Source organism: Pecten maximus, chromosome 18 (genome assembly GCF_902652985.1).
Source record: "Pecten maximus chromosome 18, xPecMax1.1, whole genome shotgun sequence".
Classification (NCBI taxonomy): Eukaryota; Metazoa; Mollusca; class Bivalvia; order Pectinida; family Pectinidae; genus Pecten; species Pecten maximus.
The window spans coordinates 4,732,601-4,876,779 of NC_047032.1; the positions used below are offsets into that span (position 1 = coordinate 4,732,601).

Consider the following 144,179-nt stretch of genomic DNA (forward strand, 5'->3'; position numbering starts at 1 on the left):
CAACTTTTACCACACTGATCAATACAAATGAAACAATTCAGCAATGTTTGGTAATCACATAACATTTCAAAACAATGTATTTAAATGGTTTATATAAGGTAATTATGTATCATTTTAAATACAATGTACACTTATATTCAACTACCACAAGGGTCAGTGATACCAGTAGCTCAGCAATGGAGCATCAGAAAAATTGTCTATTGGACCACAGGTGAAAATCTAAGGAATATGAGAAAATGGAACACCCTTTGCTGCCTGGGTTGTGTTGTGTTAGCATGGATAACATGTGGCAGGCCTCTTGCATGATGTTCAGTATTGTAGTCACCAGCTACTACACAAAGACCATCAAAATGACCCAAATATTTATGGGACAATAAACCCAGAAAACAAATAAACAAACAAAAAGCATGTTAACAATAAAAGGCCTCAACCAACCTGTACACAATAACAAGACTATGGTGTCGGGCCAAAGGAAACAGCTAAAATACTCCATAGCTGATAACTTAGTGGCTGTAAAACTACTCAGAATGAGGATTTGGTTTAAAGGCCTATAAGAATGTAATCAGTACAACAGTACAAGGGTATCAAATTACCTTGTATCCACTTTACACTGTATGTCAACCAAATCCACTTGTACATGAAAGGTTGAAAAAGAACCTCATTTTCAAACAAAGTTAAAAACAAAATATCTTCAAGGCATCCATTACTAGGGAAACATTACCCAATAACAACTCAACAATGTGACACATATGAAATATGTCAAAAATCTAAAAAAAAAAGAAAGATATATACACTGTATATATATATTGTGACATGTCATCATAGGACTAGAAAATGTCTAAAACATGAATGCCCTCTCTAACATGTGAACTTTGCAAGCTTGACCAAAACCCATGGAAGAATGAAGTTGCAAAGTGCATTGAATCAGTTGATTTTCTATATACAATGTATATATATAGAACAAGTGGCCTTGATCTTGGAACACTGAAACATGACAATGTCAAAAGTGTACTCATACTCGACCTTTGAATAACGTTTGATGAGAATCTATGAAAGTATGTGTCGTTAATAGGCCTTCAAATTGGAAAAGTTGACCATTTTCTATATTTAGCAACACATGTGTTAGATTCAATAGAATAGTATCCTCTTTATAGTTTTCCCCAACATTGCTTAATGAATTCAATTCCTTGGACTCTGAAATCCTGAACACACCATCTTTGAGTATATTTAAAAAACTTATTTCTCTCTCCCCACTTAGATCAGATTTGTATTCAACTACTACAGGAAAGAAAATATCACACTTTGTCAGCTTCTGAACGATGCAAGCAATTTCAATTTAGAAAGATATAATTATATAAAAATCAAATGATGAATTCACCATTATGGAGATGTAACAGGAGAGGAAACTTCATATCACTATTTCTTGATGTTATCTCTATGAACAACAAAGGCAGAATTTACAAATGTAAGGGATAAAATAAATAATCTTACTCTGAAAGTGCTGACTCATGAAGATTACAAGCTACCTGATGATTTTATTCAGAGTACATCTTGGTCTAATATTTACATTCAGTTTGCTTGAAAGCAAAAAATGTATTCATTTTTCATAACAATATTAGCCTCATCAGTGTGTAGTAATGTTGGGGACCACGGGTAGTACTCTCCGCAGTCAGATTTCTTCTCATTTCTTTTAAATAAACACGGTCCATGTAATATATTCAAAACATAATAATCACTCTGAAACTCTCACAGAATAACTGTTATGACACATTTTAAAGTAATAGTAATTCATAAGTGTATGTAAATAGCCTAAATTTGTAAGTTTCAGGCACATATCTGTCATGAAATGACTTCATGGCCTAGAATGTATTTTTAAGAACAAATTCACATAAAAAAATAATCATATCAATTCAGCACCACTAGGGTTATTGTAGCATTCTGCAATCTTTTAAATAATATAATTAATTTTTCTTTGTTTTCATTGTAAATACTCAAATGTGATTGGTCGAAAAATTCTTTTCATTCTTCTATGAAAGAAATTCCGAGAATGGCGCGAAAAAATGTGACGTCACAATACGACAATTGACGTTGCGTATTGATTTGAGAAAAAGAATCCCATTTAAAACCAGTAAAATTGTACATAAAACATGTTTTAAATTAGAAAATCATTTTCAAAAATTAATTATAAGCGTTGATGTCAATTTTTTTTTAGTTTCATCGGGGTATGAAACAAATTTTGTTTGCAAACTTCTGTAAGAATCCGCTATGCGGATTCATACAGTTTGCAAACAAAATTTGTTTCATACCCCGATGAAACTAAAAAAAAATGACATCAATGCTTAATTGAAATAAAGCTTAGATTAGTTCATAGATCAGTTGATTTATGTATGCTTAGATTTAATTAATACTACAGTAATGTATTAATTTCTACACAAACATATTCACTTATAAGTTTCAATCTGTTAATGTATACTATAATTTATTCACTAAAGCTTTGGTGAGTTGTTGGGGCATCCTGTCTGAATCTAACACACCTCTGACCTGGGTGGAAGGCTAGAAGAAGAGGAGGAGGAGGACGAGGATGAGGAGGAGGAGGAGGAGGAGGAGGAGATAACTGATATTTATGCCAGAAACCCTTTTGTTGATGGATTCAAGACTTGATGCCATTACATGTAATATAATAATATAAATTAGACTTATACTATCTTATAAGACTTTGAAAAGATTCAAACTTTCACACCTTAACTTCACATCACTTCGCCAAATCTTGTTATTAACCATTCGTTTCAACTTTGAATCGACCAATCAGATTTTTTTTTCACAATTCAGTGCCACAATAACTTCAAATGACCAATCAGAATGTCCTAATTCTTCCAATCAGGAGCTCCCTTCCTTCTCCTTCTCCTCCTCATTATGTAGGTCGATAAACTGAAAGGCCTCAATGATTGGCTTCATGACCTTTGACAGCGGGAAAATCTTCAAGTGTTGCTTCCACTTCAAGACTTGTTCCGGGCCTAAAATTTTCTGGCAATTCCATATCATCATCTGGTAAAAAAGATAAAAATGTAAAGTTTTAGGCAATTCTAGGATTAGTTTTTTCTAGCAGGTTTAAATACATAACAAATATAAGAATATTGGCCATCATGCCACCATCTATACAGGTTAAATCACGTGAACCAATTTTGTGTACATTAACACTCAGTTACTCTTAAACCGGGGCCCAGACTATAAAAGGAAAGAGGCGGAGCCTAAATTTGAAAATGTCTAGTTTTTAGCAGCAGATAAGAGCTCAGACAATTTTTTCAGTAATTTCTAAAGTACCAGAAAAAATCAGAAACAAAAATTCGTCAAATTGTTGTGGATAAAGCGAAAGATTCAATGAACAATTATGCCTGCTTCAATTTTTTGATAAATTAATATATAAGTAGAATCTGCAGTACAAAAATCTGAAGTGAGATTAATTCTGGAGAATTTGAAATTGCCCCCATTCCGAATAAGGGAAATCTGACCTTAGGTGAACTTCCATCACCTAGAATATAAACACAGATCAACATAAGCACGTGCTACAGCACATGGTCAATGTATACACATTGATACAAAGGTCTCACTTACCTCATTATATATATATACTGCATTTTATCCAGGAATATATTATTCCAAAACAGTATTCAAATTACAAGTGAATAAAAGTACCTAATGCACAACACCAAATCTTGTAAATATAGTTTATTCTATTGGAGTTCAATATGTATGTGATGGTATGTAACACTGCTATTATATCCACTTATGGCCCATGTACGGTTTATCATCGGGATTTGGGTACAGTTCCCTGACTTGTGATCAGACACACTCAGGCATTATTTCTCTCTTTGTCCACACAGTTCCATCGGTTCTCATTTCTGGCCATGAGTCTTATTTCTTGGCAAGGTACCTTTGATCTAACCATGCCCCTCGCCTAGACAACATGGTCAAATATTTTTTATACAGGCTGTCTTTGCGTAACCCCGAATTTCTTGAATGTTTTTTTGCACTAGGGCCTAGCCAAGATTGTCTGGATTCAATAACACAAGGTGTACAAAAGCAACATACACATTCAGGAAGTCCTAAACCACTTGGTTCAATCAAAGGACTTGCATCATTAGCACTCCCTGCCAGGTCCTGTGAACTGGGAGTGCCAGTTTCACTGCCCGTGAAGCTGTGGGGGTAGCATAATCTGAGGTGGTCAGAATATGTACATCACTGTTTATACTGTCTGATTCCTGGTCAATGACCCACTGGTTCTCAATCACTGCACCATCAAAATTCCAGTTGTTATGTGCAAATAGGGCTTCAATTGTTTGTATTTGTTATTCAGTTACTCTTATCAGTAAATTACGCTTTGCCATTCCTGATTCTTTATGTAATACAATGTATATCCAACTGAGCCAACTGATCCTCTTCACTGTATGTGGTCACATGGAGAGGCAGATTTTGGAGGGAAATGTCCCCAAGTCAGGTTAGGAGGTACCATAAATTACTTGTATAGGGAACAGGAGGATGCTATTACTTTTTGCATTACTTCAAAAGACAATATTTTGCAATGACTGGAGTGACACAAGTTAATGATCAATTAAACAAATACTTCATTAAATTGTTAGAATATATCTTGTATTTTTAATACCATAATCACTATGTCTAACCTTTCAAGTTGCATAACATTCCTTCCTTCCCTATACCATATAATTATAAGATGACCATTCCAGAAGAGTCTATCCTTGTAAAGTAATGGTCAAGAAGGGTGAAATGGGATGGTATTATGGTATTGCTGAAACATCTGTGCAGGATGTATTTTGTCAATAGTTAATTTAAAATGTAAATATAATTGAGATAATAAGAATGTATAGAAATATAGAATTAGTATAATGGCGTAATTGACAATACATCAATATCAATATATCCAAACTCCTACCCCCCCCCCCCAAAAAAAAGAAAATGAAATAACCCTGATTCATCACATGTAGCAGTATTTGGTCACTCACTCAAGATTCTGCAAATTTTTAACAGCAAAAGTTATACAGAAATACGAGGGTAACAACTAAGCAAATTTATCATTATGGAAGAAAAAACTTTTTTTACAAATGCATTGATGAATTTGATGTACTTGCATAAATCTGACCACCAGCAGTCTGGGGGATCAGGCATGGCTGTGTTTACAAACACTGCAGCTGGTCAGCTGATGCTATCACCAGCAGATAGCTCCTCCCTTACAATTAGTCATGGACTGGGCGGTAGGGACTACCGCAGACCGGGCTTTAAGTTCATAGTTTCATAATAAACATTTTAATTAGTATTGATTCAGAAGAACAAGCTTAGAGTGCTGTTCTTTGAAGAATGTATTTGATATACAGTTTAGGATCTGCCTGTCAGTGCCATGCACTGCAGTCAACATATTTCTTCAACTAAGATTCAAATCCAAGTAAGCTGAAAAGCACTCAAAAGTACATGTACATACTTACAAGGATTTATCTATAATATTTCCTTTTTCCTGCCCCTCCAACCCATTGAGAGCAAAATCCATTTTCATATGTAATTAGTTCCCCTTCATCCTAAAGAGAAACTAATTTATGATATTGCAAAATTTGTTTCTTTTCCCCAAAGGATGCTTCTGACCAAATTTGTTCAAAATCCATTCAATTGTTTATGAGTAGGAGCAATTTTTATGAAACATTGACAGATGGTAGATGGATGATAGATGCCATGCCATGGCTTAAGCTCATGGTCCTTTGGGCCAGATGATCTCACCTATATAGTAACAAAAAAAGGTAAAAGCAAAGTGAGCAAGGGCTTACATATTAGATATACTTCCACCCTCATCAATAAAACATCCACCAGATTTTGATTTTTTAAGTGTTCAAGTGAGGTGAGATTTAACCCTGAGCAGATGGCCATCAAAATCTAACCAGGTGTAGAATTTCATGCCGTGATATTATGGTGTGACTATGTACTAAATCTGTCAATTAGTTCAAGGCAACTACACAAGGTTTTTTTTAATTTTTAAATAGTAAAGTGTGACCTTTTATAAACCTTGACAGGTGACCACCAAAATGTAATCAGGTGTAAAATTTCATGCTGTGATGCTATAGTGAATATCAAATAAATCTGTCGAGGGTTTCATTATTCAAAAGTTGTCAAAAGTGTCATTTGACCTTTAACCTCAATCGATGACCACCAAGGTCTGTACCTGAAACAGCTTTGGGTGTTTCTGATGCTTGACTAGTGAATCATCAGCTAGGTCCATTTGTCTCCGGACGTTTCATCCTCTAAACCGGAATGACATGGATGGTGGGACAGTTGAAGGTGATCAATCTTCTACCCCTCAAGTTCACACTTCCATTTACTGTCTACTCTTTATAGCCACAACCAGCTTGATGCCCTCTCAGCTGACATGGCCATGCCCTCTCAGCTGACATGGCCCTCTCAGCTGACATGGCCATGCCCTCTCAGCTGACATGGCCCTCTCAGCTGACATGGCCTCGACTGCTTTATTCCTTGTCCTTCCACTCACTCTCAGTGCAGCCATCCTCCTCCAACGTGATGTTGCTGGGAAGCATTGTGCTCCTACTTCAACTGGGAAGTTCCACGTATGCCGTTCTGCTTGCATCAATTGGTCACCAGATCATCATACTTTACATATTTTTGCTCATGGGCCTCTTGACATGGAACTATCAGCTCTAGATCTATCACCGCCAGTTTCTTCTTGCTATCAGATATTAGTAGGATGTTGTTGGGCAGATTGGTAGGAATATTAGCTTCCTCTCTAGGTTTACACACATCTCCTGGTCTCTAACCATACTCAGTATGCCATTCCCCAGATGTCTTTATGGCAAAGTCTTGATTCTGCTACCAACACTATGTCACTTGAATTCCACTTGTGTTTTGATTACATGCAAGTTCCCACCTCTCTTACTTCCAGATAACTGGAGTCCTTAAGAGTCATTATGAGGTGAACCTTCCCCCTTTGTGTTGTTCTACCACTGAAGAAGTATCTGCAGCCTGGTTGGTTTGCTGTAAATCCAAATGCTGAGAACCTTTGTGGAACCTCCACCCACTGCCTTATCAAATAAGATACCGTTGATGTTATGGCAATGTTGAAAGCATGAGTAGCACAATCAGTCTGGGTAGGAGTCTGTGTTAAATTTTCCAGGCAAGCCTGTCTTGTCAGTTTATCAGTATGTGTGTTGTCTCCTGTTCTAGGCGTCTGCTGCTGTTGACATCCTCCAGAGTAGTCAAACCATTTGCCTAGGCAATTGATAGGGGGGGGGGGGGGGGGGGGGGCCGCGGTGGCCGAGTGGTTAAGGTGTCCCGACACTTTAACACTAGCCCTCCACCTCTGGGTTGCGAGTTCGAAACCTACGTGGGGCAGTTGCCAGGTACTGACCGTAGGCCGGTGGTTTTTCTCCGGGTACTCCGGCTTTCCTCCACCTCCAAAACCTGGCACGTCCTTAAATGACCCTGGCTGTTAATAGGACGTTAAACAAAAACAAACAAACAAGCAAGCAATTGATGGGGTTGCAAATGATTAACGGTATCTCTTCACCCTAGACCTTCAGAATGACTGTTTGGCTATCTGTCTCTTCTTCACAATCAGACATCTTGATTTGGCCAGCTTGAACTTCATTCAGGCTTATGTGGATGTTTCCTCCATAGCTCTCAGCACTGATCTTGCCTGCATGTGTGGTAGTGATGATCAAATCATCCATGAAGCCTCTGCTTGGTGTCTGCCTGATGCCTGCTTTATCTTTGGTCCTCTCCCCTCTGTCCCTAGTTCACTCCATGACAACAGCTAGATGGTACATTCTGTAACTATACCTTTCTACAGCAGCTATTAGGTTATCTCCCAAACTAAATCTGAGATGGATCCTTCTTAGATAAACTTTAGTATGATTGCCTAATCAAGTGTAGAATTTCATGCTGTGGTACTAGAGTGAATATCAACTAAATCTGTCGCGGATTCAAGAAATATATTCCTGGTGTTGTACACCAGCTTATATCAAAGCTTATCTGGTATTAGTTTATGTCAAAAGTGGTCGAGTGTGACCTTTGACCTTGACCAATGACTATTAAAATTCAATCATGTGTAAACTTTGATTGCGTGATGGTATGGTGTGAATATGAACTAAATCTGTCCAGGAGTTCATGAGACATTGACACATGCACGCACACACGACACAAAGTAATAACTACATATTCTGCTTTACTATGTTAGGGGAATAAAAACAAAAACAGACACACCAAGCTTAACATATTATGACTTATTAAGTGCATGGTTAAAATAGGTCTACATGTATAAAAGCATTTTATAATCACTTCTTGAGGGCGTTTTAAAGCAGTATATTTACCATTGTATGGCACTGCCACTATATAACCCTACCAATTCAGTTGCGAGTTCACCAGCTTATGAACTGCCAACTGAAATTTGAATTTGAAAATTAAAAAAAAAATTGCATGACAAATAAAAAATCGCAGATGGTAAATATAAGCATTGAACGGCTTTCAGTTAGCATTCATAGTCAATATGAATGCCAACTGAAAGCCGTTCAATGCTTAAATGAAGCATGAAATGACATTCAGACTGGGTTCTCACCAATGCATGTATGGAAGGTCACTCGTGTTGGCATGACATGAAGTAAATCTTGATAGGTCAAGGTCACCTTGATGGAGACACAAGATGTCAATTTCCCCAGAGATACCTGCACAAAGTCTACTGCATCAGTCGTTGTTATTTGTAGTTTGTCTTCCTGCAGCAAACCCTAGGATAGAGCAGAACACTAAGAAACGAAAATCAATAGTAATACAGTCCTTGGAAACTTTTGCCTCACTGTTACATTATGGTGACTGGACATTACAAACAAGTTAATGGAAACTACAAAGTGGTGACTCGATACTACAAAGTGGGGACTTGATATTACAAACAAGTTAATGGAAACTACAAATTGGTGACTGGATATTACAAAGTGGGGACTTGATACTACAAAGTGGGGACTGGATATTACAAAGTGGGGACTGGATACTACAAAGTGGTGACTGGATACTATAAAGTTGTGACTGGACATTACAAACAAGTTAATGGAAACTACAAAGTGGGGACTTAATACTACAAAGTGGTGACTTGATACTACAAAGTGGGGACTGGATACTACAAAGTGGTGACTGGATATTACAAAGTGGTGACTGGATACTATAAAGTTGTGACTGGACATTACAAACAAGTTAATGGAAACTACAAAGTGGTGACTTGATACTACAAAGTGGGGACTTGATACTACAAAGTGGTGACTTGATACTACAAAGTGGTGACTGGATATTACAAAGTGGTGACTTGATACTACAAAGGTGTGACTGGATATTACAAAGTGGTGACTGGATACTACAAAGTGGTGACTGGATACTACAAAGTGGTGACTGGATACTACAAAGTGGGGACTGGATACTACAAAGTGGTGACTGGATATTACAAAGTGGTGACTGGATACTACAAAGTGGTGACTGGATATTACAAAGTGGTGACTGGATACTACAAAGTGGTGACTTGATACTACAAAGTGGTGACTGGATATACTACAAAGTGGTGACTGGATATTACAAAGTGGTGACTGGATATACTACAAAGTGGTGACTGGATATACTACAAATTGGTGACTGGATATAACAAAGTGGTGACTGGATACTACAAAGTGGTGACTGGATATTACAAAGTGGTGACTGGATATTACAAAGTGGGGACTGGATACTATGAAGTGGTGACTGGATATTACAAAGTGGTGACTGGATATTATAAAGTGGGGACTGGATACTACAAAGTGGTGACTTGATACTACAAAGTGGTGACTGGATACTACAAAGTGGGGACTGGATACTACAAAGTGGTGACTTGATACTACAAAGTGGTGACTGGATACGTATACTATGAAGTGCTGACTAGATATTACAAATTGGTGACTTGATACTACAAAGTGGTGACTGGATATTACAAAGTGGTGACTGGATATTACAAAGTGGTGACTGGATATTACAAAGTGGTGACTGGATACTACACAGTGGAGCTTATTTGAGGGCATGTGTAGGTGGTTACTTGAACTGAGTAATATGTAAGGTTTCACTATAAGCTCCCACCAAAAATTTGTTTTAGATTTAAAGTGAACAAATCCTGAATAGCATCCTAAAGAAATTCTATGACACTCCACCATTATATATCTTTTACATGATCTGTTTAAGGATGCTGCTATTATTTGTTCCCTTTGTTGGTGATAATTAAATAAATTTCTATGCTGTGGGTGCATTTTTGTTCATTTCTGTGAAAAACGTAGCATCTTAAAGGCAAGATAGTCTTTGATAGTCTATAGCTTATCTTCAATTTTGAGAACTTCAACTTAATGCTGTCCTGTTAACACAGAAAGTAATGTAGATGTATAATTAATGAACATTTACCTGTACTTGAACAACTTCCTCTCGTCTGGTGATGTACGCATACAGGTAATCGCTGACCTTTGAAGCAAATTCAGACAAGTCGTCTTTGAGGTACTTCACAGCTAGATTAGCCACTGGCATAAAATTTGGCAGACTGTGATGTTTCAATTCAAAAGTATCACTGTCATGTTTCAATAATTCCACAAAAAATGAGTCGTAGAACTTGGATTTATAGTTATTATCAAAACACAGGATAATAGCGTTCTTGTCTTGTGAGTGCAGCGATATGCCTGGAACAACATGTAAAATATCTAAATCAGTTATTTTACTTACCCTGTTAATGGTTCTCATAAGTACATGTATACCTGAAAAGTAGTAATATTTCACTTAATTATTCAAGATGTATGCTATTCTTTTTTAAGCAAGGATTAAATCCACTTATGTATGTTGTATCAAAAATGATGTCATCCTTCCATCATTTGTGTTACTATGTTACATTTCCATTAAACACTTGTGCACAATGTGTTGTTGATCTGAAGATTTGAATCTCCTGTATATGTAGTAATAGTACTGTGTTGAATATTTGTAAGTTGTATATACTTTCAGCAAATGTCAGGTTCTTTGTTTAGATCAAACACATAGCTTTGAGATATTGATACATGAGGAAACAGCATCTTTAACTTGCAATATGCATGTGCAAGATATTTTTCTTTCAAGAATTATTTCCAGCATGAACAAAGACAGGTAAATATATTTGAAATATACGTCAAAAAGACTGAGATCAGCTCAAGGTCAAATGTTTATATCACTGCTAAGGAAAACTTATCATCTGTCCCCAAACTTTACTACTGCACATTAACACTAGAGGAGGAGGCTTAGTTGAGAATGGTATCTAACAGCACTAAATCGTTGTTAAATGACTAACAAGTTAGTCTTTAACAGATGATAGTTAGTTAAATGACTCACCAGTAGCAGGATAACAATTGTTGTTTGATGTAGGCAGATAATGCTAGCTTAATAACACACTAGATTAGTTTGTAGTAGAGTTAACATTGATATCTTAAGTAGCCATAGGATAGCTAGATAGTCTATAGTTAAACAAGACCTATCTGCACCCTCTAAATATAGTAACATGCTGTCAGGGATTGGTCTGTAGTAATACAAGAGGCCCATGGGGCCTGTATCGCTCACCTGGTTGGATTAGACCAAATGTCAAAATAATATTCATGTTCAATTTGTTTTATTTGTAAATCTCTAACAATGCTATACATGTATATGGTTATAGTGTGGGAATCCGAACTTTAACATATCTGCCAAGGGTCAAATGTTGACAAACTGGAGATCTCCAGTTTGAAGACTTTGCTCAAACTGGAGATTGCGCGCGGCGACATTTTTACTAAACATATTGAATTCATCAACAAAAAAAACACATATTAATTGAATAATAGTATTCAATTTGATAACAAGTAAATTAAAGTTATTATAACTTGTTCTGAATAGTGAATGAAACTACTAAACAGTAAACAAAAGTAGGATCAAAATCTCCAGAGTCAGTGACTCTCAGTTGTAAAATCCTTAGAGTCAATTAAAAATCCTGAGATGAATTGTTTTCAAATGTATACTGATATTGATATAGGTCAATTTTGGATTAAATTAAATGTAGCATATTCAAAAACATTCGTGCAATTGAATTTACTTTCAAATAATTCCATATATTAAATCAATATATATATTTTTTTAATAATCTGAATATAGAAATTGAAGGCTCTTCTTTTTAAATCAAATCCATGTATAAGTTTCATTGGAAAAAAATAGAAAAATTAAGTATCTTTCTTTTTTAATGACATTATTTCCCACAAAAACAATTGTCTAAAATCAGGAGAGTGAGAAAAAAATCCTGAAAAAAATTGTCCATTTCCGGATTCCGGGTCCAGTTTTAGGATATTCATCACAACAAAAACGGCCGCCGTCAACAGCATGTGCCGATTTTTTTGAGAGTCTGACTGCAGTTCTTTGCCAACATTCTTAAATCAATAAAAATATACTGATTTGTTGGCAAATATGGCTAGTTTAGGGTTTGTATAACTTCTTTGGAAAAATCTACGTTGATAATAGCTTATTTTACTACAGGTATGTTGATTATTGGAAACTTCACCCGAGACCCAATATTTGGTGACAGTCGGCCGGGTTTGTCACAGTTGACCGACTCTTTTAATTAACCCCTAGGGGTCAATTAGTGTCACTGACCATAGCTAATATGCCCTTTGTTGATTCTGTATATTGGACAACGTTTTAAGACTTATATACACACTAATTTTAGTCAGAATTTGAGCGTCAAATTGACGCACGTCATGTCCGAGGGCGAGGTACTTGGCCAAGCGGGAGAAAACTGGAGAATTTGATAAAATTCGGGACCCGCGCGGGTCATTAATTTCAAACTGGAGAATTTGATTTTTGAATTGAATATTCGGGAGTCTCCCGCCCAATGCGGGAAACTTGGCAGGTATGCTTTAAAGATTAATGAAGTCAAGACTCTCTAAGGTCTGAAAGACTTCAAGAATTGTTTTTAGAACATGCATGCATTCATAACTTTATGACTATTAGCGATTTAAAGGAATTACCTCTATTTCCCCTATTGGGCCCCACCCTTTTGGCCCCTCGGGGGTCAGAGTCACCAATTATGCAAAATCGGTTCGCCTTTCCCCAAGGATGTTTCTGACCAAATTGGGTTCAAATCCATTCATAACTTTATGACTAGTAGCGATTTAAAGGAATTACCTCTATTTCCCCTATTGGGCCCCGCCCCTTTGTGGTCAGAGTCAGCATTTATACAAAATCTATTCCCCTTCCCCCAAGGATGTTTCTGACCAAATTGGGTTCAAATCCATTCATAACTTTATGACTATTAGCGATTTAAAGGAATTACCTCTATTTCCCCTATTGGGCCCCACCCTTTTGGCCCCTCGGGGGTCAGAGTCACCAATTATGCAAAATCGGTTCGCCTTTCCCCAAGGATGTTTCTGACCAAATTGGGTTCAAATCCATTCATAACTTTATGACTAGTAGCGATTTAAAGGAATTACCTCTATTTCCCCTATTGGGCCCCGCCCCTTTGTGGTCAGAGTCAGCATTTATACAAAATCTATTCCCCTTCCCCCAAGGATGTTTCTGACCAAATTGGGTTCAAATCCATTCATAACTTTATGACTATTAGCGATTTAAAGGAATTACCTCTATTTCCCCTATTGGGCCCCGCCCCTTTGGCCCCTTTGGGGTCAGAGTCACCATTTATGCAAAATCTGTTCCCCTTCTGCCAAGGATGTTTCTGACCAAATTGAGTTCAAATCCATTCATAACTTTATGACTATTAGCGATTTAAAGGAATTAACTCTATTTCCTTTATTGGGCCGCGCCCCTTAGGCCCCTCAGGGGTCAGAGACACCATTTATGCAAAATCTGTTCCCCTTCCCCCAAGGATGTTCCTGACCAAATTTGGTTCAAATCCATTCTTAACTTCATGACAAGTAGCGATTTAAAGGAATTACCTCTATTTCCCCTATTGGGCCCCGCCCTTTTGGCCCCTTTGGGGTCAGAGTCACCATTTATGCAAAATCTGTTCCCCTTCCCCCAAGGATGTCTCTGACCAAATTGGGTTAAAATCCATTCATAACTTTATGACTAGTAGCGATTTAAAGGAATTACCTCTATTTCCCCTATTGGGCCCCGCCCCTTTGGCCTCTTTGGGGTAAGAGTCACCATTTATGCAAAATCTGTTCCCCTTCCCCCAAGAATGTCTCAGACCAAATTTGGTTCAAATCCATTCTTAACTTCATGACAAGTAGCGATTTAAAGGAATTACCTCTATTTCCCCTATTGGGCCCCGCCCTTTTGGCCCCTTTGGGGTCAGATTCACCATTTATGCAAAATCTGTTCCCCTTCCCCCAAGGATGTCTCTGACCAAATTGGGTTAAAATCCATTCATAACTTTATGACTAGTAGCGATTTAAAGGAATTACCTCTATTTCCCCTATTGGGCCCCGCCCCTTTGGCCTCTTTGGGGTAAGAGTCACCATTTATGCAAAATCTGTTCCCCTTCCCCCAAGAATGTCTCAGACCAAATTGGGTTAAAATCCATTCATAACTTTATGACAAGTAGCGATTTAAAGGAATTACCTCTATTTCCCTTATTGGGCCCCGCCCTTTTGGCCCCTTTGGGGTCAGAGCCACCATTTATGCAAAATCTGTTCCCCTTCCCCCAAGGATGTCTCTGACCAAATTGGGTTAAAATCCATTCATAACTTTATGACTAGTAGCGATTTAAAGGAATTACCTCTATTTCCCCTATTGGGCCCCGCCCCTTTGGCCTCTTTTGGGGCAAGAGTCACCATTTATGCAAATTCTGACCCCCTTCCACCAAGGATGTTTCTGACCAAATTTGGTAAAAATCCAATAAGAACTTTTTGACTAGTAGCGATTTGAAGCAAATGTTGACGGACGGACGACGGACGGACGGACGGACGACGGACGCCGCGCCATGACATAAGCTCACCGGACCTTCGGTCCAGGTGAGCTAAAAATGACTCACCAGTTAGTCTGTAGTGATGACTCGCCAGTTAGTCTGTAGTAATGACTCACCAGTTAGTCTGTAGTAATGACTCACCAGTTAGTCTGTAGTGATGACTCACCAGTTAGTCTGTAGTAATGACTCACCAGTTAGTCTGTAGTAATGACTCACCAGTCAGTCTGTAGTAATGACTCACCAGTTAGTCTGTAGTGATGACTCACCAGTCAGTCTGTAGTAATGATTCACCAGTTAGTCTGTAGTAATGACTCACCAGTTAGTCTATAGCAATGATTCACCAGTAAGTCTGTAGTAATGACTCAAAAGTAAGTCTGTAGTGATGACTCACCAGTTAGTCTGTAGTGATGACTCAACAGTTAGTCTGTAGTGATGATTCACCAGTCAGTCTGTAGTGATGACTCGCCAGTTAGTCTGTAGTAATGACTTGCCAGTTAGTCTGTAGTAATGACTCACCAGTTAGTCTGTAGTAATGACTCACCAGTCAGTCTGTAGTAATGACTCACCAGTCAGTCTGTAGTGATGACTCACCAGTTAGTCTGTAGTAATGACTCACCAGTTAGTCTGTAGTAATGACTCACCAGTTAGTCTGTAGTAATGACTCACCAGTCAGTCTGTAGTAATGATTCACCAGTTAGTCTGTAGTAATGACTCACTAGTTCGTCTGTAGTAATGATTCACCAGTCAGTCTGTAGTAATGACTCACCAGTTAGTCTGTAGTAATGATTCATCAGTCTGTAGTAATGATTCACCAGTTAGTCTGTAGTGATGACTCACCAGTCAGTCTGTAGTAATGACTCACCAGTCAGTCTGTAGTAATGACTCACCAGTCAGTCTGTAGTAATGACTCACCAGTTAGTCTGTAGTAATGACTCACCAGTCAGTCTGTAGTAATGACTCCCCAGTTAGTCTGTAGTAATGACTCGCCAGTTAGTCTGTAGTAATGATTCACCAGTTAGTCTGTAGTAATGATTCACCAGTTAGTCTGTAGTAATGACTCACCAGTCAGTCTGTAGTAATGACTCACCAGTCAGTCTGTAGTAATGACTCACCAGTCAGTCTGTAGTAATGACTCACCAGTCAGTCTGTAGTAATGACTCACCAGTCAGTCTGTAGTAATGACTCACCAGTCAGTCTGTAGTAATGACTCACCAGTTAGTCTGTAGTAATGATTCACCAGTTAGTCTGTAGTAATGACTCACCAGTTAGTCTGTAGTAATGATTCACCAGTTAGTCAGTAGTAATGACTCACCAGTTAGTCTGTAGTAATGACTCGCCAGTTAGTCTGTAGTGATGACTCGCCAGTTAGTCTGTAGTAATGACTCACCAGTTAGTCTGTAGTAATGACTCATCAGTCTGTAGTAATGACTCACCAGTTAGTCTGTAGTAATGATTCATCAGTCTGTAGTAATGACTCACCAGTTAGTCTGTAGTGATGACTCACCAGTCAGTCTGTAGTAATGACTCACAAGTTAGTCTGTAGTAATGACTCACCAGTTAGTCTGTAGTAATGATTCACCAGTTAGTCTGTAGTAATGACTCACCAGTCAGTCTGTAGTAATGACTCACCAGTCAGTCTGTAGTAATGACTCACCAGTTAGTCTGTAGTAATGACTCACCAGTCAGTCTGTAGTAATGACTCACCAGTCAGTCTGTAGTAATGACTCACCAGTCAGTCTGTAGTAATGACTCACCAGTTAGTCTGTAGTGATGACTCACCAGTCAGTCTGTAGTAATGATTCACCAGTTAGTCTGTAGTAATGACTCACCAGTTAGTCTATAGCAATGATTCACCAGTAAGTCTGTAGTAATGACTCAAAAGTAAGTCTGTAGTGATGACTCACCAGTTAGTCTGTAGTGATGACTCAACAGTTAGTCTGTAGTGATGATTCACCAGTCAGTCTGTAGTGATGACTCGCCAGTTAGTCTGTAGTAATGACTTGCCAGTTAGTCTGTAGTAATGACTCACCAGTTAGTCTGTAGTAATGACTCACCAGTCAGTCTGTAGTAATGACTCACCAGTCAGTCTGTAGTGATGACTCACCAGTTAGTCTGTAGTAATGACTCACCAGTTAGTCTGTAGTAATGACTCACCAGTTAGTCTGTAGTAATGACTCACCAGTCAGTCTGTAGTAATGATTCACCAGTTAGTCTGTAGTAATGACTCACTAGTTCGTCTGTAGTAATGATTCACCAGTCAGTCTGTAGTAATGACTCACCAGTTAGTCTGTAGTAATGATTCATCAGTCTGTAGTAATGATTCACCAGTTAGTCTGTAGTGATGACTCACCAGTCAGTCTGTAGTAATGACTCACCAGTCAGTCTGTAGTAATGACTCACCAGTCAGTCTGTAGTAATGACTCACCAGTCAGTCTGTAGTAATGACTCACCAGTCAGTCTGTAGTAATGACTCACCAGTCAGTCTGTAGTAATGACTCACCAGTTAGTCTGTAGTAATGATTCACCAGTTAGTCTGTAGTAATGACTCACCAGTTAGTCTGTAGTAATGATTCACCAGTTAGTCAGTAGTAATGACTCACCAGTTAGTCTGTAGTAATGACTCGCCAGTTAGTCTGTAGTGATGACTCGCCAGTTAGTCTGTAGTAATGACTCACCAGTTAGTCTGTAGTAATGACTCATCAGTCTGTAGTAATGACTCACCAGTTAGTCTGTAGTAATGATTCATCAGTCTGTAGTAATGACTCACCAGTTAGTCTGTAGTGATGACTCACCAGTCAGTCTGTAGTAATGACTCACAAGTTAGTCTGTAGTAATGACTCACCAGTTAGTCTGTAGTAATGATTCACCAGTTAGTCTGTAGTAATGACTCACCAGTCAGTCTGTAGTAATGACTCACCAGTCAGTCTGTAGTAATGACTCACCAGTTAGTCTGTAGTAATGACTCACCAGTCAGTCTGTAGTAATGACTCACCAGTCAGTCTGTAGTAATGACTTACCAGTCAGTCTGTAGTAATGACTCACCAGTCAGTCTGTAGTAATGACTCACCAGTCAGTCTGTAGTAATGACTCACCAGTTAGTCTGTAGTAATGATTCACCAGTTAGTCTGTAGTAATGACTCACCAGTTAGTCTGTAGTAATGATTCACCAGTTAGTCAGTAGTAATGACTCACCAGTTAGTCTGTAGTAATGACTCACCAGTTAGTCTGTAGTGATGACTCGCCAGTTAGTCTGTAGTAATGACTCACCAGTTAGTCTGTAGTAATGACTCACCAGTTAGTCTGTAGTAATGACTCATCAGTCTGTAGTAATGACTCACCAGTTAGTCTGTAGTAATGACTCACCAGTCAGTCTGTAGTAATGACTCACCAGTTAGTCTGTAGTGATGACTCACCAGTCAGTCTGTAGTAATGATTCACCAGTTAGTCTGTAGTAATGACTCACCAGTTAGTCTATAGCAATGATTCACCAGTAAGTCTGTAGTAATGACTCAAAAGTAAGTCTGTAGTGATGACTCACCAGTTAGTCTGTAGTGATGACTCAACAGTTAGTCTGTAGTGATGATTCACCAGTCAGTCTGTAGTGATGACTCGCCAGTTAGTCTGTAGTAATGACTTGCCAGTTAGTCTGTAGTGATGACTCACCAGTTAGTCTGTAGTAATGACTCACCAGTCAGTCTGTAGTAATGACTCACCAGTCAGTCTGTAGTGATGACTCACCAGTTAGTCTGTAGTAATGACTCACCAGTTAGTCTGTAGTAATGATTCACCAGTTAGTCTGTAGTAATGACTCACTAGTTCGTCTGTAGTAATGATTCACCAGTCAGTCTGTAGTGATGACTCACCAGTCAGTCTGTAGTAATGACTCACCAGTCAGTCTGTAGTAATGACTCACCAGTCAGTCTGTAGTAATGACTCACCAGTTAGTCTGTAGTGATGACTCACCAGTCAGTCTGTAGTAATGACTCACCAGTCAGTCTGTAGTAATGACTCACCAGTTAGTCTGTAGTAATGACTCACCAGTCAGTCTGTAGTAATGACTCACCAGTCAGTCTGTAGTAATGACTCACCAGTCAGTCTGTAGTAATGACTCACCAGTCAGTCTGTAGTAATGACTCACCAGTCAGTCTGTAGTAATGACTCACCAGTCAGTCTGTAGTAATGACTCACCAGTTAGTCTGTAGTAATGATTCACCAGTTAGTCTGTAGTAATGACTCACCAGTTAGTCTGTAGTAATGATTCACCAGTTAGTCAGTAGTAATGACTCACCAGTTAGTCTGTAGTAATGACTCACCAGTTAGTCTGTAGTGATGACTCCCCAGTTAGTCTGTAGTAATGACTCACCAGTTAGTCTGTAGTAATGACTCACCAGTTAGTCTGTAGTAATGACTCATCAGTCTGTAGTAATGACTCACCAGTTAGTCTGTAGTAATGATTCATCAGTCTGTAGTAATGACTCACCAGTTAGTCTGTAGTGATGACTCACCAGTCAGTCTGTAGTAATGACTCACCAGTCTGTAGTAATGACTCACCAGTTAGTCAGTAGTAATGACTCACCAGTTAGTCTGTAGTAATGACTCACCAGTTAGTCTGTAGTAATGACTCACCAGTTAGTCTGTAGTAATGACTCACCAGTTAGTCTGTAGTAATGATTCACCAGTTAGTCTGTAGTAATGATTCATCAGTCTGTAGTAATGACTCACCAGTTAGTCAGTAGTGATGACTCGCCAGTCAGTCTGTAGTAATGATTCACCAGTTAGTCTGTAGTAATGACTCATCAGTCTGTAGTAATGACTCACCAGTTAGTCTGTAGTGATGACTCACCAGTCAGTCTGTAGTAATGACTCACCAGTCAGTCTGTAGTAATGACTCACCAGTTAGTCTGTAGTAATGACTCACCAGTCAGTCTGTAGTAATGACTCACCAGTTAGTCTGTAGTAATGATTCACCAGTTAGTCTGTAGTAATGACTCATCAGTCTGTAGTAATGACTCACCAGTTAGTCTGTAGTGATGACTCACCAGTCAGTCTGTAGTAATGACTCACCAGTTAGTCTGTAGTAATGACTCACCAGGCAGTCTGTAGTAATGACTCACCAGTCAGTCTGTAGTAATGACTCACCAGTTAGTCTGTAGTAATGACTCACCAGTTAGTCTGTAATAATGATTCACCAGTTAGTCTGTAGTAATGACTCACTAGTTCGTCTGTAGTGATGACTCACCAGTCAGTCTGTAGTAATGACTCACCAGTCAGTCTGTAGTAATGACTCACCAGTTAGTCTGTAGTAATGACTCGCCAGTAAGTCTGTAGTAATGACTCGCCAGTTAGTCTGTAGTAATGACTCACCAGTTAGTCTGTAGTAATGACTCACCAGTTAGTCTGTAGTGATGACTCACCAGTCAGTCTGTAGTAATGACTCACCAGTCAGTCTGTAGTAATGACTCACCAGTCAGTCTGTAGTAATGACTCACCAGTTAGTCTGTAGTAATGACTCGCCAGTCAGTCTATAGTAATGACTCACCAGTTAGTCTGTAGTAATGACTCACCAGTTAGTCTGTAGTAATGACTCGCCAGTAAGTCTGTAGTAATGACTCGCCAGTTAGTCTGTAGTAATGACTCACCAGTTAGTCTGTAGTAATGACTCACCAGTTAGTCTGTAGTGATGACTCACCAGTCAGTCTGTAGTAATGACTCACCAGTCAGTCTGTAGTAATGACTCACCAGTCAGTCTGTAGTAATGACTCACCAGTTAGTCTGTAGTGATGACTCACCAGTTAGTCTGTAGTAATGACTCACTAGTTAGTCTATAGTAATGATTCACCAGTCAGTCTGTAGTAATAACTCACCAGTTAGTCTGTAGTAATGACTCACCAGTTAGTCTGTAGTAATGACTCACCAGTTAGTCTGTAGTAATGACTCACCAGTTAGTCTGTAGTAATGACTCACCAGTCAGTCTGTAGTAATGACTCGCCAGTTAGTCTGTAGTGATGACTCACCAGTTAGTCTGTAGTAATGACTCACCAGTCAGTCTGTAGTAATGACTCACCAGTTAGTCTGTAGTAATGATTCACCAGTCAGTCTGTAGTAATGACTCACCAGTTAGTCTGTAGTAATGACTCACCAGTCAGTCTGTAGTAATGATTCACCAGTTAGTCTGTAGTAATGACTCACCAGTCAGTCTGTAGTAATGATTCACCAGTCAGTCTGTAGTAATGACTCACCAGTTAGTCTGTAGTGATGACTCACCAGTTAGTCTGTAGTGATGACTCGCCAGTCAGTCTGTAGTAATGACTCACCAGTTAGTCTGTAGTAATGATTCACCAGTTAGTCTGTAGTAATGACTCACCAGTCAGTCTGTAGTAATGACTCACCAGTTAGTCTGTAACAGTCTAACATCTGTTGAAGCCTGTGCTGATTGGCCAATCCTTCCTCATACTTTTTTGAGTTTCTCCTTTTCTGACACAGATATTTTTTTAATTCTGCTTCTTTGATCTGTGAATCCAAAATTCAACCAAATATCATAAACATGTAATTCACAACCAAAAACATTAACACTCATAATATAATCTGTCACTATTTCAGCCAATGGATAGTAAGGTTTTCAAACATAGTCATTGAATGAAGAACAATTTGCAGATATGAAATTAAATGTGAAAATTGCTCAGATGACCAACAGTATTCACCCCCATTTCATTTCCAAAAATACTATGTATCAGAACAATGGCACTATCACATTACCTTAGTCCTGCTATTGGCGTAAAAATAATAATGATGTATAACTAGAAATTGTTGGTTAACAATCTGACGGGCTTTTCACTACTTAGCGTAAATGATATAAGGGCTTGGTATTTCCAAACATAAATCAAAGTACTGAAAGTACTGAAGACACAAACGAAAACAAATTATTTTAACTGCTTTTGTTTAGTGGGGACATGGTCAACTTTGTATGGAACATCACCAATACCTGATTAGGACTAGGACAAAATATTGGCAAGAAAAGAAATTCATATCTACTTTTGATTGGAAGTGCGTCTTGGCAGCTAATTGTCAGAATAGGTACTCAGGTAATCTTATTTGACATCTTCAATGGGTTAATGTATACGTAGTTGTAGATGTAATATGAAGGTCCTAGATTACCTGTAAAATTAATGAGGCCTTTCTTTTCAAACTTTTGAGGATCCCATGCCTATAAGCGCTTCACAAATTATCATTATCATTAGCCATTGAAAAGATATTTATACATTTGATGTAGCGCCCCATCTAGCTACCAGCTTTTAGATCAGAGCTCAGGTTAAAAACACTTGTGTGATTGTTTTAGGATTTTATCGTGTGTGTGAGCCCTGGTTTGAATGATGTTATGTCAAGGTTTTGAATGATATCTTGTGGCAGATTGTTCTATCCCTTCAGTACCTTCTGTAAAATAGCGATAACAAACTTCAATTGTCAAAATACAATATGGCTGCCTGTCGACCATGTTGTTTTCCGATGAGTCTCAAAATGCAATATCCATAACTAGGCACCGAGGGGAACCTACATATAAAATTTGAGAAAGATCCCTTCAGCACTTTCTGAGAAATAGCGATAACAAACTTCAATTGTCTAAATCCAAGATGGCTGCCTGTCGGCCATATTGTTTTCCGATTGGTCTCAAAATGCAATATACATAACTAATGTAAGCACCAAGAGGAACCTACATATGAAATTTGAGAAAGATCAATTCAGTGCTTTCTGAGAAACAGCAATAACAAACTTCAATTGTCAAAACCTAAGATGGCTGCCTGTCGGCCATATTGTTTTCCGATAAGTCTCAAAATGCAATATGCATAACTAGAAACCGAGAGAAACCTATATATGAAATTTTAGAAGATCCCTTCAGTACTTTGAGAAATAGCGATAACAAGAATTGTTTACGGATGGAGGGACGGACGGACCACAGACGCAGGGCGATTTGAATAGCCCACCATCTGATGATGGTGGGTTAAAAACACCTGGGTCTGATAAACAGACTCTGGAGGCGTAGAATGCGGATGTAGACAGGGCAGGGTATACCATCACAACGGCCACATTAAACTAAGCACTATATTCAAAACTTAGAATTACATGCTCATATCAGCTCAGACTTGAGACAGTTTCTTAATCGCTCATTAGAGTGAACATGATTTTCATATAGCACTCTACGTTATATGTTTACACTCCATACTGTGTAGCTACAAATAATCTATACAACAAAAACACATTCATTCACATGTACAGTTCAAATCAATTTGAAGTGGAATTTTGTTTTTCACCTATGTACATTGCATCAAATATTCTCCGCAATAGTATATGTACCATATACATAACTGTAACTGCACGATACATATACATATATGTATGGTATATATATCATGTTAATTAATGTTAGTGAGATGTGAATGTAGCTATATGTATTGATATCATCGATTTCAAAATCAGAGTTTTTTTTTTAATCTGCAGCATCTCTCAGATGAAAATGTAGTTCGAATGCCCAAACTGGATGAACTGTACATGTAGTAGCATTCTTCAAAGTCCATTATGAATGCTTTTCATACAAATGTATTTCTTTCAATTGTTCATGTGTTTAAATTATTAGAACACTGAAGTAATTTTTATTTTCATAAAAATGGAAGTACTGCTTATCTTTAAAACTAAATTGGATATTGATAAGATAAATTTGCCAAAATGTTAAAAATCAAACCTTATTAAGTAGAATCTAAACAGTTGTAAATGGCTAAGCCCACTATTCTTAACAACAAAATTACTCATTTTGATTCTCTGTCAAATATAATCAGGTTACTTGAAGACTTTGTCAGAAAAGTTAACACATATATATACATTATTAATAGTTGCTTTAATTAAATTAATCTGAATTTGAACATTAAACCGACTTAACAATTTAAATGAAAAAAATGTGTTTTCACCATTGACCATAATTGATAAGAAGAAAATAATTATTTAACTCAACCTATGATATAGTATGTAACAGCCATCAAGACAATACTATTATCTTTAGTCATGCCAAGTTATTTCACAATAGGATATATGCACAACACAAACAAGTTTTACACATTTTTGTTGTTTAGAAGAATAATGAACTTAGTAATTTTTGCTGTTCTTCTCAAATAATATGTACTAGTGTTGTAAAGAAAAAAAGATTAAATAATAATAATAAATCTAAGTTATAATAAATTATTTGCATTGATTTATCAATAATTTACTGTGCATTAGTTTAAAGGTTAATTTAATTCAGAAGCTGAAATGATTTAAGACAGAAAAAACCGCAGATGTAGGAATATAACATTTCCACTGCCTTTAAATATCTCTGGTTAAATTTAGCAATCAGTACATTTCCATGAAAAATGGTGTTTTCTAAAGAGTTACTGCCCTTTAACCGTCCCTGAAGCGTTCAAAACTTCACCAAACATAATAAAGGTCTATGTAGATGTACATCGTAGACCCCTTTCTTTTTTATAATATGCTTCGACTGTTATGTAATATTTCAAATGATAATGATAGATCATTTTCTATTTTTTTAAACCATCACGAATATTAGAAAAAAAGAATCAGTCGCTATAATTAGAGATGATATTTTCAGTGACGTCTACATCTGCATGCAGACAGCCACGTTAATGCGGTACGCGTTCTGTAAACGAAAAACTTCATGTGCATTACGTAGGATATAATCAATAGATCCGAAGTCAATATTAATATTCACAAGTCCATTTGCCTTTTCGAAACCCTATTCAGTGAGAATTTATTTAACTTTTTATTTGCAAACATGCGTATGGTACTCGACTGCCGTTGTTGTGATATTGTCATGAGGAATAGACAACTTTTTTCTTTCGTAAAAAAACATCTATATAATCTAACCATCTGCAGACTACATCAATCACATGCAAGTTAATATTTCAGTGAGAAAATGACAGTCAAAGTTGGGTTTGATCACCTACTCTTGCTTTTATTATTGTTTACATTACTGAAAGATGGCGGACAAAATCGGATGCTGGATGAGTGATTTTCAATGTACAAAATAACAACGATATTCCGACGAAACTTTATCAATTTTATAACCCATTCAGTAACATGCCACCAAAGAAAAAAAACACATAGATGTCGATGATGAAAATTCAGCGTGATGTTAGTAGATTTTTCTTCCGGGTCACAGGTAAGCAGCAATATGGCGCCAGCGAAAAGTCGATTGTATCATTCCGCGTGAAATCTAATGCGTTCAACGCGGAAAAATATTCTTACGTATCATCGACAGAACATACTTAAATTAAATACTTTGAAAACTATCTATTTGTGAGGTTCTGTTGTTTTGTCATATATCTAACGAAACTGCAGTGTTGCATTTGACTCCGTAAGTCACGGGACTATTATTTTTTTGCGATAGAATATGATTGTGAAGTGGCAGTGGAAGTTGTGTCAGAGCGAACGAAAATGCCAAAAAAAAAACACATTGTCCTGTCAGCTTCTAAAATACAACAAAACAAAAGGTGATTTTTTTTATAGCTGAACTTTACAATATGTCATTTTTTATCGTGAATATTTACAAATATTTACTGCATAGCATTACGGAGTTACTGTAAAGCAACGGTTAGATTGGCCAAGGCAGTATCCGCCAGAGGGCATCGTAGATTTTGTCAGCTACACCTCAAAAGCGCTGACATAGACTCAAACTAACGTTTGTGTCAAAAACTATTTTAGAACACTTGATAGGTCATCCACATTCTGGTATTGAATTAATGTAGCATCTGAGATATAACGTTTCAACAAAGAAGTTGGACGAGGGGAGATAACTTGTACAGCTGTATCAAGTTCCTAGGCCTCTTGCAATGATTGCGCAATCAAAAAAAATTCAAAATGGCGTACCACTTGAACCGGATGTGCTAAATAAAAACCGAAGGTACCAAAATCATCAGAATGACATACTGCATCGATCTAGGTAATAATATTCAAAAAATGAAAAAGTTCAAAATTTTGTGACCTTTGACCCCATAGCTAACTTTTTTATTTGACCTCTGATCATGACCTGAAAACTTTTGGTGAGTAAAAGCTAGCGCCAGGCATTATCTACAAATAACATAATTACCTGACTTCAGTAAAATGAATGCTTTTTGAGTTTTGGCAATTTTAAACTTTTCAATACATGACGTACATGACATGACATACTGCATCATACTTTGAAAGATTTTTTGAAAAAGATTGAAAAATGAAGATTTTCTAAAAATAGACATATTTGACACCATAGCGAACTTTTTTTATTTGACCTCCAACCTGAAAACTTTTAGCAGCAAAAAGTTAGCTCCAGGAATTATTTACAAATAACATAATTACATGACCTGTGTAGAAGAATATTTTTTTTAGTTATGGCCATTTTAAACTTTTCAATACATGACATCATGGTGGCCATATTGGATTTCGGACTGACACATGATAACAAGACTTGGTCAGTACTATCTCCTTGTCATTTTGTCAAAGTTTGTGCTGAGTCGCACTGGTGAAATTTGAGAAGAAGTTTAAAATGTAAAACGATTTTTAATATAGAATATTTAGGGAAATTTTCAAAATGGCGTACTTCATTAACCGGAAGTGCTATTAAGACACCGAAGGTATCAATATCATCGGAATGACATACTCTATTGATCTGTAGAAGAAGTTTTCAAAAATAGTAAAAAATGAAAAATTTCTAAAAATAGCATAACTTTGACCTCCAGCAAGCTTTTTTGTTTGACCTCTAACCTCAAAGCCGTTATTATGTAAAAGTTGGCCCCAGATTAATCCTACATGAATATACCTTTGAATATTTTTAACCTCATACCGTTTTTGAGTTGTGGCCATTTAAGCAAAATAAGCTTTGACGTCATGGTGACCATTTTGGATTTTTCGACCTACTTAATTTTTATTTCCTGCACCCCTTCAAATCATTCTATAATAAAGGCTGAAAAAGAAATCTGAATAACTTTAACCAGTTTGGCGTTACAGTTTCTACAAAATGAAATGCAGAGGAAGAATAATAATAATAAGAAGAAGAAGAAACAGAACAAAAACAATAGGTACCGGTCTTTTCACCACAAAGTGAAAAGCCCTAATTATGAAATGTTAATGCATCAACTGCAAGCTGAAGCCAGGGATATGCTTTATATTGTATGTTCACATGCAGAATTTGTAAACTAGTTATATTATGGGAGTAGACTATTCTTGTTTCATTCATATCCTTAAATAATTACAAGAGACCCATGGGCCTTAACGGTCACCTGGGTTTCGATATATTTTAGCATATTTGACCCCTGGAATCTTGAATGAAGGTTAAGGTCATTTATTTGAACAATCATTATAGCCCTTTACCCATGAATGCTACAAACTGAATATCAGGCCTCTGTGCCTCTTGGTTATCAAGAAGAAGTTGTTTAAAGATTTTAGCATATTTGACCCCTGTGACCTTGAATGAAGGTCAAAGTCATCCATTTGAACAAACTTGGTAGCCCTTCATCTCAGCATGCTAAAGACCTAATATCAGGTCTCAGGGCTTGTTGGTAATTGAGAAGAAGTTGAAAATGTAAATTGTTTACAACACACAACGCGTGACAGACGCCGGCCGCCCCCAGGCAAAAGGCAATCGCAACAGGTCAACTGAGACTTCATCTCAGGTGACCTGAAAATGAAAACAACCTTTATTTGATGTTGCTTACAAGGATAACAGTTAACAAAAGTTCTGTAGAGCTTTTTTATTAAAATTGTTACACTGCTGCGGGGCAAATGTTATTTCGGATGTTGGAGAAAAACCCAGCGTGAACAAGGAGCCGCAAAGCCTGGCATTATCCCCCGCGCCCTGCAGTTGGTATGAAAACCCAAATACATGTATAAATTAAGCTCAAAGTAAGAGTTATTAAGGAAACAGTAATTTGGTATTTTTGATTAAGTCTCCATGGTGACAGAAAAAATACCGAAAATGGAAGGTCCGCAATAGCAAAAGGCACAACTAGTCTGATATATTCAGAAAGTTTCAAGGAGCTGCTTTGAACAGTTTTGGAGTTGTAGCCAAGAAACAAAAGGAAACAGTAATTTGGTATTTTTAATTCAGTTTCCATGGTGACAGAAAAAATACCGAAAATGGAAGGTCCCCAATAGCAAAAGGCACAACTAGGGCACTAGTCTGATATATACAGAATGTTTCAAGGAGCTGCATTGAACGGTTATGGAGTTATAGCACGGGGGGGAAAAGGAAACAGTAATTTGGTATTTTTTATTAAGTTTCCATGGTGACAGAAAAAATACCGAAAATGGAAGGTCCGCAATAGCAAAAGGCACAACTAGGGCACTAGTCTGATATATACAGACAGTTTCAAGGAGCTACGTTGAACGGTTATAGAGTTATAGCCCGGAAACAGTAATTTGGTATTTTTGATTAAGTTTCCATGGTGACAGAAAAAATAACGAAAATGGAAGGTCCGCAATAGCAAAAGGCACAACTAGGGCACTAGCCTGATATATACAGAAAGTTTCAAGGAGCTGCGTTGAACGGTTATGGAGTTATAGTCCGGAAACAGTAATGTGGTATTTTTGATTAAGTTTCCATGGTGACAGAAAAAATACTGAAAATGGAAGGTCCCAAATAGCAAAAGGCATAACTAGGGCACTAGTCTGATATATACAGAATGCTTCAAGGAGCTGCGTTGAACAGTTATGGAGTTACAGCCCGGAAACAGTAATTTGGTATTTTTGATTAAGTTTCCATGGTGACAGAAAAAATACCAAAAATGGAAGGTCCCCAATAGCAAAAGGCACAACTAGGGCACTAGTCTGATATATACAGAAAGTTTCATGGAGCTGCTTCGAACGGTTTTTGAGTTATAGCCCGGAAACAAAAGGAAACAGTAATTTGGTATTTTTGACTAAGTTTCCATGGTGACAGAAAAAATAACGAAAATGGAAGGTCCCCAATAGCAAAAGGCACAACTAGGGCACTAGTCTGATATATACAGAAATGCTTCAAGGAGCTGCGTTGAACAGTTATGGAGTTATAGCCCGGAAACAGTAATTTGGTATTTTTGATTACGTTTCCATGGTGACAGAAAAAATATCGAAAATGGAAGGTCCCCAATAGCAAAAGGCACAACTAGGGCACTAGTCTGATATATACAGAATGCTTCAAGGAGCTGCGTTGAACAGTTATGGAGTTATAGCCCGGAAACAGTAATTTGGAATTTTTGATTAAGTTTCCATGGTGACAGAAAAAATACCAAAAATGGAAGGTCCCCAATAGCAAAAGGCACAACTAGGGCACTAGTCTGATATATACAGTAAGTTTTATGGAGCTGCTTCGAACGGTTTTTGAGTTATAGCCCGGAAACAAAAGGAAACAGTAATTTGGTATTTTTGACTAAGTTTCCATGGTGACAGAAAAAACACCGAAAATGGAAGGTCCTGCAATAGCAAAAGGCACAACTAGGGCACTAGTCTGATATATACAGAAAGTTTCAAGGAGCTGCGTTGAACGGTTATGGAGTTATAGCCCGGAAAAGAATCTCGGACGGACGGACGGAGCCCAATTTAATATCCCCCGCAAACGCGTTTCGCGGGGGATAATAATCAATGTACCATTGGTGGAGAAATAACTTAACTAACCAACCAGCATTTTCTCCTGTCGCTACCACGCTAAGACACTCTTAATGATAAATATTTGCTCTGTAATTTGACTTAAAAATACAATATTGCATATATCATTTGATCATATGATATCTTAACCTGTACATCCAACTCCTTTTCTTGCTGTAGCAATTGATCCTTCTGTTGTTTGATTTGTAAGATTTTTCTGACAGTCTTCACTGCCTCATCTTTAAAAGTGATTCTCTCCTTTGTTTCATCCTTCTCTTGCAGTTGCTCTAGGTTTTCCAGTGCATCTGAAATATTGAATTATATAAAACACCACTCAAAAATTCAAAAGCTCACAGTAGGCATTAGTAATTATAGTAACTGTGCAAATATGTCTTCAGATACTCAAACTATATTACAGAAGTCAAGAAGAACTTCCAGATCAAGGTCAGGAGTTTAGTCTGGGACAGGATCGACCTCAAAGCTTTGACAGGCTCTATCTATCTAATCACTGGTCATCTGTAAAAGTGGAGAGTAATAATACATGAATCTCCCTTTTGTCCAGTGTTAGGATGCTTGCCCTGAGAGCAAAAGGTTGCTTGTTTGAGCCCCGGTGTGGGCAGGGTATTTTTCATTACTCCTTCCTATACATATCATACAGTCTCGGCATGGTAAACAATTAAACAAGAGAACTGTAATCAGTACAAAGCTCTCTTCACGGTCACAGTAGAATCAGTTTGTTTGGATTTAAACGACCCATAGGCTGCTGTGATTATTTAGGGTCATGGTGTCATGTGTCAATTTTATGTTCATAGAGATTTTTAATTTGGATACCAAATGTTGGCAGCAGTTTTTCGTTTTGTGTAAATATGTAGGTAAGAACTGCTCGCTGATCCCTATACCATACAACCGTAAACCAGTTTTGCTTAAATAAGTGACCTGTAAATGCGCAAAGCATTTCACGGTCTGCTCCCCAATCAGTATGAGAAAGTAATCATTAATGTTTAATGCGTTAGAACACTTAATCTTTAGATACTTTATTCTGGAATGAAAGAGAAATTTGAATGAAATACGAGGCCTAGAAATTTTGTCAGAACTGGGATTGATGCCATCAAGTATAAGATTTGGGTCATTGTGTGCTTTTTGCTTTAAGCAAAAGAGTTTTAGGTTTAGAGAATTTAAAGCCATTTTCGTCAGCCTAATTTTGAAGAAACACTCATAAGGTTCATCGTCTGTTGAAGGCAGTAGAGCTCAATGAGAACACCTCCTGATCTCTTTGACTTGACCTCCCCCACTATTCCCTATATTTCCTTCCTCAACAGGATGGGTTATAATAAGCGCTCATAAAGCTCTGGCCAGCAAAGTTTCACATCAGCCTCCAGACCATGGCAAGGTAGTAATCGTCCCGGTGGCACTAGAATTAGGGGGCAAGTTCTTGTAATCTATATTGCAATATTACAATCTTCAAAGATAAAATAAATATAGCCTAAATTAGGTTTTCATTGTAGAATGCAAGAATGCATTGAAATTATAATTATCATAAAACATATTTGACTTTCAGAAATAATAGTTAACCCCAACAGTCGTTTCGGTACCTGGTCGTTTCGGTACCTAAAAAAAAAGTTGTTTCGGTACTTTTCGGAAGTCGTTTCGGTACTTTAAGAGTTGTTTCGGTATTTCATTGTGATATTAAATAATGATAATTAACTGGTTGTTGGTTGTTTATTTATTAACGTTTAGCATTACCGTCTGATTTGTTTATACAATCACGCACATCGCACTTCAAACGTGATCACTGTTGTTTTCTAACTGAGTAGATCAGAGTAGCTCGAAATAATTACCAAATTGTCATAAAAATTAGAGTATCACTCTCAAAATTATCAATTATGTCATCATGGCATCGCCTGACATGTGCACCGAATGTGACACCATTGTTCGGCCTAGGCAAGAGGCCATACAGTGCGACTCTTGCAGCAGATGGCAGCACCGGACGATATATACGTCCCGATATACTTAGTTATATATACGTACGCGTCCCGATATACTTAGCAATTTGTTTTATTGGTTTTACATGTTATATATAGTCCCGATATACTAAGTAATTTATTTCATTGGTTTTACATGTTATATATATACGTCCCGATATACTTAGTAATTGGTTTTATTGGTTTTACATGTTATATATATATACGTCCCGATATACTTAGTAATTGGTTTATTGGTTTTACATGTTATATACAAGTCCTGATATACTTAGTAATTGGTTTTATTGGTTTTACATGTTATATATATACGTCCCGATATACTTAGTAATTTATTTTATTGGTTTTACATGTTATATATAAGTCCCGATATACTTAGTAATTTATTTTATTGGTTTTACATGTTATATATAAGTCCCGATATACTCCAGATGAATGAGTGTAACGTATAGAAGATGAATGAGTGTAACATATAGAAGATGAATGAGTGTAACGTATAGAAGATGTATGAGTGTAACGTATAGCAGATGAATGAGTGTAACGTATAGAAGATGAATGAGTGTTTACTGTTAACTGTTCTGTATTTATTGTTACCTGTTTTTTAATAGGAGTATGAAAATAAAAACATAAAATTGAATATTTTATCTTTTTGTCATTTATAAAAGAACATTATATTCAAAATGAACTGTTGACTATCCAGTCAGCACTTGCAAGTAACACTGTTCTAAATTTATATTATTTGCAAACAATAATTTGCTCTCATAATTTTCATTGGCTACGATCAAAACATGTTCAAACAACCGAAATTGGCAGGAATAGATATATGCGGTTCAATTTTGAGGAAGATATCAAATAGCCATGGCGCATGTCTTCCAACCTCTGACATTTGTAGGGACTCTAATCGTAGATTGTGACAGATTTAAGATGATGAAAAAAGGAACCATGAACAATGAAGCAATTCTGTTTAGCTCGAACAGAATAAATAGAGTCATTCATATTACATACGTAGTCTATCTCAGGGACGTTTATTCTGTTTGACTGTTAAGAGTTTTCTCCCTTTGTTCATTCAGAATACTTGGTAAAAATAGCATAACAATCGTCAAAACATGGTCTTAAGACGTTCATTATTGGTCAAAAATAAGACTTATATTCAAGTACCGAAACTACTTTTGTAAGTACTAAAACGACTTTCGCAAAGTACCGAAACGACTTCCGCAAGTACCGAAACAACCGAGTACCGAAACAACTGGGTACCGATACGACTTGAATTCACCCAAACAGCAGCCCTCAAACTAAATGTATATAACCTTAAATGAAATCATATAGGAGTTTACTGATGCTTTTCATCACTTGTACCAAAAACTTAACATTTAGAAACCGACCCTGTCACTGATGCCAGGGTGACAACATTAATCTCCCTTTCTCCCCAAGTGTAGAGCTGAAAAAGAAATTTCTGATTCTGACGTACATGGTGCCCCAATTCCACCAGCTTATCAATTACCAAGCACAGACCCATTGCTGAAACATGAACATAAAAGCTAAATAATTATATATGTACACGTATATTATCTACCTTCTAATTAAACACCATCTAGCTAGAGGAACAACTGCATGCTATATATATTCATAACATGCCTACAGTACTAGGACAGGTAGGATGAATCGACTTATTTATAGATATCCAAATAAATGTATTGATAGATGTTATATTAGCTTCTGTATACATAAACATGTATGCACTACATTCAATTTTTCAGTAGTCATCTCAGGTAAGTCTATAGCTACATGTCCCGTAATATAAGTCTGCCCATATAGACATATGATTGAAATTAATTAAAATGTATGTAAGAAAGAAGTTTGTCTTTTACTTTTCTTTCTATATATAATGATCATGAGACCTCAGTGTTTTAATTTTGATATACATTTTTTTTTTTTTTTATTCATGTTTAACTAAATTAATAGTCCTACCACAAACAAATGTGAATGTGGGTATAGCCTTATGCCATCTTTTAATCAAACTTTAATACTTAACAATGTTTTTTAAACTATAATTAAGGGAGAGAGATTATTTGAGTAAATTACACAAAACACTATCCATTCACAGGTACAATAATGTGCGATATAGAATAAAAATAATGTGACCGATTTGGGTCATTCATGCTGACATCACACTGCAGGTGATCAGAACCATATATATAGATGAGGCCATGCGCATGCCCACTTGGGGTCTTAATTGGCTTACGTTAAGTAGGGTTATATATACTGAAAAAATACAGGTGAGCTGATAACTTCTGATATAGTCATAGCAGTGAAAAATGAAAGGCACCATAGGAAAGAATTCAATCTTCATTTTGGTACACGACATTTAAAGTTTGGTTGAAAAATAAGGAAGAAATTGAAGCTGTCTATGCCTATTGTACAGTAATACATAGACAAACCACCAAAGTCAGACCACCAATGGGAGGGACTAAACTGGACATATCGACATATCACATGTATGAATGGGCTTATACTTTTTGACATATTTTAAATTTGACATCACTCTACAGAGTATGATATGATTCTTCATTAAATATTATATCAATTACAACATATAAGACGATGATAAATCGTTTTATAACAACCATTTACTTAACAATAAAAGTTTGTAATAGTAACAATCCATGCAGTGGGCTTAAAATAAGTATCCCCAAAACGATTTATTCTGAAAAATCACCCTGTCCACAAGTACACAGTGCATCGATCGCGATGACCTAGTCATCCTCAATCCCGTCCCTTCTTTCCTTTTTATATAAGTGAAGTTTTCTCAATACAATACAACTTACACATTGCTTTGAAGCAAATAGTTTAACAGTTCGCCGATGTTGTCATATCAGAAAACCTTGCTGAATGTTTTGATTTGTCCCTTTTGATTTCCGCGCGACATTTTCGGAAGTGCAGATAGTTATCTAATAAATACTAGTCACCGGCGTGGCGCATTCCGGATTTCCTGTCGTTTATTCTTGTATAACTAAGCTATCTCATTTAAGGTAAACATCATCAGAAATGAGAATGGAAAGTTTGTTTACAAGGAACATTTAAGATACCTCTGCCTACTGTTGTACTAAAGTTTATAAAATACTTACAAAATTAATAAGATGTTTATTTGCACACCAAGTATATATACTAGAATCTATCTAAGATAGAAAATGTCATGTTCATACATTCTATTCCGTAAAAGTATTATTTTGGACATTCCATGATTATATAACATAAACAAAAAAAATTTAAATGATAAATGTGATTAACATGATGGGATAAAATTCACAAGTTTGGCGAGGTATTTATTACAATTCCCTGACTTGGTATTTTTGAAAGTACAGTCGAATCTGTATTAACCACTCTAGGGAAGTTGATAAATGGTCTCTTATAGAAATCTTCTCTTAATAGAAATGGTCTCCGAGATCTTAATAGATCGCTAGGGACCACCATACACACACACATATATATATATGCCAATGAATAATAATAAGTGGTCCATTTAAGAAAAAAAATATAAGAGCAGGCTTTTTCCTTCTTTTTATTATCATTATTATTATTATAAAATGGCAATGATAATGAATATTGTGTATGATAATAATAATAAACTCTCCATTTGAACCAAAATAAGATATTGTAAAGCTTGTTTTTACTTTAGTTTTTTAACATAATATGTATTTTTAATGTCACATTTTTTAAATTTTCATTTCAAACATTCGACTATTTTATTTATAGTCAGTCTGGATTAATATCCATATGATATCAATATCGCCGAATAGTGAACGGTCGTCCGTCGCATGCCGCAAGCCTTTAAGAACCTGGGTTAGAGAAACACAAGATGCATAATTGACTGTACTGAAATATTCATGCATAAATATACACAAATCGTGGCTTCATTGAAACTAGCAGTAGAGAGAGTTTTGATCTCTCCTATCAAAAATCTAGTTCTGTTTTTTTTTAAGAACCAACAATACATTTACCTTCAAGAGATATATCCATGTTTTCACTATCGCTGATAATGCCAGCATCATTGCAAGAGACGAAAAGAAAGTTGGTTCAGCACTTATTTAGTGTATCAGAGTAAATTAACATGGATAGATGATACAATGTATTTACAGGAATCTTGCTATCAATATGTTTATTCGTCATAATTTCATTTTTTTACGTATTCTGATGAAATTGACTTTCGACCGTTTGCACAACACGCTCGGTATAAAAACTTTCTTTCTTATACATGAATCGTTTTTTTTTTCTTATTATCATTTCTGAGACCTCAATCTAAGAAGAACACTAGCCCGAGTACTATCATACACGTCAGTGGCGTAGGAAGTCGTCAAAAAGTGGGGGGGCAAAATTTTTTTTAACCTTAAATTTTACGCACTAAACAAATCGTATCCCATCTCCGCAAAATTAGGCAATAATTATCATTTCAACATCCCATGATAATTTTGATAATTTATGTAGTACAAAATAAGTTATTTACGCAAATCAGGATATACTATTTATGGGAAAACATGAATCACCAGGCCCGGCCAGGATTTTCGAAAGGGCGGGGGGGTCCAGTAATTTAGTAAGAATGCGAGCGCCGTAGGCGCGAGCCTTTTTTTTTTTTTTTTTTTACGAGTGGTCTGAGGGGCCGCCCAGCGGGTCAAGCCCTCCGCGGAAAATGAATATAGCACATTTCCAATAATTCGGGATCAGGCGTGGATCCAGGAGTTTTCGAAAGGGGGATCCAGTAATTAAGTGATAATGCGAGCGCCGTAGGCGCGAGACGATTTTTTTCCCCTTTTTGCGAGAGGTCTGGGGGCCGCCCAGCGGTCCCAGGGTGGCGAAGCACCCCTGTGGATCTGCAATCGAAAGGGGGGGCAGTAATTTAGTGTTAAAGCGAGCGCCGTAGGCGCGAGCCGATTTTTTTTTGTATTTCCTCGTACCTGTCGGTAATTATTATCACTCTATTCACGTTAAAACCGCGCATTAGTTTATCATCAACTTATTGAATCTATGTGATGAAGTTAAGCAAAATTTCGTATTAAGATATAAATATTGACTTACCAGGCTATTGCAGACGACCGACACACAGGTCTGAGGATTGATATAGTAGTATAAAAGTCGGAATGTTCCGGATGTACAAGATAAAGTTTTTATCGTTGCCTTCAAGAAAACATTATCGGTTCGAAAATATACAGATATTTATCGAAATGAATATATAAATTCGTGTTTTTTCCCCTTTTTTTTAGATTTTGGATGTCAAAAAGTGGGGGGGCAAAAAGATATGTTTGCCCCCCCACTGAAAAAAGTGGGGGGGCAATTGCCCCCCCTGCCCCCCCGCTTCCTACGCCACTGCACGTTCTATGCTCTAGTAACCGTTCCTGGGCATGGACATAAATATTGATTCGATACGAGTTTCATTACCGGTGTCATAACTTAAAAACCTGTTCTATTACATTTTGCCCCCGGATGTGAGATTAGTCAAATCTTTTCTTTAAGAACCCGGTCAAAAACGCTTTTAGAACCAAACAGTTCACCAAGATGAAATTAACATATGACCTTGCCGTAAGACATTGGGACCAAGATTGCATTTCATTTTTTTTTCCAACTTTAATCTTGAACAACAAATCAACAACCAATTAATTAATACGTATACTACACATATTATTCTATACTTACCGTTAGAACAGTGTGGCCTGGGCGGACATCATTTTGCTGTTGTCATCATTCCATTTTTTGATGCGTTGGATTTTGCTAAATGGAAGTGAAATAGGCCCTACATTGTATGCTATACAAATAAGGTTACCGCATACATGATTATGATCAATATGATTGTTGCTTGAATGTAGCATATATATTTCTTTACTCATTTGTAATATACGTTTGATTTCTGAACAAGAGGCCTAAAGGGCCTGGATCGCTCACCTGGTTTTTAACTTGTTACAGGTGTTAACACAATCCGATTAAAATACAGATCCTCATCTTATACTATTTTGTCAACACAGGGACAAATAATTATGAATTCACAAAGGCCTAGCTCTGTGACACTGCAAGTTAGATGCATAATATATTACCCTTTTAAGACTTGTCTGTGTACAAAATTTAATCCATCAAACTTGGTAAACATTTACTGAATTTTTTTTAGTTTAGTTTAAACATATTTTATTGCCATAAATTGACAAAGGGATTAGTCAGCAAGTTTTACCAACTTATAAATGACTTCTCCTATAAATCGTAAGAGGCGACTAAATTTGGGATCTTATCTTTTCTCTTCTTTCTGAACAACTTTCTTCTTCCTAATGTCTCCCTTGACAATGCCTCACTTTTGGCCTTTAGTTGAGCGTTCGCCCCTGTGAGGAAGGCTTTGGGTTCTGTCCCCTAGCCGAGACATACCAGAGTCTTTAAAAATGGTAGTTGCTACTCCTGCTTAGCGCTCAGCATATTTGGAGTGGGACGACTGGTTCGCCCGTTGTCAGTATAATGTGACCAGGTGGGGTGTGCTGCTGGGTGTCTTCGGCAGTATGCTTCAGTGAGGTAGCACTATAAATCGGCAAAAGTTCCGGCCTATCACAAGGAGACTTAACACGAACATACCGCAGCCTCCCAAAACACACATACGCACTCACCACACGCATACATGTCGCACGCACGGGAGGCCGTCCTTAAATGACCTTAGCTGTTAATAGGACGTTAAACAAAATAAACCAAACCAAACCAAACCAAACCAAACTTCTCCCATAATGATAACACAATAATAGATAATAACATATTCCCATGATGGCATATACAAATATTCAAAAATGTGATAAAGAAACGAAAATATAATAATTGACATATGAGAAATAGTATTTTTATAGGAGAGAGAGGGGGGAGGGGGGCAAGGAGGGGATAGGGGGTAGGTACATGAAAAGTTAAATGACTGCTGGGTGGTGGTTCTCCGATTTTTCTGACACAGACGGCACAAGTTATTCTAATCGCTATTCAAATCTTTCGGCTTGTACTAAATGTTCATCACATCCCGAGTGTCTTTCTCCTGGGTCCCTCTGTTTCCTTCTATTATATCCGTATCACATGTGTAATCTGATCGAGAAGGATCAGAAACACGACCTATAAATGTTTGGAATGAATTCAAGTATACTTAATCGATAAGAAAAAAACAACAAACAAACAAACAAAACAAAACAAACAAACATTTACATGTATATATCATATGGATAAATGGAGCATTTTGGATTAAGTTGTTTTTGTAATTATTAGGAAAATGGCATGAAAAGAAGCGGAGATGGGGAGTTAGGAAGTGATAGTTAGTCAAATCTTCCCGACCTTCTCAAGACGTTTTGCACAACTTTGGCGATTTTTATATTGTCAGCTGAGGAAATATTCGAGTCACCATTGCAAAGTACATCTACATTAACAGGACCGTACCAGGTTAAATCAGCAATAAGAGTTCCTCTTAAGTTATTGTACAGGGGACAGTTAAGGAAAAAATGACGGGAATCTTCACAGGGATGTCCACATTGACAAGCAGGTGAATCAACGAGATTGGTTCTAAAAAGATCATAGCTTAGTGCACTTGCTCGATTTCTTATTCTGTTGTGTAGAATATTTAGTTTTCGAGGACCATAGCTGATAAAATGCTTGTCATATCTACTGTTTACTGTCATAGATTTTTTTTAGATTATATTTGAAGGAACTTAAAGTAGGTGAGTTTCTGATAGTGTTAAATACATTCCACAGTTTTGAAGTAGATTGAGGAAAGAAAGAGTTTTTTGATAATTGTAGACGAAAGTGTTTTTCCCTAAATAAATCTGCATTTCGTAAATTATAAGGAGCAATGTTGCCAATATACATTGGCAGTAGGTCGATAAGAAAACAAGGTGCCAGATTATTGACTATAGAATAGAATAAGGAGAGTTTCCGAGTATCTCTTCTCTTCGAAAAGGGTACCCAACATGTTTCCAGATATAAGGGACTCTGTTTTTGTGAATATAGGCAGCCCTGTGACTATTCGTGCAGCCTCTAGATTTATCTTTTCTAATAACAATGAATTTGATGCACCACAGTTGTAATTTTTGAGTGAATAAGATTCAAACAATACTTTATTTCTGTAGGGCAGTAATTCTGTGATTGTACACGTAGTTACCTATGGAATGGTTCGCACATTCAAAAATTTTGTGGATGTATGAATACATACATAGTTTCACGAGATTGTTACAAAGGGCAATTTTGGTACCTGTAATATGTTTTGATACAAACTTCTGTTATCAAATGTGGTTGATATTTACACAGGCAATATGTCTTCACGTGAATTTCACGTGAAAAGCGGTAAAAAAGTGAATTTCACGTGAAATTTTTGTCCATTTGATTTTTATATGCTGTTTTTTTCACGTGAAATTCACATGAAATTCACATGAAATTCACGTGAAGAAACATTGGCTGTGTACCTCAGGTATCCTGTTACAAGATCGAATAACATTACAACGGGCAATAACTCTGTAAATAATTCTCCAAATGTTTCCATTTTCTGAAATTTGTGTGAGCTCTTAATGGCCTTCATCAAACTTGGTCGATATTTACTCTAGTTATCGCGTTCACAAGGTTTAGTAATAACTCTGCAAATGACCACACGTTTGGCAGCAAAGGCAGAATTCCACTTTTTTTGTGTGTGTGACTTTGCTTGTTTGATTCCTGCAATATTGGAAAGTGTGACCACTGGATACAGTTTGTACCCGTGAGTGCATGTTTAGCAGCTACAGGATACCCATCAAATATATGACAGGGAAGCAATTTAAAGCTTCACAAACTGAACTTTAGGCCAACAGCTTAATCCATACCAAAAGGCATAACCAAAGGGCAAGCGGTTCTATGATTGTAACTTTATAAAGGCTGTTTAACTGAAAACAATAAAAGAAGAGCAACACCATTTTTATGAAATCTGCAGGCAATTCGGTCGTCGTCGGAGGAGGAGGTGGTGGTCATCCATTTAAACAAACTTGTTCGTCCTTCACCCCCGCATGCTAAAGACCCAATATCAACTCCTTGGCACTTTTGGTTAAAGAGAAGAAGTCATTTAAACATTTCAGCCTATTCAACCCTGTGACCTCGAATGTTGCTGAAGGTCATCCATTTGAACAAACTTAGTAGACTTTCACCCTGGCATGCTTAAGACTCAATATCAACACCCTGGCACTTTTGGTTATTGAGGAGAAGTCATTTAAACATCTCAGCCTATTTGACCCCTGTGACCTTTAATGTAAGTCGAGGTCATTCATTTGAACACACTTAGTAGCCCTTCACCCCAGCATGCTACTGGCCTAATATCAAGTCCCTGGCCCTCTTGGTTATTGAGAAGTTGTTTGAAGATTTTAGCCTATTTGACCCCTGTGACCTTGCAAGTAGGTAAAGGTCATCCATTTGAACAAACTTGGTAGAGCTTTATCCAAGGAAGCTACATGCAAAATATCAGTACCCTGACCCTTCTGGTTATCAAGAAGAAGTCGTTTGAATTAAAAGTTTACGGATGGCGCAAGGCGGACGGCTGACGACGATGGATGATGACTATATATGTCATCCTGACTCTTCGGGACAGATGACCTAAAAACTAATTGGTCAGAAGCTAATTAGATAAATGGAAACTTTGAGACCAGTTTCATAAAATTTCATACTAGGTATGAAAACATTTGAGATACTTTTATCACATAACTCAGAAAGTATGTCATTTTGGGAAGTTTTGTTGTCTAGAATTGGAGGGCAAAATCAAAGGAAGACAGCCATTTTGTTGTGCCAAGTATGACGTCACAATCGATCTCTGCCTGGCACTGGTATAAAACACTAGTGACATAGGCAGATATATTACAGGGACAAATTCACTGAAAACTACAATGATTATGTGATAAAACATGACAACTAATAGAAAAAACAAAACCCTTCAATTTTTTTATATTTTTATTTCATACCTAGAAAATTAATCACTGGTAATGATTAAAATTGTGGTCAGTTTCATAATCTCTATGGTAAATTTTTTTTACTAAGAATACATACTTTAAAAAAAAAAACTTAAATATAAGTAACCACAACAAAACTACAACCTTTACAGTATCTTATCTGGTGTTGTTTATCAAAGTGGATGACATTCAATGTCAGAGTTTTGTAATGGTATGCCCATAATGAGTTGAACATTACTTATTCTGTGAATCAGACAATGTATTTTTTTCACATGTAAGCAAGTCTTCCTCTCCATGAGCAAATAAACACGTGTCCCTACTTCGAGGGACAGCCGTCCGGATGATGTAAGTGGAACCAGCACAAAAGAGTTTTTATTTTTTTCGTTTGTCCTAGTTGTGAGGCTTTACTGAAAGGTTGTGATAAAGTCAGGTCTCGCAGCTGTACCTTTCCACCTGACACTGTAAACAAACAACAAGTGATTATAAATGATAGTAATAGTATGTCTCACCTGTCCCAGTCTTAAGCATATTCTGTAATTCATTAAAATCCATGTACCTATAGGCCTACTTTGAGCTGTTTACTATAGTCAGGCTGTTCCGGCTAATGTGGTTACATATGCGTATACACAACATCCAATCACTTCTGTGCTCCCAAATGGTGACAATGAAGTGCAGTTGTTATAGTCTGACCAAAGGTTCAGCCAAAGTGGACTAAACATGTGTAATATAACATTTTGTTTCTCTATAAATATGCGTATTACATGTAATTCTACTATAGTTAAATCATACCCACTATTTAATAGTTGAAGCAGGAGAAGATTCAATTGGGCAATTACTTTATCAAAACAGCTAGAAATCAACTGAAATTAAACTTCATATGTAATATGTTACTAAAAAGAATAACAAATCTGCTATATCACAAACCCTGAACACATCTCAGATTAAACTTAACATTCAGTTTTATAGGTAGAGGAATAATGAGTGATTTCTCACCATTGAATACCATATTGTGGTTTCTGAGCAGTGTTTGTAGACCTCCACATTCTGACTTCAGCTCCCTTAGAACTTCCCTGTCAAACATCTGAGCGACTTCTGACAGCGGTACAGATCCTGTGCATAAATGAACATAGAGGATCTTACACAAGTCTCCATTTCAACAGATTTATGATATAAGTCTCATTTTCATATCATTGAGCCTCTGACAAGAATAAGTAAAATTCTGTTTATAAGGTAATTAAGATATGCTTGACAAAATTTGTTGGCACATTTTTTTTCAGACAGTTACAGAATATTAAATGATAATATTTTCACAACCTGGTTCTTGGTTAGTCCATACAAGTTAACTCCACTTAGAAATGTTTAATAAAGTAGTAACTATATCACCAAATTATAAAACATTTTACACAATTAAAAATGGTTTACATCAACATGAAGCTATTACCTATTTTACCCTTCAACATGAGTATAGGTCACCTTACTTGCACAGGTTAGTGGGAATTTTTCTTTAGACTAGTGGTAGGACCCGCATGGTGTTCTTCATTACTTAATACTATTACAATTGTATGACTTACCTCCCTTGTGCCATGATCTGCCATCAGCTGTTTGTCGAACTTCTGCATTCTCAGATTCCATAACCCTGGTGAAAACCTTGTTAACAATCAATTCCTTTATTTCTTTCTTCACATGCTGACAATTGCGTGTCCGTTCCTTACTTTCCCGAGGTTTAAATGTTGATGTCCATTGTTGATCATCAAGTCTCTGTTTCTTACTATCACTAGGGCAATCATTATTCTGGTTGGAGTTTGAAAGTTTATTATTTGTGGCAGATTTATTGTCATTAGCAGTAAAATCTTGATTTCCTCCCTTTAACCCTCTTTTATCACATCTTCTTTTGATGTACATAGTTCGTTTGGCGTCAATGGGATGCTCTTCACCTTGGCTGTAGGTTCTGGTCTTCCCGATGAAACAAACCTGAGGCAGAATGAAACAATGACAGAATTATAAATAATCTCTAACTGGTGAGCTGTACTTCTCAACAATGTAGATAAAACTATTATTTATACATAATTATATTTAGTCAAATAAAAAACAGGAGGCCCATGGGCCTTAACGGTCACCTGAGATTTGAAATATTTCAGTCAATCTATAATTGACCCTTTTTTGCCCCACCCATCAGTCCAAGGAGTCAGTCAGGGCCAACATGTGCATATCATTAAGCTGTCATCCCATGCTGATAATTTTAAGAAATTTAGAATGAATTCTCATAGAAATCAAACAAATGATTGTCAAAAATGTGATTTCCCTATATAAACTATAGCAAAGTTTACCCAATCCAACCGGGCAAAGAAGAATATTTAAGTTTTAGTTTTGTCCTCAGGACAAAAACAACACACACCTACAGTCCCACCCCCTCCTCAGGACAAAAACAACACACTCCTACAGTCCCAACCCCTCCTCAGGATAAAAACAACACTCTCCTACAGTCCCACCCCCTCCTCTGGACAAAAACAACACACTCCTACAGTCCCAACCCCTCCTCAGGACAAAAACACACACCTACAGTCCATCCCCTCCTCAGGACAAAAACAACACACTCCTACAGTCCCACCCCCTCCTCAGGACAAAAACAACACACTCCTACAGTCGTGCCCCCTCCTCAGGATAAAAACAACACACTCCTACAGTCCTGCCCCCTCCTCTGGACAAAAACAACACACTCCTACAGTCCCACCCCCTCCTCAGGATAAAAACAACACACTCCTACAGTCCCACCCCCTCCTCAGGACAAAAACAACACACTCCTACAGTCCAACCCCCTCCTCAGGATAAAAACAACACACTCCTACAGTCCCGCCCCCTCCTCAGGACAAAAACAACACACTCCTACAGTCCCAACCCCTCCTCAGGACAAACACAGCACACTCCTACAGTCCAACCCCCTCCTCAGGACAAAAACAACACACACCTACAGTCCCACCCCTTCTCAGGACAAAAACAACACACTCCTACAGTCCCACCCCCTCCTCAGGACAAAAACAACACACACCTACAGTCCCACCCCCTCCTCAGGACAAACACAACACAATCCTACAGTCCCACCCCCTCCTCAGGGCAAACACAACACACTCCTACAGTCCAACCCCCTCCTCAGGATAAAAACAACACACTCCTACAGTCCCACCCCCTCCTCAGGACAAAAACAACACACTCCTACAGTCCCACCCTCTCCTCAGGACAAACACAACACACTCCTATACAGTCCCACCTCCTCCTCTGGACAAAAACAACACACTCCTACAGTCCCACCCCCTCCTCAGGACAAAAACAACACACTCCTACAGTCCCAACCCCTCCTCAGGACAAACACAGCACACTCCTACAGTCCAACCCCCTCCTCAGGACAAAAACAACACACTCCTACAGTCCCACCCCCTCCTCAGGACAAAAACAACACACTCCGACAGTCCCACCCCCTCCTCAGGACAAACACAACACACTCCTATACAGTCCCACCCCCTCCTCAGGACAAAAACAACACACTCCTACAGTCCAACCCCCTCCTCAGGATAAAAACAACACACTCCTACAGTCCAACCCCCTCCTCAGGATAAAAACAACACACTCCTACAGTCCCGCCCCCTCCTCAGGACAAAAACAACACACTCCTACAGTCCCACCCCCTCCTCAGGACAAACACAACACACTCCTACAGTCCCACCCCCTCCTCTGGACAAAAACAACACACTCCTACAGTCCCACCCCCTCCTCTGGACAAAAACAACACACTCCTACAGTCCCAACCCCTCCTCAGGGCAAACACAACCCACTCCTACAGTCCCACCCCCTCCTCAGGACAAACACAACACACTCCTACAGTCCCACCCCCTCCTCAGGACAAACACAACACTCCTACAGTCCTGCCCCCTCCTCAGGACAAACACAACACACTCCTACAGTCCCACCCCCTCCTCAGGACAAACACAACACACTCCTACAGTCCCACCCCCTCCTCAGGACAAACACAACACACTCCTACAGTCCCACCCCCTCCTCAGGACAAAAACAACACACTCCTACAGTCCCACCCCCTCCTCAGGATAAACACAACACACTCCTACAGTCCCACCCCCTCCTCAGGACAAACACAACACACTCCTACAGTCCCACCCCCTCCTCAGGACAAACACAACACACTCCTACAGTCCCACCCCCTCCTCAGGACAAAAACAACACACTCCTACAGTCCCACCCCCTCCTCAGGACAAACACAACACACTCCTACAGTCCATCCCCTCCTCAGGACAAAAACAACACACTCCTACAGTCCTGCCCCCTCCTCAGGACAAAAACAACACACACCTACAGTCCTGCCCCCTCCTCAGGACAAAAACAACACACACCTACAGTCCTGCCCCCTCCTAAGGACAAAAACAACACACTCCTACAGTCCCACCCCCTCCTCAGGACAAACACAACACACTCCTACAGTCCCACCCCCTCCTCAGGATAAAAACAACACACTACTACAGTCCTGCCTCTTCCTCAGGATAAAAACAACACACTCCTGCAGTCCCAACCCCTCCTCAGGATAAAAACAACACCCTCCTACAGTCCAACCCCTCCTCAGGATAAAAACAACACACTCCTACAGTCCTACCCCTTCCTCAGGACAAACACAACACACTCCTACAGTCCAACCCCCTCCTCAGGACAAAAACAACACACACCTACAGTCCCACCCCTTCTCAGGACAAAAACAACACACTCCTACAGTCCAACCCCCTCCTCAGGACAAACACAACACTCCTACAGTCCCAACCCCTACTCAGGACAAAAAAAACACACTCCTACAGTCCTGCCCCCTCCTCAGGACAAAAACAACACACACCTACAGTCCTGCCCCCTCCTCAGGATAAAAACAACACACTCCTACAGTCCTGCCCCCTCCTCAGGACAAAAACAACACACTCCTACAGTCCTGCCCCCTCCTCAGGATAAAAACAACACACTCCTACAGTCCCACCCCCTCCTCAGGACAAAAACAACACACACCTACAGTCCTGCCCCCTCCTCAGGATAAAAACAACACACTCCTACAGTCCCATCCCCTCCTCAGGGCAAAAACAACACACTCCTACAGTCCCGCCCCCTCCTCAGGATAAAAACAACACACTCCTACAGTCCTACCCCTTCCTCAGGACAAACACAACACACTCCTACAGTCCAACCCCCTCCTCAGGACAAAAACAACACACACCTACAGTCCCACCCCTTCTCAGGACAAAAACAACACACTCCTACAGTCCAACCCCCTCCTCAGGATAAAAACAACACACTCCTACAGTCCCACCCCCTCCTCAGGACAAAAACAACACACTCCTACAGTCGTGCCCCCTCCTCAGGATAAAAACAACACACTCCTACAGTCCCAATCCCTACTCAGGACAAAAAAAACACACTCCTACAGTCCATCCCCCTCCTCAGGGCAAACACAACACACTCCTACAGTCCAACCCCCCTCCTCAGGTCAAAAACAACACACTCCTACAGTCCAACCCCCTCCTCAGGACAAAAACAACACACACCTACAGTCCTGCCCCCTCCTCAGGATAAAAACAACACACTCCTACAGTCCTGCCCCCTCCTCAGGACAAAAAAAACACACTCCTACAGTCCACCCCCCTCCTCAGGGCAAACACAACACACTCCTACAGTCCAAACCCCTCCTCAGGATAAAAAACAACATACTCCTACAGTCCCAGCCCCCTCCTCAGGACAAAAACAACACACTCCTACAGTCCCACCCCTCCTCAGGACAAAAACAACACACTCCTACAGTCCCACCCCCTCCTCAGGATAAACACAACACACACCTACAGTCCCACCCCCTCCTCAGGACAAAAACAACACACTCCTACAGTCCCTGCCCCCTCCTCAGGACAAAAACAACACACTCCTACAGTCCCACCCCCTCCTCAGGACAAAACACAACACACACCTACAGTCCAACCCCCTCCTCAGGACAAAAACAACACACCCTACAGTCCCTACCCCCTCCTCAGGATAAACACAACACACTCCTACAGTCCCACCCCCTCCTCAGGACAAACACAACACACTCCTACAGTCCCACCCCCTCCTCAGGACAAAAACAACACACTCCTACAGTCCCACCCCCTCCTCAGGACAAAACAACACACACCTACAGTCCCACCCCCTCCTCAGGACAAACACAACACACTCCTACAGTCCCACCCCCTCCTCAGGACAAACACAACACACTCCTACAGTCCCGCCCCCTCCTCAGGACAAAAACAACACACTCCTGCTGTCCAACCCCCTCCTCAGGACAAAAACAACACACTCCTGCTGTCCAACCCCCTCCTCAGGACAAACACAACACACTCCTACAGTCCAACCCCTCCTCAGGACAAAAACAACACACACCTGCAGTCCAACCCCCTCCTCAGGACAAAAACAACACACTCCTACAGTCCCACCCCCTCCTCAGGACAAAAACACACTCCTACAGTCCTGCCCCCTCCTCAGGACAAAAACAACACACTCCTACAGTCCTGCCCCCTCCTCAGGACAAAAACAACACACTCCTACAGTCCTGCCCCCTCCTCAGGATAAAAACAACACACTCCTACAGTCCCACCCCCTCCTCAGGGCAAAAACAACACACTCCTACAGTCCCGCCCCCTCCTCAGGATAAAACAACACACTCCTACAGTCCTACCCCTTCCTCAGGACAAACACAACACACTCCTACAGTCCACCCCCCCCCCCCCCCCCTCAGGACAAAAACAACACACACCTACAGTCCCACCCCTTCTCAGGACAAAAACAACACACTCCTACAGTCCAACCCCCTCCTCAGGATAAAAACAACACACTCCTACAGTCCCACCCCCTCCTCAGGACAAAAACAACACACTCCTACAGTCCTGCCCCCTCCTCAGGATAAAAACAACACACTCCTACAGTCCTGCCCCCTCCTCAGGATAAAAACAACACACTCCTACAGTCCTGCCCCCTCCTCAGGATAAAAACAACACACTCCTACAGTCCAACCCCCTCCTCAGGATAAAAACAACACACTCCTACAGTCCTGCCCCCTCCTCAGGATAAAAACAACACACTCCTACAGTCCCAACCCCTACTCAGGACAAAAAAAACACACTCCTACAGTCCACCCCCCTCCTCAGGGCAAACACAACACACTCCTACAGTCCAACCCCCTCCTCAGGTCAAAAACAACACACTCCTACAGTCCTGCCCCCTCCTCAGGACAAAAACAACACACTCCTACAGTCTCGCCCCCTCCTCAGGACAAAAACACACTCCTACAGTCCTGCCCCTTCCTCAGGACATACACAACACACACCTACAGTCCTGCCCCCTCCTCAGGATAAAAACAACACACTCCTACAGTCCTGCCCCCTCCTCAGGATAAAAACAACACACTCCTACAGTCCTGCCCCCTCCTCAGGATAAACACAACACTCTCCTACAGTCCCGCCCCCTCCTCAGGACAAAAACAACACTCCTACAGTCCTGCCCCCTCCTCAGGATAAAAACAACACACTCCTACAGTCCTGCCCCCTCCTCAGGATAAAAACAACACACTCCTACAGTCCTGCCCCCTCCTCAGGACATACACAACACACACCTACAGTCCTGCCCCCTCCTCAGGACAAAAACAACACACTCCTACAGTCCCAACCCCTCCTCAGGATAAAAACAACACACTCCTACAGTCCTGCCCCCTCCTCAGGATAAAAACAACACACTCCTACAGTCCTGCCCCCTCCTCAGGACATACACAACACACACCTACAGTCCTGCCCCCTCCTCAGGACAAAAACAACACACACCTACAGTCCCACCCCCTCCTCAGGATAAAAACAACACACACCTACAGTCCTGCCTCCTCCTCTGGACAAAAACAACACACACCTACAGTCCCACCCCCTCCTCAGGATAAAAACAACAAACACCTACAGTCCTGCCTCCTCCTCAGGACAAAAACAACACACACCTACAGTCCTGCCTCCTCCTCTGGACAAAAACAACACACACCTACAGTCCCGCCCCCTCCTCAGGATAAAAACAACACACACCTACAGTCCTGCCCCCTCCTCAGGACAAACACAACACACTCCTACAGTCCCACCCCCTCCTCTGGACAAAAACAACACACACCTACAGTCCCACCCCCTCCTCAGGATAAAACAACACACACCTACAGTCCTGCCTCCTCCTCAGGACAAAAACAACACACTCCTACAGTCCCACCCCCTCCTCAGGATAAAAACAACACACTCCTACAGTCCATCCCCTCCTCAGGACAAAAACAACACACTCCTACAGTCCCAACCCCTCCTCAGGATAAAAACAACACACTCCTACAGTCCTGCCCCCTCCTCAGGACAAAAACAACACACTCCTACAGTCCCAACCCCTCCTCAGGACAAAAACACACACCTACAGTCCCACCCCCTCCTCAGGACAAAAACAACACACTCCTACAGTCCCAACCCCTCCTCAGGACAAAACAACACACTCCTACAGTCCCACCCCCTCCTCAGGACAAAACAACACACTCCTACAGTCCCACCCCCTCCTCAGGACAAAAACAACACACTCCTACAGTCCCAACCCCTCCTCAGGACAAAAACACACACCTACAGTCCATCCCCTCCTGAGGACAAACACAACACACTCCTACAGTCCATCCCCCTCCTCAGGATAAAAACAACACACTCCTACAGTCCCACCCCCTCCTCAGGACAAACACAACACACTCCTACAGTCCCTGCCCCCTCCTCTGGACAAAAACAACACACTCCTACAGTCCAACCCCTCCTCAGGACAAAAACACACACCTACAGTCCATCCCCTCCTCAGGACAAAAACAACACACTCCTACAGTCCCACCCCCTCCTCAGGACAAAAACAACACACTCCTACAGTCGTGCCCCCTCCTCAGGATAAAAACAACACACTCCTACAGTCCCAACCCCTCCTCAGGACAAAAACAACACACTCCTACAGTCGTGCCCCCTCCTCAGGATAAAAACAACACACTCCTACAGTCCCAACCCCTCCTCAGGACAAAAAAAAAACACACTCCTACAGTCGTGCCCCCTCCTCAGGATAAAAACAACACACTCCTACAGTCCTGCCCCCTCCTCAGGACAAACACAACACACTCCTACAGTCCAACCCCTCCTCAGGACAAACACAACACACTCCTACAGTCCCACCCCCTCCTCAGGACAAACACAACACACTCCTGCAGTCCAACCCCCTCCTCAGGACAAAAACAACACACTCCTACAGTCCAACCCCCTCCTCAGGACAAAAACAACACACTCCTACAGTCCCACCCCCTCCTCAGGACAAAAACAACACACACCTACAGTCCTGCCCCCTCCTCAGGATAAACACAACACACTCCTACAGTCCTGCCCCCTCCTCAGGATAAAAACAACACTCTCCTACAGTCCCGCCCCCTCCTCAGGACAAAAACAACACTCCTACAGTCCCTATCCCTCCTCAGGATAAAAACAACACACTCCTACCGTCCTGCCCCCTCCTCAGGACAAAAACAACACACTCCTACAGTCCCGTCCCCTCCTCAGGACAAACACAACACACTCCTGCAGTCCAACCCCCTCCTCAGGACAAAAACAACACACACCTTCAGTCCCACCCCCTCCTCAGGACAAAAACAACACACTCCTACAGTCCCGCCCCCTCCTCAGGACAAAAACAACACACTCCTACAGTCCATCCCCCTCCTCAGGACAAAAACAACACACTCCTACAGTCCCGCCCCCTCCTCAGGACAAAAACAACACACACCTACAGTCCCACCCCCTCCTCAGGACAAAAACAACACACTCCTACAGTCGTGCCCCCTCCTCAGGACAAAAACAACACACTCCTACAGTCCCACCCCCTCCTCAGAACAAAACAACACACTCCTACAGTCGTGCCCCCTCCTCAGGATAAAAACAACACACTCCTACAGTCCCACCCCCTCCTCAGGACAAAAACAACACACTCCTACAGTCCCACCCCCTCCTCAGGACAAAAACAACACACTCCTACAGTCCCAAGCCCTACTCAGGACAAACACAACACACACCTACAGTCCCACCCCCTCCTTAGGATAAAAACAACACACTTCTACAGTCCCACCCCCTCCTCAGGACAAAAACACCACACTCCTACAGTCCTGCCCCCTCCTCAGGACAAACACAACACACTCCTACAGTCCTGCCCCCTCCTCAGGACAAAAACAACACACTCCTACAGTCCTGCCCCCTCCTCAGGATAAAAACAACACACTCCTACAGTCCTGCCCCCTCCTCAGGACAAACACAACACACTCCTACAGTCCCACCCCCTCCTCAGGACAAAAACAACACACTCCTACAGTCCCAACCCCTCCTCAGGACAAAAACAACACACTCCTACAGTCCCACCCCTCCTCAGGACAAAAACAACACACTCCTACAGTCTCGCCCCCTCCTCAGGCCAAAAACAACACACACCTACAGTACATCCCCCTCCTCAGGTCCTCAAAAACATTTTGCATACATCGATCATCATGTGCACATTCGTATGCATGACACAATCACACATTCTATCGTGCATACATCGTGTAGATATCATGCCCACATCATACATCGTGTAGATATCATGCCCACATCATACATCGTGTAGATATCATGCCCACATCATACATCGTGTAGATATCATGCCCACATCATACATCGTGTAGATATCATGCCCACATCATACATCGTGTAGATATCATGCCCACATCATACATCGTGTAGATATCATGCCCACATCATACATCGTGTAGATATCATGCCCACATCATACATCCTTTAATGTTGTGTGATCTAACAACTGTATTATCAAAGTTATACATAAAAGAGCTATTCATTGTGTATTATTTTCGGACCCGTTTGATGAAGGGATTTGAGGACACACCCGTTTGATGAAGGGATTTGAGGACTCACCCGTTTGATGAAGGGATTTCAGCACTCACCCGTTTGATGAAGGGATTTGAGCACTCACCCGTTTGATGAAGGGTTTTCAGCACTCACCCGTTTGATGAAGGGATTTGAGCACACGCCCGTTTGATGAAGGGATTTGAGCACTCGCCCGTTTGATGAAGGGATTTGAGGACTCACCCGTTTGATGACGGGATTTGAGGACACACCCGTTTGATGAAGGGATTTGGGGACTCACCCGTTTGATGAAGGGATTTGAGGACACAAACCGTTTGATGAAGGGATTTGAGGAGACACCCGTTTGATGAAGGGATTTGAGCACTTGCCCGTTTGATGAAGGGATTTGAGCACTCGCCCGTTTGATGAAGGGATTTGAGGACTCACCCGTTTGATGAAGGGATTTGAGCACTCGCCCGTTTGACAGAGGAATTTGAGGACACACCCGTTTGATGAAGGGATTTGAGGACACAAACCGCTTGATGAAGGGATTTGAGGACACACCCGTTTGACGGGGGGATTTGATGACTCGCCCGTTTGACGGGGGGATTTGAGGACTCGCCCGTTTGATGACGGGATTTGAGGACACACCCGTTTGATGAAGGGATTTGAGGACTCACCCGTTTGATGAAGGGATTTGAGGACTCACCCGTTTGATGAAGGGATTTGAGGAGTCACCCGTTTGATGACGGGATTTGAGGACTCGCCCGTTTGATGAAGGGATTTGAGGACTCGCCCGTTAGATGAAGGGATTTGAGGACTCACCCGTTTGATGAAGGAATTGAGGACTTACCCGTTTGTTGAAGGGATTTGAGGACTCACCCGTTTGATGAAGGGATTTGAGCACTCGCCCGTTTGATGAAGGGATTTGAGCACTCGCCCGTTTGATGAAGGGATTTGAGGACACAAACCCGTTTGATGAAGGGATTTGAGCACTCGCCCGTTTGATGAAGGGATTTGAGCACTCGCCCGTTTGATGAAGGGATTTGAGCACTCGCCCGTTTGATGAAGGGATTTGAGGACTCACCCATTTGATGAAGGGATTTTAGGACACAAACCGTTTGATGAAAGGATTTGAGGAGTCACCCGTTTGACGGAGGGATTTGAGTACTCGCCCGTTTGATGAAGGGATTTGAGGACTCGCCCGTTTGATGAAGGGATTTGAGGACTCACCCGTTTGACGGAGGGAATTCTGAGCGTGTCCTCCTCCACCTGGAAGCCACATATCTGTCCAACTTCTGCCACCCAGTCAAGGAAACACCGATAACTGCTCTGGCCGCTTACCTTCTTGTTGAACTTACGGTCAAAGTCAAATGGACAGCAGGGCAGCACAAAATAACGACAAGTGTAGGATGACCTGCAAGCAACAAGAGGCCCATGGGCCTTAACGGTCACCAGAGTTTTAAACATGTAACTGTTTTCTATGTATTTACCCTGTACAATGTAATTCTAAACAGTTCCTATATAAATAATGGTAAAGTTTTGCCCCTCTGCAGGGAGAGACATGAAACCCAGGGTCATGAAATTAACAATTGTGATAAAACACCTTAAGACCCTTCAATCCATGAAAAATATTTGATTCTGTCATATATCTAGGTCTTCAGAAGAGTTTTTAGATTTCAGTGAATTTGACCATTTTTGCTCCTGACACTCAGGTCCTGGGGGTCAGCCAGTCAATTGAATACCAGTATAACTACATCAACCAATAGCTGTCACTAATAACTTGAACCAATTACCCAATGAATCCTTTCCAATGAAAATGGAACAAAATATGTTTGAAATGTGATTTTCCTATTATATAAACTAGAGTAAACTTAAGCTCTGCCCCAGAGGGAAATATGACACCCAGGGTCATGAAATTAATAATTTTGATAAAGCACCTGAAAACCCTTCCATCCATGAAGAGTATTTGATTCTACCATACCTTGGTCTTGAGAAGAGGATTTTTGAAATCTCAGCCAATTTGACCCTTTTTGGCCCTTCAGGCCCCTAGGCGATTGGTTGATGAGAGACATAATTTACAATTTTTGTTGATCTTTGGCCCAATAAGTTTTCTACAAAATTTCATCGAATTTGGTTTAGAAGTTTTGAGAAGTCAAAAAAAATATCAACTAACGACAGATGACTGACATGTTTGACATAGTTTTGCTCAGTAGACCTAAATAACACAGATACAATTGTGGAAAATATGATGTCATTATGGAAATGACTGTCACGTCATATAGTGTCACTACTATAGTAAACTCCAGTTTTAAAGAAGTCAGTCAGATCATGAAAAACTTCATAGAAACCAGACTTCGTGAAACACAACAAGGGTTTTTTCGTCTAAAATTAGACACAATATTCCAGTTACCTAGGCCTAGTGTAAATGTGTATACTCAAGCACCAAATCACACTTCACTTATCAGTTTATAAATACAACAATCACTGATCAATTCTTGTGTTACCTTTTATTTAGTATTTACAGACTGTTTCGTACATTGTTACCCATTTAACGGCGAGACATTGATCTGGTCAATCTATACTTTCACAAAAAAATCTGTCAAAAAATGTGTTTTTGTTTTGAAGAGTAATGACGCTTGTCAGCAAAGGCAGAATTTTTCTATTTTGGCAACACTGTCCACGAACTCTGCAAGGGTGGGAATTTTTAATTCATGCATCCCCTGTATCAATATCGCTATCTGAGTCTGAGTCTTAGGATTGGTTATTCATTTCTTTTTTTTTATCTCTTTGATTTGTCATTCTGTGTTTTTTGTTCCGTTGTGACAACATTCTCATTTATTGACACAAAATTGGAAAGTGAAATTTGGTCCTTGGAGATTGATCAACATTCATTGGCTAATGTTGCTAGAGAAATGTTGTCATCTTCTCATGAGCTGCCACTCACCGGGGTCACGGACAATATACAGTGTTTTTCTGAAGTGACGGTGGTTCATTGAAACAGCCTGCTTGGCCCCACACTATATCTTACAAAGTGATATGCGTTACTGTTAATGTTGCACCCATTCTGTTGCTCATTATGTATTCTTGTAAAATATACATTAAACCATCCGATGACGTCACATTGTTTACAGGTTCAGCTTTGCGTCTGCACTGCCTGACACGAAGGCTACATTTTACATTTTGCAGTGTTTTTGTCAGTTTTTCGGTGTTTTAATTGATGAGATATAGTACAGCAACATCAAATAATATTAGCTATGGATATATTTTAACGAGAAACGGCAAGTTAAGGATAAGAATTCTACTTTCACTTTGTCACCGCATTCCTAATCGAAGCTGTGATTGTCAGTCATGGCAATGATGAAGGTAGTGGTTTTAGCAAAATATTAAACATACAAACTTGTACGTATAACTAAAAACGTTCCATATAATACAGTATGTCTTTGAAAATTATCTACAAATAATACATTTAATTAATTACGATTTGTTGTGTTTGCGTAGTGATGTTTGTTCGTTTCTATGCCGACTTTCTACACTAAAAACACTGAAGAGTTCCAATATCGTGACATGTCCAAAAGTGCAACCTTGTTTCAAACTTTAAAAAATATGAAATGAGACTTTTTGGATATGAAATGTGCATCTGAATGATTTCCGTGATAAATAGGGGAACAGTTCGATTATACAGCCAGAAACGCCGTAGTTGGGCCTTTCCCCAACAATAAATCAACGCTTTTGAAGGGAATCGTTAAAAGTAATCAGATGCATAGGACCTTTCAGATGCATATTGATATACCCTTTCCATTGATTCAACGAGGAATCTACCTCGTTGAAAAAAGTAATTTAGAGGTTGCATTTGCAAAAAATCTATAACAGTGTTAATGTTACCGTATTTACATGTCACGTGACCTAACAAAATATGTGCACAATGAGATCATATGAAATCGTGATGAACACATTCATTTTATGTGACACTCTAATAAATTGCAAGATTTAATGTATTGTGACGAAACTGCATCTGAGGTATACTTCATGTATCGATAAGCGAATTTTATTAAGCATATGAAAAAATGTAATTGCTGCAATTAAATATACACCAATATTATGTATTGCTACATGTATGCATATGTATGGAAGAAAATAAAAAATTTCCAAAAAAAAAAAAAAAAAAAAATATGTGAGTGACCTGAGAGGGCTGTGGTTATACAGAGGACAATGTGTACTTACAACATTGTAAACAGGGAAATAAAGACAAGGAAAAATTAGTGTCAAAGTTAAGGTGCTGATAAAATGGAGGACAACATTAACAATGATGTGTAGTTTGTACAATGCAACTTCATAAATATAGAGATTTGGAAGGGGATTGTTCAAGACTTTGGGAAATGCAGTTTTAATATATCTTTAAATTTGACCTCGCAAAATGTGGAGTTTATTGCTGTAAACCTCCAGAGCAGTGTCATATATAGTTACCGTGCTGCCATGACGGGTATCCATGGAGTAAGTTCATCACTATGGTTACCGATCAGCCAATCATACTGCTGGAATAATGAGTCACAGGACGGGATGACTGTCTGTTCCTACGGAGAAGAATGTGATATTAAAATTACAATGTCAAACAATGTTAGATATGTATGGTTATGGGTTTGGGATCTCTATGGTTTTAAAAACATAACTAAGAAACTAAGATCCTAGGGGTGGGGAAAGGGCCTATTTTTACATCATGATTGTGTCCCTTTATGCCTAACAATGCTATATACATTGTGTACGTCTGTGTACACTAACTATTACACCCTTGTGTAACACAAGGACTACAGCAGTACCTGGTAGATGTAAGTATGACAACTTGTAGTAAAGCATTCTCCAATTGTGGGTAGTGTCTTTGGTGATCTGTGATTTTACAGACAGACTACCTGAATTTATCTGTTGTCTATAGCACTGGCAGTAGTTTTAGTTTTATTGTTTAACATCCTAGCCAAGGTCATTTAAGAACATGACAAAATTTGGAGGTGGAGGAAAGCGGAGTAATTGGAGGAGAGCCACTGGCCTACGGTCAGTACCTGGCAAATGCCCAACGTGGGTTTCAAACTTGTGACCCAGAGGTGGAGGGCTAGTGTTAAAGTGTCGGGACACCTTAACCACTCGGCCACCGCGGCCCACCCAGAGGTGGAGGGCTAGTGATAAAGTGTCGGGACACCTTAACCACTCGGCCACCGCGGCCCACCCAGAGGTGGAGGGCTAGTGATAAAGTGTCGGGACACCTTAACCACTCGGCCACCACGCCAACAGAGGTGGAGGGCTAGTGTTAAAGTGTCGGGACACCTTAACCACTCGGCCACCACGCCAACAGAGGTGGAGGGCTAGTGTTAAAGTGTCGGGACACCTTAACCACTCGGCCACCGCGGCCGACCCAGTGGTGGAGGACTAGTGATAAAGTGTCGGGACACCTTAACCACTCGGCCACCGCGGCCCACCCAGAGGTGGAGGGCTAGTGTTAAAGTGTCGGGACACCTTAACCACTCGGCCACCACGCCAACAGAGGTGGAGGGCTAGTGTTAAAGTGTCGGGACACCTTAACCACTCGGCCACCGCGGCCGACCCAGTGGTGGAGGGCTAGTGTTAAAGTGTCGGGACACCTTAACCACTGGGCCACCGCGGCCCACCCAGAGGTGGAGGGCTAGTGTTAAAGTGTCGGGACACCTTAACCACTCGGCCACCACGCCAACAGAGGTGGAGGGCTAGTGTTAAAGTGTCGGGACACCTTAACCACTCGGCCACCACGCCAACAGAGGTGGAGGGCTAGTGTTAAAGTGTCGGGACACCTTAACCACTCGGCCACCGCGGCCGACCCAGTGGTGGAGGACTAGTGATAAAGTGTCGGGACACCTTAACCACTCAGCCACCGCGGCCCACCCAGAGGTGGAGGACTAGTGATAAAGTGTCGGGACACCTTAACCACTCGGCCACCGCGGCCCACCCAGAGGTGGAGGGCTAGTGATAAAGTGTCGGGACACCTTAACCACTCGGCCACCGCGCCCCACCCAGAGGTGGAGGGCTAGTGATAAAGTGTCGGGACACCTTAACCACTCGGCCACCGCGGCCCCGAGGTGGAGGGCTAGTGATAAAGTGTCGGGACACCTTAACCACTCGGCCACCGCGGCCCCACCCAGAGGTGGAGGGCTAGTGATAAAGTGTCGGGACACCTTAACCACTCGGCCACCGCGGCCCCACCCAGAGGTGGAGGGCTAGTGATAAAGTGTCGGGACACCTTAACCACTCGGCCACCGCGGCCCCACCCAGAGGTGGAGGGCTAGTGATAAAGTGTCGGGACACCTTAACCACTCCACCGCGGCCCACCCAGAGGTGGAGGACTAGTGTTAAAGTGTCGGGACACCTTAACCACTCCACCGCGGCCCACCCAGAGGTGGAGGGCTAGTGATAAAGTGTCGGGACACCTTAACCACTCGGCCACCGTGGCCCAGAGGTGGAGGGCTAGTGATAAAGTGTCGGGACACCTTAACCACTCCACCGCGGCCCCACCCAGAGGTGGAGGGCTAGTGATAAAGTGTCGGGACACCTTAACTACTCGGCCACCGCGGCCCACCCAGAGGTGGAGGGCTAGTGATAAAGTGTCGGGACACCTTAACCACTCGGCCACCGCGGCCCACCCAGAGGTGGAGGGCTAGTGATAAAGTGTCGGGACACCTTAACCACTCGGCCACCGCGGCCCAGAGGTGGAGGACTAGTGATAAAGTGTCGGGACACCTCAACCACTCGGCCACCGCGGCCCACCCAGAGGTGGAGGACTAGTGATAAAGTGTCGGGACACCTTAACCACTCGGCCACCGCGGCCCACCCAGAGGTGGAGTGCTAGTGATAAAGTGTCGGGACACCTTAACCACTCGGCCACCGCGGCCCACCCAGAGGTGGAGGACTAGTGATAAAGTGTCGGGACACCTTAACCACTCGGCCACCGCGCCCCACCCAGAGGTGGAGGGCTAGTGATAAAGTGTCGAGACACCTTAACCACTCAGCCACCGCGGGGTAGAGGGCTAGTGATAAAGTGTCGGGACACCTTAACCACTCGGCCACCGCGGGGTAGAGGGCTAGTGATAAAGTGTCGGGACACCTTAACCACTCGGCCACCGCGGCCCCGAGGTTGAGGGCTAGTGATAAAGTGTCGGGACACCTTAACCACTCGGCCACCGCGGCCCCAGTAGAATGTAGAAATGATAACCTTTTCTAATAAAGGACCTAGATTTATGAAGAAGTAAAATAAGTTGGACCTTACTTTATTTGGCTTAAAATTTTACTTCTGGCTTGTATACAATAAAGGCATAACATTTGCATATATTATCTCAAGTAACCTATTATTACTAGTTTTCATACACTTTTATTTCATGAAAACATTATAAAAGGAAAGGGCTATGGGCTTTAAAGCTGCATACACCCAAATAACCTAAAATTCTAGTTGCACAAATGTATTAAGATGCTCATTCACGCTCTTCTAACATTAAAATGACCATTGGACTGGACGTTTGACCAGGGGAATCCTTGCGACATCAGTGTATAAAAATAATTCATCACATCTATTTTTATCGCAAGCGTTGTCACGGAGGCGAGAACGAAACTACAACAACGTACACTACACATAAACTACACGCATGGTCGTTTGTTTGCATATCGTGTATTACATGAACTTACTTCATAAAGCTTTCATTTGAACATATTAGCAAAATATTCTTGTAATAACAGATCAGTATAAACAAACATACAACTAAATACTTAATTTCAGAATAGCAATATCAATACAACAAAACATCGATAAAATTCAGATCGGTAAAGTTGACAATATGTTCGAGGAATACTGAAAAAGCTAGCCAGCAATCCAATAGACATCCAGCAAAATCGAAATTTGAGTCTCTTCCTTTTTCTTCTCTTGCTAAGGACAACGAATCAATTCTTTTCTTAATGGAATCCTGGGGTTTTGCCGTTTACAGTCCCTTTTGCGCTTCCTTTTGTCAGAATCTGTCTGCATTTTTGCAGGCCCATGTTTTCGGCATTCCGCCATTTTGTGTTGACTGATAACCCACCCGTTACAATGTGGGACTAATTTGCATAGAAACTTGTTTCCTCAGAACCATACAGTTGTTATTTTTGGGAAGTTCCAAATTATGAATATACTTTCATAAGTAAACATTTTCCTCTTGTTTTTGATTCACGATAATTTGTTAAAGTATATTAAGTCTGAAATCTTATGTGTTTTCTTTTCCTTTATGATATTTTACAAATCATAATTAAATATGATGTTAGCACTCGTTTACTACACAGAATGGAGACAAGTGTTTGATCAATAACAGAGTTTCCGACTATAATGTCGGCCATGGTGGCCATCTTGGGTCTCAGATCGACCTGAAAAGTAACAACACTTGGTCTGAAACCCTACAGATGAAACACAATGGTTATCTAACAGATGATGACCTTTATTAACTCTTTACCACCTAATGACTACATATGACGCCCCTGCTATTTCTCCAAAAGCTATACTTGGTGAAGCCCTAGAATGATTAATAGCCAACTGAAAAATTTAAATTAATTAATGATTTAAAACACTGAGAAGAAAAGAATTTATTGTTGAAGATATGATTCCCATACACCAAATTAATCATGAGAGTCTCCAGAAATGAATTACAGTTTGCAAATCAAAAATAAAGTTTCACTTCAACTCATATTTACAGGTAAGTCAGCGAGCTCTACAAAAAGGTGGCAAATTTGAAATGTCGTCAGATGTCGTCATTAGGGATACAGGTAGGGGCGTCAGATGTCGTCATTAGGTGGTAAAGTATAGGGAGTGCTAAGTGGTAAAGAGTTTTAAAGTAACAGACAAATATTTCTATCATAGATTATAAAATTAAAACTAATTACCTTAAGGTGAGTTTCTGGACCATACAAGTCCCAAATATTTCTCTTCCGTACATCTAAACCAACACCCGGATGCTATAAGAAAAAAATTAAAATAATATTTTAATTTAGAATTATTTGTCATTTTTGCAGATCTAGAAGATAAGGAATAGTGGTACTTAAAAAATTGCCAATTCGAACATTAGTGTAAACAATAATATTGTACTTTGAAACCATATTCTCATAATCTTAGTTTTAGCTTGAGGTAAATATATACAATTGGTCTATAAATTCTGAACACATTTTACTCCTGTAAACAAATTATCTGGAATTATGATGCCCTAGTAATGAACACCCCCCCCCCCCCCCCCCCCCCCACCACAACCTCTTATATAATTGCAGTTCAGTAGACATGAGAACAGATACCATGTCAATGTCTGAAATAACATATGATAAACCCATCCACCTACTTTGTATCAGAAGTTATGTAATTGGCCCCTGGGCTTATTACACGGTGAATATGGTAAATTATAGTTGAAAAACAAAAACCGTCTTAATGTTTATAGTTATGGGATCACACAACGATGTGTACACAAAGTCTGCACAATGTATGCTTTGGTGTGTTTGGTTTGTTTTGTTTAACGTCCTATTAACAGCCAGGGTCATTTAAGGACGTGCCAGGTTATGGAGGTGGAGGAAAGCCGGAGTACCCGGAGAAAAACCACCGGCCTACGGTCAGTACCTGGCAACTGCCCAACGTAGGTTTCGTACTCGCAACTCAGAGGTGGAGGGCTAGTGTTAAAGTGTCAGTACACCTTAACCACTCGGCCACCGCGGCCCCCGGCACAATGTATGCACAATAGAATAAAAGAGCAGTTGTATCATGCAAGTGAATGTGCACATGATCGGCAATGGAAACAAAGTGTGTGCAATATATAGCTAATGTGCTTGATGTAAATGTCGGAATTGACTACTATTATATACATAGTTTCTGAGTATATCCTTCACAGAATTATATATGTCAGCTTATCCATCATGGAGTCTATTTTAGAAATTTAAATTAAATGTTTTCATTTTTCAACTAGACAGCAGTGGCTTGTGATCTATGAAGACTCCCGTCCGTGACCTTATCTATTATCACTTGCCATTGAGATGTGAAATGTCCGGTATCACATAGAGAGGCCATCTCCTTGATTACTGTATCTAATAATCAACATAAGAATACACGACAAAATGATATAATCCATGTCATATTGTGTTAAGAAATAAAAGACAATTAACATTTAATTTAAATTTGTTGACTCCAGGATCATTTCCCAACTCGAGGTAGGCTGTCAATTAAAACTTCATTTACCTGTTTATATATATACGTTTACCTGTAATTTACCTGTGGTAATTGAGAAACTGTCTAGGTATATCATTAGTCTTACAAATCCATCGCATTTCTTTGTTTTCCAAAATATGGGGAAAGATGCCCCGTGACACGCCCTGTGACACGCCCCCTGGCTAAACATGAACAACAGGTACCTGTGGGTGTACCATATATTGGACCTACCGACGTTGAATATGTATGTTATGAAAAGTAGATTCATTGAAATATATATAGAGGATATTGAATGGTTTCCCGTTTAATATAACATATATTTCACGAGTATGACAGAATATCGATATTTTCACGAGTGAGAAGCACGAGTGAAAAATATGTTATATTAAATGGGAAACCATTCAATTTTCCTTTTATTGCATTTCATATACATAAAAACAAAGTTGAAAACATCGAAAAATTATTAGCGTCAAAAAGTGCGAGAATCAGTAATGACGTCATCTCTTTGTGACATTGCTCCAAATCAAATTGACGGCACCATTGTGAAAGGACCGATCAACACAATTTAAGTGTTTTTCTGCTGTAATCTTGGAAACTGTGCATGAAAAGCTAACTTCAAGTGAGTATTTTGTCAAAAACTAGTCAGAATATTTCAGAAATACAGTAAAATAACCAATATATCTTTCTCCGCTTCAACTGGAAAAATGGGCAAGTTTCAATGGCGTGAATAAAAAGGTTAGCTCTGATTGGTAAGGAAAACTTATATTTTCACAGCAAAACTTATATTTTAAATGCTAATAGCTACTGTAACAGTGAAAATATAAGTACATTGTATTATTAGTTTGATAAATTTCTATATTTCACTGGCACTGTGCAGACTATGTATATGCACAATGCTTTAGGTGCATTGTGTAATCCCACAACTATATACAGTATCCATTATCCAAATGTCTGAGAATAAAATACGAACAAAAAATATAGATTAGGATGGAGACCACAGAGCCTCTAGATACCATCAAACAAATATGTCTGACTTTATATCACACAAGGAAATATAATTCTCTTACCCTGGACAGGGATATCCACAGGTTTACCAGGGAGAGATTTTCTTTTCTCTCACCCTGGACAGGGATATCCGCAGTTTTACCGGGGTGAGATTTTCTTATCTCACCCTAGGGAAAAGACAAGCTACACATGCTCTCTTCACGTTGTCAACAATTGTATTTTTCCACATCATCAATACCATGTTGTCATGGCAACAGTACGACGACGTCACGTCGAAAATTCAATCACGTCCCGTCAACATTTCCTTGCATTGATGTAATGTCAATATAAGATACATAAGAGGGTAAACAGGGTAAGAGAAAAATAATCATTCACCCCCATGGCAGTGAGACAGGGGAATCTCAACCCTCGGGTAAGATAATTAAGCTGCCAAACAACTTCAGAATCTTCCCCTCGGGTTGAGATTCTCTTGTCTCACCCCCCCCCCCCCCCCCCCCCCCCCCCCCCCCCCCCCCCAAGGGGGTGAAAGATTCTAATAATAATAATTCCCATATGAGATCATGATGTCAAGCCAAAAACTTCCCCACAGACTCCATTAACCTGCGACTGTTGTGTTGTTAACTTACCCCCTCAGCAGACAGTATATGTACAAGTAGTCCATTCCCACATCCCAGGTCTACAAAGGACTGCTTCTCTGTCAACTTTTTCTCATTCCTCTCTTGTTCCCAGATCAGCTATTTTGGAATATGGTAAATAATTTAATAACTTCATATGTTACAGATTTTTTCTTTACAATATATCCATTTGAGCTTGTTTTCTTTCACCAAAACTGTGGGTCATTGTCAACAATACTTTACTCACCAAGAGGTATGTTGCTATACCAACATCTTCGTAAACAAATTTTGCGGGATCTGTTTTCTCAGGCCAACACTGCAAAACACATATCAAATTGATCAAAAATCTGTATGAGTCGGTGGTTTCAGTGTTTCTGACTGACATTCTGTAACATCTCATTCCAACCTTCTACAATATTTTGCTACAGAATGTCAGTACATATGTACTTAAGTAAGATATTGAACAAATATAGGTTACAGATAAAAAAGTGAAAATGGACATTTATTGAATGTTTTGTATATGGTATAAGTTTAACAATAAACATCAGCTCTGAAGAGCTTCTATTACAACACTGCTAAAGTCCCAGTCACAACCAGCAGTACATGTACTTTTGGAGGAAAAACCCACAGGAATCAAAGTGTCGAGGCTACTCATAGGTGCTGTGCATGAGGAATTGAAATACAGAAGAAATATTATATATAGAGGATATCTAACAGTGTTTTCAGTAATACCAAATATATTTCACGAGTGGGGCTAATATTTTGATATTTTTCACGAGTGCACAGCACGAATGAAAAATATCAAAATATTAGCCACACGAGTGAAATATATTTGGTTTCACTGAAGACACTGTTAGATATTCTGTTTATTACATTTTTTATCAACGAAAAACCTACCCCGTATGCTAACTAGGCCTACAGCGATAATTTGTAAACAAAAAATGTAGTTCCCCCTGTCCAGGTGCTGAGATATGTCGGGCTTTCTGATTGGTCAATTATTTTGGTATTTTCTAATCATTAATTTGATTGGTCAAATCAGCAAAAGTGATATTTTTCACTAGTGATAAATATCACTTTTATAGAATGAATAATTTTTGATATTTCACTGGTAAAAATGTAATAAATATGTATATTTTTATTGTTTAGAAGTGCAGTCCTGAATGTTTTACTAGTGATTATCCTGTCATTTTAATGAATTTTTATTTACTTTAAAAAGGCTGTGGTTGTGTTAAAGTCGTGATGAACAGTGAAGAATTACGTTTTAAAACCTCACTTGAATTGGCATACTATGATTATATTTTATTCTTTGATTGATTATCCTTGATGTCCGTCATGTTTCTTGAAAAACCACATCGCGATTCCCAATACAGTCAAACCTGCTCTAACGACCGCCTGTCTATAACAACCCTCTATATAACCGCCACCTGTGATTTTGGAACAACGGTCGCTCGTTTACTTTTTTGTGTGACAGATTTCTGTCACCTATCTTCTGCTCTCGACAGTCATCCTTTATAAAATCCCCAGAAAACTCAGACACTTTGGCCCTGGACTGATTATAGATAAACAAAAGACCCCTACCACCTCTTGGCCTATAATTACTGTAGCTGCCCTGGTCTGGGGCTACTGGTGATCATGAGAGAGGAGTCCGTCGCCATGCGTGTCAGTGTGTTACATTACAACTGTGCATAGGTGGCTTCATTTCTCATGGTCAGTTAATTCTGTGATTGCAACTAGGATACATGACTTCAAGTACAATCACAGGTCAAAATGTTGTATATAAGATTCCTGTGAATTACTCTCCCAGTTTATTTTAGTTCCTAAGTTTTTAAATTGTACTCAATATACTGCTTTTTTTCTCTCAGTGTAATAACTTATCTGTATCCTAATTGGAGACTTGACAACTTTCGTTAGAAGAAACTTGTCTCGTAAATTTAGTTTGTTCCGTAAATCGGCCTATCTTATCTGTTCTGGTGACTTGTTGAATCACACGTTCATGTGCAAGCATTTCATTATCAACTGATTTTAAACATGCAACCTCTTTATTGCTATTTGAATCTCTGTTGTGGAAACAAGCTAACATTAGGTTTCGCCTCATAATCACTTCAAACAATTCAACCAGCAAGGCCATTTTTGTGTGGCCTATTTCTCAGAAATGATGAACCAATCGGAAGTATTCAACTTTCATTCTAAGTATCAAATGTAAAAACAATAGGATATTTCACTTATCGATTTCCAATTGGAAAAGTCGAGAGTTAAAACAGTATTCGACAGCAAAGGGGAAAATTATTTCTGGTCCCATTCTGTACTCCTTGGGATGCATCATTAAAATAAGCGATATTTTGATTCCCCCCCGAGAGTTCCGAATGAATTTGTTCTAGCGAAATTTGGCGATGATCGCTTAAGGTTGATGTTTCACAGCACCTAAAAACCATCAGTAGGGGAAACAACTAACCCAATAGACTCTATTCCCTTGTGTATCTTGAATCCATGTTGTAGGGGAGAGCGGTCTGATACTGGTGACTACACTCATCAACACAGCATTCTACAATCAATCATGGCTACCAAGCCAACCATAGATAATAATACATTGTAGACTATTAATCTCTCAAGATCATAGACAAATAAAATATAAAAAATTCGTTTATTTTGTTCAAAGTCCTTTTAACAGCAAGGGTCATTTAAGGACGTGCCAGGTTTTGGAGGTGGAGGAAAGCTGGCCATGGAGTACCCAGAGAAAAACCACCGGCCTACAGTCATTAAGTATACCAGAGAAAAACCATCGGCCTACAGTCATTAAGTATACCAGAGAAAAACCATCGGCCTACAGTCATTAAGTATACCAGAGAAAAACCATCGGCCTACAGTCATTAAGTATACCAGAGAAAAACCATCGGCCTACAGTCATTAAGTATACCAGAGAAAAACCATCGGCCTACAGTCATTAAGTATACCAGAGAAAAACCATCGGCCTACAGTCATTACGTATACCAGGCAACTGTACTGATCGTAGGCCGGTGGTTTATATAAACAAAGAAATATTTAAAGATTGAATTTACAAGTAACCCTAACTAATGGCTCTTCTATATGTAGACACTTGTATAAAGCACAGTAAGGATTTTGCAGCTAACTTTAAGATACATCAATGAATTGGTAGAATGTAACCATCACCAGTCAGCTGGTTACAAGGAGACAGCTCACCTCAACAAACTTCTTGCCATATTTGACTTTAAGTTGATTGTACAATGTGTTGTACTGGTCTATCCGGACCAGGCGTAGAGATTTCACTGTTGTCTCCAACTTTCCCTGTTCACTCCAATTAGCAATCTTTGGCAAAAGAATATGTTTTAACCAATGATCCGACAAAATTATTGATGTGTCTGGTTCAATGGTTGTTGTTGCAAGCTCATAACCAATATCAGCTTGCTCCATCTGTTTTAAGACTGGTTCAGTGTTTGCAGTTAATGGTCTCGGTTCTGGTTTCCAGAGTTCACTGTCAGCTGGTTCAGTGTTTGAAGTAAGTGGATCAGGTTCATCATTTCCAGGTTCAATTTCAGTAGATTCTGTTCCTGAACACCAACTATCTTTTTCTGTTTTGCAAATCCTACATAAAATTCTGTCAAAAAAGATAATGAATTTAAACACATTGTCACTTAATAATCACTTAATAAGTTTGACTATATCTGTCAGTGTGTAGATGGTTAATAAGTTTTACTATATCTGTCAGTGTGTAGATGGTTAATAAGTTTTACTATATCTGTCAGTGTGTAGATGATTAATAAGTTTTACTATATCTGTCAGTGTGTTGATGGTTAATAAGTTTGACTATATCTGTCAGTGTGTAGATGGTTAATAAGTTTTACTATATCTGTCAGTGTGTAGATGATTAATAAGTTTGACTATATCTGTCAGTGTGTAGATGGTTAATAAGTTTGACTATATCTGTCAGTGTGTTGATGGTTAATCAGTTTGACTATATCTGTCAGTGTGTAGATGATTAATAAGTTTTACTATATCTGTCAGTGTGTAGATGGTTAATAAGTTTTACTATATCTGTCAGTGTGTAGATGGTTAATAAGTTTTACTATATCTGTCAGTGTGTAGATGATTTATAAGTTTTACTATATCTGTCAGTGTGTAGATGGTTAATAAGTTTTACTATATCTGTCAGTGTGTAGATGATTAATAAGTTTTACTATATCTGTCAGTGTGTAGATGGTTAATAAGTTTTACTATATCTGTCAGTGTGTTGATGGTTAATAAGTTTTACTATATCTGTCAGTGTGTAGATGGATAATAAGTTTTACTATTTCTGTCAGTGTGTAGATGGTTAATAAGTTTTACTATATCTGTCAGTGTGTAGATGGTTAATAAGTTTTACTATATCTGTCAGTGTGTAGATGATTAATAAGTTTTACTATATCTGTCAGTGTGTAGATGGTTAATAAGTTTTACTATATCTGTCAGTGTGTAGATGATTAATAAGTTTTACTATATCTGTCAGTGTGTAGATGGTTAATAAGTTTTACTATATCTGTCAGTGTGTTGATGGTTAATCAGTTTTACTATATCTGTCAGTGTGTATATGGTTAATAAGTTTTACTATATCTGTCAGTGTGTAGATGATTTATAAGTTTTACTACATCTGTCAGTGTGTAGATGGTTAATAAGTTTTACTATATCTGTCAGTGTGTAGATGGTTAATAAGTTTTATTATATCTGTCAGTGTGTAGATGGTTAATAAGTTTTACTCTATCTGTCAGTGTGTAGATGGTTAATAAGTTTGACTATATCTGCCAGTGTGTAGATGGTTAATAAGTTTGACTATATCTGTCAGTGTGTAGATGATTTATAAGTTTTACTATATCTGTCAGTGTGTAGATGATTTATGGTTAATAAGTTTGACTATATCTGTCAGTGTGTAGATGATTTATAAGTTTTACTATATCTGTCAGTGTGTAGATGGTTAATAAGTTTTACTATATCTGTCAGTGTGTAGATGATTAATAAGTTTTACTATATCTGTCAGTGTGTAGATGGTTAATAAGTTTTACTATATCTGTCAGTGTGTTGATGGTTAATAAGTTTTACTATATCTGTCAGTGTGTAGATGGATAATAAGTTTTACTATTTCTGTCAGTGTGTAGATGGTTAATAAGTTTTACTATATCTGTCAGTGTGTAGATGGTTAATAAGTTTTACTATATCTGTCAGTGTGTAGATGATTTATAAGTTTTACTATATCTGTCAGTGTGTAGATGGTTAATAAGTTTTACTATATCTGTCAGTGTGTAGATGATTAATAAGTTTTACTATATCTGTCAGTGTGTAGATGGTCAATAAGTTTTACTATATCTGTCAGTGTGTTGATGGTTAATCAGTTTTACTATATCTGTCAGTGTGTATATGGTTAATAAGTTTTACTATATCTGTCAGTGTGTAGATGATTAATAAGTTTTACTACATCTGTCAGTGTGTAGATGGTTAATAAGTTTTACTATATCTGTCAGTGTGTAGATGGTTAATAAGTTTTATTATATCTGTCAGTGTGTAGATGGTTAATAAGTTTTACTCTATCTGTCAGTGTGTAGATGGTTAATAAGTTTGACTATATCTGCCAGTGTGTAGATGGTTAATAAGTTTGACTATATCTGTCAGTGTGTAGATGATTTATAAGTTTTACTATATCTGTCAGTGTGTAGATGATTTATGGTTAATAAGTTTGACTATATCTGTCAGTGTGTAGATGATTTATAAGTTTTACTATATCTGTCAGTGTGTAGATGGTTAATAAGTTTTACTATATCTGTCAGTGTGTAGATGATTAATAAGTTTTACTATATCTGTCAGTGTGTAGATGGTTAATAAGTTTTACTATATCTGTCAGTGTGTTGATGGTTAATAAGTTTGACAATATCTGTCAGTGTGTTGATGGTTAATTTTACTATATCTGTCAGTGTGTAGATGGTTAATAAGTTTTACTATATCTGTCAGTGTGTAGATGATTAATAAGTTTTACTATATCTGTCAGTGGGTAGATGGATAATAAGTTTGACTATATCTGTCAGTGTGTAGATGGTTAATAAGTTTTACTATATCTGTCAGTGTGTAGATGGTTAATAAGTTTTACTATATCTGTCAGTGTGTAGATGATTTATAAGTTTTACTATATCTGTCAGTGTGTTGATGGTTAATAAGTTTGACAATATCTGTCAGTGTGTTGATGGTTAATTTTACTATATCTGTCAGTGTGTAGATGGTTAATAAGTTTTACTATATCTGTCAGTGTGTAGATGATTAATAAGTTTTACTATATCTGTCAGTGGGTAGATGGATAATAAGTTTGACTATATCTGTCAGTGTGTAGATGGTTAATAAGTTTTACTATATCTGTCAGTGTGTAGATGGTTAATAAGTTTTACTATATCTGTCAGTGTGTAGATGATTTATAAGTTTTACTATATCTGTCAGTGTGTAGATGGTTAATAAGTTTTACTATATCTGTCAGTGTGTAGATGGTTAATAAGTTTTACTATATCTGTCAGTGTGTAGATGGTTAATAAGTTTTACTATATCTGTCAGTGTGTTGATGGTTAATAAGTTTTACTATATCTGTCAGTGTGTAGATGGATAATAAGTTTTACTATTTCTGTCAGTGTGTAGATGGTTAATAAGTTTTACTATATCTGTCAGTGTGTAGATGGTTAATAAGTTTTACTATATCTGTCAGTGTGTAGATGATTTATAAGTTTTACTATATCTGTCAGTGTGTAGATGGTTAATAAGTTTTACTATATCTGTCAGTGTGTAGATGGTTAATAAGTTTTACTATATCTGTCAGTGTGTAGATGGTTAATAAGTTTTACTCTATCTGTCAGTGTGTAGATGGTTAATAAGTTTGACTATATCTGTCAGTGTGTAGATGGTTAATAAGTTTGACTATATCTGTCAGTGTGTAGATGATTTATAAGTTTTACTATATCTGTCAGTGTGTAGATGATTTATGGTTAATAAGTTTGACTATATCTGTCAGTGTGTAGATGATTTATAAGTTTTACTATATCTGTCAGTGTGTAGATGGTTAATAAGTTTTACTATATCTGTCAGTGTGTAGATGGTTAATAAGTTTTACTATATCTGTCAGTGTGTTGATGGTTAATAAGTTTGACAATATCTGTCAGTGTGTTGATGGTTAATTTTACTATATCTGTCAGTGTGTAGATGGTTAATAAGTTTTACTATATCTGTCAGTGTGTAGATGATTAATAAGTTTTACTATATCTGTCAGTGGGTAGATGGATAATAAGTTTGACTATATCTGTCAGTGTGTAGATGGTTAATAAGTTTTACTATATCTGTCAGTGTGTAGATGGTTAATAAGTTTTACTATATCTGTCAGTGTGTAGATGATTAATAAGTTTTACTATATCTGTCAGTGTGTTGATGGTTAATAAGTTTTACTATATCTGTCAGTGTGTAGATGGTTAATAAGTTTGACTATATCTGTCAGTGTGTAGATGGTTAATAAGTTTTACTATATCTGTCAGTGTGTAGATGATTAATAAGTTTTACTATATCTGTCAGTGTGTTGATGGTTAATAAGTTTTACTATATCTGTCAGTGTGTAAATAGTTATGTTGTTCATTTAAACCTCAGTCTCTTACATGATTATGTACCTATCACTGTAAAGATTATTGTTTTGTATAAAAGATCTATTGGGGTCAAATCAAAATGCTGCACAATTAAATTTTTAAAATCAAGATTTTTTGTTTTGAGATGTTTTGGATTAGATTTTGCATTTCATATTTTAAAATAGTAACAAAAGCTTCTCCATCACCAGTTGATAACCTTGTAGCAAATATTATTGAGATTCAATATTGCTATTAGGGCAGTGATTCCAACAAGTTAACTGCTTGTTTATACAATGTACTTTATTTGTGGTTGTAATACTTTGGATAATTACTAGTACTGTAAGTTGTACTTATATGATGAGAAAGCTTGCTTCAAATTGGTTAAATATGTATGACATTCATCCGTTCTTCATCCTAAAGTTGAGGAAAAATGCCTCAAAGCTGATTTTTGTGTTCTGTATTACTATGATATTAAAGGATATATACTCATCAAACAAAAGATTAATTTTTAGAGATCAACATGAGTTAAGTTTTATATCAACAACAGGTTTATCAGACTACAATCACACAATAAGGACGGCTGATTCCCTGAACGCCTACATTTTGAAATAACACCATACTGAGTATGTTTGTAAAGTAATTATAGTCTGTTCTGGTGAAGTCACTTAGTCACCTGTATTTTACCTGTGTGTGTTACCTGTAGATTTTATAGAATTTCTCATCAAAATCAAAGGTCAATATTCAATGAATAAATACTGGACAAAAATATCATATTTTAGAATTACCTATATATGCACATGATATTTGTCAATACTTATTTAAACAAATAAGAAATGATCAAATTAATAAATATCAATAATTATCAAATTAATATTAATTAATAATTCATTGCATAAAATATAAATTAATAATTCATTGAAATTAATATTGTAAAATATTCATTAATAATTCTTTAATTATCAATTTCATCAAACCAAAACGTAAATCAAATACTTTGCTTTGTTCTTAATTACAAGTTATACTCAAACGGCTCTCTTTTCTCATTTGAACACCTCTCTGATATCACAAAGACTGAAGATAATGATGTTGATAAGTAAAAATCGCTCATTTTACTGATCGATATCAGTTAAAACGGTGAGATGTGATGTAGCCCTGGCTACGGGATGGCATAACACTTGAAGATGAATACCGGAGCTACATGTATGTATCTATATAAACTTCAAAATTATCATCAGTTTGCACTCCTCACCATCATCCCGTGGACCAACATCAAGGGATGCTTTTCCATTTCACCCAATACAACGACGACACTAGGAGACTGGTTCGCCCCGCAGCTGTATTGCCACTTGTACCACTACACCAATGAAAAGACGTAAGGTTCCGAGCACAAAAGAATAGAGGGAGACGGAACCGTTTGAAACCACTACAACAACGACCAAGGACGACCAACCACTTAGAAGCCTGGCACAGGAAATTCAAAAAGATGGTACACCATGCATGTACATCCCAACATCTTCACCATTATACGGACATTAAAGGACATACAGGCTACTAATGAGATAACTAAAATTCAACGTCGCGCTGAAGGTACAGAAACATCGACACTCGCCTTGTCCTTAAACAGACACTGGATAACCAAACTATTGATATTATATCTTACGCCGATGCAGCCTCCGAACTTCCCCATTTAAGTAAAATGTGTGTAGTGATGTAACATATGGACATTGCTTTATCGTGTATGTATCAAAGACGCTGTCAACAATATGCGATTTTCATGCACGTCGCCTCTCAGCAAGTACTATTGCCATTGGTACAATGTGTTTTGCATCTTAATCTTAATGTATTTTATTACACTGTGAAAATGTATTTAATTTGTTCCAACTGCGTACATGTATATTTACATGCCTGTTACAGTTTTCTGTGTCTATTTGTTAATAAGTTAACATCAACCGTATTCAATGAAACAACTGTGTTAACACTTTCAAACAGCTTTTGGCTAACTAAAATGAATACAATGGACATGTGAGTTTGGTCAGGTCCAAACGTGTTATATGTCAAATTACGGAAATGAACCAATTGAAGAACTGAATATCGACTTGCTCAAAAATAAGGGAAATCCTGTTTGTGTTACAATTCCAACAGAAAACAAGAAATATCTTTAAAAAAGATAAACGGCATAGTTTTAATGCTGGTGGTTATAATGTCAAACTTCTGGTGAAATAAATTAACGAACTACGATGTAATTAATAAATGCGCAGTTTCAGCACGGATAACAAAATTATATCAGTTTGAATCATTTATTATTAAGATTCTCATAGTGTTGTTTTCAAAATAAGATATAAAGATATATTAACTTGCAGAATTCTAATGTTCTTATAACTTATATATCAATGTGATTAATACTATACTATAAATTTCACTATTCTATTTAAATAAAATGTTGAAATTTATATGCTAGTGTCTTGGTTTTCTTTAGTTGTCAAGTGATTTCTACAGGTAAAATACAGGTAAAATATCTCAGGTAAATACAGAACATGTATGAAACAGACTATAATTACCCTTCCTTTGATGTCTCTGTCTATTGTTCTAAATATGTAGGCGTTCGGGGAACACACCATAAGGACTGACCTTGGCTTTTTGTCCAGTACGCAGTGGACTAGCTGGTAACACAGATTTCTGGAAGCCTCAACAGACTTATGTTTGTATGTGTCGGTTATGGGACAAAACCAGGCGCTCTTCATTGTGCCATCTGATTATAAAAGACACACATGCTAAAAATTAACAAGTACAATTTTATCCATCAATATATACAGTCAAACTTCGTTAACTCGAACTCAAATAACTCGAAGACCCCGTTTATGTATTCATGTTAGCCCACAAAATTATCAGTAAAAATATAAACAAATGTTATTTCATCGTCCTGCAATAAATAAACCTCACACTCTTATTCCAAATGTTATACTGTATGTTGGTTCTCAAGGCTTTAGAAATAGTCCAGACAGTTCTACATCCAGAGTAATGAAAAGACTTTCAGCTCTAGTCCCATGAACAGCTACATGTAGGGTCAGTATGAGGCAAGGGTCTCCTTGTAGTAGCTAGTGGCTACCTCACTTATCAACATATGGGACACCTGTTGCATGTGTTATCAAGAGAAATTAAGGTAAATAGTCTTGTCCAAGGATACAACCACTGCAGCACAGGACAGTATGTATCCAAGCTTCCTGAGCAATACGATATGCCCAGGTGGGTTAAGGAGTTGAATATAATGATATAGAGAAGATATAGATGTAACAGTTGAGATGTCATAGCATGTATTTAGATTCAGGTAAACAGTTTACAACACATTTGATACACATGATCAAACTTACCATAACAGATTACTTCTCTGACCACTGGGTGTGTGTCATCCCTTTTGGGGTGGATATCTCGGATAACAACAACACCTCGTCCCTCAGGGATGGAGGACAGGCTTGGTACCTCCTTACAGAATCCATCTTGCTCCTTAAACCAAAGTGAACATGCACATCTATCATCTCTACTGAAAGATATGTTACACCTCCGACATTACTTTATTACCACACCATCAAAAAGATTGAGCTTCTCTTAAAGGTAATGTATATTAATTGTGCTCAGAAGAAATTATTTTGTACTTAACCCCTACATTAGTCCGAATTTTCTGACGATCTTACTACGTAGATACAAGGCAGCTTGAAAGGCGATATTAACATCAGAACCCTTCGGATTACCCCTACATATAATGTACATGTTTTTTTCTATAAGCTTTCGGATACTGTTAATTTTGTCTTGTTTGTTGGTGTTATAATTAGATATATTTCTATACTATGGATGCCATTTCATGCATTTTTTGGTGACAAAAAGTGTTTGCTGTGATCTAGTATCTCAGAAACAAAAGGTTTTCTGTTTATGACACATTGATCCAGATTTTTTTAGATATTACTGTGGTATTTTGTAATAATAAGAACATTTGGGCAATGAGAAGGACAATTAAAATGGAAAATAAAACAGAAAACAAGATGCACTGATCCTGAAAGAATTTTTTAAAATATCAAAATCCTCATGACATGAGACAAATTTGTAAAAGAAAGCAAGAGTAAAATAATCACTTCCTAATATGTTACACTGCATGTCTATCTGGACATATGAAGATTATGAAGTGAATAGAGTACAATGTACTTTTTAAATATTTCAATGTCTAGGCCTAATATGTAGATATGGATTTCAAAGTTGGTTCAGGTCATGGATGTGAAACTCAAATTCATAACCTTTCTTTTCAGTACTGTCTTTTTTCTCTTTATTTTAAATATGCATGTCTTCGAATTATAACCATGGAATTTTGGTATTCAGAAGAAATCCTTTGTCAGATTTGCCACAGGGGGCTAACTCAATGAAAATGGAATTTACCATACATATTTCGTATTTACTGGATGGACTGGTCAATATACTTAACGACCATATGATTTTTTTCAGAAAAGTCGAGATTTAAAAGATTATTAAAAAATCGAGGTAATTACTAATAAAAACAGTTTTATTAGTAATTACCTCGATTTTTTAATAATCTTTTAAATCTCGATTTTTCTGAAAAAAATCATATGGTCGTTAAGTATATTGACCAGTCCATCCAGTAAATACGAAATATGTATGGTAAATTCCATTTTCATTGAGTTAGCCCCCTGTGAGATTTGCCAGACAAATGCAGCTCAAGACCTTCATTACCGTATCTACAAGCGTTTTATCCGGAGGTTCGTTATTCAAAACAGTCGTTAACACTGACTCGAAACTTGTCTGGAGTTGTGTGTCGTCATCCCCAGTGCTGTAATACACAATACTCTCGATCCTCGAACCACACAATCGTCTGTTCAGCACATGTGGTTTGTTTATCCAGACTGTGACCGCGTCTGCAAACCCGTCTGCATCCCCCTTTGTGTGGTTTTCTTTAAAATTGCAAAAATCTTTTCTTAGATCAGGAACTTCGCGCAGAACACGGTCTGTCTGAAAAGAAATAAACGTTCGCTTCATGTTGTGTTGTTATTGACCTTTCATGCTGTTATAATCCTATGGGCGCAGACATCTTGAATTTCGGGTAACATTTAGGAAGATTTTCGGGTCGCCTCTGGACTTGACGATGGCAATACTTAAGACAGCGGAAGGTTATGTCTAGATCTAGGAAATACTTTTTCTATTCCTTTTAGAATCTATATCAAACTAATGTATTCTGGTATAAAACAATGTAAAATATATTCACAACCCTGTTTCTTTGAAGTGAATAGAGTACTGTTTCTTTTATTTGATCCTGTTTTAAACTGAAATAATAAGTTGTATCAGAGACCTATATACTAGTATATAGGTCTCTGGTTGTATGCGTGTAGGTCCAGGAATATATTGTTTCATTACTTGTATAGTCTTCGTTTGGTTTGTTTTTGTTTATCGTCCTATTAACAGCCAGAGTCATTTAGGGACGTGACAGGTTTGGAGGTGGAGGAAAGCCGGAGAACCCGGAGAAAAACCACCGGCCTACGGTCAGTACTTGGCAACTGCGCCACGTACATTTGTACGTAGGTTTCGAACTCGCAACCCAGTGGTGGAGGGCTAACGTAAGTGTTAAAGTGTCGGTACAACTTAACCACTCGGCTACCGCGGCCGCTTAGCTTAGACAATATACAATGTATAGTCACCTTAGACAACATAAATACCAGTTAGTTAACTAGTTTATAAGTTCATAACTCCGTCTATTGCTAGGTTTCGACTCAATAACTATTGTCAGTGTTAATACCAAGTGAACCATGCACACAATGAAGGCTTAATATGCAGATCTATTTTTTCGTTACAGCAAATTAAGGCTTTACGATATTTCAAACACTCAAGATACATACAGGAATATTAAAGATTATGTGGGGTTCATACCTTTTGTAAAAACAAACAATACATAGTATAATAATAGTTTTACTGCAAACTATATACCAAAGTCATATTGACCCTTTACTGTCAAATATTCTATGATTAAATGTTTCGACTTCACACAGATTCGCGATATTTTATTTCGCACCCCTTTATGAAATGCTTATTACGTGCAACAAATATCTACCGACAGACATAATGTTTTTGTGAACACGTACAATTCTAACCAGATGTTTGGCCCTAACTCCAAATATCGATGGGCCGTACACAAAACAATATTATTAATATATTGGTCTCGTGGTATCTATGCTATACTGCCAAATCTTTCAAGTGCATTCTCTAACCATCTCTTCTCTGTTATTCTCGAACATTCCAGATAGGATTATTTACCTGCTTGCATTTAAGGTCGTAATAGTTATTTCCCTTGAGTACCCTTTCTGTAAGGATTGGCTCCCTTTAATCAATGTTCACACCATATCCCGCTAGTCCAGTTACCAATTTTACTTATTTTATTGGTCCAAATTAGAGCGGGAAAAAAATTTTCTTAACGTTGTTTTGACTTTTTTTCATGTGAAAAAAAAATAGATTAATATTCGAGGTTACTGGACTGACACGATATAACGATTTGTGATCAGATAACGATATTATTTATTCCTTTGATAATTGGCAATACCGATGAAATATGTGTGAAATCAGAGACTTGTATATCAGGTATATCACTCAAACTTAATACCTGGGTGCAATTGTAGTCGCCGCATATAATACAGTAAATAAGTAGCTATGGCATTGTGTTAAGTATTGCTAATTAAAGACAACATTACTGACAAGGAAATCAAATTGTAAAATGAGTAGGATTCTGCCTGATTCAATCTAATTAAAATCAGATGTTCACTACCACTCCATAAACGCCGTGTGAACATCTGATTTTAATTAGATTGTGCCTGATTTTTCTTCAATTCGTCATCAAAATACATAAAATGAAATGTTCGTTACTGTCGTTATTCCGGCTTTCTTGTTTTCCTGTTTGATTAAACCAGAGACCTATATATATAGTATATAGGTCTCTGATTAAACGTAAATGAAGGAGTAGGGAGAGTCCGGTACGGACACCGTGTTACGATTCTATAATGATTATTACAAACAAAACACTCAGTTGTGTTCCCGTCAACTCTAAATGAGAACATTGTAGGGCGGTGTGTCTGAGCTGTTAGAGCGTAAAGGCAACTTCGTCTGTATGTTCCCCAAAGGGATGAGAAGGACGATGACTGGTAGCTTAGGGCCTGATTACGACGGGTGAAGCGTTCTGAGAGCGCTGTATCGCTGTGATAAAGCGGGATATAAGAATTTCAAATAATATAATGATCATAATTAAATTATTATCAAATTAACATTGTTTAAACAATCCAATTTACAATTTAATTTGTAACGTACATATCTCTTTATATTGAGAAGATCTTACAACAGTTTCTATTTCATTGGGGTTTTTATTTTCGTTCGAGATTGTACGGAATATAAACGGATTGCGAATCCTTTGCATCATATGATTTTATCAAAAACATTGCAGAAATCAGGCATTTTCGTGTCGCCCCCGCAGTCATCATTATGATGTCAAGGTATGTCGTATAAGATGGATTAATAATACGCAAAATATGACTGAATAACACCACAATCAATATATATTACAATGAAATCACAACAAAGATGAAAGTGGGGAGGGGTGGTAACGGATAATCTGATTAATTATATTTTTAAATTACTGTACCGTAACATGGACTAATTACTGAAAAGACTCCTCAATTAATCAGCTGTTGCAGGGTCATACATTGTACATGCATGTACGTACGGCCCTGGCTGTTTTTAGCAAAATATGATCATATTTTGACATAGTGCACAGATAGTGATCATCGCCAGAGGGCTTCCACGAGACACGTCAGTTAAGACAATAGTCTCGCTGATATGATAATTATATACATTATTATGTGTAAGGTACAACCCATCACGGTGTTGCCCTCAGGGAAGATGACTTACACCACGTAGTCATGCTTCAGTGATTACCTGCAGGGAGTTGAGTACGTATATATCGTGTGTGTATATTTGTAGATATTTGTACCGTGGTTATAGTTTGAGGATACCGGATGTTATTCACATCCTCGATTTACATAAGTAAGGACAGTGTTATATCGAGGAACCGTCTAAAGGAGTTTTCAGTGTTAATCGCCAAGTTGTGTATTTCGTCATATACCTTTCTACGGATTGTAGCTCTGGTAGGAGTGTTGAAAACATATTGTGTCTCTTCTTAGGTTTCGGAATTACAACATGAAATACTTATCAATATCCTTATGTAATGAATATTACACAGGACCAAGATATGTTGAGATTAATTAGAGTATGAACTAAAACATCGACCTTATATGAAAATATTCTAACAGACATATTCAAAATGCCGGAATTCTTCGACGCTCCGATTCTGATCAAGATTGCAACTATTTTGGAAGTTATTGCCTTTGTTCTCAACGTAATCGCCTTTTCAACGCCTTTTTGGCGTTCAGTCCATTTTGAAGAATTCCGTCTCTATGACGATCAGGGTACCCGACTGGAGTCTGCCATTGCTATTCAGGGTTTCGACGAGGGTTTATGGAGACGATGTATTAATAGTATTTGTGCTGATATAGACGTAGCTGGACGGGGTAATTTTTAAATATATATTTATTTATGATGATAATAGTACTGATGTATATCCACACTTTAATAGTAATAAATTAGTTTGGCTCTCTTTCGTGTACCTTTAAATTTAATCATATCATTTTTTTTTCGAAATGTGAGTAACATTTCGAAAAAAAATGATATGATTAAATTAAATCAAATTGAATTAAATTTAATTTAATTTACTGTTAATATGTTGACATCAGTACTATTATTACTGTAATGTGTTGACATCAGTACTATTATTACTGTTAATGTGTTGACATCAGTACTATTATTACTGTTAATGTGTTGACATCAATACTATTATTACTGTTAATGTGTTGACATCAGTACTATTATTACTGTTATGTGTTGACATCAGTACTTTTATTACTGTTAATGTGTTGACATCAATACTATTATTACTGTTAATGTGTTGACATCAGTACTATTATTACTGTTAATGTGTTGACATCAGTACTTTTATTACTGTTAATGTGTTGACATCAATACTTTTATTACTGTTAATGTGTTGACATCAGTACTATTATTACTTATGTGTTGACGTCAGTACTATTATTACTGTTATGTGTTGACATCAGTACTATTATTACTGTTAATGTGTTGACATCAGTACTTTTATTACTGTTAATGTGTTGACATCAGTACTTTTATTACTGTTAATGTGTTGACATCAGTACTATTATTACTGTTAATGTGTTGACATCAGTACTATTATTACTGTTAATGTGTTGACATCAGTACTATTATTACTGTTAATGTGTTGCCATCAATACTATTATTACTGTTAATGTGTTGACATCAGTACTATTATTACTGTTAATGTGTTGACATCAGTACTATTATTACTGTTAATGTGTTGACATCAGTACTATTATTACTGTTAATGTGTTGACATCAGTACTATTATTACTGTTAATGTGTTGACATCAGTACTATTATTACTGTTAATGTGTTGCCATCAATACTATTATTACTGTTAATGTGTTGACATCAGTACTATTATTACTGTTAATGTGTTGACATCAGTACTATTATTACTGTTAATGTGTTGACATCAGTACTATTATTACTGTTAATGTGTTGACATCAGTACTATTATTACTGTTAATGTGTTGACATCAGTACTATTATTACTGTTAATGTGTTGACATCAGTACTATTATTACTGTTGATGTGTTGACATCAGTACTATTATTACTGTTAATGTGTTGACAGTACTATTATTACTGTTGATGTGTTGACATCAGTACTATTATTACTGTTAATGTGTTGACAGTACTATTATTACTGTTAATGTGTTGACATCAGTAATATTATTACTGTTAATGTGTTGACATCAGTACTATTATTACTGTTAATGTGTTGACATCAGTACTATTATTACTGTTAATGTGTTGACGTCAGTACTATTATTACTGTTAATGTGTTGACATCAGTACTATTATTACTGTTAATGTGTTGACATCAGTACTATTATTACTGTTAATGTGTTGACATCAGTACTATTATTACTGTTAATATGTTGACAGTACTATTATTACTGTTATGTGTTAACAGTACTATTATTACCGTTAATGTGTTGACATCAGGACTATTATTACTGTTAATGTGTTGACATCAGTACTATTATTACTGTTAATGTGTTGACATCAGTACTATTATTACTGTTAATGTGTTGACATCAGTACTATTATTACTGTTAATGTGTTGACAGTACTATTATTACTGTTGATGTGTTGACATCAGTACTATTATTACTGTTAATGTGTTGACAGTACTTTTATTACTGTTAATGTGTTGACAGTACTATTATTACTGTTAATGTGTTGACAGTACTTTTATTACTGTTAATGTGTTGACATCAGTACTATTATTACTGTTAATGTGTTGACATCAGTACTATTATTACTGTTAATGTGTTGACATCAGTACTATTATTACTGTTAATGTGTTGACATCAGTACTATTATTACTGTTGATGTGTTGCCATCAGTATTATTATTACTGTTAATGTGTTGACAGTACTTTTATTACTGTTAATGTGTTGACATCAGTACTATTATTACTGTTAATGTGTTGACATCAGTACTATTATTACTGTTAATGTGTTGACATCAGTACTATTATTACTGTTAATGTGTTGACATCAATACTATTATTACTGTTGATGTGTTGACAGTACTATTATTACTGTTGATGTGTTGACGTCAGTACTATTATTACTGTTAATGTGTTGACAGTAGTACTATTATTACTGTTAATGTGTTGACATCACTACTATTATTACTGTTAATGTGTTGACAGTACTATTATTACTGTTAATGTGTTGACAGTACTATTATTACTGTTAATGTGTTGACAGTACTATTATTACTGTTAATGTGTTGACAGTAGTACTATTATTACTGTTAATGTGTTGACATCAGTACTATTATTACTGTTAATGTGTTGACATCAGTACTATTATTACTGTTAATGTGTTGACATCAGTACTTTTATTACTGTTAATGTGTTGACATCAGTAATATTATTACTGTTAATGTGTTGACATCAGTACTATTATTACTGTTAATGTGTTGACATCAATACTATTATTACTGTTAATGTGTTGACATCAGTACTTTTATTACTGTTGATGTGTTGACATCACTACTATTATTACTGTTAATGTGTTGACAGTACTATTATTACTGTTGATGTGTTGACGTCAGTACTATTATTACTGTTAATGTGTTGACAGTACTATTATTACTGTTGATGTGTTGACGTCAGTACTATTATTACTGTTAATGTGTTGACATCAGTACTATTATTACTGTTAATGTGTTGCCATCAATACTATTATTACTGTTGATGTGTTGACGACAGTACTATTATTACTGTAATGTGTTGACATCAGTACTATTATTACTGTTAAAGTGTTGACATCAGTACTATCATTACTGTTAATGTGTTGACATCACTACTATTATTACTGTTAATGTGTTGACAGTACTATTATTACTGTTAATGTGTTGACATCACTACTATTATTACTGTTAATGTGTTGACAGTACTATTATTACTGTTAATGTGTTGACAGTACTATTATTACTGTTAATGTGTTGACAGTACTATTATTACTGTTAATGTGTTGACATCAGTACTATTATTACTGTTGATGTGTTGACATCAGTACTATTATTACTGTTAATGTGTTGACATCAGTACTATTATTACTGTTAATGTGTTGACATCAGTACTATTATTACTGTTAATGTGTTGACATCAGTACTATTATTACTGTTAATGTGTTGACATCAGTACTATTATTACTGTTAATGTGTTGACATCAATACTATTATTACTGTTAATGTGTTGACATCAGGACTATTATTACTGTTAATGTGTTGACATCAATACTATTATTACTGTTAATATGTTGACATCAGTACTATTATTACTGTTAATGTGTTGACGTCAGTACTATTATTACTGTTAATGTGTTGACATCAGTACTATTATTACTGTTAATGTGTTGACAGTACTATTATTACTGTTAATGTGTTGACATCAGTACTATTATTACTGTTAATGTGTTGACATCAGGACTATTATTACTGTTAATGTGTTGACATCAGAACTATTATTACTGTTAATGTGTTGACAGTACTATTATTACTGTTAATGTGTTGACATCAGGACTATTATTACTGTTGATGTGTTGACATCAGTACTATTATTACTGTTAATGTGTTGACAGTACTATTATTACTGTTAATGTGTTGACAGTACTATTATTACTGTTAATGTGTTGACATCAATACTATTATTACTGTTAATGTGTTGACATCAGGACTATTATTACTGTTAATGTGTTGACATCAATACTATTATTACTGTTAATATGTTGACATCAGTACTATTATTACTGTTAATGTGTTGACGTCAGTACTATTATTACTGTTAATGTGTTGACATCAGTACTATTATTACTGTTAATGTGTTGACATCAGGACTATTATTACTGTTAATGTGTTGACATCAGAACTATTATTACTGTTAATGTGTTGACAGTACTATTATTACTGTTAATGTGTTGACATCAGGACTATTATTACTGTTAATGTGTTGACATCAGTACTATTATTACTGTTAATGTGTTGACAGTACTATTATTACTGTTAATGTGTTGACAGTACTATTATTACTGTTAATGTGTTGACAGTACTATTATTACTGTTAATGTGTTGACGTCAGTACTATTATTACTGTTAATGTGTTGACATCAGTACTATTATTACTGTTAATGTGTTGACATCAGTACTATTATTACTGTTAATGTGTTGACATCAGTACTATTATTACTGTTAATGTGTTGACAGTACTATTATTACTGTTAATGTGTTGACATCAGTACTATTATTACTGTTAATGTGTTGACATCAGGACTATTATTACTGTTAATGTGTTGACATCAGAACTATTATTACTGTTAATGTGTTGACATCAATACTATTATTACTGTTAATATGTTGACATCAGTACTATTATTACTGTTAATGTGTTGACATCAGTACTATTATTACTGTTAATGTGTTGACATCAGTACTATTATTACTGTTAATGTGTTGACAGTACTTTTATTACTGTTAATGTGTTGACATCAGTACTATTATTACTGTTAATATGTTGACATCAGTACTATTATTACTGTTAATGTGTTGACATCAATACTATTATTACTGTTAATGTGTTGACATCAGGACTATTATTACTGTTAATGTGTTGACATCAATACTATTATTACTGTTAATGTGTTGACATCAATACTATTATTACTGTTAATATGTTGACATCAGGACTATTATTACTGTTAATGTGTTGACATCAGTACTATTATTACTGTTAATATGTTGACATCAGTACTATTATTACTGTTAATGTGTTGACATCAATACTATTATTACTGTTAATGTGTTGACATCAGGACTATTATTACTGTTAATGTGTTGACATCAATACTATTATTACTGTTAATGTGTTGACATCAGTACTATTATTACTGTTAATGTGTTGACATCAGGACTATTATTACTGTTAATGTGTTGACATCAGTACTATTATTACTGTTAATGTGTTGACAGTACTATTATTACTGTTAATGTGTTGACAGTACTATTATTACTGTTAATGTGTTGACAGTACTATTATTACTGTTAATGTGTTGACATCAGTACTATTATTACTGTTGATGTGTTGACAGTACTATTATTACTGTTAATGTGTTGACATCAGTAATATTATTACTGTTAATGTGTTGACAGTACTATTATTACTGTTAATGTGTTGACATCAGTACTATTATTACTGTTAATGTGTTGACATCAGTACTATTATTACTGTTAATGTGTTGACAGTACTATTATTACTGTTAATGTGTTGACATCAGTACTATTATTACTGTTATGTGTTGACATCAGTAATATTATTACTGTTAATGTGTTGACAGTAATATTATTACTGTTAATGTGTTGACATCAGTACTATTATTACTGTTATGTGTTGACGTCAGTACTATTATTACTGTTATGTGTTGACATCAGTACTATTATTACTGTTAATGTGTTGACATCAGTACTATTATTACTGTTAATGTGTTGACATCAGTACTATTATTACTGTTAATGTGTTGACATCAGTACTATTATTACTGTTATGTGTTGACATCAGTACTTTTATTACTGTTAATGTGTTGACATCAATACTATTATTACTGTTAATGTGTTGACGTCAGTACTATTATTACTGTTAATGTGTTGACAGTACTATTATTACTGTTAATGTGTTGACATCAGTAATATTATTACTGTTAATGTGTTGACATCAGTACTATTATTACTGTTAATGTGTTGACATCAGTACTATTATTACTGTTAATGTGTTGACATCAGTACTATTATTACTGTTAATGTGTTGACATCAGTACTATTATTACTGTTAATGTGTTGACATCAGTACTATTATTACTGTTAATGTGTTGACATCAATACTATTATTACTGTTAATGTGTTGACATCAGTAATATTATTACTGTTAATGTGTTGACATCAGTACTATTATTACTGTTAATGTGTTGACGTCAGTACTATTATTACTGTTAATGTGTTGACATCAGTACTATTATTACTGTTAATGTGTTGACATCAGTACTATTATTACTGTTGTGTTGACATCAGTACTATTATTACTGTTAATGGGTTGACATCAATACTATTATTACTGTTATGTGTTGACATCACTACTATTATTACTGTTAATGTGTTGACATCAGTAATATTATTACTGTTAATGTGTTGACATCAGTAATATTATTACTGTTAATGTGTTGACATCAGTACTATTATTACTGTTAATGTGTTGACATCACTACTATTATTACTGTTAATGTGTTGACATCAGTACTATTATTACTGTTAATGTGTTGACATCACTACTATTATTACTGTTAATGTGTTGACATCAGTAATATTATTACTGTTAATGTGTTGACATCAGTAATATTATTACTGTTAATGTGTTGACATCAGTACTATTATTACTGTTAATGTGTTGACATCAGTACTTTTATTACTGTTAATGTGTTGACATCAATACTTTTATTACTGTTAATGTGTTGACATCAGTAATATTATTACTGTTAATGTGTTGACATCAGTACTATTATTACTGTTAATGTGTTGACAGTACTATTATTACTGTTATGTGTTGACGTCAGTACTATTATTACTGTTATGTGTTGACATCAGTACTATTACTACTGTTAATGTGTTGACATCAGTACTATTACTACTGTTAATGTGTTGACATCAGTACTATTATTTCTGTTAATGTGTTGACATCAGTACTATTATTACTGTTAATGTGTTGACAGTACTATTATTACTGTTAATGTGTTGACAGTACTATTATTACTGTTAATGTGTTGACAGTACTATTATTACTGTTAATGTGTTGACATCAGTACTATTATTACTGTTAATGTGTTGACATCAGTACTATTATTACTGTTAATATGTTGACATCAGTACTATTATTACTGTTAATGTGTTGACAGTACTATTATTACTGTTAATGTGTTGACATCAGTACTATTATTACTGTTAATGTGTTGACATCAGGACTATTATTACTGTTAATGTGTTGACATCAGTACTATTATTACTGTTAATGTGTTGACATCAGTAATATTACCATCACAACAGGACATGTAATGTACAGTCAAACCTCGCTATACGTATGTCGAAGTTCGTTGGGTCACGAAATAATTCGAGGTATCCCGAGCAATCAAGATAACCCAGTATACTTAATATCACGTATAATATCGGTGATATCATTTTTACTGTTAGAACTAATTTTTTACTGGTTTAAAGGGCTCTTCGAGTTGTAAATGATCGAAACAGTGAAGTTTGACTGTACTTAAATAACAGTGTATATGCATGTACATTGTATATGGAATATATTATCAACGAAAGAAATATTCATGATAACAATCCCTAAATCTTGGTCAATGAGCGTTCATAGCTGTTATGAGTGGTACATTGTATAACGGAATGACTGTATTATACAACAATATAAGCATACTCTGAGCATTGTCCCTATGTCACACACTCAATGTGACTACTAGTATAAACGTACATGTAGGAAAAACAATGGGATAAGATTCATTGTAACCATCTCCTACCAACAAAGGTCAACATGAGAGGTCACTTTGGTGGGATTATAACTTACATATTTTATTATTAGGATACTGTTATCATTTTGTATAATTTGTTGGTGTTAATTATATTTTATACCATGGGTGTTTTTTGTTGGTGTTAATTAGATTTTATACCATCGGTGGTATTTGTTGGTGTTAATTATATTTTATACCATGGGTACGTGGTATTTGAAGGTGTTAATTAGATTTAATACCATGGGTGGTATTTAAAGGTGTTATTTAGATTTAATACCATATGTGGTATTTGAAGGTGTTCATTAGATTTAATACCATGGGTACCGGTGTATTCATCACACGGCTGTATTATCTGTTATCACACGGCTGTATTATCTGTATTATCTGTTATCACACAGCTGTATTATCTGTTATCACACAGCTGTATTATCTGTTATCACACAGCTGTATTATCTGTATTATCTGTTATCACACAGCTATATTAACCTGTTATCACACAGTTGTATTAACCTGTTATCACACAGCTGTATTATCTGTTATCACACAGCTGTATTATCTGTATTATCTGTTATCACACAGCTGTATTATCTGTTATCACACAGCTGTATTATCTATTATCACACGGCTGTATTATCTGTTATCACACAGCTGTATTATCTGTTATCACATATCTGTATTATCTGTTATCACACAGCTGTATTATCTGTTATCACACGGCTGTATTATCTGTTATCACACAGCTGTATTATCTGTTATCACACAGCTGTATTATCTGTTATCACACGGCTGTATTATCTGTTATCACACAGCTGTATTATCTGTTATCACACAGCTGTATTATCTGTTATCACACAGCTGTATTATCTGTTATCACACGGCTGTATTATCTGTTATCACACAGCTGTATTATCTGTTATCACACAGCTGTATTATCTGTTATCACACGGCTGTATTATCTGTTATCACACAGCTGTATTATCTGTTATCACATATCTGTATTATCTGTTATCACACAGCTGTATTATCTGTTATCACACAGCTGTATTATCTGTTATCACACGGCTGTATTATCTGTTATCACACGGCTGTATTATCTGTTATCACACAGCTGTATTATCTGTTATCACACAGCTGTATTATCTGTTATCACACGGCTGTATTATCTGTTATCACACAGCTGTATTATCTGTTATCACACAGCTGTATTATCTGTTATCACACAGCTGTATTATCTGTTATCACACAGCTGTATTATCTGTTATCACACAGCTGTATTATCTGTTATCACACGGCTGTATTATCTGTTATCACACAGCTGTATTATCTGTTATCACACAGCTGTATTATCTGTTATCACACAGCTGTATTATCTGTTATCACACAGCTGTATTATCTGTTATCACACAGCTGTATTATCTGTTATCACACAGCTGTATTATCTGTTATCACACAGCTGTATTATCTGTTATCACACAGCTGTATTATCTGTTATCACACAGCTGTATTATCTGTTATCACACAGCTGTATTATCTGTTATCACACAGCTATATTATCTGTTATCACACAGCTGTATTATCTGTTATCACACAGCTATATAACCTGTTATCACACAGCTATATTATCTGTTATCACACAGCTGTATTATCTGTTATCACACAGCTGTATTATCTGTTATCACACAGCTGTATTATCTGTTATCACACAGCTGTATTATCTGTTATCACACAGCTGTATTATCTGTTATCACACAGCTGTATTATCTGTTATCACACAGCTGTATTATCTGTTATCACACAGCTGTATTATCTGTTATCACACAGCTGTATTATCTGTTATCACACAGCTGTATTATCTGTTATCACACGGCTGTATTATCTGTTATCACACGGCTGTATTATCTGTTATCACACGGCTGTATTATCTGTTATCACACGGCTGTATTATCTGTTATCACACAGCTGTATTATCTGTTATCACACAGCTGTATTATCTGTTATCACACAGCTGTATTATCTGTTATCACACAGCTGTATTATCTGTTATCACACAGCTGTATTATCTGTTATCACACAGCTGTATTATCTGTTATCACACGGCTGTATTATCTGTTATCACACAGCTGTATTATCTGTTATCACACAGCTATATTATCTGTTATCACACAGCTGTATTATCTGTTATCACACAGCTGTATTATCTGTTATCACACGGCTGTATTATCTGTTATCACACAGCTATATTATCTGTTATCACACAGATGTATTATCTGTTATCACACAGCTGTATTATCTGTTATCACACAGATGTATTATCTGTTATCACACAGCTGTATTATCTGTTATCACACAGCTATATTATCTGTTATCACACAGCTGTATTATCTGTTATCACACGGCTGTATTATCTGTTATCACACGGTTGTATTATCTGTTATCACACAGATGTATTATCTGTTATCACACAGCTGTATTATCTGTTATCACACAGCTGTATTATCTGTTATCACACAGCTGTATTATCTGTTATCACACAGCTGTATTATCTGTTATCACATAGCTGTATTATCTGTTATCACACAGCTATATTATCTGTTATCACACGGCTGTATTATCTGTTATCACACGGTTGTATTATCTGTTATCACACAGATGTATTATCTGTTATCACACAGCTGTATTATCTGTTATCACACAGCTGTATTATCTGTTATCACACAGCTGTATTATCTGTTATCACACAGCTGTATTATCTGTTATCACATATCTGTATTATCTGTTATCACACAGCTTTATTGATATGGAGTTACATTGTTTTGTAGATTGGCTTCAGGCAGTCCGAGCGTTTGAGAGTATCGGTCTCCTGGCGTCGTCTATCGCCATTGCAACCTTGCTGTGCTACATCTTCAAATCAGATTTCAGGCGGAAGTTCCTTGTTTTTCTAGTGGCTGCAATTTCTAGTATTGTTACAGGTGAGTACGACACGGAACACGCATATTTAAAAAAAAAAATGGCATAAACGCTTTGGTCAGATATTGTAAAATATCTGTTTACATGCAGGTTCCAGTGAATTATACAATAACAGAAGTCTAGATTTTAATTAAAACCCTATCAATAAGTCGTTTGCCTTGGAAATATCGCAGAGGACTAGAGGTATTTCCCCTGGGAACCTGACTGGTATTTATACAAATGGGGGTTGTTTTATAAATAATCATGCAAAAAGAGAGACATGATGTCGGTGAGGGGTTTGTACGAGGTATATATGATAAAAATATTAAAAAAAAATACTGTACGTGTTATTTTCACTATAGTGTCGGTTGTTTTAAAGGTGTTGCCCTGTCTTGTCTTTTGATAAGTTGTGTTAATTGTGTTAATTTCTGTTGATATGAAATAAAATATAAAAAGAATTGGAATGATCAATACTACAGCGGGTGCCGACAGTTCGTCACCGATAACCTGGGCGGTAGGAGTGTCCGGCGGAGATAATAATTGGGATTAGTGTATAGAGGTACTGGCTTGGGCGGGGATTAGTAACTGTATTGGGGAGGGGTGAACTGTACTTAGTCTACCTGGGGACAAATCATGAGTTACCTCCCTCATACTTACCTTGGAATGAATCAAAATTTAATACACACCAGTTCTTTATTTCTTTAACTTTTGAAACAAAATTAATATGTAAATGTTTAGAATATTCTGAAACGCTTTTAATTAAAAACTGTTGAACATGAAACGTTTGCAGGGATACATACTATGTGTAGAAAATATGTACACCTTGGAAAATCGATTTTCATTGGCATAAAGTGGTAGGTTTTCGCAAGAAGGATGTGTATTTCTTTTCAAGCACAGGTACGAATACGTACCAACGTGTAATCAAAGGTCCCTTAAGCCCCTATTGGCCTTCCCGTATACTTGCCCTGGTGCGAATGTATGTTGATACAGTGTACTAACACTACACTTTCACCTACATTTGCCATATGCTCCTTTGATTGAAGATGTTAGAGAGGACGCGAAACAGGTAGACGGAGTGGTAGTGAGAAAAGTTGAGGTAGTGAGTAATTAATTGCCCATTTATACATACAATTCTGTCGGTGTGTATTCAATGTATATAGATATATACATGTATATGCATCAGGTAAGTTTTTTTTATTATATATCTATCACTTTCGAGTTTATATTTCATTAGTGAAAGTACTTTACTTGTTTAATTTGTTATATATACCCGATCAAATTAAGTATAACTTAAGACATACATTAAATAACACACACATACCACTGAAGACATTTTACCGTGTGTGACCTTGACATTTTGACAGGTGGATGCATTTTGCTGTCAGTCCTTATCTACGGTATCTCTATCAAGATCTCTCTATCCTGGTCATTCGCTTTGGCAGTGGTCAGTGGTATTCTTTACGGAATTTCTGGAGCTTTACTACAGGGGACCTTCATCAAAGAAGCGAAGGAACCAATCTAGAGGAGGACACGTGTCTGTGTGAGATGACGTCATCTTACCTGAGATACATTTAGGTTATATACGTATACACAGTGTGTATCTTTGTTACAATCGAACTAGTTAGAACAGAAAACTTCTCACGTCAAGCCACAAAGCATGTACCTACGGAAGCCGAATAGTACCAATGAAAAAAAATAACTTAGTTGGTATCATTAAAAATAAATAAAAAATCTCGTATATACGAGTTTCTTTCTCGTATATACGAGATTATTTCTCGTAATAACGAGTTTCTTTCTCGTATATACGAGATTCTTAATCTCGTATATACGAGAAAGAAACTCGTATATACGAGAAATAATCTCGTATATACGAGAAAGAAACTCGTATATACGAGACTGAATGTCGTATATACGAGAAAGAAACTCGTATATACGAGAAATAATCTCGTATATACGAGAAAGAAACTCGTATATACGTGATTTTTTATTTATTTTTTAATGATACCAACTAAGTTATTTTTTTCATTGGTCCTATTCGGCTTCCGTATGTACCAGTGGTTCCAAAATAACAAAGATTACCGATGTAATAATGAAGCCGTAATTCTAACTCTATACTTGTTGATATATCGAAGCTGTAAAGAAATGGAATAAAAAAGTAAACCAGCACAGGAAGAACTACAACATATTAAAGAGAAAATCAAACGCTGAATTTTTGACTTTCTATATCCATGGCAGAGCTGTCTTTCAAAGGAAAATAAAAGCTAAAATAAGTATCTTTTGTATGTGCAAAAATAAAGAGAAATCGTGGTAACCAAGTACAATTTATCATTTCCGTACAATCATATCATATTGCCTATTACAAACATTGTTCATAGTACAAACATTATTCATATCAAAATTATTGTTAATATTACAAACATTGTTCATATTACAAACATTGTTCCTATTACAAACATTGTTCCTATTACAAACATTGTTCATATTACACGTACATACATTGTTTATATTACAAACATTGTTCATATTACAAACAGTGCTATCACACTGCCATAGAAATACTATTAACTATGGATTAATAGAAAGGCTATTAACTATGGATGAACAGAAAGGCTATTAACTATGGATGAACAGAAAGGCTATTAACTATGGATGAACATAAAGGCTATTAACTATGGATGAACAGAAGGGCTATTAACTATGGATGAACAGAAAGGCTATTAACTATGGATGAACAGAAAGGCTATTAACTATGGATGAACAGAAAGGCTATTAACTATGGATGAACAGAAAGGCTATTAACTATGGATGAACAGAAAGGCTATTAACTATGGATGAACAGAAGGGCTATTAACTATGGATGAACAGAAAGGCTATTAACTATGGATGAACAGAAAGGCTATTAACTATGGATGAACAGAAAGGCTATTAACTATGGATGAACAGAAAGGCTATTAACTATGGATGAACAGAAAGGCTATTAACTATGGATGAACAGAAAGGCTACCAACTATGGATGAACAGAAAGGCTATTAACTATGGATGAACGGAAAGGCTATTAACTATGGATGAACAGAAAGGCTACCAACTATGGATGAACAGAAAGGCTATTAACTATGGATGAACAGAAAGGCTATTAACTATGGATGAACAGAAAGGCTATTAAATATGGATGAACAGAAAGGCTACCAACTATGGATGAACAGAAAGGCTATTAACTATAGATGAACAGAAAGGCTATTAGCTATGGATGAACAGAAAGGCTATTAACTATGGATGAACAGAAAGGCTATTAACTATGGATGAACAGAAAGGCTATCATCTATGGATGAACAGAAGGGCTATTAACTATGGATGAACAGAAAGGCTATTAACTATGGATGAACAGAAAGGCTATTAACTATGGATGAACAGAAAGGCTATTAACTATGGATTAATAGAAAGACTATTAACTATGGATGAACAGAAAGGCTATTAACTATGGATGAACAGAAAGGCTATTAACTATGGATGAACAGAAGGGCTATTAACTATGGATGAACAGAAAGGCTATTAACTATGGATTAATAGAAAGGCTATTAACTATGGATGAACAGAAAGGCTACCAACTATGGATGAACAGAAAGGCTATTAACTATGGATGAACAGAAAGGCTATTAACTATGGATTAATAGAAAGGCTATTAACTATGGATGAACAGAAAGGCTATTAACTATGGATGAACAGAAGGGCTATTAGCTATGGATGAACAGAAAGGCTATTAACTATGGATGAACAGAAAGGCTATTAACTATGGATGAACAGAAAGGCTATTAACTATGGATGAACAGAAAGGCTATTAACTATGGATGAACAGAAAGGCTATTAACTATGTATGAACAGAAAGGCTATTAACTATGGATGAACAGAAGGGCTATTAACTATGGATTAATAAAAAGGCTATTAACTATGGATGAACAGAAATACTATTAACTATGGATTAATAGAAAGGCTATTAACTATGGATGAACAGAAAGGCTATTAAATATGGATGAACAGAAAGGCTATTAACTATGGATTAACAGAAAGGCTATTAACTATGGATTAACAGAAAGGCTATTAACTATGGATTAATAGAAAGGCTATTAACTATGGATGAACAGAAAGGCTATTAACTATGGATGAACAGAAAGGCTATTAACTATGGATGAACAGAAAGGCTATTAACTATGTATGAACAGAAAGGCTATTAACTATGGATGAACAGAAGGGCTATTAACTGGATTAATAGAAAGGCTAATAACTATGGATGAACAGACAGGCTATTAACTATGGATGAACAGAAAGGCTATTAACTATGGATGAACAGAAAGGCTATTAACTATGGATGAACAGAAAGGCTATTAACTATGGATGAACAGAAGGGCTATTAACTATGGATTAATAGAAAGGCTAATAACTATGGATGAACAGAAAGGCTATTAACTATGGATGAACAGAAAGGCTATTAACTATGGATGAACAGAAAGGCTATTAACTATGTATGAACAGAAAGGCTATTAACTATGTATGAACAGAAAGGCTATTAACTATGGATGAACAGAAAGGCTATTAACTATGGATGAACAGAAAGGCTATTAACTATGGATTAATAGAAAGGCTATTAACTATGGATGAACAGAAAGGCTATTAACTATGGATGAACAGAAAGGCTATTAACTATGGATGAACAGAAAGGCTATTAACTATGTATGAACAGAAAGGCTATTAACTATGGATGAACAGAAAGGCTATTAACTATGGATTAATAGAAAGACTATTAACTATGGATTAATAGAAAGGCTATTAACTATGGATGAACAGAAAGGCTATTAACTATGGATGAACAGAAGGGTTATTAACTATGGATGAACAGAAAGGCTATTAACTATGGATTAATAGAAAGACTATTAACTATGGATTAATAGAAAGGCTATTAACTATGGATGAACAGAAAGGCTATTAACTATGGATGAACAGAAGGGTTATTAACTATGGATGAACAGAAAGGCTATTAACTATGGATGAACAGAAAGGCTATTAACTATGTATGAACAGAAAGGCTATTAACTATGGATGAACAGAAGGGCTATTAACTATGGATGAACAGAAAGGCTATTAACTATGGATGAACAGAAAGGCTATTAACTATGGATGAACAGAAAGGCTATTAACTATGGATGAACAGAAAGGCTATTAACTATGTATGAACAGAAAGGCTATTAACTATGGATGAACAGAAGGGCTATTAACTATGGATTAATAAAAAGGCTATTAACTATGGATGAACAGAAATACTATTAACTATGGATTAATAGAAAGGCTATTAACTATGGATGAACAGAAAGGCTATTAACTATGGATTAATAGAAAGGCTATTAACTATGGATGAACAGAAAGGCTATTAACTATGGATTAATAGAAAGGCTATTAACTATGGATGAACAGAAAGGCTATTAACTATGGATGAACAGAAAGGCTATTAACTATGGATGAACAGAAAGGCTATTAACTATGGATTAATAGAAAGGCTATTAACTATGGATGAACAGAAAGGCTATTTACTATGGATGAACAGAAAGGCTATTAACTATGGATGAACAGAAAGGCTATTAACTATGTATGAACAGAAAGGCTATTAACTATGGATGAACAGAAAGGCTATTAACTATGGATTAATAGAAAGACTATTAACTATGGATTAATAGAAAGGCTAGTAAATATGGATGAACAGAAAGGCTATTAACTATGGATGACTTGTCAACGTGACGTCATTGTATTGTCGTCGTGACGTCATGGTATTGTTGACGTGACGTCATGGTATTGTTGACGTGACGAAATGTAATCGTTGAGAACGTTCAAAAAGTACGTGTAGCTTGTCTACTCCATAGGGTGAGATAAGGACATTTAACCCCGGTAACACTGCGGATATCCTTGTCCAGGGTAAGAGAACTTATGTTCTAGATCGTCACTAGATAGCAAAGTATAAAGAGGTATGTGATATTTCAATAATGCTTATTAACGTATTATGACGTCACAATAGAAAGAAAACGTGTTATATTTTATCGAGTCACCCAGCGATGTCACGTCAGAATGTAAAATTATTTTGCACTAGATTTACAAGAGGCCCAGTGGGCCTGTATCGCTCACCTGGTTTCATGAGATATGAAACAAGAATGATGCTGAAGTATATTTGTCGCTGGTATTGCTATGTCAATATATATCATAAGCATTTTATATGGGTACATGTACATTGGTTTCATTTTAATACTGAAAATTCCAAAAAGTGCATTAATCCATGAAATGATATTGACTTTTGGCGCGACCTCATAGGGATGCTACCACACAAATGTGAGTGATATCCATTGCTTAGTTTCAGAGAAGAACTTGTTTAGACCAATTGACCCCTTTTGACCCTGACCTCTGCCCCCTTGGGGGTCAGCTCCTTTATGCAATTTTGAATCCCTACCCCAAAAGGATGCTACCAGTCAAACCATTGCTAAGTTTCAGAGAAAAGTTGTTTAAATCAATTTAGCCAAATTGACCCCTTTTGGCCCCACCCCTCAGCCCCCTGGCGTCCCACCATTTGTACAATTTTGAATCCCCATCCAATAGGGATGCTACCCGGGAAATATGAGCGATATCCATTGCTTAGTTTCAGAGCAGAAGTCGTTTTTTTTCAATCTTGCAATACTGACCCATTTTGGCCCCGCCCCTCAGCCCCCAGGGGGGTCGGCCCCGTCATTTGTACAATTTCAAATTCCTACCCCAAGGTGATGCTACCAGTAAAATATGAGATATCCATTGCTTGGTTCCAGAGAAGAAGTCAATTATATGAATATAGCCAAATTGACCACATTTGGCCCCACCCCTCAGGCCCCTGGGGGGTCAGCCCCATCATTTGTACAATTTTGAATCCCCACCCCATAGTGATGCTACCAGGCAAATATGAGCGACAGCCATTGCTCAGTTTCAGAGAAGAAGTCGTTTATATCAATATGGCCAAATTGACCACATTCGGCCCTGCCCCTTAGGCCCCTGGGGGTCAGCCCCACCATTTGCAAAATTTTGAATCCCCACCCCATAATGATGCTACCAGGCAAATATGAGCGATAGCCATTGCTTGGTTTCAGAGAAGAAGTCGTTTATATCAATATAGCCAAATTGACCACATTTGGCCACGCCCCTCAGGCCCCTGGGGGGTCAGCCCCATCATTTGTACAATTTTGAATCCCCACCCCAAGGTGATGCTACCAGTAAAATATGAGATATCCATTGCTTGGTTCCAGAGAAGAAGTCAATTATATGAATATAGCCAAATTGACCACATTTGGCTACGCCCCTCAGGCCCCTGGGGGGTCAGCCCTATCATTTGTACAATTTTGAATCCCCACCCCATAGTGATGCTACCAGGCAAATATGAGCGACAGCCATTGCTCAGTTTCAGAGAAGAAGTCGTTTATATCAATATAGCCAAATTGACCACATTCGGCCCCGCCCCTCAGGCCCCTGGGGGTCAGCCCCACCATTTGTACAATTTTGAATCCCCACCCCATAATGATGCTACCAGGCAAATATGAGCGATAACCATTGCTTGGTTTCAGAGCAGAAGTCGTTTATATCAATATAGCCAAATTGACCACATTCGGCCCCGCCCCTCAGGCCCCTGGGGGGTCAGCCCCTTCATTTGTACAATTTTGAATGCCCACCCCATAGTGATGCTACCTGGCAAATATGAGCGATAGCCATTGCTTGGTTTCAGAGAAGAAGTCAATTATATGAATAGCTCCAAATTGACCCATTTTGGCCCCACCCCAGAGGCCCCCAGGGGGTCAGCTCCATCATTTGTACAATTTTGAGTCCCCTACCCATAGGGATGCTTCTGACCAAATTTGGTCAAATTCTGATCAGCAGTTATGAAGAAGAAGTCAATTGTTGACGGACGGACGGACGGACGGACGGACGACGGACGCCACGGTATGGCATAAGCTCACCTTGGTCCTTCGGACCAGGTGAGCTAATAATACTCGAGCAATCTTCTTGGGATCATTCATATTTGTGAAACACTTTGTAATATTATTGAATACAGAGTATTATTCATTCAATTGTCAAAATTTCAAATATTACATTTATGCAGTGCTTCAGTTCTTAAGCAAATAAGGTGTTCATGAAAATAGAAAAATATAAATAATAGATGTTCTCTGTTTAATGATTACAAATTATCAGCCGAAGGCCTTTCAAAAATATGATATTGGCAGACTAACATAAGAACTTCTGTCATCAACTAAACGTATTCAATACCATCTTGTGGATCAACAAACATATCGAAACATCGATCATTTCCCGACATAACTGGCCATACAGACACACCTGACCATACAAATACAGACATACCTGACTATACAGACATACCTGACCATACAGACATACCGGACCCATACAGACATACCCTGACCTATACAGACACTATCCTGACCATACAGGACATACCTGACCATACAGACATACCACTACCATACAGGACATACCTTACCACCTACAGGACATACCTTACCATACAGGACATACCTGCACCATACAGGACATTACCCTGACCATACAGACTATACCATGACCCATACAGGACATACCTTGATCCATACAGGACACTAGCTTGACCATTCCAGACCTAACTGACCATACAGACATACCTGACAATACAGACATACCTGACCATACAGACATACCTGACCATACAGACATACCTGACCATACAGACATACCCTGACATACAGACCATACCTGGCCATACCAGACATACCTGACCCAACAGACATACCTGACCATACAGACACACCTGATCATACAGACACACCTGACCATACAGACATACCCGACCATACAGACATACATCTGACCATAAAGACATACCTGACCATACAGACATACCTGACCATACAGACATACCTGACCATACAGACATACCTGACCATACAGACATACCTGACCATACAGACATACCTGACCATACAGACATACCTGACCATACAGACATACCTGACCATACAGACATACCTGACCATACAGACATACCTGACCATACAGACATACCTGACCATACAGACATACCTGACCATACAGACATACCTGACCATACAGACATACCTGACCATACAGACATACCTGACCATACAGACATACCTGACCATACAGACACACCTGACCATACAGACATACCTGACCATACAGACATACCTGACATACAGACATACCTGACCATACAGACATACCCTGACCATACAGACATACCTGACCATACAGACATACCTGACCATACAGACATACCTGACCATACAGACATACCTGACCATACAGACATACCTGACCATACAGACATACCTGACCATACAGACATACCTGACCATACAGACATACCTGACCATACAGACATACCTGACATACAGACATACCTGACTATACAGACATACCTGACCATACAGACACACCTGACCACACAGACACACCTGACCATACAGACACACCTGACTATACAGACATAGCTGACCATACAGACATAGCTGACCATACAGACATACTTGACTATACAGACATACCTGACCATACAGACACACCTGACTATACACACATAGATGACCATACAGACATACCAGACCATACAGACATACCTGACCCTACAGACATACCTAACCATACAGACATACCCGACCATACAGACATACCTGGCCATACAGAAATACCTGACCATACAGATATATCAGACCATAAAGACATACCCGACCATACAGATATACCAGACCATACAGACATACCTGACCATACAAACACACCGGACCATACAGACACAACTGACCATACACACACACCTGACCATACAGACATACCCGACCATATAGACATACTTGACCATACAAACACACCTGACCATACAGACACACCTGACCCATAGAGACATACCTGACCATACAGACATACCCGACCATACATACATACCTGACTATACAGACACACCTGACCATATCAACATACCTGGCCATACAGACATACCTGACCATACAGACATACCTGATCATACTGACATACCTGACTATACAGACATACCTGACCATACAGACACACCTGACCACACAGACACACCTGACCATACAGACACACCTGACTATACAGACATAGCTGACCATACAGACATAGCTGACCATACAGACATAGCTGACCATACAGACATACTTGACTATACAGACATACCTGACCATACAGACACACCTGCTTTACACACATAGCTGACCATACAGACATAGCTGACGATACAGACATACTTGATTATACAGACATACCAGACCATACAGACATACCTGACCATACAGACATACCTGGCCATACAGAAATACCTGACCATACAGACATACATGACCATACAGACACACCTGGCCATACAGACATACCTGACTATACAGACATACCTGACCATACAGACATACCGGACCATACAGACATACCTGATTATACAGACATACCGGACCATACAGACATACCAGACCATACAGACATACCTGACCATACAGACATACCTAACCATACAGACATACCCGACCATACAGACATACCTGGCCATACAGAAATACCTGACCATACAGATATATCAGACCATAAAGACATACCCGACCATACAGATATACCAGACCATACAGACATACCTGACCATACAAACACACCGGACCATACAGACACAACTGACCATACAGACATACCCGACCATATAGACATACTTGACCATACAAACACACCTGACCATACAGACACACCTGACCCATAGAGACATACCTGACCATACAGACATACCCGACCATACATACATACATGACTATATAGACACACCTGACCATATCAACATACCTGGCCATACAGACATACCTGGCCATATAGACATACCTGATCATACTGACATACTTGACTATACAGACATACCTGACCATACAGACATACCTGATCATACAGACATACCTGACCATACAGACATACCTGACCATACAGACATACCTGACCATACAGACACACCTGACCATACAGACATACCTGACCATACAGACATACCTGACCATACAGACATACCTGACCATACAGACATACCTGACCATACACACATACCTGACCATACAGACATACCTGACCATACAGACATACCTGACCATACAGACATATCTGACCATACAGACATACCTGACCATACAGACATACCTGACATACAGACATACCTGACCATACAGACATACCTGACCATACAGACATACCTGACCATACAGACATACCTGACCATACAGACATACCTGACCATACAGACATACCCTGACCATACAGACATACCTGACCATACAGACATACCTGACCATACAGACATACCTGACCATACAGACATACCTGACCATACAGACACACCTGACCATACAAACAGACATATCAGACCCATACAGACATACCTGACCATACAGACATACCTGGCCGTACAGACACACCTGACTATACAAACATACCCGACCATACAGACATACGCGACCATACAGACATACCTGATTATACAGACATACCTGGCCGTACAGACACACCTGACTATACAAACATACTCGACCATACAGACATACGCGACCATACAGACATACGGGACCATACAGACATACCTGATTATACAGACATACCTGACTATACAGACACACTTGACCATACAAACACACCTGGCCATACAGACACACCTGACCATATCAACATACCTGACCATACAGACATACCTACATACGACTACCATACAGACAATACCTGACCATACAGACACACCTGACCAACAAACATACCGACCATACAACATACCTGGCCATACAGACCATACCATGACATACATGACATACGACATTACCTGACCATAGACACACCTGACCATACAGACACATACGACATATACTGAGACATACCTGGATCATACAGACATACCTGACCATACAGACATACCTGACCATACAGACATACCTGACCATACAGACATACATGACCCATACAGACATACCTGACCATACAGAACATACCCTGACCATACAGACATACCTGACCATACAGACATACCTGACCATACAGACATACCTGACCATACAGACACATACCTGACCATACAGACATACCTGACCATACAGACATACCTGACCATACAGACATACCTGACCATACAGACATACCTGACCATACAGACATACCTGATCATACAGACATACCTGACCATACAGACATACCCGGCCATACAGACATACCTGACCATACAGACATACCTGACCATACAGACATACCTGACCATACAGACATACCTGACCATACAGACATACCTGACCATACAGACATACCTGACCATACAGACATACCTGACCATACAGACATACCTGACCATACAGACATACCTGACCATACAAACATACCTGACCATACAGACATACCTGAACATACAGACATACCTGATCATACAGACACACCTGACCATACAAACAGACATATCTGACCATACAGACATACCTGACCATACAGACATACCTGACCATACAGACATACCTGACCATACAGACATACCTGACCATACAGACATACCTGACCATACAGACATACCTGACCATACAGACACACCTGATCATACAGACATACCTGACCATACAGACATACCTGACCATACAGACATACCTGACCATACAGACATACCTGACCATACAGACATACCTGACCATACAGACATACCTGACCATACAGACATACCTGACCATACAGACATACCTGACCATACAAACACACCTGACCATACAGACATACCTGACCATACAGACACACCTGACCATACAGACACACCTGACCATACAGACATACCTGACCATACAGACATACCTGACCATACAGACATACCTGACCATACAGACATACCTGACCATACAGACATACCTGACCATACAGACATACCCTGACCATACATACATACCTGACTATACAGACACACATGACCATATCAACATACCTGACCATGCATACATACCTGACTATACCGACATACCTGACCATACAGACACACCTGACTATACAGACATAGCTGACCATACAGACATAGCTGACCATGCAGACATACCTGGCCATACAGAAATACCTGACCATACAGATATACCAGACCATAAAGACATACCCGACCATACAGACATACCTGACCATACAGACATACCCGACCATACAGACATACATGTACTAGACCATAGACATACCCCACCATACATACATACCTGACCATACAGACACACCTGACCATACAGACATACCTGACCATACAGACACACCTGACCATACAGACATACCTGACCATACAGACACACCTGACCATACAGACACAACTGACCATACAGACACACCTGACCATACAGACATCACTGACCATACAGACATACCTGACTATACAGACATACCTGACCATACAGACATACCCGACCATACAGACATACATGTACTAGACCATAGACATACCTGACCATACAGACATCACCGACCATATAGACATACCTGACCATACAAAAACACCTGACCATACAGACACACCTGACCCATAGAGACATACCTGACCATACAGACATACCCGACCATACATACATACCTGACTATACAGCCATACCTGACCATATCAACATATCTGGCCATACAGACATACCTGGCCATATAGACATACCTGATCATACAGACACACCTGACCACACAGACATACCCCACCATACATACATACCTGACCATACAGACACACCTGACCATGCATACATACCTGACCATACAGACATACCTGACCATACAGACACACCTGACAATACAGACATACCTGACCATACAGACACACCTGATCATACAGACATACCTGACCATACAGACACACCTGACCATGCATACATACCTGACCATACGCACATACCTGACCATACAGACACACCTGACCATACAGACATACATGACCATACAGACACACCTGATCATACAGACATACCTGACCATACAAACACACCTGACCATACAGACACACCTGATCATACAGACACAACTGACCATACAGACACACCTGACCATACAGACATCACCGACCATATAGACATACCTGACCATACAAACACACCTGACCATACAGACACACCTGACCCATAGAGACATACCTGACCATACAGACATACCCGACCATACATACATACCTGACTATACAGACACACATGACCATATCAACATACCTGACCATGCATACATACCTGACTATACCGACATACCTGACCATAGAGACACACCTGACTATACAGACATAGCTGACCATACAGACATAGCTGACCATGCAGACATACCTGGCCATACAGAAATACCTGACCATACAGATATACCAGACCATAAAGACATACCCGACCATACAGACATACCTGACCATACAGACATACCCGACCATACAGACATACATGTACTAGACCATAGACATACCCCACCATACATACATACCTGACCATACAGACACACCTGACCATACAGACATACCTGACCATACAGACACACCTGACCATACAGACATACCTGACCATACAGACACACCTGACCATACAGACACAACTGACCATACAGACACACCTGACCATACAGACATCACTGACCATACAGACATACCTGACTATACAGACATACCTGACCATACAGACATACCCGACCATACAGACATACATGTACTAGACCATAGACATACCTGACCATACAGACATACCCGACCATACAGACATACCCGACCATACAGACATACCTGCCCATACAGACACACCTGACCATACAGACATACCTGACGATACAGACACACCTGACCATACAGACACACCTGACCATACAGACACAACTGACGATACAGATATACCTGACAATACAGACATACCTGACCATACAGACATCACCGACCATATAGACATACCTGACCATACAAACACACCTGACCATACAGACACACCTGACCAATAGAGACATACCTGACCATACAGACATACCTGGCCATACAGACATACCTGACCATGAATACATACCTGACTATACAGACATACCTGACCATACAGACACACCTGACTATACAGACATACCTGACCATACTTACATACCTGACTATACAGACACACCAGACCTAAGATACAGTCACATGATGTTTGTTACTGTGTAGCGAGTTATGGTGCTTATCCAAATAAACCTGTGGTGCTTAATTTACAGCCATTGATGATGTTTATTACTGTGTTACAGGTTATGGTGCTTCTCCAATGAACTCGTAGTGCTTAATATGCAGTCATTAGATGATGTTTGTTACTGTGTTACAGGTTATGGTGCTTCTACAGTCATAGATGATGTTTGTTACTGTGATATGGGTTATGATGTTTATCAAATCAGCCCATGGTGCTTCATATAGGATCACTGATGATGCTTGATACTGTGTTACGGGATATAGTGCTTATCCAATAAACTCATGGTGCTTAATATAAAGTCACTGATGGTGATTGTTAATGTGATACAGGTTATAGCGCTTATGGTATGGGTGGTGGTGCTTGTTGGTCAGAAAATGTATGGTGCCTAATTCTTTTTTGTTGTTTGTGATGTTAAAGGTGGTAGTGGCTTGTTGGTCAGAAACTGTATGGTGCCTAATTCTTTAAGGTTTTATCTGTGGTGTTATGGGTGGTGGTGCTTGTTGGTCAGAAACTGTATGGTGCCTAATTCTTTGAGGTTTTATCTCTGGTTTTATGGGTGGTGGTGCTTGTTGGTCAGAAACCTCAAGGTGCCTAATTCTTAAAGGTTTTATCTGTGGTGTTATGGTCGGTGGTGCTTGTTGGTCAGAAACTGTATGGTGCCTAATTCTTTAAGGTTTTATCTCTGGTTTTATGGGTGGTGGTGCTTGTTGGTCAGAAACCTCAAGGTGCCTAATTCTTAAAGGTTTTATCTGTGGTGTTATGGTCGGTGGTGCTTGTTGGTCAGAAACCTCATGGTGCCTAATTCTTTAAGGTTTTATCTGTGGTGTTTTGGGTGGCGGTGCTTGTTGGTCAGAAACCTCATAGTGCTTAATTCTTTACAGTTTTATCTGTTGTGTTATGGGTGGTGGTGCTTGTTGGTCAGAAACCTCATGGTGCCTAATTCTTTAAGGTTTTATCTATTGTGCTATGGGTGGTGGTGCTTGTTTGTCAGAAACCTCATGGTGCTTCATTCTTTACAGTTTATCTGTGGTGTTATCGGTGGTGGTGCTTGTGGGTGAGAAACTGTATGGTGCCTAATTCTTAAAGGTTTTATCTGTGGTGTTTTGGGTGGCGGTGCTTGTTGGTCAGAAACCTCATAGTGCTTAATTCTTTACAGTTTTATCTGTTGTGTTATGGGTGGTGGTGCTTGTTGGTCAGAAACCTCATGGTGCCTAATTCCTAAAGGTTTTATCTGTTGTGTTATGGTCATATAGAGCATTCATTTCATAAAGAATTTTTTTTTTATAAAATCTCATATTTTGCTTTTGCTTCTATTTCCTATATGTTCCTCAGAGGAATTATTTAACGTGTGTTGTCCATACTACATAGACAACATTAACATGCATTTTCAAAAAAACTGATTCAAAGGTGCTGTTGCAGAACCGCCCACAGCGATTTCATGAAATCGACTATATTTTCCAGTAAAGCTATGAAAAATACATATGGAACAAGATGTTATTTTCCACTTGACCCATAAGCGCGCCCATAGCGCCATCTACTTCACTTTTTCGTTTACAAGCATACCTGTGTTTTTCACAGACCCATAAGTGGTATTTCTGTTTGTCACTGAGAGGTTTTCTCACGACTAGGTATTGTACATACATTATAGATAAACAGTTGACCATGAAAAAACAAACGAGTTTAGTACAAGATGACGTAGAAAACCAAAATTCGAAAATTTTCATCAAATTCAAAATACCATTTTTAAAATCAAGCGGCAAATTCGGCACGATAATATGCAAGTACTATCGATGTTAGTGTTTTAAAAACATATTTGACTATCCCTCTGTTTACCAGCAAAAGAAAGTCGTGCCGAGTCACTGGATAAGGGCAATAATTCAATGTTGAAAAATGTATTTGGAAAAAATGCACGGGCGATACAAATGGTCCTTGTCGTACACAATAATACAACGTATTGATTTATTATGAAAATGATTTGATACAATGTCCATGGCAATGTATTATGTTCTACTATGTTTAACATACTTATAGTAGTTCCGTATTACGTATGATTCATTATTTTTCTCACTTGACCATCTTCGTCTTCAGTACTTCTTCAAAGCTTCTCCTCCGTTGGGGTGTGCCACACAAAAGTTCCCTTTGCCACTTGGTCTTTTGACTACTCACCGCGAATGGTGCTCGGCGTGTTGTTATAATTGCTGTTACGTTTTACAAGTCTAAATTATTTAGTTCAGTTATTCTGTAGTAAAGTTGTCTTTGTCTCAAAAAGGGAAATGGAGAACTCCTGCGTTGGGTACAACCAGGTTGGCGTTGGTAAAAATCCGCGAAAAATTCAGGACTGGATGAAAGATGTTCTCCTTTCTGAAGGTGTCATGCTTTCTGAATCAACAGAAGCAAAGATGTGTCCAAAATGCTTTCTCAGATACCTCAAGAAACGTCCTGCATCCGAGAATGCCAATGAAACGGAACGGAAAAAAGCTTCCGTAGACAATGATGATTCTGTTGACGAATCTGACACTCTGGACGGGTATCTTTCTGTAGATGATTTATACTATGCCCCTTCTTCGAACAGAAAATGTAGCATTTGTCGAACTTACAACATGAAGAGTTCTAGCTGCATCAGTGAGAAAGCAAGACACCATCTGCTTATCAAACATAAACTGTACATGCCTGAGAATTCCAGGGTTGTGTTTAAGTCATCTTCTTGGTAAGGATATCAGTCCTGACATTGAGCCAAAATCACTGACAAGATACTTACCTCATTCCAAAGTCTGTCAGGTATCCTAGAGGAAGATGATCAGGTAATTGTAGACAGGGGTTTCCGAGACATTTTGAGCAAACTATCAGACGAGGGATACGAGACTCACATGCCGACATTTCTCAAACCTGGACAGAGTCAACATGATGGTATAGAGGCAAACACAGACAGGTGTATCACTAAAACAAGATGGGTGGTCGAAAGTTATCACTCTCGTTTCAAGCAATTCAGATTTTTTAAAACTGAACTCACATCAAACTACTTCATCAAAAATCTCGAAAGTCTTCTGAAAAGTGTCACGGCATGTCTGAATTGGCTACGTGGACCCATATATAAGCCTTCATCATCAAAAGCAGCCGAAGATGAAAAAGTTGCTCTGGAGATGAAGTCACTTCTAAACAAGTCCAACATCCTAGCAGAGCGTGTTGAGAAAGAGCCAGGCCTATCACGGAGAGCCAAATCCCAATGGCAGAAGCTAGAGGCAGCCCAGCTCGAGTTCCCACGTCTTGACCAAGAATATCTAGAAACTCTGGCATGTGGGACGTTAGAGGTGAAGTTGGCCCCCGGATACATATCGGAACATTTGACAGCAGATCGAGATTATGAAGTCATGGCATACCAACACTCTTCTGACCTGATTCGATGTCAAATCCGATCTCGTCATAAATCGCAAACGAAATACAACATATGGATCCAGTACTCAGTTACCGAACAACCACCAATACAGAATTACTACTGTACGTGTCCAACCGGTCAGAGGACTGTTTGTATGTGTGCTCATATCGCCAGTGTTCTCTTCTACCTTGGGGTCTATGTCCATAGTCAGTCTCGAAAACCACTTCGACCAACCAAGTTTATGCCACTGATGAAGTAAATAGCCCGCTAATACATATAATCCAGAATGTAGGGAAGATACTACATTGAATGTTTCTGATATACACAACGTAGCGTCATTGTCACTCTTCAAAAATGATCGACAGTGTCTAGAATGTAACTGTGAAGGAATATAATACTCATATATATATGATATTAAGTTCTAAACACACAAATAATACATGATGAGCTGAATGAGCAAGAACAAAGCACATTAGTTGTACAACAAAGTCATGGAGATAGGAAAATTGGTAAAGGGACTAACATTATCCTGACAAAAATCTTGAAACAAATAGTTTCCTTGAAGGCGAATTCGTCCAATCGTGTTTCCTATAATAATTCAACGTATTTTCTTGTCCGGACGAGATGTCTTCACTAGCATGCAGTGCTTTCAGCACTTTGATCTATATGAAGATTTATGGGGGGTTGACTAATAGAAGTTGCAAAAACGAGGCATATCCAGTAATTCTGAAGCGCAATTTTTTTTTCATGGATTACACAAATGAATGTAGATATTTTCTATCGACAAAATTCGATAGTACTCGGGGTTTGAATTAGACAAAATGCCGTTTAAACGTGCATTCAACTTTATGAGAAATATCATTTTTTATGTTTGATGTCAAATTTCACAGAAACTAACGAAAAGATTCATACAATCGATATCCGATTACGTTGCCCGATATATAAATGTGATTTTAGTACAATTTTCCTTACAAGCAAATAACATTTTGACCTTATAAATACTTGATAAAGTGTGCTTGTGAGTATTTACGACTTTGGTACAAAATGGCCTCGTTCTGGCATGTCCGGAACGGAACAAGGTTTTCATATGTACTATCAGATGGCCCATGGATATGTCTATCCGGGCATTAGGTAAAGGATCGATTTCCTTCGTGGGCGGTTTTAGAGCAATCCTGCAACAGCACCTTTTATTTATATATTACACCTTTTTTTTAATATTTCTCAAACTTCACGAAAAGTAAGAGTTTGATACATATTGCTCACATAAAATTTAGAAATCGACATAATAGTGCATATATGATAACTGAATAACTGAATTTGGTTTATTTTGTTTAACGTCCTTTTAACAGCCACGGTCATTTAATGACGTACCAGCTGGTGTAGGTGGAGGGAAGCCAGAGTACCTGTTGAAACACCTACAGTCAGTACCAGACAATTGCCCCATCTGGGTTCGAACTCATGACCCAGAGACGGAGGGCTAGGAAAAAGTGTTGGGGCACCTCAAACACTTGGCCACCACGGCTCCGGACTAAATAAGAATATGGTCAATACTAATATTGCCTTTTAGGTCACTTGACCAATTGCAATCTCCTTTCCTTCTCAATAACCAAGAGGCCGAGGAATATGTTATTGGGGCAGAAATATTCTTGAAGGAGTGGGTACAAAGTTTGTTTAAATGAATGATCTTGACTTTCAAGGTATCACGGATCAAATGTGTTAAACTCTTTAAACAACTTCTCAACAAACAGGACTCCCAGAGTGATGATATTTGGCCAGTTTCATACCATGATGAAAGTCTATCAAATTAACTACTTGAATGTACTTTCAAGGTCACAGAGGTTACATATGTTAAACTCTTAAACAACTTCTTAACAAGAGGCCTAATTGGCCTGTATTGCTCACTCGCTTCAATGTAACCTTGCTCGGCTACTTACAAAAGTCTTCAAATATAAGAGTATTGAGGTGTAAGAGTATATAAGAGCTGTTTTGAGAAGTCATTATTTGAAGATTTTAGATATGTCACCCTTATGAACTTAATTGCATAGCAAGGTCATTCATTTAAACAAAGCTGGTAGCCCTTCATTCAAGCATGCTACAGGCCAAATATCAAGTCACAGGGCCTCTACGCTATTCAGAAGAAGTCATTTCAAGATTTTAGTCTATTTCCCCCCTGTGACCTTGAATGAAGGTCAAGGTCATTCATTTGAACAAACTTGGTTGACCTTTACCCCAGCATGCTACTGACCAAATATCAGGTCTCTAAGCCACTTGGTTATTGAGATGGTGTACATGTTTAAAGGAAAAAGGGAAAAGGACTGACGATGGACGCTGCAACACAGCTTAAGCTGATTTTCCCTTAAAGCAGATGAGCTAACAACAGACTGAAAATTTTGTTCAATTGAATGACCTTGACCTACCTTCAAGGTCACACTGGTCAATTGTATCAAATTCTTGTTTAAAACATAATAACCAATAAAAAATCATAATAATAGTCTTTACTTATACTTGATAACAAACTCATTTTAATTTCGGTTAAGGTCTTTCATGGGTAACGAGCAAAGACATGGACAAGCACAACTTCATTGCTGCAATTACTAGTATACATTGGGGCATTAATACAGAAATTTTGAAGACTTTTTACCGAGCAGTTCTCAAATTATGTTACTATAAACATGTGAACCCACTTCAGCTCAAACACAGCAAAGGTTTTTCAAGAATTCTGGTAATATTTCTTATTATTTTTGCTAACTTGATCACTAATTCATGTTAAAAAATGCTTAACATCATGGAAGAGACAAATAATAAAACTTATGTATATCAAAGCAAGTTTTATTGTTATATTTTACATTTTTCATATTACTACTGCTCCGAAATCAAATTTCGAGCATTCACTATTTATTTTTGAACAGTTTATAAATGTGTTAAGTATGAGGGGCACTCATATTTGTCTTATTAGATTTTTTGCTATAAGCATAGTACTCATTTTAAACCAAAAAATATAAATTTTTACCGATTATTTTTCCTTCTATAGGTTATAACTTACCACTACCCCCCTTAAAATCAAAAATACGGCAAAAGTCCATTTTTCAATATTTCTCTAAAATAATAAATCTATAATAGAATTATTGCATGGAATTATCTAACAGATTAATATTTATGAAAAATACACAAAAATAAAGAATGTGTGTGTATTTTTGTAAAGAAAAAACATGGCAAAAATTTTAGTTTTTCTTTATTATTTTTCAATTCCGGAACTTTTGGTCCGGATTCCGCCTTCATTATTAGTTGCCAAATTGTACTTCCAGCAAGCATAAACAAAGATCGTTTTCACATGTTAAAACATTTTGCTGCCGTCTTATAGGGACATTTAGGCATAGATTGCAGTAAGTTAACTCTGTGCATCACTATTTCATACTTCAGATGCAGTTTCTATTATTTTTATCAGCATAAAATGTCCTTAAAATATATTTGAACTGAATGTGTCTCTGGCGACCTAGTTTCCTCGGCTTTTGAATTTTCATTTCAGACACGAAAATAAAGTAGTTTCAATAGCTAATTGTTACGTTTTTAATATATTTCAATATATCCAATTCCACTACAATAATTCTTCTGAATCACATATAACACGGGACTCTGGAAATCCAACATGAAAGTTAAGATAGAGACAATATTTATTTCAATTGCCCAGGGCAAGTACACAAACATTTTTCACTTGCCCGAACTCAAAAACTGCTTGTCCCGGGCGTCGGGCAAGTGGATTTTTACACCCCTGAGTCCACGATTACATCGTTCTTTTTCTTTCTGCTGCGTTTTGGTTTGGCTGATGCAAAGCGACCGCGTCCGTCTCGACGGTACGCCATCTTTGATTTACTTTCGATTTCGGGAGAGTTCCACAAAGAACGACAACTCAAACGGGGATTCCCCCAAATCCGAACAGTGACGGAAATATCCGATCAGTTACGATTCCGTTACCCATGAAAGACCTTAAGTTGACATTAAATATACAGTACTAAAAAGTGTACATATCACAAATAATCACATTAATATGAGTCCATAAAAATGAAGTTTCATTTCTGATATGTTCAGGTAAAATATTCTATGTATAGATGGACCCTGGTAGGTAAAAGATCTGTTAAACATTTTTAGGTCACCAAAAGAAGTCTCGGTTGACCTATTGTAATTGCCTTTTGTCTGGCATTGTGCGTAGGGTGTCGTTTATTGTAAATAATTTTAAATTTACAACTTCTTCTCATTAACCAACATACCCAGGGACCTGATATTGGGTCATGTAGCATGCTGGGGTGAAGGACTACCAAGTTTGTTCAAATGAAATACCTTGACATACATTCAAGGTCACAGGGGTCAAATAGGCTGATATATTTAACCAATGATTTTTTATAGCAAACAGAATACCCAGACCTGATATTGGGCCAATATAATGCTGGAATGAAGCCCTAGAAAATTAATTTACATGAATAAACCTAGCTAGCCTTTTCTGATAATTTGATAAAGTGGCAATCAACATTAGTTAGTACCTGCATGTAAATGACCTAGATCAACGTCAAAGTTGCTCTAGGAGCAGGTGAGGGATTTAGGCCCATTTGGCCTCTATCTAGTAACAAATTGTGAATTGATAAAAAGACATAAAAATGTGTATGTACGTAATTTCTCAAATCATTTTGATAACACAGAAAGCAAAGATATGGGATGATAACTTTAAACATTTTCTTTGTCACCTTAAAAAAAAAAAAAAAAAAAGGACATATTTTCAGCATTTTCCCATAAAGTTGGAAAAGTACAAGTATTAGTACAATGGTTCATAATTTTACAGGGTGCCCAATGCCTTTATGTAATTGATAACAATTGAAAAATTCAATATGTGAAATGGAAAATATATCGCCAACACCTTTTCTCTTCATAACGCAGGAGACCATTAATGCCCATGGGCCTCTTGCTGAAATTTAACAAGAGGCCAATGGAACCTGTATTGTTCACTTGGATATTATGGCATAATACTCTTATAGCTAAGGTTCAGTTTCATTTGTGAAGTTTGGAAAAAAACAAATAATTTGCAAGTACTAGGAATGTGACTCTTGTTTCGTTCCACCTGCTTACATCAGTATGTCCTATGATATTCAATTGTAAATCTTGATTTGTTTTTTTTCTAATCCAGGACCGTTGTCAGAGGCCAAATGTTTTCTTCACATGGCCTTAAAATTTGACCCAATGGGCTTAATCCTTGGTCAGCTGACATCTTGTTTAATTCCAAACAACTTTTCTTTTTAATGTCATGTAGACTATTGGATATCTGAGAAAAAGTGTCATTTTAATGGTCCAAAGTAGAACTCAATACCATTTTGGTTTCTCGACGTTTTTAATCATTTTCAGGTATGAAAAATCGAATGCTGAGTTGTGCCAAGCCGGGAAATGCCTATAAAGTTGTCCATTTTATGATTCAAAATAGCCGCCGAAAACTGCAAAATCCACATAGCCATTTTTCCTGTGAAATGCTTATGCGTCATAATATTATTTGTCTACTGTTATCTTATTGTTTAATTGATGTTAATACTTATGTATACCAAAATATATATTGAAAATACATTTGTCTATATTTTTAAGTTTCTCCGCGTCTCGAAATCCAAGATGGCCGCCAAAAAATATGCTATTTCTAGGTTGATTGTGATACCTTTCCTACAATGCTGAATTGATTTTCTGTATACATAAGAATGGCTTAAGTCAATGGCATATCCTACTGAAAAGATAAACATTAATTCAAATTAAATTTCTGTTTCATTATTTTCATATTTGTACTGATGACTAAACATGGAAGTGCCAGGTTCTCTAAAACGTGGTATATATTATGAGTTATCCCTTTAAGTAATATGCCAACGCAAAGGCGCAACACAGATGCTGTGGTAAACCTAGCAGAGAATGCATTAGTTGCACTTAGTACAAGAACACACGAAACAATTAATCTAAGCACAATGACTTGCCAAGAATTCTTAACCACGGTCCATATATATATTTGTGCATTATAGTATCAAGGGTAGTAACTCCTTGATAAAGAAAAACGGAAGAAGATTCTTAGAATTGTAGATTTTATATTTCTAATTACTTTTTTTTTTTATTATTATAAGTCTCAAATCCCACTTAATCATGTATCAACGTAACTAAAAAATGTCTAATCATGCAAACGACTGTTCATGCGAAATAAATGGGCAAGTATTGAGGAGGTTATGACATAACGAATTCATAAAAAGTATGCAGATTAGGCTTGGTAGATATTGGCATGTCCGGTGGAATGTGAACCCGGTCGCACGGATTTCAAATGTGATTTGCAAGATGGCTCCCATGACGCCATCTTTAATTTCGGACCGACCCGAAAAAATTAAAACACTTAGGTTCATTTCATTTAAGAAATGAATCCCTCTGAAGGACATTGAGAATAAGTATGAAATGTGAAAGTTTACGGACGGTGCACGGTGCACCGCGGACGACGACGGACGGAACATGATGGCTATAGGTCATCCTGATCTTTCGGGTCAGATGACCTAAAACAAACTATTGAACTTGATGGACAATTGATCTTAAATCATCAGCAAAATGACAGTTGAGTTAATTCAAATTAGTCGTAGTTAATTATACAATTGTTTTTAATATTTTACAATATTAGTGTTAAATCTAAACTTGGTAAAAGGTATCATCACTTTTACTTTTGCTCCCTATCAAAACAACATGTGTTTTACCAGCAGTATTAAGACATTAGAAAGTAAACTAACCTGCATCTTTGCCTTTAATCTTTTTGTTGTTTCTTAACCTGAACCCTAGAATTTCAACTCACATAATAAAAATGTATTTTGAGGTAAAATATATATAGCGACCTGACAAAAATCATACTGATCCTCACAAAACAATTTATCTAAAACCTTTTCAATCCTGAGGCTACTTTATCAACTATATTCAAAAGAGTAATGGGTCCCCAACTTAAAAGAAATGCCTAAGCTTATCACCCTTAGAAATACGTGTGATTACACCTTCATTTGGATTACATTACTTTTATATATTAAAAATTCAGCGTTGAAACCATCTGTCCGAGGACTTTAATTATTTTTCCGGTTTTTTTTTTTTAAATATATCTCCGTCGTCTATAGAAATCATCCCTTCCAAACCTCTTACTTCCTTGTTATCTAATTTTCAAACATTATACATCTCTAAGTATTTCCTTTGTATCTTGGTTATCAACATATGTTTTTCAAAAGGAGTGAAACACCTTGAGAATAGCATCCTGATTAGTTGATGTACAATTATCGTCTTTTCAGCCTTACAGTAGGTGTAATCTAAGATGTAAAATTACTATTCTCTAAACTACTAGAATATTTTATTGGCCTATCGGCTTCTTCTTAGCGGTGATGCCCGGTGATGCCCACGATCAATAGAAATTACCTTTAATTGTATTGACTTTCATGCTGTCTTATTCTTTTTGCTAACCCTCGAATTCTTCAACGTCTATCCGTTCTTGATCATCCAAGTGCTGGATGGTCTTCTTAAGATAGTCCTAATACCTATTTTGCTGTTTCTGAATAGAAAACAGTTAAACCACTAATTTCCATGAGCTCATCTTCAAGGAAAAGCTGGTTATTAATCAGTATCTATATCTGGATCATTACCAATATTATCCCTATTGTAGACTGGTAAACAATACTGACTTTCTGTATCTAGAGTGATATTTTAACTAACTTTGGTACTCTTCATCATATTGTAGTGAGGAGTTACATTTCCAGAGCCACTTTGCTGGTTTGAATTCATTAAATTTCATATTAAGCATAGGGAAAGACTGATCAGATTTATAGCTGGCTTCAATAAGTGCATTAACTACACTCGGTAACAAATGATCAGATATCAGATAATAGTCTATTCATGCCTTTTCCCCTAAGTATATCATCTTGAATCTGGATGAAGATCTCTGTAAATTACAATTAGCAGGGTTATCCTCACTGCTTTGGGATTGAGCCTTTTTGTCTTATTTAGGATAGAAAATTGGTGAAATGGGAAAGATTTTAAATTTGAAATAAATTTCAATTGTGAATTGAGCGTATAAACGGCTCTAAAAATGCCCTCAGCAAAAGCCCTGATAAGCGACCAATTTTGAATGATGATTTCTAAAACTTTATGTGTTGCCTTTCGTTTATTTCAATTTTATAGCTCTAATCATAGTCTAGATCTAGGATTTTGACCAGATCGAAATCCCATATATAATGTACTTATATTTACCAATGTATTCTAAAGTATTTGTAAAATTTGTAAAAGGAACGGTTTTTCACCTCAAACCGACACCTTAAAATATTATACCCAGGTTTGCTGATCTTGGATTCGTCAGGGTCTTATATTCTGGGTCATGATTTGTAAGTGAAGTCTGGAAAAAACACAAAATCAAGATATATAGAGTTCAGATAAATTTATTAAAATGACCAAGATATTTAAGGACAAAACTATCGTCTCGCACTCCGACACACGCACACACTGGACCTACGCAATATACCGGAGCGTACGTTATTATAACTAAACGGCCGAACACCCATAAAACAGACGACAACATGATACTAACGGCTACACGGCCGAACACCTATAAAACAGACGACGACATAATACTAACGGCTACACGGCCGAACACCTATAAAACAGACGACGACATAATACTAACGGCTACACGGCCGAACACCTATAAAACAGACGACGACATAATACTAACGGCTACACGGCCGAACACCTATAAAACAGACGACAACATGATACTAACGGCTACACGGCCGAACACCTATAAAACAGACGACGACATAATACTAACGGCTACACGGCCGAACACCTATAAAACAGACGACGACATAATACTAACGGCTACACGGCCGAACACCTATAAAACAGACGACGACATGATACTAACGGCTACACGGCCGAACACCTATAAAACAGACGACGACATGATACTAACGGCTACACGGCCGAACACCTATAAAACAGACGACGACATAATACTAACGACTACACGGCCGAACACCTATAAAACAGACGACGACATAATACTAACGGCTACACGGCCGAACACCTATAAAACAGACGACGACATAATACTAACGGCTACACGGCCGAACACCTATAAAACAGACGACGACATAATACTAACGGCTACACGGCCGAACACCTATAAAACAGACGACGACATAATACTAACGGCTACACGGCCGAACACCTATAAAACAGACGACGACATAATACTAACGGCTACACGGCCGAACACCTATAAAACAGACGACGACATAATACTAACGGCTACACGGCCGAACACCTATAAAACAGACGACGACATAATACTAACGACTACACGGCCATACTCATATGGAATAAACGACAGAATGCAGAAAATGCCTGCTTTAACAAAAACATACGACATGACTAGTCCAATACTCTAAGTCTCATTCTGACTAAGGAGTCAAGAAAGGAGAGCTGAGCCAGACAGTACTGGCTTAAACAGAGAGCTGTTACAATCTGCTCGCGTTGCAATATTCGCGCCAGTTTACCTGTACTCGGTACTCGACACACTTCCGCTGATAAATGACTAAAGAGTTCCAAATATTATAAACTCCCGGTATATTTAAGAAATAATTAATGATGATTCGTGTATTATTGCAGGATATACAACGAGGACGAGGATATTTTGCAATTAAATTAATAACGAAGGCCGCAGGCCTGTGTTATTAATTAAAATTGCAAAATATCCGAGTCCGAGTTGTATATCATGCAACAATACACGAGTCAAAGTTGATTATTTCTATTCTACCATGTACTGTTTAGTTCTTAGATCGACCTCTTTCTAATAGAAAAACAGCAAAGAAACCCCGAGAAAAACCTTGTGATTTATTTCTTGAGTATTACATTATTTGTTGATGAAATATACAGGCAATACAGTACTACGATCAAGAACATCTTTCATATGGCATTGATTTTGAAAATAAAAAAAAGGGATAAAAAAAAAGAAAAAAAAAAGTGGGCCTTCGTAGGATTCGAACTCGCGTCGTGATAAAAATTAATAAAAGACTAACCCATTAGCCCACTAGGCTATGATGACCTTAAATAAAAAGGGTGACTCCCGACCGTGTATTATTGGCACGAGCGTGTATTATTGGCACGAGCGTGGGTTATTGGAAAATAATACATGGTTTTAAACCAATCAAAACTGACGTTGCATAGCAAACATGGTAGAATGAACAATAGAGTATGTTAGCAGACAGAAATCATATAATCTACTCATTAAAGATTATAAATTTACTAAAATTTTACAATCCTCCCCCCGTAAGAAAAAAGTTACAACCAAATTTTAGTCAAAATGTACATACTTTGTAAACTTTGATGACAAAGACATACATCCAGACAGACCAAACAAAAACAACACAGGTCTGGAAAACATCATCTTTAACATTGTAGTTGAAAAGTACGTCACTACAAAACATACTTTCACAAAGTTTTGTATATAAGGCTCCAATTAGCTCTAATAGAGATAGAAATTTCATATCTATAGACAATTATTATACATACATCTACTTGATCAACATATAATGCAATCTGCAAACATTTAATTTGAATAGGGATACGTCCCTAGCACCAACTCTTCTTAAAACATATAAGCAAACATATCTTTGGCACTATAACAATTATCACATAATTCAGGATAAAATCCATTACTTCATAAAAATTCATGAGCTCTCTCTGTAAATTACATTGTGACAGTAGATTTGGGGTTAAATTCATCAATACAAATACTTCATGAATTCACAAAACACATTCAACCTGCAATTTAACACCTAAATTCCATACACTGCAAAGCATATCAAGTACATACAACAATAAGAAATATGGTTAAAATCATTATATCCACTCCCTAATCTAGTCACAGTGACATTGGGTCTAAACTACACATATAAAAACATGTAATGAAAGTGTTACTTGGTGTATGTTACAAAAACAATATGAAAAATGATCTTAAGAACAACACAGCAGCATCGAACACTTTTCTGTGCTAATAGCTTCAAGGGCATGATTTAAAGTGCCGTCAAAACGTTTGATATTCGCGTCAATTTACCTGTACTCGGAACACTTCCGCTGTTAGATAACTACAGAGTTTTGATTCAAACATAGTTTATTGTCAAAAAGTACAAAGGGATTGGGCACAAGTTTTTGCAACTTATCAAGGCCCTTTCCCAAAGACTACAGAGTTCCGACTAGTATGAACTGCCAGTATATTGAGTTCCGACTAGTATAAACTGCCAGTATATTGAGTTCCGACTAGTATAAACTGCCAGTATATTGAGTTCCGACTAGTATAAACTGCCAGTATATTGAACAATAAAGTAAGTAGACAGTCACCAGATAATCTACTCATTAAAGTTCCTAGATCTCCTCACCTTTTACAGTATCATTAAAACGTAGGAGTGTCAAAATCTGGCCCATAAGGTATAATTTATGTCATTTCATATCAATCCGGTACAATATCAAAAGGTAAAAAATGTCCAGACAAATCCTTTTCTCCGTTATCAACCTTAATTTCAAAATTAATGTTAAATAAAATTGCAACTACTCCTGTATTAGATTTAAACGAACTAAAAGTAGCAATCAAAACCCAATTACCTTCTGTTAATGTTTCGATATTCCGCCATAAAATGGGTGTCTTGCAAACAATATTTACTTCAATTTTTAGCCTTCAAATAAGAGAAGACATCATTTCTTTTCAGTGTATCCTTGAGCCCCTGGAAGTTTGCCAAAATAATCGATACACATTCCATCTTATACTGTAAAAAAAAACTATCAAAAGGATGGTCTCTAGCCCAGATATAGTCCAGAGAAACGAGGATAGAAGATAAGAATCACAAAACATATCATTAGCCACACAGTCAGGTATAGTTGTACATAGTAATACAAGCTTCAGAGCGCATTTAAACTTTCGGGTCATTGTAGTTCCAAAAGAAAAGTTCAGGTATGTTACTAAATATTTCCCCTGGCTCAGCTATTGCAGATACTGTTAACGTATATAGGGAACTTAATCGTGATGTAAATTATCCGGAATTTCAAACCTAAGGAAGGAAAAATTCAAATATAATTTACCATAACAAGATTGCTACTCATTCAAGTTTTCTTTTTACATTCTTTAAAAAACAAAAGATCATGTTAAAAGCAGAAAATAAATAAATAAATAAAAACAACAATGTATCGAAAAAAGGTGAATCACACAAATTTGCCATACACAATGCATATATAATTTATATGTACTCATCTAATCCAAAATTGGGAAAACACACAAAAAATCACTTTACAGTGAGGACACTAGACCCGATCAAATGGTTACACATGTCCGTTCGATAAACGAGATAGTCCATTCCTGGTGGTACTTTAATGTACCTATTATGCCACTTATTGATCACATGACACACCGAAAAGTATACACGGAATATGAAAAGTAACATATATATATATGTGTGTTCATATCAAACAGCTAAATCGAAAAGATCTAACATGAAATTGCTGTTTTAATAAAAGTGTATGTATACCTTTTCCATACACTAGATAACAAAGAGCAGTGTCCAGTCTTTGGATCATTTGAGCTTGACTTCAAGGTCAATATTAAAGTACAATTTTTTCCAAAAAATATTGTCCGTGCGGTGACTTTTATTGTTGCATTTTCAGCTTTGTTTCAGATGCTGAAAGTTTACATCCGATCTCGTGTTATTCAAATCAACATGGATGCTGTGTGACCGTTGACGGACGGTGTCTGGCCACTGATGGAAACTGTCTGATGACGGTGTTTGACCCCTGATTGACGCTGTCTGACCACCGATGGACACAGTTTGACCTATAATGTTGTTTTATTCTCCACTAGTGGTCCTTGTACAAGTAATGCAGGAGGGCAGAAGTCGTGGAATTATCGACCTCATCGCCTGCGTTGGTTTCTGCAGAATAAACAAACATCATCTCAAGATGCAAAACCTACATTAATTTTTTTCTCAAAGAAACTCAGATATTTAAGAAGTGTAAACGTCACTTGTTCCATTGACGAAACCCTAATTGTAAATCTTGGACACATCTAGTGATGTACTGAAAACGATAGCGAGATACACTCAACGGAAATCTAAGATTTTAACGCCTAGAGAAAACGTCCAACTTCACATCACTACACAAAACATTAATATTTCTCCAACGAGATCACGATAATGACCTTCAAACTTTAACAACCCGGTGTTACCATCAGAAGTTGACTGTAGATTTTCACAAATTTCCGTATCTGAATATTTGAAGACGACTACCATTACTTTTATAAAATGAATATCAAGGCATCCAGATTTTTTAAAACTTGGTTACCAACAGAACAAAGCGTGTTGTCGGACATATACCGTTGATGTAAATTCACCTTCGGTCTCCTTCTCCAAATAGCTGTAATGGTGTAGAGAAACGGATTGATGGCAGCATTGATAGGTAGCACGAACACCATCACCCAGGCATACACCCAGTCTGGTATTTCATTTCCACATCGTGATACGACACCTAAGAGAAAAAAAAATATGCATTCCGTTAAAATCTAGGATATATTATTTAACTAAATCACATCATTGTTCCATTCTTCAGGAATTGAAAACTTCTAAAAGAGTGCGTCCATTATTTTAATTCAATGTCAAATTCATATAATGCCATACAAAAGAAGACACAAATTTGAACACCTACCCATGACACCAATAGGAAACCAGCAACAAAAGTCTGTCGCCACCACGAAGAACAGGGTCGTTGCTACAGTGATCTCACTTTGGCGATTCTGTGAAGAAGAAATGCGGCGACCAGATCTCCTCAAACTTTTGCAAATACAAATTTGACATACTACAATAGTAAAGAATACGAAGCTGTTGAGGCAGACAAATACCGCGAAGGAATATCCAGTCCCTGGACGTGTATCTCCTTGAAGGGGCAAGGCCAGACAAACGCTTGATTGAGAATAGAATTCTCCTTTGAAGTAGGACTGCAGAGTAACAACAGGGATGATGGCAAGTGTGACAGCAACAATCCATAATGTCAGCGAGACAAATACAGCATGTTTCCATGTGATGGACCTTTTGGAGAAACGGGACAGAGGGAAGATGATGACAATAAGTCTGTCTACCATCACCACGAGAATGATGAACGTCGACATCTCACTGGATATACTAGATAATATACCTGCTGTTGTACATAAAATACTGTTTCTCCATTTTCTGGTCATTCCATGCATACACACCTTCATAATATGCATCCATAACACCTATCAGTAGGTAGATGCCCATAAGTATATCCGAAACAGCTAAATTCAGAGTGAAGAGCGAGTAACTTTTTGTAATATTATCTATGTCGATGAACAGTCTGTATATTATGACGGCCATGTTACCAATTAAAGCACAGATTCCAATTATCCAAAGGCAAACTCTTAATACTGTCGAACCAATCAAGGCAAAACAGGAGGATATCGCATCACCTTTTGATTTACATCGTTCAGGTTGCAGCAGACATTCCCATTCTGGTTTTTGTTTATCCGAACAGTCTTCAACTGACCTTGGCTTAACACAACACATGAAGGGAACATCGGTGTATAACCTATGTAAGTTATTTAAACCCTCAAACATATGTTCTGAGACTTTTAAATGATTACCCATGATATCTAAACGATATAGATTCCTTGGTAATCGTGGTAAATAAGTCAGTTTATTGTTTGACAAATCTAGATGAAACATCTTAGATGGTCCGGCAGCAGGTGGGACTCTTGATTCATTAGAGTGTAGATATTGTTGATCATCTGCAACAATTTCAGAGAAAGCATTGAATGGTAGATACATGAGTTCATAGATATGCATATGTAGTAAAATAATATTTGTATTTGTAGATCTAATGGGATAACTGCTATTTTATTATCATTTCTTTTATTATCATTTTATTTTATCATTGTATAGAATAAATGAACTGTGATTTTAATGATCAGATTTGAATAAATCAGCTTTGACAGTCCAAGAAAAAAGATTAATAGGGAGAGTATCAATGGTATTAAACCCCAAATCAACGTAAGACATTCCACCTAAAAGGTTGTATAAAGCAGGTATTTGATTTTGTTGCCTGACAGAAATATTGCAGTAAGGTAAGATAGTCCACTGATCATGTAATGGGGGGAAGCACTTGTATGTAATTACCGTACAGATTGAGGTACTTACCTGAATACACTCCATTGAACACGTTATGAGGGAGCACTTGTATACTATTTTCGGACAGATCAAGTTCAATAAGTTCAGACAGTTCATTAAACACGTCATGAGGGAGTACATGTATCTTATTTTCGGCCAGACAGAGACGGTTAACTTCAGACAATCCATTGAACACGTTATGAGTGAGCACTTGAATGCTATTTTTGGACAGATAGAGACTCGAAAGTTGAGACAGTCCATTGAACACGTTATGAGGGAGCACTTGTATGTTATTTTTGGACAGATCGAGGTCAGTAACTTTAGACAGTCCATTGAACACGTTATGGGGGAGTACTTGTATGTTATTTTTATCCAGAAAGAGATAGATAAGTTTAGAGAGTCTATTAAACACGTTATGGGGGAGCACTTGAATGTTATTTTCGGACAGATCAAGGTTCCAAAGTTTTGGCAGACCACTGAACAAGTCATAGGGGATCACTTGTATGTTGTTTTCGGACAGATCAAGGCTCGTAAGTTTAGACAGTCTATTGAACACGTTATGGGGGAGCACTTGAATGCTATTTTTAGACAGAAGGAGATAGTTAAGTTTAGATAGTCCATTGAACACGTTATGGGGGAGCACTTGAATGCTATTTTTAGACAGACGGAGATAGTTAAGTTTAGATAGTCCATTGAACACGTTATGGGGGAGCACTTGAATGCTATTTTTAGACAGATCAAGCTTCCAAACTTTAGCCAGTCTATTGAACACGTTATGGGGTAGCACTTGAATGTTATTTTCGGACAGATCAAGGTCCGTAAGTTGAGACAGTCTATTGAACACGCTATGAGGGAGAACTTGTATGCTATTTTTAGACAGAAGGAGATAGTTAAGTTTAGACAGTCCATTGAACACGTTATGGGGTAGTACTTGTATGTTATTGTTGGACACAGAGAGAGCGGGAAGTTTAGACAGTCCATTGAACACGTTATGGGGTAGCACTTGTATGTTATTTTCGGACAGATCAAGGTTCTTAAGTTGAGACAGTCTATTGAACACGCTATGAGGGAGAACTTGTATGCTATTTTTAGACAGACGGAGATAGTTAAGTTTAGACAGTCCATTGAACACGTTATGGGGTAGCACTTGTATGTTATTGTTGGACAGAGAGAAAGCGGTAAGTTTAGACAGTCCATTGAACACGTTATGGGGTAGCACCTGTATGTTATTTTCGAACAGATGAAGGTCTGTAAGTTTAGACAGTCTATTGAACACGTTATGGTGGAGCACTTGAATGCTATTTTTGGACAGACGGAGATGGTTAAGTTTAGACAGTCCATTGAACACGTTATGAGGGAGAACTTGTATGCTATTGTTGGACAGAGAGAGAACGGTAAGTTTAGACAGTCCATTGAACACATTATGAGGGAGGATGTGTATGTTATTTCCGGACAGATAGAGTTCAGTAACTTTAGACAGTCCATTGAACACGTTATGGGGTAGCACTTGTATGCTATTTCCGGACAGATCAAGGTAAGTAACTTCGGACAGTCCATTGAGCACGTTATTTAGAAGGACGATAATGTTCTTTTTGTGCAGATTCAAACGAATGTGTTGTGTTGGTTGACAGGCATAGATCTCCGTACAGTTGTAAGGTTCTGTAACAAAGAGCAACGTGTAGACAAGCAGGCGTATTTCCCCGTACAGTTATACGGTTATATTACAAAGAGTAACTTGATAGACGAGAAGACGCGGATTTCCGTACAGCTATAAGGTTTAGTAACAAAAACATTACGCGTATAGTTGAGCATGCGTGGATCAAGTACAGTTGTAAGGTTCTTCAACAAAGAACATAACGTTTACAGACGAACAGGGCTGAATCTCCGTAAAGTTTTAAGGTTCAGGAACGAAAGAGTAGCGTGAACAAAGGAGCAAGCGTGGATCCCCGTTCAGCTGTAAGTTTTTTTTTTAAAGAGCAACGTGTATAGACGAGCTGGCGTGAATCCTCGTATAGTTGTAATGTTCTGAAACAAGGAATAACGTGCATAGACGAGCAGGCGTGGGTCCCCGTACAGTTGTAAGGCTCTGTAACAAAAAATAACGGGTATAGACGAGCAGGCGTGGATTCCCGTACAGTTGTAAGGCTCTGTAACACAAAATAACGTGTATAGACGAGCAGGCGTGGATCCCCGTACAGTTGTAAGGCTCTGTAACAAAAAATAACGTGTATAGACGAGCAGGCGTGGGTCCCCGTACAGTTGTAAGGCTCTGCAACAAAAAATAACGTGTATAGACGAGCAGGCGTGGATCTTCGTACAGCTGTAAGGCTCTGCAACAAAAAATAACGTGTATAGACGAGCAGGCGTGGGTCCCCGTACAGTTATAAGGTTCTGCAACAAGAGTAACATGTACAGATAAACAGGCGTTGATCCCGGCAAAAGTATGATCTGTAACAAAAAGCACCGTTTACAGACGAGCAGGCGTGGATTCCCGTACTCTTTTAAGGTTCTGTAACAAAGAATAGGAGGAACAGACGAGCAGGTTTTGACCTCCTACAGAAGTGAAGTTCTAAAAAAAGAGTAATACAGATTTGTATGAACAAACGACCAGGCGTGGATTCCCATACAGCTTTAAGGTTCTGTAAAAAATGAGTACTGTGTGCAGACAAACAGACTTTGATCCCGGTACAGTTACAAAGTTTAGTAACAAATAGTAACAGTAGCAGTCGAGCGGGCTTAGGTCTCAATACAGTTGTAAGGTTTTTTTAACACAGAGCACCGTTTACAGACGACAAGGCGTGGATTCCCGTACAGTTGTAAGGTTCTGTAACATAGAGCACCGTTTACAGACGACAAGGCGTGGATTCCCGTACAGTTGTAAGGTTCTGTAACATAGAGTACCGTTTACAGACGACAAGGCGTGGATTCCCGTACAGTTGTAAGGTTCTGTAACATAGAGTACCGTTTACAGACGACAAGGCGTGGATTCCCGAACAGTTGTAAGGTTCTGTAACATAGAGTACCGTTTACAGACGACAAGGCGTGGATTCCCGTACAGTTGTAAGGTTCTGTAACATAGAGCACCGTTTACAGACGACAAGGCGTGGATTCCCGTACAGTTGTAAGGTTCTGTAACATAGAGTACCGTTTACAGACGACAAGGCGTGGATTCCCGTACAGTTGTAAGGTTCTGTAACATAGAGTACCGTTTACAGACGACAAGGCGTGGATTCCCGTACAGTTGTAAGGTTCTGTAACATAGAGTACCGTTTACAGACGACAAGGCGTGGATTCCCGTACAGTTGTAAGGTTCTGTAACAAAAAAATAACGTGTATAGACGAGCAGGCGTGGGTCCCCGTACAGTTATAAGGTTCTGCAACAAGAGTAACATGTACAGATAAACAGGCGTTGATCCCGGCAAAAGTATGATCTGTAACAAAAAGCACCGTTTACAGACGAGCAGGCGTGGATTCCCGTACTCTTTTAAGGTTCTGTAACAAAGAATAGGAGGAACAGACGAGCAGGTTTTGACCTCCTACAGAAGTGAAGTTCTAAAAAAAGAGTAATACAGATTTGTATGAACAAACGACCAGGCGTGGATTCCCATACAGCTTTAAGGTTCTGTAAAAAATGAGTACTGTGTGCAGACAAACAGACTTTGATCCCGGTACAGTTACAAAGTTTAGTAACAAATAGTAACAGTAGCAGTCGAGCGGGCTTAGGTCTCAATACAGTTGTAAGGTTTTTTTTAACACAGAGCACCGTTTACAGACGACAAGGCGTGGATTCCCGTACAGTTGTAAGGTTCTGTAACATAGAGCACCGTTTACAGACGACAAGGCGTGGATTCCCGTACAGTTGTAAGGTTCTGTAACATAGAGTACCGTTTACAGACGACAAGGCGTGGATTCCCGTACAGTTGTAAGGTTCTGTAACATAGAGTACCGTTTACAGACGACAAGGCGTGGATTCCCGTACAGTTGTAAGGTTCTGTAACATAGAGTACCGTTTACAGACGACAAGGCGTGGATTCCCGTACAGTTGTAAGGTTCTGTAACATAGAGTACCGTTTACAGACGACAAGGCGTGGATTCCCGTACAGTTGTAAGGTTCTGTAACATAGAGCACCGTTTACAGACGACAAGGCGTGGATTCCCGTACAGTTGTAAGGTTTTGTTACATAGAGTACCGTTTACAGACGACAAGGCGTGGATTCCCGTACAGTTGTAAGGTTCTGTAACATAGAGTACCGTTTACAGACGACAAGGCGTGGATTCCCGTACAGTTGTAAGGTTCTGTAACATAGAGCACCGTTTACAGACGACAAGGCGTGGATTCCCGTACAGTTGTAAGGTTCTGTGGAAGTCTCGTATAGATCGATGTGCGTATGTGTGTGGATAGGCCTGTCGACTGGTGTAAGGTGTATGTGAGAACTATGCAAGTGTCACTCGATTGTTGTATCTACTGGGTATGTGTACGATGTGGGAATGGGATGGTAGTATATGTATATGTAAATACCTTTATTGTTTACGGTCGCTGGGAAGTCTGTAGTCCGCCATGTTGTATGTACGCGTATGTTTCCGTCGAGTGTTAGTTGTCGTGTGATTGGTTGGGTGTATCTGAGTTTGTGTGTGTTGGTTCGGCGCCACTGATTGGCCCGTTGTAGGGTATTTATAGCGGGTGCACGTGTGTTTCGTGAGTCCGTCGGTAGCCGTCAACGTGTTGTCTGGGTGGGGGCTGTAAGGTACGTGTCTGTGTATTATATTATATATTCATTGTCGGGGAAAAGCTGGGAGCTGGCCCCATGTTATATGTCATTATGTAAGCTCGTCCGTAGTATGTTCGTGTCTGTCCCAGCGACTTGTATATTGTTATGTTGACTAAGTATATGGCTAGAGAATAAACTTTAGAGAAATGTTTATGTGACTTTCGTTTTTCTTGAACTACCGAAAGCCCCAAGCCAGAACCTGGGTCAGGTGTGCAATAGGCAATACGCCTACAAATGGGGCCGTGAGCAAAGCTTGGTTCACTTTCGGTCGTTTGCATTTGTTTGTGCATATGTCGAACGTCACGTGTTTGTTTGTGTTGTATGTTTCAATTTGTGTTACACGTATACTTTAGGGCGGATTTCCCTTCACTATTGATAGAAAAACCCTTTATACTGGTTTATTACTTGTTTATTTGGCTATTTATGTAACTGTTGTGTATATTATGGCCACTAACGGAGTTCCAGGTAGAACCTTTGGTGTAGGTGCTATACCTAAGACTCCGAGAAGCGCTAGACTGTTTTTCCCGTCCGAAAATGGCAATAGTGGTAGGCATACCGTCTCTGAGGGTGGTAATTTTACGTTACCCGTTACTACTTCTGGGGGTAGGTTAGCTGTTGGCGTAGGTCGTGGGCGTGGTTTAGATTTGTGGGGACGTAATAATCAGAGTGCTCAGGGTCAAAGGTCATTCGAGGCCCCGATTAGGTATACTGTTAGCAATGTTGTAAACACGTCACACGTGGTTTCAAAGCCAGTTCAGACTCCTGGTGTAATTAATGAGGAATCATTTAAGGAAGGTGTTAAACCTGAAATGTTTTCAACTCCAATGGCAAGTGGTGGTAGGGAATTTGTAGATAGCCCAGAGTCGTTGCCTAGTGCGGTTCCATGTTGTCCTGCAATCTCATTGTCAGTAAGAACAACCGGGTATTCCCCTATTTATTCTAGTGCTAATGATGTAGCTCCTGGGGGTTGTATTACTAGGACAACTGCTGCACATCAGGGGTATTCTACTGGGGTTTTACCTCATTTACCATCAGTTAATCTAGGTAGCTCATCATTAGGAACAAGGAGGAAAGAGAAGGAACCCCAAACTTATGATGGTACCACAAATTTCCAAGACTTTCTCATTCATTTTGAACAAATTTCTAACTGGAATGGTTGGACAGATATGGAGAAAGCACAGTAAATTACCATGTGCTTGAGAGGTTCAGCCCAGAGGGTACTTTCAGAATTAAAACCGTCTGAGATGGCTAGCTTTGAAATGGTCAAAGTAGTTTTGATTAATCGGTTTGATCCTCCAGGTAGGGAAGCTGCTTATAAGTCTGAATTTAGAAACAGATGTAGGAAGGAGGGAGAGAGCCTAGTTGTGTACGGAGAAGCATTAAGATTAGCTGCCCGTAAGGCTTATCCTCGTAGGCATTTGGATTTGTTAGAGGGAGATTTAGTGGATCATTTTATTGATGGGCTGAATAATTATGACTTGGGCAGGCATGTCCAGTTTTCGCATGTTAAGACGCTTGACCAGGCGGTAAGCGCAGCGATTGAGTATGAGTCATTTAGTGCCAGGCAGGTAGGTCCAATTCCTATAAGGAAGCCTAGGGAACTAAACCCTGAGGCTCCTGCTTTTGTCCAGGCTGTGACAAACGAGGCTAGTAACATTAGGGAGGCTAGTACAGAGCCAGATTTTAAGGCATTAATACTAGAGCAATTCCAAAAGTTGAATAGGAAGTTGAATCCTAGGAATAAGAATCAACAGTCAAAGTCTAAAAATTCTAGTGGTCTGCCTGTTTCTCAAAGGCATTGTTATGTCTGTGGCGAGTTGGGACATTTGTCCTATGATTGTACCAAGAAAGGTAGTGATAATAATCAGAGTTTAAACTAGACAGAGCTGGTCTCGGGGCCAGAGTATCAGCTCCTGTTTCTGAGAGTGAAAGGCCCATTGTTGTGTTAAATACCATACAGCCGAGTTTGTTTGCTAATGTGGGAGTAGGTAGTTCCAATCTTAGTTTACTGGTAGACTCAGGTTCCTCAGTAACATTGTTAGATGTGGAGATTTACAACAAGCTGAGTGGAAGGCATAAGCCTGAGTTAAAAAGCTGTAGCCTTAAGTTGACAACAGCCTCTGGTAGTAATCTTATAGTTTTTGGGAAGGCTGATTTTGTGTTTAATATAGGAGGTCAGAATTTTGTACAGGAGACTGTGGTGGCAACACTCCAACATTTACAGGGTATTCTAGGTATAGATTTCCTAACGAGACATAGGGGAAATTTGAGTTTTGGTGACAATACACTGCAGATAGGGGGTCATAAGATAAAGTTGAATGCAGAATCTATCAGTCAGTGTGCACGCATTAGAGTGTCACATACAGTGTCTATTCCCAAAAACTCTGAATGTTATTTTGCTGGGTATGTTGATGGAGATGTAGACAGTGAACTAGGTATTGTTGAACCAACTAAGTTAGTGTGCAATCAGGGCCTTGTGTTGGCTAAGACTTTGATATCACCTCAGAAAGGAAGGGAGATAACTCTGTCAGTGTTGAATTTGACTTCACAAGATGTTAAGCTCCAGAGCAATACTTTTGTTGGTAATGTTCACTCTGTTGGTAAGGTACATGAAGTTATAGAGGATAACACAGAGAGTGGCTCTAATCTTCCAGCTCATTTACAGGATGTATTAGATAGAACTTTTAGTGAACTTAGTTCAGGTCAAAAGTCAGAAGTTAAAATGCTGTTACATGAGTTTCAGGATATATTTGCTGGTCCTGATGGTACTTTAGGAAATACCAAGCTTGTAGAACATGGTATAGATACTCAGGGGTCTCTGCCTATTAAAATACCTCCTAGAAGGATATCTCCTGCTCAAAAAGAGGTAGTAGAAAAGGAGTTGGATAGTATGTTGGATAAGGGCGTCATTAAGCCAAGTTCTAGTCCATGGTCTGCTCCAGTTGTGTTGTGCTCTAAGAAGGACGGTTCTGTCCGTTTCTACATAGACTATCGTAAGTTAAACTCGGTAACCAAAAAGGATGCTTATCCGCTTCCTAAAATAGACGAGGCGATAGAGACATTATCAGGTATGAAGTGGTTTTCCACATTAGATCTTGCAAGTGGATACTGGCAGTGCAGTATGGAAAAGGATAGTAGGACAAAAACAGCTTTCGCCACCCACAAAGGGCTTTTTGAATTTAACGTAATGCCCTTTGGCCTCTGTAATGCCCCTGCTACTTTCTCACGATTGATGCAGTTAGTTCTAGGTGGGTTACAGTGGTCCAAGTGCCTTTGTTATCTCGATGATGTTATCTGTTTCGGTACCTCATTCGAGTCTGCCTTGTCCAACTTGAGGTGTATTTTTGAGTGCTTACGTACGGCCAACCTTAAATTAAAACCTAAAAAGTGTACCCTATTTCAGACTCAAGTGTCCTACCTCGGACATATAGTTTCAGAAGCTGGTATAAGCTGTGACCCAGAGAAGGTGAAAGCGGTCAAAGATTGGCCTCAACCTGAATCCTCGACAGAAATTAGGAGTTTTCTTGGTCTAGCAGGGTATTATAGGAAATTTATACCAAATTTTTCTGAAATATCTGCCCCTTTAACAACCCTGACTAGAAAAGGGAAGGTGTTCTCTTGGGATGAAAAATGTCAGCATGCATTTCAAACACTCAAAAATCTGTTAGTGTCAAGTCCAATTCTTTCTTATCCACAAAGTTCAGGCACTTTCATTTTAGATTGTGACGCAAGTAGTTTTGGTATGGGATGTGTCCTTAGTCAAATCCAAAATGGTGAGGAAAGGGTCATCGGGTACGCTAGTAAAACCCTCAGTAGGTCACAGCAGAACTATTGTACAACTCGTAGAGAATTACTGGCTGTAGTCACATTCTTGAAACATTTTAGACATTATATTGGAGGTACCCACTTTCTTATACGCACGGACCATGCGTCCTTAACCTGGTTAAGAAATTTCAAAGAACCTGAAGGCCTGTTGGCTAGGTGGATCAGCGTAGTAGACATGTTTGATTATAAAATCCAATATCGTCCAGGTTCCCAGCATAAACATGCTGATGGGTTGTCACGTAGGCCCAAGAAACTGTGTGGTAGGTCCGAGTGTCCAGATTGTGTAACTTCTTCTGTGAATGTTGTCTCTTCCTCAGAAGACGAAAGAAATGTGTCTGAAATGGAAAGCCAACAAAATTTTTCGAATTGGTTAGATACATGGGGTGTTTTAAAACTCAAGGATGAGCAAGACAGTGATCCAAATATAGCCAAATTCAAGCAAATTAAGGCTGATAGGTTAACTAAGCCCAAAAGAGATGAAATGCTTGGTTTTTCGTACGAAGTACGATTGTATTGTCAAATGTGGGATAGAATTTCCTTACTAGGGGATGGATTACTATATGTGGTAGACAAGGGTCCAGATGGTAATGCTTTATCCAGAGTAGTTGCCCCTGCTAGCATTAGGGAACACATTTTGTATCAGTTACATGACAGTCCCACTACAGGCCATCTAGGTAAAGATAAAACTCTGTCACAGATACGGAAAAGGTTTTATTGGCCTGGCCTGTCTGATGATGTGAGAAGGTGGTGCAGAAAATGTAACATTTGTGCACAGCGTAAACCAGGTCCAGGAATGGGAAAGGCTCCATTACATCCAACACTAGATCAGGTGTCCCGTCCACTTGATAGAATTTCTATAGACATCTTAGGTGGCATTCCTGTAACAAACAATGGTAACTGTTGCATAATGGTAGTATGTGACTACTTTTCGAAATGGGTCGAAGCATACGCCTTGCCCAATCATACCGCAGCTACAGTAGCTGATAAGCTCTGTTCAGAATTCATCAGTAGATTTGGTGTCCCGTTTGAAATTCTAACTGATAGAGGTCCTTAATTTGAGGGTCATTTGTTTTCCCTGCTTTGTCAAAAGTTAGGCATTGAGAAGAAAAGGACTTGTGGCTTTAGGCCTGCACAAAATGGTCTAGTTGAACGATTCAACCGTACCCTTATCCAAATGCTAAGTGCATATGTTAAGGCTGAACATGATGATTGGGATGACCATTTACCGTACGTCCTTATGGCCTACCGAGCTACTGCCCAGAGAAGCACAGGTTGTAGCCCGAATTTAGTAATGTTAGGTAGAGAGAATAACTGTCCATTGGATATAGTCATGGGAGTTCCCTCCCCTGAACCACACCCTGTATGTTTAAACCTGTATGTCAATTGGCTTAGGCACAGTATGTGCACCACTTTTGATTTTGTAGCCAAACATTTGCAGGAATCTGCAGAGCGGCAGAAAAATTACTACGATAAAGGGTTGAAACCTCGTACGTATGAGATAGGGGAATTTGTTTGGAGATGGTATCCTCCAGCCCTCTCCTGTAAGTTAGGGAAGGGGTGGGCAGGTCCCTATAAGATAGTGGAGAAGAAGTCATCTTTGACATATATTATACAACTCAAACCTAATTCCAGAATTTCCCCAGTTCATGTTGATCATTTGAAACCCTATGAGGGGGAATCCATTCCTTTGGCTTGGACAGAGAGAGAAGATGAAAACATATCTGAATCTCCCCAGGTCAGCCGAGACGATGACCTTGACGAACTTGACCTTGGCCATGACCTTGACGATGACCGTGACATCGGCGGAATCTCTCCCCCTCTCACTCCACAGTATACTAGAACCTTTAGCCGGTTTGGCAGGGAAATCCGTCCAAAAGTCCCTTTCAGCCCCACTTAAGACTTGTCTGTGTCTTGTGTTTTGTACATGTCTTGTCTGGTGTTTTCACTTTATTCTGTAATACTGAAAATCATTAGTAAATCATAAATGGTAAAGTTATGAATATTTATATTGTAAGTTATCCCTTTAAAAAGGAAAGGAAGGAGTTATATATGTACCCATCTATAGTAGGATGGTGGGTGTGTCCAACATGTAATTTAATTCAAAATTATAGAACCATATGGTGGAATTAAGTAAAACCGGAAGGTGTTTGAAACCATTCTTTTACAGATGTCAGACATTCTTGTATTAAACGTGCCAGACGAAGAGATCGGAAGCATTAATGCTGACACCCGTCCAGTATGGGTGGAAGGGGGTATGCCCTGCCCGGTGGCCCAATGTGGGACTCGAATTTATAAAACTTATTTTTCAATGCTTCGGCATTGGGTGGCGGTCCATGCCCGCACAGTGACGAAGTATAAGTGCCCCAAATGCACATATTACAATGTAAGGAGGAACCAGGTCAGTAGGCACCTGAGAAGGATACACAGGCTGGAAGCCGTTGGGCTGGACATACGAGAGGAACGGGCTGTGAATTCCAAGTATGTGCCCCCAGGACCTGTACGGATCCCCATTAAGGGAGCGGCCCCTAGCAATGTCCCTGTTGTCCCGGACGAGGAGCTGTTACAATATGTTGACGAAATGTGGCACTAACTGTATTGTATTTGTTATCAACTGTTACTTGTATTGTGGAATAATTGTTGTAAATGGAAAGCAAACTCTGATGTCAGGAAGTGTGGGACCTGACATTTGGGTATTTATATATTTTTTTATAGTTGTTGAATTTATATATACATGGCTTTATTTTTGATGAACATTTACATGTATCTTTATTGTATTGTTGGCCTGTTTGTTGTAATTTTGGATACATTTATGTCGAGTTTTGGCCTGATTGCCTAGCCCTGTAGGTACATGTGCATATTATTTTTGTTATATTTTTGTTGGATGAAATAATGAGAGGAAGATTTATATCCGTCTCATTATAAAAATAAAAGTTATTTGGGGAACTGATCCCGGTATTTGTACATAAATATACCTCAAAGCAGTTATCTATATATATATAGCTAATAGCTATGCAAAATATATATGTTGTTATATTTGTTAATTGACAAATTGTAAACAGGGTATACAGGCCATGACTATTATTATTATATATTATATATACTCCTTACCAGAGTGTGGTGTAGGAAAATACTATTTTCCTAAAAAGAAAGGGTGGTGTGTGGAAGTCTCGTATAGATCGATGTGCGTATGTGTGTGGATAGGCCTGTCGACTGGTGTAAGGTGTATGTGAGAACTATGCAAGTGTCACTCGATTGTTGTATCTACTGGGTATGTGTACGATGTGGGAATGGGATGGTAGTTAATGTATATGTAAATACCTTTATTGTTTACGGTCGCTGGGAAGTCTGTAGTCCGCCATGTTGTATGTACGCGTATGTTTCCGTCGAGTGTTAGTTGTCGTGTGATTGGTTGGGTGTATCTGAGTTTGTGTGTGTTGGTTCGGCGCCACTGATTGGCCCGTTGTAGGGTATTTATAGCGGGTGCACGTGTGTTTCGTGAGTCCGTCGGTAGCCGTCAACGTGTTGTCTGGGTGGGGGCTGTAAGGTACGTGTCTGTGTATTATATTATATACTCATTGTCGGGGAAAAGCCGGGAGCTGGCCCCATGTTATATGTCATTATGTAAGCTCGTCCGTAGTATGTTCGTGTCTGTCCCAGCGACTTGTATATTGTTATGTTGACTAAGTATATGGCTAGAGAATAAACTTTAGAGAAATGTTTATGTGACTTTCGTTTTTCTTGAACTACCGAAAGCCCCAAGCCAGAACCTGGGTCAGGTGTGCAATAGGCAATACGCCTACAGTTCTGTAACATAGAGTACCGTTTACAGACGACAAGGCGTGGATTCCCGTACAGTTGTAAGGTTCTGTAACATAGAGTACCGTTTACAGACGACAAGGCGTGGATTCCCGTACAGTTGTAAGGTTTTGTTACATAGAGTACCGTTTACAGACGACAAGGCGTGGATTCCCTGTAAGTTGTTATGTTCTTTAACAAAGAGTAACGTGAACAGACGACCAGGCGTGGATCCCCATACTTTTGTAATTTTCTGTAGCTAACTTAATTTTGCCTGAGTAATTTTCTCGCCATAATTATCGTAATAAATTGATTGAACAAAATTGAATTTCCTGATATTTTTTGGACATGTCCCACCGAGCATTCATTGAACTGTGTGTGTTTTTTTTAAATCGGAAATTACCGATCGTATATTCATTAAACTGTTTTTGTTTTGTTTTTCCATTTTGACAGGACCGACCGTGCATTTATTGAGCTGTTTATTTCCATTTGGACATTATCCACTATTCAACCACTGAGCTGTTTATTTCCAATGGGATATGACCCACCGTGCAGCCTTTTAACTTTTGCGTCACACCACCTAAGTTATTACTATACAAACCCTTTACGAGTGTACCACAAACCCTAAGTCAGTATGGCAACAGCCCTTTTTACTGAGCATAGCTGAAGTATGCTATCTTTCCGTTTCGTTTTGTTCATCTCACTTTTATCATTCTTTTATCCGCAGAGTATCTCAGAAATGTGATAGTCACCAACTACTACAAGGAGACCCCGGCTCGCGGGACGATAAGCCCAATAAACATGCAAACAATATATCAGAAACTTCCATTATGGTACTTATCAGACCTTGCATACATACTCAGTAGGTTGGCTCGTTATGCATCTTACTCTTCATTTCTTTGTAAGGCATCCAGGATGGCTGACTTCTTGAAATTTTGTTGCGTAATAACTTCGTTCTATTTGACGGAGAGAAACCTGATGGAAGGGATTATTACGTCACAGAGCTTGCTTTTGTTGAAAACGTGTCCACTTTTGAAATCAAATTTACAATTAAACAACATTACCGCAAATTCATGGCCTCACGATTGAATATTGTCCGATTTTGCAGAAATAAAGTATAATGACACTACCAACTATTTAAAGTAATGCAGGGTTTATTGGTCCGAGTGGCTTCCTTTATAAGACCGCTAATGTAATTCCAGTTCTGATTCCTTTTATGGATGTGTCTAGGGGTGTTGTCATCTATTGTTATTACAGACAAACGCTAACTAATAGCTCAGGTTTTTTTTATGGATATGAATACATTTAAATCACCGGGTCTACGATAATCATCTGAAAAAGATATTCAGTTTAACCAACCTCTCAGTGTTTTGTTTACATATCAATAATTGTTATTAAGTAGACATTGTAGTGGAAATTGGAGAATTATCTCCCCTGATTGGAATTCACTCCCGCGCAAGGTATTCAAACATTCCCTTACATCCTGAGTTTCATTCTACGAAGACTTGCTTTCATACCCGTGTGTATTTTCAAACGTATGGCCCGGTTCAGGAGCCTCAGAGTCATTCATTAGTCTCGAATAAAGGACTACAAATCTTAATACCAAAAATGTCTACAATATTGACGAACGCGTTATACTTCAGGTAAAAGAAACTTTCATACTTTTTTTTTACTCTGTTCATGCCTTAAAATTTTATCAATTTAAACGGACGGCGCTTTTTTTAGGAGAGATATGATGGGATTAAGAGTTAGAGTTGAATCCTGATTCGTGCAGAGAAACAGAAACGCATCAATATATTCACATACTCAACACAACCAGCTCCTGTTTCCTGTTCTGGACAGTAAATACAGCATACATATTTCTGCACTTGACGAGATTTTCCTAGTGGACAAAAGTTCTTCTCCGCATCCTCAACACCATCTAAAATGCAATGGTTAGAATAGACGTTTAGTAAGCCACAGACCCTAAACTACGTATACCATCACCCCTAAGTTACTACGGACAAACCTAGACTAGATTACCACAAACCCTAGGTCAGTACGCAACAAAATCTAAATTAGTGTACATTTGTACCAAAAACCCTAGGTCAGTACGCCACAAACTCTTAATTAGTGTACCACTAACTCAAAACTAGTGTACCAAAAACCCTAGGTCAGTACGCCACAAACCCTCAACTACGTGTACCATAAACCCAAAGTTGCTACGCTAAAAACAATAATCTAGCGTACCATAAAACCCTACGTTACTACGCCACCAATCATAAACTAGTGTACCATAAAATCCTAATTGAGTACGCCACAAACCCTAAATTGGTATATCTTAAATCCTAAGTTACTAGACCACAAACCCTAGGTCAGTACACCACTAACCCTAAGCTATGTGTACCACAAATAATTAGTTACTACGTATTCGCCACAAACCCTAAACTAGTGTACCAACAACCTTAATGAGTACGCCACATACCCTACAGAAGTGTACCACAAACCTTAAGTGAGTAGACCAAAAAACCCTGAAACTTTTGTGTCACAGACCCTAAGTTACTACCCTACAAACCCTATACTAGAGTACGAAAACCCCTTAATGAGTACGTAACAAGCCCTAAACTAGTATACCACAAACCATAACCTAGTTTACCACACACTCTAAGTGAGTACGCCACATGCCCTAAACAAGTGTGCCAAGAACCCCAGGAAAGTACGCCACAAACCCTAAAGTAGTGTGCCACAAACCCTATGTAAGTACACCAAAACCCTAAGCTAGTGTACTTCAAACCCTTAGTGAGTACACCACAAACCCTAAACTATTGTACCACAGACCCTAGTTAATTACACCACAAACCCTAAACTAGTGTACCACCAACCCTAGGTAAGTACACCACAAACCCTAAACTAGTGTACCACCAACCCTAGGTAAGTACACCACAAACCCTATACTATTGTACCACAGACCCTAGGTAAGTACACCACAAACCCTAAACTAGTGTACCAAATACCCTAGGTAAGTACACAACAAACCCTAAACTAGTGTACCACAAAACCTAGGTAAGTACACCACAAACCCTAAACTAGTGTACCACCAACCCTAGGTAAGTACACCACAAACCCTAAACTAGTGTACCACCAACCCTAGGTAAGTACACCACAAACCCTAAACTAGTGTACCAAATACCCTAGGTAAGTACACCACAAACCCTAAACTAGTGTACCACAAAACCTAGGTAAGTACACCACAAACCCTAAACTAGTGTACCACCAACCCTAGGTAAGTACACCACAAACCCTAAACTAGTGTACCACCAACCCTAGGTAAGTACACCACAAACCCTAAACTAGTGTACCACCAACCCTAGGTAAGTACACCACAAACCCTAAACTAGTGTACCAAATACCCTAGGTAAGTACACCACAAACCCTAAACTAGTGTACCACAAAACCTAGGTAAGTACACCACAAACCCTAAACTAGTGTACCATAAACCCTAGGTAAGTACACCACAAACCCTAAACTAGTGTACCACCAACCCTAGGTAAGTACACCACAAACCCTAAACTAGTGTACCAAATACCCTAGGTAAGTACACCACAAACCCTAAACTAGTGTACCACAAAACCTAGGTAAGTACACCACAAACCCTAAACTAGTGTACCACCAACCCTAGGTAAGTACACTACAAACCCTATACTATTGTACCACCAACCCTAGGTAAGTACACCACAAACCCTAAACTAGTGTACCACAAAACCTAGGTAAGTACACTACAGACCCTATACTATTGTACCACCAACCCTAGGTAAGTACACCACAAACCCTAAACTAGTGTACCACCAACCCTAGGTAAGTACACCACAAACCCTATACTATTGTACCACAGACCCTAGGTAAGTACACCACAAACCCTAAACTAGTGTACCACAAAACCTAGGTAAGTACACCACAGACCCTATACTATTGTACCACCAACCCTAGGTAAGTACACCACAAACCCTAAACTAGTGTACCAAATACCCTACGTAAGTACACCACAAACCCTAAACTAGTGTACCACAAAACCTAGGTAAGTACACCACAAACCCTATACTATTGTACCACCAACCCTAGGTAAGTACACCACAAACCCTAAACTAGTGTACCATAAACCCTAGGTAAGTACACCACAAACCCTATACTATTGTACCACCAACCCTAGGTAAGTACACCACAAACCCTAAACTAGTGTACCAAATACCCTAGGTAAGAACACCACAAACCCTATACTATTGTACCACAGACCCTAGGTAAGTACATCACAAACCCTAAACTAGTGTACCATAAACCCTAGGTAAGTACACCACAAACCCTATACTATTGTACCACCAACCCTAGGTAAGTACACCACAAACCCTAAACTAGTGTACCATAAACCCTAGGTAAGTACACCACAAACCCTAAACTAGTGTACCATAAACCCTAGGTAAGTACACCACAAACCCTATACTATTGTACCACCAACCCTAGGTAAGTACACCACAAACCCTAAACTAGTGTACCACCAACCCTAGGTAAGTACACCACAAACCCTAAACTAGTGTACCATAAACCCTAGGTAAGTACACCACAAACCTAAACTAGTGTACCACCAACCCTAGTTAAGTACACCACAAACCCTATACTATTGTACCAAATACCCTAGGTAAGTACACCACAAACCCTATACTATTGTACCAAATACCCTAGGTAAGTACAACACAAACCCTAAACTAGTGTACCACCAACCCTAGGTAAGTACAACACAAACCCTAAACTAGTGTACCACCAACCCTAGGTAAGTACACCACAAGCCCTAAACTAGTGTACCATAAACCCTAGGTAAGTACACCACAAACCCTAAACTAGTGTACCATAAACCCTAGGTAAGTACACCACAAACCCTAAACTAGTGTACCACCAACCCTAGGTAAGTACACCACAAACCCTATACTATTGTACCACAGACCCTAGGTAAGTACACCACAAACCCTAAACTAGTGTACCATAAACCCTAGGTAAGTACACCACCAACCCTAAACTAGTGTACCACCAACCCTAGGTAAGTACACCACAAACCCTAAACTAGTGTACCACCAACCCTAGGTAAGTACACCACAAACCCTAAACTAGTGTACCAAATACCCTAGGTAAGTACACCACAAACCCTAAACTAGTGTACCATAAACCCTAGGTAAGTACACCACAAACCCTATACTATTGTACCACAGACCCTAGGTAAGTACACCACAAACCCTAAACTAGTGTACCAAATACCCTAGGTAAGTACACCACAAACCCTAAACTAGTGTACCACAAAACCTAGGTAAGTACACCACAGACCCTATACTATTGTACCAAAAACTTAAAGTGAGTATGCCACAAACCCTCAACTAGTAACTACGCCACAGGTATGATTTGTTGCGGGCTGAAGTTAGCAGCGGATTCGTTATTCGTTATTGGGGATTCGAATAACGAATCCGCTGCCAGCAGCGGATTGGGGATTCGGTTTTTTATGTTTAAATTATGTTTCTATTTATTGACGTTTTGACGATTGGATTGAAATAACAAATCCATTTCAGCCGTGGATTAGAGATTCAGTTACATATAAGTATTTTTCTTATTATATGTGATTGGGGATATCGAATAACGAACCCGCTGCCAGCAGCGGATTGGGGATTCGAATAACGAATCGGCTGCCAGCAGCGGATTGGGGATTCGAATAACGAATCCGCTGCCAGCAGCAGATTGGGGATTCAGGTTTTTTTTTATGTTTAAATGATCTTTCTTTAAGTTGACATTTTAATGTTTGGATTTAAATAACGAATCCGCTGCAACAGTGGATTGGGGATTCAGTTACATATAAGTATTTTTTTCTTATTATATGTGATTGGGGATTCAAATAACGAATCCGCTTGATAAACTATGATTGGAGATTCGATTTTACATTTTTATTTTGTGATTCGAATAGCAAATTTGTTGCCAATAGCGTATTGTGGATTCAGTTTATGATGTTTAATTGACGTATTTTATCATAAATTACGAAAATGGTAATTTGCGGGTATTACAATGATATAATTACTTGGTAATTCAATCAACAATAATGGAATTCTAGTTCAAATCTGCTGCCAAGAGTTTCTTTCTTGTGGGAGGTTTATCGTCTCTTTACAAGTAGACAAAGTTCTATGTTTCTTCGCCAGCACTCTATGTTATATATTGTAATATATAAAGACCAGAGTATCATTTCGATATAGCTGAAGGTTTGATTGGAATGCAAACATGTATACGGAATCTAAAATTATATCAGTAAAATAATCTTGGTTATTATATTTATGCTACAAATAGGATAATATTGTTAAACTATTCTGCTGTTGTTCGAATCTCCAATCATATATTAAAAGGGAAAATATCAATTGAACATGTATGTAACTGAAACCCCAAATCATATTTTATAAGAACTAGAAATGTCTGTAAGACATAAATGGTCCCGTCTTCACATGAAATTAGTTATCGATACTTGGATAATGTTTGTATTTTAACCTATAAGGGGCCAGAATTTTTTTTCTTCTTTTTTTTTTTTTACAAAAATAAATAATGCCATTGTCTTTGCATAGCCAGACTGCATATTATACCAAATTTCATAAAAGTCGAACGATATTTAAGTATCGACCAATC

General features: G+C 38.2%; 4 protein-coding genes across 5 annotated transcripts; 1 reads left to right on the forward strand and 3 right to left on the reverse strand.

Annotated features, from left to right (window-relative positions):
- Nucleotides 1-2,266: 2,266 nt before the first annotated feature.
- LOC117316826 (centromere protein O-like) lies at nt 2,267-34,518 on the reverse strand. 2 transcript variants are annotated; one of them, XM_033871606.1, is made up of 7 exons: nt 34,404-34,518; nt 29,750-29,904; nt 21,355-21,475; nt 10,780-10,811; nt 10,468-10,524; nt 8,624-8,789; nt 2,267-3,045 (listed from the first exon to the last, which is right to left on the reverse strand). In XM_033871606.1, exons 1-7 carry the CDS (start codon nt 34,405-34,407, stop codon nt 2,939-2,941), a joined length of 642 nt encoding a protein of 213 aa, XP_033727497.1. In that variant the 5' UTR covers nt 34,408-34,518; the 3' UTR covers nt 2,267-2,938. The 2 variants fall into 2 exon arrangements, with proteins under 2 accessions (XP_033727497.1, XP_033727496.1); XM_033871605.1 differs by lacking the exon at nt 10,780-10,811 and having other exon boundaries at nt 10,468-10,736.
- Nucleotides 34,519-41,630: 7,112 nt separating this feature from the next.
- LOC117316771 (probable tRNA (uracil-O(2)-)-methyltransferase) lies at nt 41,631-77,082 on the reverse strand. Its single transcript, XM_033871540.1, is given in 13 exon segments — nt 41,631-41,855; nt 41,857-41,987; nt 42,522-42,638; nt 43,100-43,499; nt 53,738-53,921; nt 56,972-57,078; nt 61,424-61,495; nt 64,355-64,462; nt 64,590-64,658; nt 67,541-67,955; nt 74,599-74,719; nt 75,339-75,471; nt 76,705-77,082. Coding segments are annotated over 13 exon segments (2,253 nt in total). The 5' UTR covers nt 77,008-77,082; the 3' UTR covers nt 41,631-41,762.
- A 2,911-nt stretch (nt 77,083-79,993) lies between these two features.
- Nucleotides 79,994-93,570, forward strand: LOC117316736. Its single transcript, XM_033871497.1, has 3 exons — nt 79,994-80,573; nt 91,129-91,278; nt 92,620-93,570. The coding sequence occupies exons 1-3, from the start codon at nt 80,327-80,329 to the stop codon at nt 92,775-92,777; spliced, it is 555 nt and encodes a 184-aa protein (XP_033727388.1). The 5' UTR covers nt 79,994-80,326; the 3' UTR covers nt 92,778-93,570.
- A 27,741-nt stretch (nt 93,571-121,311) lies between these two features.
- LOC117316967 (relaxin receptor 2-like) lies at nt 121,312-129,672 on the reverse strand. Its single transcript, XM_033871746.1, is given in 6 exon segments — nt 121,312-122,868; nt 123,327-123,460; nt 123,638-124,166; nt 124,168-124,822; nt 125,127-126,771; nt 129,645-129,672. Coding segments are annotated over 6 exon segments (3,075 nt in total). The 3' UTR covers nt 121,312-122,784.
- Nucleotides 129,673-144,179: the final 14,507 nt, after the last annotated feature.

Excerpts from the sequence above, each read along its gene's own strand:
- LOC117316736 (XM_033871497.1), top strand. The coding sequence starts at position 80,327 with ATGCCGGAATTCTTCGACGCTCCGATTCTGATCAAGATTGCAACTATT. Across the intron at positions 80,574-91,128 it reads TATAGACGTAGCTGGACGGG|ATTGGCTTCAGGCAGTCCGA; the intron begins GTAATTTTTAAA and ends ATTGTTTTGTAG. Across the intron at positions 91,279-92,619 it reads AATTTCTAGTATTGTTACAG|GTGGATGCATTTTGCTGTCA; the intron begins GTGAGTACGACA and ends ACATTTTGACAG.
- LOC117316826 (XM_033871605.1), bottom strand. Across the intron at positions 10,737-21,354 it reads AGACTGTTACAGACTAACTG|GCATATCGCTGCACTCACAA; the intron begins GTGAGTCATTAC and ends ATGTTGTTCCAG. Across the intron at positions 3,046-8,623 it reads GACCTTCCATACATGCATTG|ATGATGATATGGAATTGCCA; the intron begins GTGAGAACCCAG and ends CTTTTTTACCAG.